The sequence below is a fragment of the Chlorocebus sabaeus genome, chromosome 14 (assembly GCF_047675955.1).
Source record: "Chlorocebus sabaeus isolate Y175 chromosome 14, mChlSab1.0.hap1, whole genome shotgun sequence".
Classification (NCBI taxonomy): Eukaryota; Metazoa; Chordata; class Mammalia; order Primates; family Cercopithecidae; genus Chlorocebus; species Chlorocebus sabaeus.
Genome location: NC_132917.1, coordinates 89,836,913 through 89,981,091, shown reverse-complemented (window position 1 = coordinate 89,981,091; position 144,179 = coordinate 89,836,913). Strand labels below are relative to the sequence as shown.

The following is a 144,179-nucleotide window of genomic DNA, read 5'->3' as shown; positions in this document are numbered from 1 at the left end:
GCAGCCAGCAACTCACTCTCCATTCCCATGTTGGCTTTCTATTGAGCTTTTTTTATTTATTTATTTATTTTTATTTATTATTATTATTATACTTTAAGTTCTAGGGTACATGTGCATAACGTGCAGGTTTGTTACATATGTATACTTGTGCCATGTTGCTGTGCTGCACCCATCAACTTATCAGCACCCATCAACTCGTCATTTACATCAGGTATAACTCCCAATGCAATCCCTTCCCCCTCCCCCCTCCCCATGATAGGCCCCTGTGTGTGATGTTCCCCTTCCCAAGTCCAAGTGACCTCATTGTTCAGTTCCCACCTATGAGTGAGAACATGCGGTGTTTGGTTTTCTGTTCTTGTGATAGTTTGCTAAGAATGATGGTTTCCAGCTGCATCCATGTCCCTACAAAGGACACAAACTCATCCTTTTTGATGGCTGCATAGTATTCCATGGTGTATATGTGCCACATTTTCTTAATCCAGTCTGTCACTGATGGACATTTGGGTTGATTCCAAGTCTTTGCTACTGTGAATAGTGCCGCAATAAACATACGTGTGCATGTGTCTTTATAGCAGCATGACTTATAATCCTTTGGGTATATACCCAGTAATGGGATGGCTGGGTCATATGGTACATCTAGTTCTAGATCCTTGAGGAATCGCCATACTGTTTTCCATAATGGTTGAACTAGTTTACAATCCCACCAACAGTGTAAAAGTGTTCCTATTTCTCCACATCCTCTCCAGCGCCTGTTGTTTCCTGACTTTTGAATGATCGCCATTCTAACTGGTGTGAGATGGTATCTCATTGTGGTTATGATTTGCATTTCTCTGATGGCCAGTGATGATGAGCATTTTTTCATGTGTCTGTTGGCTGTATGAATGTCTTCTTTTGAGAAATGTCTGTTCATATCCTTTGTCCACTTTTTGATGGGGTTGTTTGTTTTTTTCTTGTAAATTTGTTTGAGTTCTTTGTAGGTTCTGGATATTAGCCCTTTGTCAGATGAGTAGATTGCAAAAATGTTCTCCCATTCTGTAGGTTGCCTGTTCACTCTGATGGTAGTTTCTTTTGCTGTGCAGAAGCTCTTTAGTTTAATTAGATCCCATTTGTCAATTTTGGCTTTTGTTGCCGTTGCTTTTGGTGTTTTAGACATGAAGTCTTTGCCCATGCCTATGTCCTGAATGGTACTACCTAGGTTTTCCTCTAGGGTTTTTATGGTATTAGGTCTAACATTTAAGTCTCTAATCCATCTTGAATTAATTTTCGTATAAGGAGTAAGGAAAGGATCCAGTTTCAGCTTTCTACTTATGGCTAGCCAATTTTCCCAGCACCATTTATTAAATAGGGAATCCTTTCCCCATTTCTTGTTTCTCTCAGGTTTGTCAAAGATCAGATGGCTGTAGATGTGTAATAAAAGAGGACACAAACAAATGGAAGAACATACCATGCTCATGGATAGGAAGAATCAATATCGTGAAAATGGCCATACTGCCCAAGGTTATTTATAGATTCAATGCCATCCCCATCAAGCTACCAATGACTTTCTTCACAGAATTGGAAAAAACTGCTTTAAAGTTCATATGGAACCAAAAAAGAGCCCGCATCTCCAAGACAATCCTAAGTCAAAAGAACAAAGCTGGAGGCATCACGCTACCTGACTTCAAACTATACTACAAGGCTACAGTAACCAAAACAGCATGGTACTGGTACCAAAACAGAGATATAGACCAATGGAACAGAACAGAGTCCTCTATTGAGCTTTTAAGAATTAAAGCTTGTATTGTTTGAAGCATGAATAAACACTTTGGAAAAAACGACTTTAGAGACAAAACTACAAAATTTCATGACAACTAAGGTTGGTGTAATCGGTTTAACAGAAGGGATCTGTCTACTTTATATATCACCTTGGCTGTACCTGAGTTAAGTGTTTAGTTAGGGCCTTACCTCCATGGAAGTCAGATGACGGAGAAGGGAAAGCAGCCTGAGAAGAAAGTCACTCCAAGTGACCTGGAGCCTAGCAGATTGGGTCCAACTCTACAGTACATCTGAGGAGGTGTGAGGGTTAATTTTATATGTCCACTCAGCTAAGCCACTGTACCCAGCTTATTGTCAAGCACCAGTCTGTGTGTTACCGTGAAGGTACATATATTTTAGATGAGATTAACATTAGAGTTTGAGTAAATGAGAATACCCTCCATTATAGGGGTGGGCCTCACCCAATCAGTTGAAGGCCTTAAGGGAAAACACTGAGGTCCCCCTAGGAAGAAGGAATTCTGCCTCCACACTGCCTTTGGACTTGACACTGCAACATCAACCCTTCCTTCGATTTCCAGCCTGCTCTCCAGATTTCAGTCTTACCAGCCCCAACAATTACGTGTGACAATCCCTTAAAATCTCTCCCTCTCTCTGACCTACACACCCTCCCCCACCTGCATACACACATACATGCACAGTCTGATCCATTTCTCTGGAGAGCCCTAATTCCAGAGGAGACCCTCCCCCAGGTCCAGATCTCCTCCATCACTCTCATCTGGCCTACCAGTGTGTTGTATGCTCTGGGAAGGGGAGAAGTATAGTACAAATGAGTAAAACCATGACACGGGGGCCCTGTGGCTCTCCTAAGAGCAATCTCTCTGAAATGAGTTTCCCTGCTGGCCAGAGAGAAGACAGCTTGGTGCAGAGTCATCTGGAAAGTGTCCATGAACAAGGACAGGCATGAGTGGGCAGAGAGGAACAGCGGCAGCCTTGGGGCAGGACCACATGAGCTGGGGTGTGAATTTGAGTGTGGGAGGTAGCTCTCCCTCTAGCTCTTTTGCTCCCTAAACTATAGAAGAAAGGAAACTTAAGTAAAATTGCAAACTGGCCAAGCCTTGGAGGCGTTGGAACTATACCTGTGAGCATCCCAGAAATATTTGCAGATGAGAATCTCTAGAAATATGACTTTCTGTCAGACCTAGTGAGTATTACGTTTTATAATATTACTATCAATGAAACTTATTTTGAGGTCATTTGCTCCTGGGGCTTGGACATGCTAGTTATATTTGACTGATATTAAATCAATTGGACAATATGCCAACTCAAGTAAAGAAATTGCTTAGAAATGCAGTTGCCTGTGCTATTGAAGAAGGATAGTTATTTTGTTGTGAGACTGGCTAGAAAAATAGAATCATGTTCTCAGCGATACACTCTCAGTTTGTCTCCACCTCTGGTTTAAGCAGAGTACAATGAAAATCTTATGACTTCTCAGAGACTTGACAACAAAGATGCTTTGTGAATTTTTAGGATATTCTAGGACTAGTGTGAACTGTGTTCCCTAAACTTATTTGTCCATGGAACCTTTCTTCAAGGGGTATTTTTTGGGGACTCGTGTTTCATGGAACACATAATCTGGTGATCTTCTTCCTTTAAAGATGCTTTTCCTATTATTCACCAGCTCCAAACCTTTTCATTCTTTCTGCTTGCAGAACAAATCCCTTAGTCTGACATGAGAGGGCATTGGTGATCAGGCCCTCTCCTCTGTAGCTGTATCTCCTACAATTCCTGTTCAGTGATGTACTTCTGCAGCCAAATTCACCATTCCCGGAACCTGAGTCCCATGCCCAGCTTTTCTAAAAGCTTTCTTGGCTTTGTTCTGGCTCTTAAATCCTCATGTCCAAAAGTCCTGTACTGGTGCATGTGTACAAAGGGCCTTCTGGGTTTTAAAAAGAAATAAGTAGAGCTGCCGGTTTCTGGGAGGCCCTTACACCTTTGAGAAACGTAATCTGAACTAAGACCCACTTGTGGTAGCTGAAGTTTATATCCAAAAAGTTTCCCTCTTATGGTTTTGGTAGTTTATATGTCTTGGTTATTCAGAGGACCAATTATAGATTCCCCCTTTAGCCACCATAGAGAAGAAAAAAACTCAAAACATCTCTGGTATTGCCACACACTGAGATACCAGATGCCCAAATGCCTGTACAGAGAAGTACAATGTGGCCAGGGCTGGTACAGAGTATTCAGTAGGTGCTTATTCAGTACATGCTGTGTTGCTGTGCTTCAGAAGAGAAGATTCTCTCTTCTATTCTCACATCCTCAAAGAGTCTTAGTGGGGATTTATGTTTATCTTCCTTGCTGAGCTGCTTATAGCTCATTCATGTTCATGATGTGCGTGGCCTTTTGACTTTAACAATTCTGGCCAGGCGCGGTGGCTCACGCCTGTAATCCCAGCACTTTGGGAAGCCGAAGCAGTGGATCACCTGAGGTCAGGAGTTCAAGACCAGCCTGACCACTATGATGAAACCCCATCTCTACTAAAAATACAAAAATTAGCCAGGCGTGGTGGCATGCGCCTGTAATCCCAGCTGCTTGGGAGGCTGAGACAGGAGGATTGCTTGAACCCAGGAGCTGGAAGTCGCAGTAAGCCGAGATCATGCCATTGCACTCCAGCTTGGGCAATAAGAGTGAACCTCCGCCTCAAAAACAAACAAACAAACAAAAAACAATTCTGAGGTATGTGGGAAGCCAGAACTGTGTATGGAAACTGCCCTTCTTTCTGCCTTCTTTTCGGAACAAAGAATTTTTCCCATCAAATGGCAGTTCTCCCTACCCCTGGCCCCAAAGAGAGAGGCAGCAAGGGAAGAAGGTGGAGGAGGCTCCACTTCACAGCCTCTCTCTGACCTCACTTTTCCAGCTTCTGCCAGTTCTCCCAGAATAAACTGGTAAATAAAGTCATCTGATCCTCTGAACCCCACCCATGAGCAGCAGGCCACAGCCGCAGCTGCCTTAGGCATTTCAGAAAAACACATCAGAGTCACTACTGGCCTCTCTCAAGGGTCAGGTGACTGTCACTCTACTGAAAACGCAATTTCCAAGCCAATCAAGAAGAGCTTATTATAAACACACATTTCCTGCTTTTAGGATTCAGGAGCTGCAAGGAATCTGCTTTCAAAGTGAAAGAAGGATTTCAGGAAGCTGCAGACTGCTGGGAAAGGATAGAATAGAAACATCTTACCTAAAGCACAGCCGCAAGAGGGGAAGCCCTTGTTCCTGTAGAGAGACGCGAGGGGCAAACTTAGCAAGCTGACCACCATCCACTGCAGCTGGGCCCTTTGTTGATCATCTTACTCAGAATGTGTTTGGTAGAGGAAGGCATTAAAGCATGGGATAGTACTGCCCTTTACTGAACTCCTTTTTTTCCTGGAAATCCTTTAGATCAGCACTAGGAGAAGAGTGGAGGCCCCATATTCTTGATTCGAGAACAAGTCCAGGCAAAGACTCTTCATTCCAGTCATTCATTTCTTCATTTGTCATTTATATTGTCAAATATTTAAGGAGTGCCTACCCTATGCCAGATGGTGCATAAGGACTGAGGACACAGCAGTGACCCAGAGAGCCTGGAACTCCCAAGTTATCAAGTCCCTTATCTTCCTGAATGGAATGTGGGCCATACCCTGGCAGGGTGCAGCCCTGACTTACTGGGCTTTAGAACTGGCAGTATTAACCAGTTACCATGCTGCCAATAAAGAATGGATGTACCGGTCTTAGGAATGTAAGTAGGTGGAAATGTAGAACCATGGGACCTTTGTGACGGAAAGGACTGTCAAGATTATCTCTCAACTTCTCCATTTTCTGATTCCCAGCCCCGTATTCCTTCTATTATGCTCATGAACATGACGTGACTGGCTCATAAGCAATAACATATCCACTTTGAATGATTTTTCTAGCTCTATATCAGCACTGATTTAAACTATTTTTACCAACTGCATTACTTTTTGATTTCACTAAATGGAAATTCTGTAACTGCAGACTAGTGAAGAAGGGTTAAACATTCCTACTGTAAACATTCAAAGCTAACGATTAAACACATGTTCTTGATAACATTAGTGCTCTGGCCTTGTTAAAATAAATGTAGATGTCATAGGAAGAGAAGAGATAGGGAGGAAACGGATAAAGAAGTTGAGCTTTCTAAAAAAGCCAAGATCTTGCCACAGTGACTCAGGATGATTGCAAATAAAGCAAGACTGGAATTTTAAAATGCTGTCTCCTTGGCTTCTCATAACCACTCTGCCAAAGATTTTCGATCTTTCTGAAAACTGATGAGTAATAATAACAGCCATCCATTCTCCAGATCTCGACAACCAAGCTTTGCAATGCAAAAATAAGAAATTACGCAAAGTGCCCAAAGTGGCCTCAAAATTGTAAATGAAAGGCACATTATATTTTCTATTTTTACATTTTGATTCTTAAGAGAATAAAGGACCTTAGGAAAATATAAGTATATTTTATAATATATAAAATAAATAAAAATATAGTAAAATATAAGTATATTATATTTTGCTGTATGTATTATGAAAATATATAGGAGGCACCCAGAAAAGTCATCTTGAAGTTGCTATTTAGCTAGAATTTATTTTATTGTGCATTTAAAGATATCCAAGAAGAAAATTCTGTGGCTTTCTGGATAAATTACTCCAACATTTAGTAACTTCCTTAACACTCAGCTAATGTTTCTCTAATGTATCTGGTTGTATGATCAGGAGGGTTACTATGCTATATTTTCACAATTCAGCATCACAATGCAATAATTATCAATAGGTAGCATGAGCCTCTCAAATAGTGAGTTGGTGGTGCACGTGACTTGGGAAGGACAAAAAAAACAAAACAAAGCAAAAAACACAGTCCTCTGTAACTAGGCCAAGGGATGGAACCTTCTTTGGCAGGAGCAGGTAGCAGAGCTCTTGCCTTGAGGTATTGTGAGTTACTGCACATCCTTCTGTCCAGAAACCTGTCATGTTCTTCCGTTTTATTAGTTTCAAGTATATTTTTTAATGTCCAAGGAGTTTTATCTCTGTTGAACAGAAAAGGCCGGCCAGTCAAATGTCCTCTATTTCTCTAACGTAGCCTTTGCTTCTCAAGCTTCACCATCCACAAGAAAGTCAAGGGTCCAGGTTACCCTCCAAGGCCTACCTAGTCTTTCTGGAACTCCAGCTCCATAGCTGCCCATGCTAAGGCCCCGCCCCAGAGTTCTTCCTCTTCTGAGTAGTAGACATCTGCTGTTTCTGTCTGCCTAGCATCCATCTCCCTATTCAGCTGATAAAGGAACCCTAATTTCCCTTAGGAACACTCCCCTCCCCACCCACTCTGTGTAGTTATGAGGGGACTATTGACCAAGGGCCCTGCCCTCCCCTAGCTAGAAATAGACTCACAATCCAAGCTAGGTCAACAGTCCATCTCTCCAGGGAATGTAAACTTTGAGAGTGTAGCTCCAGGAAAGAAAATTGAGGTGATTCACTCTTGAGAGATTTATCTTCCTGGATTCCAAAGCTGCTCTGGTTCCTGTACTTTTGGAGGCTTGGTTATTTAGCTTTTTCTTTAATTTTGTGAGCTATCCCATATCCTTCCAACAACAATATATCTTTAAAAATTGTCTTTAAAATGGTTAGAGTTGGTTTCTGTGGCTTGCCACAGAAGAGCCTGGACTGACATATTCCTCAAAGCCTTAGGGACAATTATCCTAAGATAGAACAAAGTATGACCAGCCACAGAATCAGAACATCATGGAAAGACAGCCTTGTTGTCCCCTGGCTGGGCAATTCACCTCCTCCAGTTCAAAGTCTTGGAGCCCCTGGCAGGATAGTGCTGCTGACTCACATTCACATTCAATCCACTCCAGACCAATGCTTCTGGACAGTTCTGACTCCCCCGGGTCTCTTGTGACAACAACAATCTCCCTCTACACCACAGCTTGTCCCAGTTCATTTTGCTTCAATTACGATGCCATCTGGGAATCACTATATATTCTACCTGGTCAGGAATGGCTGACACCATAGGCCTTTTAGATTAACGTTTATTTTAGCAATTTAGGCCAAGCCTCCAGGAGCTCAGCTGAAAATCAGTTCCAACTGGAGTTGCACGTGAAATGAGGGTAAGGTTCTAAAGACAGAACTAAGGCAAACCCACATAGGACTGAAGGATTGAAACCACCCTATGCAATGGAATGCCCTATGGCAGTGAAAAAAAAATGAGGAAGATTTCTGTGAGCTGGAATTGAAAGATTTCAAAGATACATTATCTTTTTAAAAATTTTAATTGTGGAAAATTCCAAACATGTACAAAAGAACACAACATAGTGCAATGAAGCCCCATAGACACACCTCCCGGCTTCAACTACCATTAACTCATGGCCAATCTTTTTCCATCTATACCCTTACCACAGCCAACCCTTCTCTTCAGATTATTTTGAAGCAAATCTCTAACATTATGTATATATATATAAAATATATATTATGCATTTTGATAAATATTTGTGTGTGTGTGTGTGAGAGAGAGAGAGAGTCTCATTCTGTTGCCCAGGCTGGAGGGTAGTGGTGCAGTTACGACTCACTGCAGCCTTGGCCACCTGGGCTGGTCTGATCCTCCCAACTCAGCCTCCCAAGTACCTGGGACCACAGGTGCAGGCCAGCATGCTTGGCTAAATTTTGTATTTTTTGTAGAGACAGGGCTTTGCCATGTTGCCAAGGCTGTTCTCGAATTCCTGATCTCAAGCAATCTGCCCACCTTGGCCTCCCAAACTACTGGGATTACAGGCATGAGCCACAACACCTGGCCCCTCGGCCATATTATTTTACCCACAACAATTTCAATATACATATCTCTTAAACACAATCATAATACTATTATCACACTTGAAAATTAATTAAATTCCTTGGTATCATTAACATTAAGCTCAAATTTCCATGATTTCTTTTGTTTGACTCAAATTCCAACTAAGGTGCTATGTCCAGGGTCCCCAAGATCACCCCTAGATTCAGGTGGTCATTAAAAGCACTCACAGGACCTATACTTGTGACTATGATTTATTACAAGGAAAGGATACAAAATAAAATCAGCAAAGAGAAAAGGTGCATGGGGTAAAGCCCAGAGTAAACCAGACTTAAGCTTCCAAGGGTCGTCTCCTAGAGGAGTCACAGTGGATTCACTTAATCCCTTTAGCATCAAATCATCACAACCGTGTGAAGTGTTGTCTACCAGGGAAGCTCATTAGTGATTAGTGATTTCCAGAAAGAAAGCGGGTATTCACCATAAACCATACTGCACAATAGTTTAGGCACAATGAGCCACTCTCACCGTGTAGGGGTTGGTAGGAAACTTCATGAACTCCAAGTTTCCATATGCCAGCCAATGGCTAACCTTACAAGGATACCTTTCCAAGAATAGCAGTCTCAGGCCTGCTGTGTCAACTTTTTTCTTCACAGGTACATTCGCTGCAACTGGTTAGTATCTCTTAAATCTCTTTTAATCTATGGGATTCTTCTCCATCGCTTTTTTCCTCCTTGTAATTACTTGTTTCTTATAGTCTGGATTTTGCTTACGCATTTTTGTAGAGTCATTTAAAATATTCCTCTGTTCTCTATCTTTCCTGTGAACTGGTAGTTGTATCTACTGATATAATCCAATGTGGGTTCTCTGCTTTTCCTTTTTGCGGGGTAGTAAGACAACTTCATAAGTAGTGTTGTGTACTTCGAGAGGTCTATTGCGTCAGGTGGCCTCTCTGCTGTGATGCCACTGGCTCAGTCCTTTGTCCATTAATTCAAGAGGGTCCAGAGCAGTGATATTCTGTCATTCCTTCTTCATTAGCTGGAATATTTCTATAAAGAGAAACTCATCACATCATACTTGATGACTCAGTGCTATGGTCTGTATAGAAATGCTTGATTCACCCTCTTATTTTCCAGTTTTAAAACTAATGATGTCCTCTAGACCCCTCCAAAGATGACATATTTTTGAATATCATTATAAAATAAAGACTTACACATATTTGATGGGCACCAGACGCAGTGGCTTACGCCTGTAATCCCACCACTTTGGGAGGCCCATGCCAGCAGATCTCTTGAGCTCAGGAGTTCAAGACCAACCTAGGCAACATGGTGAAACCTCGTCTCTACAAAAAAATACAAAAATTAGCCAAGCGTGGTAGCATGCGCCTATAGTCCCATCTACTCAGGAGGCTGAGGCACGAGTATCGCTTGAACTGAACCCAGGAGGTGGAGGCTGCAGTGAACCAAGATCACCCCATTGCATTCCAGCCTGGGTGACAGAGTGAGACTCTGTCTCAAAACAAACAAACAAACAAACAAAAGATTAAAAACTAAACATAGTTGATGGTTTTCAATCTGTCAATGTCCATATTATGCTATTGCTGCCCATGAGGAGCCTCTACAGCTTGAAACCTGAAACCTTTACACATGATTCTACTGGTCTTTGAGAACTTTCTTCCTTTCTTAGGACACAAGTTATTCCCGAATCATCTTGTGTATTTCCTGTCCAAATCTGAAATGAGCAGTTTTTCCAAGAATTCATGGTTCCTTTAAGTGAAAACTGGCATTTAGTGTTTACAATCTGGGTGCTAGGATGCCTAAATATTCTCACATTTTAAAAAAAAGAAAAGGTGCAAAATAGAACACGGTATGTTAATATTTGTGCAAAAAGGTGGAAAAAATTAAAAATGTTTTCATTAGCTGGACTTGTATAAAGAAGTTCTGGGGACCGGGCGTGGTGGCTGATGCCTGTAATCCAAGAACTTTGGGAGGCTGAGGCAGGCGGATGACTTAAGATCATGAGTTCAAGACCAGCTGGGCCAACATGGTGACATCCTGTCTCTACTGAAAATATAAAAATTAGCTGGTTGTGGTGGTGCACACTTGTAATCCCAGCTACTTAAGAGGCTGAGACAGGAGAATCACTGGAACCTGGGAGGTAGAGGTTGCAGTGAGCCAAGACCAAGTCACTGCCCTCCAGTCTGGGCAACAGAGCGAGATGCCATCTCCCGCCCTCTGCCAAAAAAACAAGACTCTAATAAAAGTAGTATCTATATGGAGGTAGGAGGAAGGAGCAATAAATGGATTAAAAAATCACCTTTGAAAAATCCCTCAAATACCACAAAAACAGTATAGAGAAATATAAGCTCTTAATAAGTCAGACATGGTCAGTGTTGAAACAGATGGTTTTTTCCTCAGATGAACACCAGATGAAGTTATAAGCTTAAGTTTGGGGGTCATTTTGCGTGACAAATATGTATCTTTAAACACTAGAATCACACTAGGAGCAGTGAGTTAGAAACCAAGACCAGCTGCAGAGATTCCCAACTCTAGCTGCATATCAGAATTACCTGGGAAGCTTTTACAATCCTGGTGCTCAGGCCATACCTCTAACTAATGTATTATATCAGAATTTCTGGCAGTGGGTTCTAGGCATCTGCATTTTTTTTTAAGCCCACCTTGTCATCCCAGTGCAGTCAAGGCTGAATCCCACCACACTAAAGGTAAAATTGATGTTAATTCTTCCTTTTCAAGCTCATCAGGGGCAACCCTGAGTGGAATGTTGAGCAGAATAACCTATATATTAATAAAGATAGAGAAACCTGCATTATTTACATACTTCTTTTTTAAAAATCTATTTTATTTACTTACTTTTTTTTTTTGAGAGGGAGTCTTGCTCTGTCACCCAGACTGGAGTGCAGTGGCACAATCTCAGCTCAGTGCAACCTCCGCCTCCCAAGTTCAAATGATTCTCCTGCCTCACCCTCCCAAGTAGCTGGGATCACAAGTGTGTGCCTCCACTCCCAGCTATTTTTTTTTTTTTTTTTTAGTAGAGATGGGTTTAACCATGTTGGCCAGGCTGGTCTCACACTCCTGATCTCAGGTGATCCACCTACCTTGGCCTCCCAGAGTGCTGGGATTACAGGCATGAGCCACTATGCCTGGCTTATTTACTGACTTTTTGAGACAGAGTCTCACTCTGTCACTCAGGCTGGAGTGCAGTAGTGCAATCTCAGCTCATTGCCACCTCCACTTCCTGGGCCCAAGTGCTCCTCCCACCTCAGCCTCCTGAGCAGCTGGAACTACAGGTACACACCACTATGCCCAGCTAATTTTTTGTATTATTCGTAGAGATGGAGTTTTGCCATTTTGCCCAGGCTGGTCTTGAACTCCTGGACTCAAGTGATCGACCCGCCTAAGCCTCCCAAGGTGCTGGGATTACAGGCATGAGCCACTTGCCCATTAAACGGTTATTTCTCTTAAATCTCATTTCTCCACTCCCATTTTTACTTTTCCCCTCCTCCACCTCTCCTTTCTGCCAGACATATCTAGTTGAATTTGTATAAGTTCAGCACTTGTGTGATGCTCTGTCCCCGCTCTATCCATCTGTCTTCTGAAGCAGAGATTCATGCCTTCATAGCCTTCCTGCCTCCTAGTCTCGAGGTCTAGTTCCGGTCCTGATCCCTGCCAACCCTCTTTACATTTCATTTCAGAGAAATATACCTCTCACCTAAGTAGACCTGCCTGAAGACCTGCCTTGACCTACAGCATTCCTGAGATGACTGTGCCAATCAAGTCCCTTTGGAGCCCTGGTTTTCTCCTATTCATGGTGTTGGGTTTTCAGGGCTTATTAAGGCATGTAAGTTAACTGAAGAGAAGAAGCTTTCTTTGTATTCTCTGATAATAGGTCTTACAGGCTTGGTTGTTGATCAAGTTGGGTGTCAAAGTCAGAAAACTTAGAGGAGATGAAAAGATCAAAGCTCCTGCATGAGGCCCCCTTTGCACCCTTAGGGACCCAATTTTGAAAGACATAGCCCCTGCCCTAAGGAAATCACAGCCTAAGAAGAAGGCAGGTATTTAAGCAGGTGAATAAAATACCTTATGGTAAGTGCTCTGCTAGTGGTGAGCATGCATTTGACAGAAACTAAGAGAAGAGAACAAAGCTACCATGGAAAGGTGGAGAAAGGGTCAAGGAAGACTTCTTGTAGGAGGTGCCACAAATACTGTGTTTTTACTTTTTTACTTATTTGAGAGGTAGTCTTGCTCTGTCACCCAGGCTGGAGTGCAATAGCGCAATCTCGGCTCACTGCAACCTCCGCCTCCCAGGTACAAGCGATTCTTGTGCCTCAGCCTCCCAAGTAGCTGGGGCTACAGGCATGTGCTGCCACGCCTGGCTAATTTTTGTATTTTTAGTAGAGATGGGGTTTCTCCATGTTGGTTAGGCTGGTCTCGAACTCCTGACCTCAAATGATCCTCCCACCTCGACCTCCCAAAATGCTGGGATTACAGGCATGAGCTACCTCGCCCAGCCCATTTTTAACTTCAAAATACACAGGTAATGTATGTTCATTGTAGAAAATTAGAGTGAATTGAAAAGAGACACTGAAGATGAACATAAACACATTTTTTAAATGTTCTAAAGGCCAGGCATGGTGGCTCACATCTGTAATCCCAGCACTTTGGGAAGTGGAGGCAGGTGGATCGCTTGAGCCCAGGAATCTGAGACCAGCCTGGGCAACACAATAAGACCCATCTCTATTTTTTTTAATGTTCTGACTTGTGCTAAGTTGGAGGGAGTTATGAGACTAAACATGTAATCACTCCCTTGTACACGATCCTCTTCTGGAACATCACGCTTGGTAATGAGCGCCTGAAGATGTTGCCAGAGCAGTGTGCTGTATTAATCATTCCCCAAAACTTGGAAGAGACCAAGATGTACTTTAGTAGGTGAATAGATAAACTGTGGTATATCTGAATAATGGAATATTACCCAGCATTAAGAGGAAATGAGCCAGGCGCAGTGGATCACACCTGTAATCCCAGCACTTTGGGAGGCTGAGGCAGGAACATCGTTTGAGCCCAGGAGTTTGAGACCAGCCTCAGCAACATGGCAAAAACCCATCTCTAATAAAAATAGAAAAAATTAGCCAGGAATAGTGACACGCACCTGTAGTCCCAGCTACTCAGGAGGCTGAGGTGGGAGAATCACCTGAGCCCAGGAAGTCGAGGCTTCACTGGACTATGATTGCACCACCATGCTCTAGCCTGGGCAACAGGAGTGAGATCCTGTCTGGGGAAAAAAATAAAAAATAAAAGGAAATTAGCTCTCAAGCCATGAAGAGACATGGAGCAAACTTTAACATATACTATTAAGTGAAATAACCCAGTCTGAAAAGGCAGCATAGTATATTATTCCAACTGTAGGACATGCTGGGAAAGACAAAACCATGGTGATACTAAAAAGATCAGTGGATCCCAGGGATTAGGGCAAAGGGAGGGATGAATAGGAGAGTGAAACTATTCTGTCTGATAGATACTATAATGGTGGATACATGTCATTATACATTTGTCCAGACCCATAGAATGTATAACACCAAGGGTGAACTCTTGTAAACTATGGGCTTTGGATAATAATGATGTGTCAGTGTGGGTTCCACAATTGTAACAAATATACCACTCTGGTGTGGGATGTTAATAGTGGAGGTGGCTGATGAAAAGAAGTATGTGGAAAATCTTTGCACTTTCAACTCGTTTTTACCATAAACCTAAAACTGCTCTAAAAATAAAGTCTATTTAAAAAATTCTGAAGAGTCATTTAAAACATCAACTTTGGGCCAGGTGCAGTGGCTCTTGCCTGTATTCCCAGCACTTTGGGAGGCCGAGGTGGGAAAATCAGCTTGAGTCCAGGAGTTGGAGACCAGCCTGGACAACATAGGAAGACTTCATCTCTACTGAAGATAAAAAAAATTAGCCGAGCATGGTGGTGCACACCTGTAGTCCCAGCTACTCAAGAGGACAAGGCGGGAGAATGGCTTGAGCCCAGGAGTTCAGGGCTACAGAGAGCTATGATTGGGCCACTGCACTGCAGCCTAGAAGGAGACTCTGTTACCTAAAAACAAAACAAAACAAAACAAAAAAACTTTGACAGATATTATTATGATTGTATCGGCTTGCTTTCTTTTCTTGTTTTTTACTTATTTATTTATTTATTTTTGAGACAGGGTCTCGCTCTGTCGCCCAGGCTGGAGTGCAGTGATGCTATCTCGGCTCACTGCAACCTCCGCCTCCCAGATTCAAGCCATTCTTCTGCCTCACCTCCCGAGTAGCTGGGATTACAGGTGTGTGTCACCATGCTCGGGTAATTTTTGTATTTTTGGTAAAGATGGGGTTTTACCATGTTGGCCAGGCTAGTCTTGAACTCCTGACCTCAGGTGATCCAACCACCTCAGCTTCCCAAAGTGCTGGGATTACAGGTATGAGCCACCATGTCCGGCTTGCATCAACTTTCTTTTTGCTATTGTTTACATGTACATCTTTTTGCAAATACACCTTACCATTAAGATATGTCTTGTCTTTCATCCAGTCTGACAAGTTTTGACTTTAAGAGGAATACTTACTCCATATATGTTTAATGTAATCATTGATATATTAGGGTTTTAAATCTACATATGGCTGGGTGCGTTGGCTCAGACCTGTAATCCCAAAACTTTGGGAGGTCATGGCAGGTGGATTGCTTGAGCCCAGGAGTTTGAGAACAGCCTGGGCAGCATGGTGAAACCACATCTCTACTAAAAATACAAAAATTAGCTGGACATGTTGACGCATGCCTGTAGTTGCAGCTACTTGGGAGGTGCTGGGGCAGGAGGATCACCTGAGGATTGGGAGGTTGAGGCTACAGTGAACCGTGATCATGCCACTGCACTCCAGCCTGGATAACACAGTGAGACCGTACCTCAAACAACAACAAAAACAACAAAACTACAGTTTACTATTCTTTTTGTCTTATCCCACCTGCTCTTTTGTCCTTTTTTTCTCCTTTCTTGCCTGCTTTGGTAACATTACATTTTTATTATTATTATTCCATTTTTCCACTCTACTAGCTTGATAGTTACACAATCTTTATAATTTTTTTATTTAATTTTATCTATTAAAAATACAGAGACAGGGGTCTCACTGTGTGGTTCAGGCTGGTCTTCAACTTGGGGACTCAAGTGATCCTTCTGGCTCCACCTCCCAAAGTGCTGGGATTACAGGAGCGAGTCACCGTATTCAGTCAATCTTTACAATTCTTTAAGTGATTACCCTAGCATTATAACGTTCCTATTCCTGACTGGTTATAGTATAATATAAATTAGTACTTTACTTTGCCAGACAACACAAAGATCTTTGCTACTTTACTGCCACCTTTTGTGTTGTAATTATATATATATATAATTACATATATAATATTTCTTTTTTTTTTTTTTGAGACACAGTCTTGCTCTGTCCCCCAGGCTGAAGTGCAATGGCAAGATCTCAGCTCACTGCAACCTCCACTTTCCAAGTTCAAGCGATCCTCTCACCTCAGTCTCCAAAGTAGCTAGGACGACAAGCACACGCCACCATGCCCAGCTAATTTTTGTATTTTTAGTAGAGATGGGGTTTTGCCATGTTGGCCAAACTGGTCTCGATCCCCAGTGATCGAGTGAAATACCCACTCTGGCGTCCCAAAGTGCTGGGATTACAGGCATGTAGTTATATATTTTAATATTATATACATTCAATATTATGCATATTTAAAATTCCCAAAGACATTAGTACAATAGATTTTCCTTATATTTACTCCTAAATTTTTTTAAATTTAACTTTTATTTTAGGTTCAGGGGTACATGTGCAGGTTTGTTCTATAGCTAAACCTATGTCATGGGGATTTATTGTACAGATTATTTCGTGACCCAAGTATTAAGCCTAATACCCATTCGTTATTTTTCCTGATCCTCTCCCTTCTCCCACCCTCCACCCTCTGATAGGTCCCAGTGTGTGTTGTTCTCCTCTATGTGTTCAAGTGTTCTCATCATTTAGCTCCCACTTGTAAGTAAGAACATGCGGAATTTGATTTTCTGTTCCTGTGTTAGTTCACTAAAAGTGATGGACTCCAGTTCCATCCATGTTCCTGCAAAGGACGTGATCTAGTTTTTTATGGCTGCATAGAATTCCATAATGTATATGTACCACATTTTCTTTATCCAGTCTATCATTGATGGACAGTTAGGTTGATTCCATGTCTTTGCTATTGTGAATAGTGCTGCAGTGAACATATGTGTACATGTGTCTTAAAATAAAATGATTGATATTTTGGGGGTATACAACCAGTAATTGCTGGTATTTCTGATATTTCTGATTTGGTATTTCTGATTTTAGGTCGTTGAGGAACCACCACACTGTCTTCCACATGGTTGAACTAATTTACACTCCCACCAACAGTGTATAAGCATTCCTTTTCTCCCCAACCTCGCCAGCATCTGTTATTTTTTTATTTTTTAATAGTAGCCAAGCTGACCGATGTGAGATGGTATCTCATTGTGGCTTTGATTTGCATTTATCTAATGATCAGTGATGTTGAGCTTTTTTTATATACTTGTTAGCCTCATGTATGTCCTTTCTAAAAAAGTGTCTGTTTATGTCTTTTGCCCACTTTTTAATGGGGTTGTTTGTATTTTTCTTATACATTTGCTTAAGTTCCTCATAGATGCTGGATGTTAGACCTTGTCTGATGCATAGTTCGCAAAAGTTTTCTCCCATTCTGTAGGTTGTCTGTTTACTCTGTTGATAGTTTCCTTTGCTGTGCAGAAGCTCTTTAGTTTAATTAGATCCAATTTGTCTATTTCTGCTTTTGTTGCAATTGCTGTTGGTGTCTTCCTCATGAAATCTTTGCCTGTTCCTATGTACGGAATGGGATTTCTCTTTATTTCTGGGTTCTCTATTCTGTTCCATTTGTCTCTGTGTCTGTTTTTGTACCAGTACCATGCTGTTTTGGTTACTGTAGTATAGTTTGAAGTCACGTATTGTGATGCCTCCAGCTTCGTTCCTTTTGCTTAGGATTGCTTTGATTATGTGGGCTATTTTTTGGTTCAACATGATTTTTTAAATAGTTTTTCTCGTTCTGTGAAAAATTTCACTGGTAGTTTGATAGGAACAGCATTGACTCTATATACTGTTTTGAGCAGTATGGCCATTTTAACAATATTGGTTTTTCCTGTCCATGGGCATGGAATGTTTTTCCAATTGTTTGTGTCATCTCTGATTTCTTTGAGCAAGATTTGGTAGCTCTCCTTGTAGAGATCTTTCACCTTCCTGGTTAGCTGTATTCTTACGTATTTTATTTTTTAGGTGGGAATTGTGAATGGGATTGCATTCCTGATTTGACTCTCGGCTTGACTGTTGTTGGTGTACAGAAAGGTTAGTGATTTTCGTACACTGATTTTGTATTTTGAGATGTTGCTAAAGTTGTTCATCAGCTTAAGAAGGTTTTGGGTCTGGCACAGTGGCTCATGCCTGTAATCCCAGCATTTTGGGAGGCCGAGGCGGATGGATCACGAGGTCAGGAGATTGAGACCATCCTTGCTAACATGGTGAAACCCCATCTCTTCTAAAAATACAAAAAATTAGCTGGGCGTGTTGGTGGGCACCTGTAGTCCCAGCTACTCGGGAGGCTGGGGCAGGAGAATGGCCTGAACCCAGGAGGCGGAGGTTGCAGCAAGCTGATACCGCGCCACTGCACTCCAGCCTGGGCGACAGAGCGGGACTCTGTTTAAAAAAAAAAAAAGAAGAAGAAGAAGGTTTTGAGCTGAGACTATATGGTTTTCTAGATGTAGAATCACGTCTCTGCAAACAGGGATAGGTTGACTTCCTCTTTTCCTATTTGGATGCCCTTTATTTCTTTCTCTTGCCTGATTGTCCTGGCCAGAACTTCCAATACTATGTTGAATAGGAGTGGTGGAAGAAGGCATCCTTGTCTTGCGCCAGTTTTCAAGGGGAATGCTTCCAGCTTTTGCCCATTCAGTATCATGTCGTCTGTGGGTTTGTCACAGATGGCTCTTATTATTTTGAAGTACGTTCCCTCAATACTTAGTTTACTCAGATTTTTTAGTATGAAGGAGGATTGAATTTTACCAAAAGCCTTTACAGCATCTGTTGAGATAATCATGTGTTTTTTGTCTTTAGTTCCGTTTATGTGATAAATCACATTTACTGATTTGCGTATGTTGAACCAACCTTGCATCCCAGGAACAAAGTCTACTTGATCATGGTGGATAAGCTTTTTGATGTGATGCTGGATTCAGTTTGCCAGTATTTTGTTGAGAATTTTTGCATTGATGCTCATCAAGCATATTGACCTGAAGTTTTCTTTTTTTGTTGTGTCTCTGCCAGATTTTGGTATTAGGATGATCTAAGCCTCATAGAATGAGTTAGGGAGGAGTTCCTCCTCCTCCTCAATTTCTTGGAATAGTGTAAGCAGGGATGGTACCAGTTCCTTTTGTACATCTGGTAGAATTCAGCTGTGAATCTATCATGTCCTTGGCTTTTTTTTTTTTTTTTTTTTTTCCCCTGGTTGTTAGGCTATTTATTCCTGACTCAATTTCAGAGCTTGTTGTTGCCTGTTTGGGGATTCAATTTCTTCCTGGTTCAGTCTTGGGAGGGTGTATGTTCAGAGGAATTTATCCTTCTTTGTTTTTCTAGTTTATGTGCATACAAGTGTTCATAATACTCTCCGATGGTTGTTTGTATTTCTGTGGGGTCAGTGGTAATATCTCCTTTGTTGATTCTGATTCTGTTTATTTGAATCTTCTCTCTTTTCTTCTTCATTAGTCTAGCTAGTGGTCTATCTATGTTATAAATCTTTTTAAAAATCCAGCTCCTGGATTCACTGATCTTTCTAATGGTTTTTTGTGTCTCAATTTCCTTTAGTTCAGCTATGGTTTTGGTTATTTCCTGTCTTCTGCTAGCTTTGGAATTTGTTTGTTCTTGGTTCTCTAGTTCTTTTAGTTGTGATGTGAGGTTGTTGACTTGAGAGCTTTCTAACTTTTTGATGTGGACATTTAGTGCTGTAAATTTTCTTTTAACCCTGACTCAGCTGTGTCCCAGAGATTCTGGTATGTTGTATCTTTGTTCTCATTCATTTCAAAGAACTTCTGATTTTTGCCCTAATTTCATTATTTACCCAAATGTCATTCAGGAGCAGGGCATTCAATTTCCATGTAATTGTATAGTTTTGAGTAAACTTCTTAATCTTGATTTCTAATTTGATTGCACTATGGTCTGAGAGATTGTTATGATTTCAGTTATTTTGCATTTGCTGAGGAGTGTTTTACTTCTGATTATGTGATCAATTTTAGAAGATGTGCCATGTGGCAAAGAGAAGATTGTATATTCTGTTGCTTCTCAGAGAAGAGTCCTGCAGATATTTATCAGGTCAATTTGATCCCATGCTTAGTTCACGTCCTGAATATCTTTATTAATTTTCTGTCTTGATCTGCCTAATATTGTCAGTGGGGTGTTAAAGTCTCACACTACTATTGTGTGGGAGTCTAAGTCTCTTTCTAGGTCTCTAAGAACTTGCTTTATGAATCTGGGTGCTCCAGTATTGGGTGCATATATATTTAGGATAGTTAGATCTTCTTGTTGAATTGAACCCTTTACCACTATATAATGTCCTTCTTTGTCTTTTTCAGTCTTTGTTGGTTTAAAGTCTGTTTTGTCTGAAACTAGGGTTGCACCCTCTGCTTTTTTCTGTTTTCCATTTGCTTGGTAAATTTTTCTCCATCCCTTTATTTTAAGCCTGTGCGTGTTGTTGCATGTGAGATGGGTCTTTTGAAGACAGCATCTCAAAGGGTCTTGTTTCTTTTTTTTTTTTTTTTGATACAGAGTCTCACTCTGTCACTCTGTCGCCCAGGCTGGAGTGCAGTGGCATGATCTCAGCTCACTGCAACCTCCACCTCCTGGGTTCAAGCCATTCTCCTGCCTCAGCCTCCCAAGTAGCTGGGACTACAGGTACATGCCACTACACCCGGCCAACTTTTGTATTTTTAGTAGACACAGGGTTTCACCATGTTAGCCAGGCTGGTCCCAAACTCGTGACCTCAAGTGATCCTCCTGCCTCAGTCTCCCAAATTGCTGGGATTACAGGTGTGAGCCGCCGCGCCCAGCCAGGTTTGATTCTTTATCCACCTTGCCACTCTGTGTCTTTTTTTATTTTTCTGAGACAGAGTCTTGCTTTGCCACCCAGGCTGGAGTGCAGTGGCGTGATCATGGTTGACTGTGACCTCCGCCTCCTGTCTTCAAGCAATTCTCATGCCTCAGTCTCCCAAGTAGCTGGGATTACAGGTGTGCACCACCACACCCAGCTAATTTTTGTAATTTTAGTAGACACGGGGTTTCACCATGTTGGCCAGGCTGGTCTCACACTGCTGACCTTAAGCAATCTGCCTGCCTTGGCCTCCCAAAGTTCTGGGATTACATGGTGAGCTACTGCACCTGACCTCTGTGTCTTTTAACTGGGGCATTTAGCACATTTTCTTTGAAGGTTAGTATTGATATGTGTGAATTTGATCCTGTCCTCATGATGTAAGTGGGTTATTTTGCAGACTTGTTTATGTGGTTGCTTTATAGTGTCACTGGTCTGTGTAATTCAGTGTGCTTTTGTAGTGGTCAGTAATCATCTTTCCTTTCCATAATTAGTGCTTTCTTCAGGATCTCTTGTAAGGCAAGTCTCATGGTAACAAATTCTGTCAGCATTTGTTTGTCTGAAAAGGATTTTATTTGTCCTTCACTTATGAAGCTTAGTTTGGCCAGATATGAAATTCTGGGCTGGAATTTCTTTTCTTCAAGAATGTAATATTGGCCTCCAATCTCTTCTGGCTTGTAGGGTTTTTGCTGAGAGGATTGCTGTTAGTCTGATAGGATTCCCTTTGTAGGAGACCTGACCTTTCTCTCTAGCTGCCTTTAAAATTTTTTCTTTCATTTTGACCTTAGATAATCTGATGATCAAGTCTCTTGGGGATGATCTTCTTATGAAGTGTCTTACTGGGGTTCTCTGGATTTTTTGAATTTGAATGCTGGTCTCTCTAGCAAGGTTGGGGAAGTTCTCATGGATGACATTCTGAAATACGTTTTCCAAGTTGGTTCCATTCTTCGCATCTCTTTCACGTACACCAATGAGTCACAGATTTGGTCCATTTACATAATCCCATATTTTTTGGAGGTTTTGTTCATTTCTTTTTATTCTTTTTTCTCCATTCTTGTCTGACTGTCATATTTCAGAAAGATGGTCATCAAACTCTGAGATTTTTTCCTCCATTTGGTCTATTCTTGCTATTAATACTTTTGATTGCATTATGAAATTCTCGTAGTGTCTTTTTCAACTCTATTAGGTCGATTACGTTCTTTTCTATACTGGCTCTTTTCTCTGTCAGTTCCTGCATTGTTTTATCATGGTTTTTATCTTCCTTGTATTGGGTTTCAATATATTCCGGTAGCTCAATGACCTTCATTCCTACCCATATTCTGAATTCTATTTGTGACGTTTCAGCCATCTCAGCCCGGTGCAGAACCCTTGCTGACGAGACAATGTGATTGTTTGGAGGAAAGAAAGCACTCTGGCTTTTTGAGTTGTCAGGGTTTTTGCATTGGTTCTTCCTCATCTTTGTGGGCTTATCTACCTTCAATCTTTGAGTTTGCTGACCTTTAAAACTTTTTTCTTTTATCCTATTTGATGACTTTGAGGGTTTGATTGTTGTATAAGGTAGATTCCACTGATTGGCTTCGTTTTTGTTTTTGTTTTTGTCTTTGTTTTTGAGACAGAGTCTTGCTGTGTTGGCCAGGCTGGAGTGCAGTGGCATGATCTTGGCTAACTGCAATCTTCACCTCCTGAGTTCAAGCAGTTCTCCTGCCTTAGCCTCCCAAGTAGCTGGTATTACAAGCGTGCCCCACCACCATGCCCAGCTAACTGTTTTTTTGTATTTTTAGTAGAGACGGGGTTTCACCATGTGGGTCAGGCTGGTTTCGAACTCCTGACCTCAAGTGATCTGCCCGCCTTGGCCTCCCAAAGTGCTGAGATTACAGGCGTGAGCCACCGCACCCAGCCTGGCTTCATTTTTGGAAGATTTTAGAGGGTCAACGCTCAGCTCCCAGCTCCTGGACTGTGTGCTCTAACTCTGGGGGACTTGTATTGGGCCCTGGCTTTGTTCTCTGGCTCCTTGGGGTTAAGGATTCACTGTGTTAAAGGGCCATGGTACCCCCGGACCACTGGTCACTACACTCCAATAGGTGGTGTCAGCCGAAGTGTTTCATAGTGGGGTGACAGTGAGATTTGACCTCATAGTGGCAGCTGTGTCAGAGTGCTAGCAGGTGCCAGGTTGCCTGCCCCTCTGTGGGTGTTCACCACATTGGCAGAGGCAATGCAGCTGGGGCAAGAGGACAGGGTGTGGGGTGGTTGTGCTGGTGACTGTGTGGGCAGTCGCACTGGAGATGGTGTTTGCTGGGGTCAGGACGCTGGTGGGTGCAGGTCTGGGTGCCTTCTCTATGCTCCACAATTAGGAGTGGCTGCTCAGGGTTGGGGAGAACCCACTGTTCTCTGTGCAATGCTAGCATAAGGGTGGTGCACTGACAGAGGTGGGGCTGGCTGGCTTTGTGCCCACCAAGGCTCCATCTGCAATGATAGTTGGCGACGGGCGGGGGTGGGGGATGGGAGACTGCACTCCCCCATGCTGGTGGGGCAAGGAAAGCAAAATCTGCCTGTGCAGACATGCACCAGCAAAGCTATGTGGGGAACTGTGGTAGGCCCAGGGGGAGCTACAGTATGGGAAGGGAGTGTGTGGGCTGGTGTGTGGCCATACGGGCCACCCCATTGTAGCTCTCCACCGGTCAAGCGTGGTCCACGAGTGCAGAAGGTATGATACTCCCCAGGGCACCCTGGACTGCCCTGCAAGCAGGTGTGAACAGGCTGGGGGCTTGGGAGAGGCCGGCATACCAAGGAGTGCTCAGGTCGGACTGGCTCCATCTGATCGGCAAGACCACCCTGCTGAGTTCAGTTTCTACAGTTCCCCTAGAACTAAAGTCTCCTATGGGAGCAAGGAGAGCCTAGGGGGATTGCCATCCCTAGCTGTGCTCCACTACAAACGCTCCTATATCAAACCCTCCAGGCTCCACATCAGCTGCCCCTACCGCTTCTCTAAGCAGCTCTCCCTGCCAACTCAAGTGTCATGGCAAGAACAGGTTCCTCCTTGCCAGTTCAACTCACTCATTTTCCCAGAGCTACTGGGGGTCAGGAAAAAGTCCCAGTGTGCAATAGCCCTATGTAGGGTTCCCAGCTTCCTCCCGCTTCAGCCCAACTTCTGTGTCTTCCCTCGTCCACTCTCAGTGCCTTCTCTCTGAAGCTCTGATAGGAGCATGCCAGTTATCTCAGTGCCTTGGTGGGAGCTGTTTTACTTGGCTGTGTCTAGTGGACCATCTTCCCTCCCCCACTTTACTCCTAAATTGACCCTTTCCCATAATAATCTTCAGTTCTCCTCCCCTTTATTTTCAAATTTTCGTCTTGGGCCATTTTCCCTCCATTTAAAAAGCTCCCTTTAGGATTTATTTTACTGTAAGCCAATTGGAAACAAGTTCCTTTGGTTTATTTTTTTAATGTCTTTTTCTTGCTTTCATTTTTGAAAGATATTTTCACTGAGTGTAGTAGTATAATTTGTCAGTTTATTTTTTTCAGCACTTCACAATGTCACTTCTTTGTCTATTAGAAAGGCATCTGTCAATCCTTCTATTGCTCCTTTGAAGGCAATGTGTATTTTTTCCCCAGAGCTGCTTTTAAGAGTGTCTCTTTGATCTTTGTTTTTCAGCAGTTTCCCTAGATGGATCAACATGTGGTTTTGCTTTGTATTTAAACTGCTTGGTGTTCAAAGAAACTTTTGAATCTGTGGTTTTTTTAAAACTGATTTTTGTAAATTGTTAGTATTTCTTTAAATATTTCTTCTGCCATCTCTCTTTCCTGAAGATTCCAATTACACATATGTAAACCGTTTCATAATGTTCCCTGTATCTTTTGGGTTTTTTCCCCTACATTTTCCATTATATTTTTTCTTTGTGATTCAATTGGAATATTTTTTTCCAGAGAAGTTTTCCAGTTCACTAATTCTCTCAGCAGTTGTTAACCCATGTACTGAATTATTAATTTTAATTAATTAATTTTTTCTTTTACTTAAATAATACATTTGGGGAACTAAATCCACATACCATAAAATCTTTTACAGTATATAATTCAGTAGTTTTTTAGTATAGTCCTAGAGTCATACAACCATCACCACAATCTAATTTCAGAACATTTTCATCATCCCAAAAAGAAACTCCAAGTACATTAGCAGTCATCCCCTATTCTCTCCTCTTCCAGACCCTGGCAACCACTAACCACTACTTTCTGTCTGTATGAGTTGCCTATTCTGGACATTTCATATAAATGGAATCATACAATAGGTAGCCTTTCATGACTGGCTTCTTTCACTTGGCCTTTGTTATCAAGGCTCAATCATGTTGCAGCATGTGTCGGTACTTCATTCCTTGTTATGGCAGGATAGTATTCCCATATGTAGATACATCACATTTTGCTTATTCATTTATAAGTTGATGAACATTTTGGTTGTTTGTACTTTTTGGCTATTGTGAATAATATTGCTATAAACATTGCTGTACAAGTATATGTGTAGATATATGTTTTCAATTCTCATGGGTATGCACCAAGGAGTGGAATTTCTGGGTCGTATAGTAACTATGTTTAACATTTTGATAAACTGCCAAAGTGTTTTTCAATGTTTTAGCATAATTTTGCACCCCAGCAAGGTACAAGGGTTTAAATTTTCCACATCCTGGCCAAACTTTGTTACTCCCTTTTTTATTTTAGGCATATTGGTGGGTGCGAAGTGGTATTTCATTGTGGTTTTGGTTTGCATTTCCCCAATGACTAATGATGTTGAGCATTTTTATGTGCTTATAAACCACTTGTATGTCAATTAATTTGTCTTTAAGTTCTAAAAGTTTCTAACAGATTCCAGGTCTTTGATGCAATTCTCCATTTTGTCATCTTTTTAAAGGATGATTATCATTTTTTAAGAATGATTATAAAATAACCATAATTATTTTATAACCTGTGTCTGATAACACCAATATCTCAATCTTCTGTGGGTCTATTCTGTTTCTGTTTTTCACTTTTTATTTTCTGTCACTTGGTTGTATTTATTGACATGACCTAGAGATTTTTACTCAGATGCTGGACATTGTATATGAAAAATTATAGAAGCTCTGTGTGATCTTTTCCTTCTTCAAAGATAATTTAATTTTCTTCTGGCAGACAGATTGGGGCAGATCACCCTAATCCAATAGGTAATGTGATACTTTGAGGCTGGGTTTTAGGTTTTTTGAAGCTAGTTTATTTCTGCTTTGCCGTTACTCCTATCTGCAGTCTGTCAGAAGTCTCAACTGAAAGCCTGGAGGTATTTTTCAAAGCTCCAACTCTTTGCTAAGCCTGACCTCCAATTTTTGACTCCTCAGCACAATGAGACTTTCACTTTTTAGCTTCTTACCTGTCTCTCACTATGTAGTTTTTGGTTTTTGTTTTTTAATTTCTCTGATTTGAATGACTTAGGAACCAGCAACTGCCTTAATGGCAAAAAAAAAAAAAAAAAAAAAAAAAAAACCTATCAATCTCACTTTTCAGCCATTCTATTTTCTCTGGGATCTTAAACCTTTTAATCCGGGTTGTCTTGCTAGTCCTCAACTCCACATTTTGTTTCTCTAGCCTTATAAGACTCCTACAAGCTCTCTAAGCTGCACCTTCCTGCATGGCCCTAGACCCTGTGCTTTTTGCTTATAATTTTTTGCTTATAATTAATTAAATGTCTCAAGAGAGAAAATGATAGGGAGTGTTACCCTGATCTCATTGCTTTTTATTTCTTTCTCATTCTTAGCCCCTCAAGTCTTGGATGCTGTGGTTGCTTTCTGATACCTTCAAAGATTTTTTTTTTTAATCTAACTTAACAGTCAAGCTCAGTGAGATATGTGGTCTAAAACCAGCGACCATGTCAGTACTGGTAGGTGATGCCCAACATGATAATTTAATGAAACCACAGCACTACTCTGAAAACAAATACAATACTGACAGCTAAGACAGGTTGTTTTCAATCTGGTTCATTGACAAAACTACATTCTATGTGAGAACTAAATTCTCCCACAACTTTTCTTTATTTGAACCACTGTGTAACATTTGCTTTAAGAGGATACCTACCAGTCGTTTGGCATTTATTTGGTAGCAATGAATCATTTATATACAAATATGCATCTTACTTTTTCTCAGTTGCCTGTAACAATTAAGATAGCATTACTTGGCGGTGGTTTGATAGACACAAATGCAAGTGTAGGCCCTGAAATGCCAAAGGGGATTAGCCAGATTATCTTATAATCACATTATATTAAAAAATTATCATCCAAATAAAAACATAAGAAATCTGAAATCTTATTCTATACTTGCTGACCATTAAGAATATGCTGGTGTCCACCATGTGAAATAATTTTATCTATTGTTAGTGATACAAAGTGATACTTCGCATTTGTGCTTACTATTGCCACCTGGTTGTTGAGATTGTTCTGATTATAAAATTGTGTAAACATTCTCTACAGAGAAAAGAGGCAGAACATTATAGAAAATGGAAATGAAGTGACTGAAGACAACCCTTGGTGTAAGTGCCCACTGAGAACACAGGAAGAAAGTGACTTCAGTGTCCACCTGGTACAAATGGCCACTGAGAGTCCCTGGTGTAAGTAACCAAAGCAGTGCCTGGTCCAAGATGCCACCTAAAACACTGTGAGACTTAGAGAGGAGGAGCAGATTGTTTCAGAGCACACAGCAAGTTACTTGGCAGTTCCAGGGTCAGTGCTATGCTCTACATTGCCTCTATTTCTTCCTGAATTAGAAGAATTACAGACAACTGGAAAAATAAAATTACTCCCTCTCTTCCCCCTAGACAGAAAATGAAAGTAATGAAGACTTTGGGTAAGAATTTTACAACAGCATTCTCAAAGCTTTGCAAGGGGCTTTGTGCATTTAAGAGAATTTGCTATTTAGAGGTTCAGAGATCTGGCTTGTGGAGTTTGGTTATGAAGAAGGCAGAGGCAAGTTTGAAGAAAAGGCACTGATATTTCTCAGTACAATGTGAAGTCCTGATGAAATCATTATGAAATAGAATTCTTTGCAATTTCTAAAGTGGTTAGGAAAATCCTCTTCTTTGTACTTAAGAGTTCACATGTACACATGCTCATGTACATAAGTGTGCACAGGCACGTGTGCTAGCATCTGTTTCTGCATTTATGCATACAGGTTTGCAAATCCCCCTTTTGGATCACTCACCAAAAGGAACAGAATGGATCATCCATATTGGTCCAGGACTGGACCAGACTATATAAATTCAAGGGTTTATAATGATCAATTACTGTTCTTGTGAAGCACCAAGGCATTTCTCTAGACTTAGTTACTCAGACAGGAAAGAAATACTCATGACGGGTATGGCTGACTGAATGTATGGTCACAATGCTTCTCTCTCCTGTGGTGGCATGCACATCCACACTCCAGCTGTGACCTCATGGTATGTGAAGTGTGCTTTCCAATCCTTGCACTTTGAACTTGGCCATGTGACACACTTTGGCTACAGAGCTGTTCGTAGACATAGGAAGGCAGAGACTTGAAATGTGTATGTGTGGCAGACCTTGCCCTCTTGCATTTCTATTATTGCCATGAGAAGAACATGCTCCAGGTAGACCATTCTTCCAAGGAGGATGAGAGACCAGTGGAGTAGACCTGGGTCCAGCTTAGTTTGGAGCCAAGCCCCAAATGCCATGCAGACTTATGAAGATGAATACATAACTATTGTTAAAACACTAAGTTTTAGGGTAGTTTGTTACAAAGAATTATTGTGACAATAGCTGGCAAATACAATGGGGGAGGCAGTGAGTCCTGGACTGAGACCAATTTCTGTGGGTAAGAAGGTGAAAAGAAGTGAAAATAAATGTATCCAAGACAGAAAAATAGACAACAGAAAGCCGGGTTAGGAACAGAAGCATGCATATGAGGAGACCCCCCAAGGCAGCACTAATTTTTGGAGTTTCTACTTTAATTAGCCGATCCTTTCAGCAAAGTTTGATCTGCATATGCAGTCTTGTGTGGTGGATATAGAGAATAAAGCCTGGTTGGAAGTTGTGGGTGAAGAGCAGCCTCCTACTTAGGGGCTGTGTCTAGGAGTTCCATGCAGTGACTACAGTGAAGTGGCCATGCCCCACAGTCAAGTTGCAAACATCTGAGATGAGTTTGCTATGGCCAGGAAGAATTTTCTAGTACATCATAAAGGAGAAATTCAAGGTCTCTGAAGTGGTGGGGGATTGCTGGGAGTGATAATGGACTCTCAAATAGCACTTCAATGTAAAGAATCTCTCATATAAACTATGCATATGTAAATAAATTATAGGCATATAGAAAAATTATGAATTTCACAAAATCTACAATTTATCAAACATATTAAGTCCAAAGTGCCATGTTCCTCCAATTTTAGTATACATAAGAGTCTCCTAGGGTGTTTATTAAAACTGGAGATTCCTGGACCCCATTCTCTCAACTTTTGATTAAGTCAGTCCAGGGCCACACTTTAAGAAACATTGATAAGCTGCTTCCTTGCTATGGTTACAACAACCCCTTGTCTTTCATGTAGGAATTTGGGTATTTCAGGCCCATTTTACACAAGATCCAAGTATAATTGTCCTTTAAAATGTTGAAATAGCCACCAGAAGACCAGGCTTATTGCTTTGTACTCTGCATTTTTAAAGCAGAACCTCCTGAATTCCTCTTTCTATCCTTGTTATTCATGCAACTTCTAGTGCTTAAAATGCACCCCAAAACTCCTTATTGATATGTCATGTGTCACATCAAACCAAACTACATTTAATTTTTTGTGTTTGTCTTGTCATTTCACGGGCTAAAATCTTTGAAATTTCAGTTTTTAAACAAATAAAATCTGTTTTCACATCCTTCTGCCTTTTTCAGGGCAAAGTGGAGGAGAAAAAGTCTGTATTGCTTTTTGTTTAAGTTAGGTCTATTAATGTATGATTTATACACAGTAAAATTCACCCTTCTTAGGTATACACTTCTACGAGTTTCACAAACTTATATACTGACATCACCACCATCACCAATAAGATTTGGGATATTTCCATCACCCTAAAAGAGTTTCCTTCTGCCCTTCATTAGTCAATCTCATCTCCTTTGTCACTATAGTTTTATCTGTTGCAGATGTCATACAGGAATCATACAGTATATAATCTTCTGTATCTGGCTTCTTTTACTTGGTTCAATGCTTTTGAAATGCACCCTTGTCATTCATATCATCAGTAGGTTGTCCCTTTTTACTGCTGAATAGTATTCCAGCATATGAATGCACCATAATTTGTTTACCCATTAACTAGTGGATAGACATTGTGACATTTCCAGTTTGGGGCAATTATGTAAAAAAGCTTCTATAAGGCCAGGCGCGGTGGCTCACGCCTGTAATCCCAGCACTTTGGGAGGCCGAGGCGGGCGGATCACGAGGTCAGGAGATCGAGACCATCCTGGCGAACATGGTGAAACCCCGTCTCTACTAAAAATACAAAAAATTAGCCGGGCGTGGTGGCGGGCGCCTGTAGTCCCAGCTACTAGGGAGGCTGAGGCAGGAGAATGGCGTGAACCCGGGAGGCCGAGCTTGCAGTGAGCTGAGATCCGGCCCCTGCACTCCAGCCTGGGCGACAGAGCGAGATTCCGTCTCAAAAAGAAAAAAAAAAAAAAAAAAGCTTTTATAAACATTTGCATACAGGCCTTTGTATAAATATACATTTTTACCTTTTAGGTAAAAACTTAGGAGTGGGATTGTGGAGTCATATGATGTATTAGTCTGTTTTCACACTGCTGTAAAGTCAGTACCTGAGGGCAGGGCACAGTGGCTCACATCTGTAATCCCAGCACTTTGGGAGACCAAGGCGGGTGGATCACTTGAGGTCAGGAGTTCAAGACCAGCCTGGCCCACATGGCGAAACCCCATCTCTACTACAAATACAAAAATTAGCCAGGTGTGGTGACACAAACCTAGAATCCCAGCTACTTGGGAGGCTGAGGCAAGAGAATCACTTGAACCTGGGAGGTGGAGGTTGCAGTTAGCCGAGATCATGCCGCTGCACTCCAGCCTGGGAGATAAAGTGAGGCTCTGTCTCAAAAAAAAAAAAAAAAAAAAAAAAAAAGATACTACCTGAGAAAGGTAATTGATAAAGGAAAGAGGTTTAATTGACTCATAGCCCCGCATGGCTGGGGAGGCCTCAGGAGACTTACAGTCGTGGTGGAAGTCAAAGGAGAAGCAAGGTGGCAGGAGAGAGAAAGCGCAAGGAAGTGCCATACTTTAAAATCATCAGCTCTTCTGAGAACTCACTCACCATCACAAGAACAGGATGGGAGGACCATTCCCTTGATTTAATCACCTCCCAACAGGTCCTTCCCTCAATATGTAGGGATTACAATTTTAGATGAGATTTGGGTGGGGACAGAGTCAAACCATGTCATATGGTAAGTATATGTTTAACTGTAATAAAAATTGCCAAGCTGTTTCCAAGATAGTAGTTGTACCATTTTACCTTCAGGCCAGCATTGTATGAGGAATTGCTCATATATCCTTGCCAGCACTTGATATTGCATTTTTAAAAATAGCTATTCTAATACATATGGAGTAGTGTCTCATTGTGTGCAATCAGTTATATCTGTTCCTGAACCTAGCATGAACAATTGTGAAGTATTTGTTCCCAATTGTTCATGCTAGGTTCAGGAACAGATATAACTGATTACTCCCATAGTACTTGCGGTAGAGTCTCCTAGGGTGTTTGTTAAAACTGTAGATTCAGGCCGGACACGGTGGCTCACGCCTGTAATCCCAGCACTTTGGGAGGCTGAGGTGGGTGGATCACCTGAGGTTGGGAGTTCGAGACCAGCCTGACCAACATGGAGAAACCCTGTCTCTACTAAAAATACAAAATTAGCCAGGTGTGGTAGCGCCTTCCTGTAATCCCAGCTACTCAGGAGGCTGAGACAGGAGAATCATTTGAACCCAGGAGGCAGAAGTTGCAGTGAGCCAAGATTGCACCATGGCACTCCAGCCTGGGCAACAAGAGTGAAACTCCATTTCAAAAAAAAAAAAAGGAAAAATTGCAGATTCCTGGACCCCATTCCTCGAACTTCTGATGAAGGCAGTCCAGGGCCACACTATAAGAAACATTGATAAGCTAATTCCTTGCAACAGTTATATTTTAATTCCATGCCCTTTGTCACATGACTTTGCAGTTTCTTTCACTAGAGACAGGGCATGGCTTCCTGCCTCTTTGATGGCAGGCCTCCGTATGCCTTGCTTTAGTCCATAGTGCTCCAGTGATAAGTGCTCCAGTTCTGATACTAGTTTTAAGAGGCCATGTAAGTTTCCACCCATCTTAATTGTGTTTCTTCCATTACCATAAGACAATCATGTTCTAGCTAGATGAGGCAACTCCAGGTGAAGGGTGTGAGAGTATACATTTTTTGCTGTTTTAAGCCACTTAATTTTGGTGTGGTTGCTTACACAGCATTGTTATACCAATAGCTAACTGGTACAACACAACAAATTTCACTGTGTGGCAAACTCTTCAGAGTGCCTATCCATAAACATTCCTCTCTTTATAAACACCTTTAATAGACATTTTATAAAAGATGATATATCATGTCCAACAAGCACATTAAAAGATGTTCAAAATCATTAGTCATCAGGGATATGCAAACCAAAGCTACACTGGAATGCCATCACATACCTACTAGAATAGTTAAAATTAAAAAGATAATTACCAAATGTTGGTGAGGATACAGAAGAACTTGAACTCTCGTGCATCACTGGTGGGGGTATAAAATGGTACATCACTTTGTGAAAATGCTTGGCAGATTCTTATAAAGTTAAACATCCATCTACTATATGAGCTAGTTATTCCACATCTAGGTATTTGCCCAAGAGAAATAAAAACCTACATCTACCAAAAGACCTGTACATACATAAATGTTCTCATAGTAGCTTTATGTGTAATGGCCAAAACTTGAAAATATACCAACTGTACACCAACAAGTGAATGGATAAACAAACGTGGAACATATAAGACAGAATACTACTGAGCAGTAAAGAGGAACTAAGTATTGCTATATTCAACAATGTGAATACATTTAAAAACATTATATAGAGTGAAAAAAGTGAGACACAAAAGTACATACTGTATGACTGCATTTATTAAAGATGCTAGCATATGCAGACTAATCTATCGTGATGAAAAACAGATCAGTGGTTACCTAGGGGTCTCGGGTAGAAGGAGGGATTGACCACAAAGGGACACAAGGAATCTCTTGGAGTGATGGGAATGTTCTGTATCTTGACTGTGGTATATACATTTGTCAAAACTCATCCAAATGTATATTTCCAGTAGGTTCAGTTAATTGTACAAGTATTACACTTCAAGAAAACTGATTACACATTCTTCCTTTCATCCTCGCTAGCAGAATCCTCATTTTGTTTAGCGGCAGCAGGCTTTCTTTGTAGCTCTGAGTGGCTATTTGACATGGTCCGGCCTGGGAAATGTCAGTGAAAATTCCTTGGTGGTGCTTCCTGGAGAGCTCTTTGATAGGGGCAAATTCAGGTGGTTACATGTCTTTTGTCATTCCTCTTTGCCCTACCTATAATAAAGAAAGGATCCCGGAGTTGTCATCCCAACACAGTGAGACAACAGGCAAAAGGAACAAAGTCACCCATGAAGCATGGAGAAATAGAAGGAGCGTAAGTTTAAAGAAAACATCACTGTAGAGCTGTGGTGTCAATAAGAAAAATAAACCCACTTCTTGCTTCAGCCACTATAGGGCAGGGTTTTTGTTACTTATAATCAAATATCATTTCAACAGATGTAGTCTCTCTCTGTTAAGGGATTGAACTCACTGTCTCTAAATCTCAGACCTATTTTGCTGATTTTCTGGGCCACACTCAGTTGTAGAATCTTGGTTGTTTTGGGCAACCCTGGCTTAGGGTACCTAAGCACCAGCTTCTTTTCCTGGCCCAGCCTCACTGGCCAGCTCTCATGCCCGGTCCCCACTTTCTTACATTTCCCTGAGGCAACCAGGTTCCAGAGTTCCCACAAAGTCACTGTGAAGCTCCATGCTGTCCTAAAGCAGGTAAACTCTCTTTTCTCTCCTTAATTTATTTTCCCAGTCAGCACACTTTGACTCAGGCTTTTTTTTCCAAACTAGAAAATTTGTGTTTTGTTCTCAAGTATAAAGCTTGACTCTCCTTACTGGCATTTTCCACCACTGTGCTCTTCTGCCCGTGTCTTTTTCATCATAGCACTGATCTCAGTTTTAATAATATATGTGTGATTGTTAATGTCTGTCTCTCTAACCAGAGAGGTGTTAACCTTCAGAAGGGCAGGAACCACCTCTATTTTGTGCATATCTTTATTCTCATTATTTGCAGGTGGTCATGTGGAATCCCTGAATGTTAAATGAATAAACAAAACCTCCACAGTATTTACAGGTAGTAATCAGACTCCTAATTCATTAGCTCAGATTAACAGCCTTGTTCATGCCATGATCATTTTTTGAAAAAATTACAAAACCATGAAGACCAGGCCCACTAAAATATATACACTAATTTCAAACAGGTAGTTAACAATCATTTTTCATCTTATGTTAATTTTCTGACACCTTCCTCATACCAACTGGTATAATCCCTTTTTTATCTCCTATTTTGTTGAGTAGATAATGAATTGGTTTGAGTTCACTCATCTATTTTCTCTACTTTTCAAAATAACTTACTCTCTAGGAGTACCTCCTAAGCTCTACTTTCAAAATGGAAGGCAGAGCTGCCCCCTTTTCTCCAGATACTCTGGAATCTTGTTCTCGCAATCAACCCCCTCTGTCTGCAGCAACTGCAGTCTCTTCCTTTCCAGTTCTCTTTCCTTCTGTCCTCAGGTATTCATTCATTCATTCAACAAACATTTATTAAATGCTTGCTAAACACTTTGCACTGTTTTATATCTTTGAATACATCAACGAGCAAATCTTCACAGAATTTACATGCAAGTGGAGGGAAACAGAGCAGACAATAAACAAAACAAATATGTAAATTACAGTATTTGAGGGCTAAGCAGAAATAAAGCAGGAGAGAAGGAGGGTGGTGGAGGTTTTAATTTTAAATAAGATAGTGAGGAGGGACTTCACTGGGATTAGCAAAGCCTCAAATAAAGTGAGGGAACAATTTATATGTTGAAGTCCCAACCCTTAGTGCTTCAGAATATAACTATACTGTATTTGGAGATAAGATCTTTAAAGCAGTGATTAAGTTAAAATGAAGCTGTTAAAGGTAGTCCCATACTCCAATCTGACTGGTGTTAGAAGAATAGGAAGAGACATCAGAGAGAAGAGGCAGTAAGGGGGCTGCCATCAGCAAGGGAAGAGGCAGTAAGAGGGCTTCCATCGGCAAGCCAAGGAGAGAGGCCTCAGAATCCAACCTTGATCTTGGACTTCTAGCTTCCAGAACTTCGAGAAAATAAACTATTTTTGTTCAGGCCACCTAGTCTGTGGTATTTGTTAGGACAACTCTAGGAAACTAATATATCTGGGAAGAGTTCCCTAGGCAGGCAAAACAACAAAGGAAAACCCCCAAGATGGGACTTGATTGGCCCAATGGAGTGAGCAAAGGCAGTATGAAATAAAATCAGAAAAGCCATAGGAATCAGATGTTGTAGCACCCTATGGTTTATTGTAAGGACTTGGCTTTTATCCTGAGTGAACTGCGGGACCTTTTGAGGGTTACGACCAGCATTATGGAGAAGCAAGAAGACCAGTGAACAGGAAAGACTTGAGTTGCTGGATCAAATACAGCTGACAAAACAAAGATTATCCTTTGAATACAGCACTGGTGGCCTCAGCGAGAGCAGTCTTGGTGGAGTTGAGGGTGTGAATGCCTGACTGTGGTGTACTTGGGAATGGGAGAAAAGGAATTGAAGATAAGGAATTCTGAACGCTCGAGTTTTGCCATACAGAGGAGCAAAGACATGTGGTAGGAGCTGGAAGGGGAAATGGGGTTTCTTGTTTGTTTTGGGCTGGGGAGAGATTAGAGCATGTTTTTAGCAGGTGAAGGATAATCTAGTATACCCATATTGCCAACACCTTAACACATCTTCACCGGTTTTGGACCAGGTGCAGTGGGTAATGCCTGTAATCCCAGAACTTTGGGAGGCTGAGGCGGGAGGATGGCTTGAGGCCAACCTGGGCAACACAGAAACCCCATCTTTACAAAACAAAATTAAAAATTGGCCTGGCATGGTGGCACGCATCTATAGTCCCAGCTGCTCCAGAAGCTGAGGCAGGAACATCGCTTGAACGCAGGAATTCAAGGTTACAGTGAGCTATGATCAAGCCACTGCACTCCAGCCTGGGCAAAAGAGCAAGACCCTCTCTCTAAAAAAAATTTTTTTTAAATGTTCACTGGTTTTGATGCGAGTAATAGCCTCCCGGCTAGTTTCCTCATCGTTGATGCTGTCACTGCTGAAGATGCATTTTCTTATCACTTCACTCATCTGCTCAAAAATCTTCAGGAAGTGTTGACTTGCAGTATTAAAAGTTCAAATGCCTTGGCTGAACATTCCAATCTTCTCCACTCTGCCCTTTTGCAGTTTCATCACTGTCTTTGGTGAGGTACAAAGCGTGCCAGGTCAGAGTCAGAAGACATGAATTAAAGTCATGATTCTGTGACCAACCAGCTATGTGATCTTAGGCAAACTACGTCAGTGCACCGGGCCAGGGCTCCTTCCCGTTCCTAAGGAGGCGGGAGGCGTGTCGGGTAGACTGGATTGTCGCAAGTCACTGCCATCTCTAACAAGCGGACTTCTGAGCACCGTTGCGGCCACACGTAGGCCCATCTCCTGCACCCTCCTTACCCTTCCACTTCTAGGGGCCACACGACTTCTATGGCCACTTTTCCTACTTCGCTTTTGCCTTCCTAAGTAGACTAGGCTTTAGAAGAGCTACAATGCCAGCTCCTTTAAGGTCGACCTCCTGCCGGTCACAAGGGACTTGCCTCCCACTCTTCACTTGGGACCGTCCCTTCACTTGCGACCATCCTCTTCACAGTCAGAATCCGCCACGTAGTAAGGGTCGCTTCCAACCAATCAAGAGGCAGTTAGCGCAGACCTTTGAGGGATATCCACTTCCACCAATGATCTTCAAGTTTTCTCCAGCGCCTTGCTTTTTGGGGCGAGGCCAACCACCGCGATGGCCAATCTGGTGCAGGAAAGGTATTCCGGGAACTGATGAGCACACCAATCAGGTAAAAAGACGTCGGGGAGGGGCATTTCTCATTGGTAATTGCGTCCGGAAGAGGGACGGGCCTCGAACGACGAAATTACGATTTGATTGGTAGGTGCGATGTTGACAACCAGGGAAAGTCCGCCTTCCCCAACAAGGCCAGCCTGGGAACATAGAGTGGCAGCGGCCGCAGCCAATGAGAGAGCAGAAGCGCGGAAAGTTTGCTCAATGGGCGATGTCCGAGAGAGGCTGTCACTCAGGTGGCAGCGGCGGAGGCCGAGCTGAGACGTGGCCAGGGGAACACTGCTGGCTGTCCAGGCCGTCGGGGCGGCGGTAGGGTCCCTAGCGCGTCCTTGCCTTGGTGAGAGCTCCGAGCGGCGGGAAAGGCAGACGCCAGTGGCTGCGCCTCCATGCCTGCGCGCGGGGCGGGCCGCTGATGGAGCGCGCCACCCGCCCGGGGCTGCTGATACTGGCGCTGCTGCTGCAGCTGCTGCTGGGGCTCGCGGCATGGACTGTGGCCGCGGGGCGCGCCCGTGGCCTCCCAGCGCCGACGGCGGAGGCGGCGTTCGGCCTCGGGGCGGCCGCTGCTCCCACTTCAGCGACGCGAGTACCTGCGGCGGGCGCCGTGGCTGCGGCCGAGGTGACTGTGGAGGACGCTGAGGCGCTGCCGGCGGCCGCGGGCGAGCAGGAGCCGCGGGGTCCGGAACCGGACGATGAGGCAGAGTTGCGACCGCGCCGCAGGTGAGGGGCTGCGGACCCTGGGGAGGCAACTTGTTTACGCGCGCGAGCTGCGGTGGATGCGGTGTCAGGGGGCGGAGATCCGGGACCCGGGCGGGCGTCTTCCATCGGCTGCGGAGGGCACCTGGCGACTTGGGGACGAGCGCGGGGCCACGACGCCCTCCCATCCCCCGGCCAGCGACCTGCCTGGGCTCGGCTCCCGAGCGCCTGGTCCTGGCCGACGGGTGAGAGCAGCATCCTCGCAGGTGCGGGAGAATGGAATTCCAGGGTTGCAAAGAAACGCCACTTCCCCTTTTTCGTTGTTTTCGAGCATTGATTATCTTTCAAGGAACCTTTCCCTCTTTTTCCTTACTCACATCACCTCCTATCTGTGCTGGCGTAACAGCTGTTTTGAGAAAGGACTTTAGCAAAAGACGTCTGCATTTTCCTTCAAACACAACTCTGTAGTGCACCCATACAAGGATTGAGATCAGTGTCTCTCTAATTGAGATCTGCGGAACACCTGCATCTGAATCACCTGGGGGTGCTGGTGAAATCTACAGTTTTCTAGGGCCCACCCCAGTTTTACTGAATCAGACATTCCCTGGGTAAGAGCCTGGCATCTGCATGTTTAACAAGCACTCCGGGTAATTCTTGCACGCTAAAGTTTAAGAGCTGTAGTCCGATTCTTGAATATTGATTCTTGAACTTAAGAGCCGTTCTTAAGTTCAAGAGTAAGGGGTTTACTGTATAAACATTTAATATAGGGTTTTCTTTGAGTTTCTCAGCATTCAAAAAATGTTGCTTCAAGGTGATTGTTTTAAAGCACTTTTCAAAGTGTAGACACAATGTAAGGCATGTTAACAGCAAATTTCTGGGACAGCCAATCTTATCACACCCGTGGAGAAAGTGATGTCCCATTTTATAAATGGAGTGTTAAAGGGAGCATTAAGGAAATTAAACCAGGGAAGGCTGGGCTCTGGATTGGAACATATTTTAGACTTATAGTCATTACTAGATCATAACAAGTTAGATTTAATTTTAAATTAATATTAGAACTTTGATCTATATGTCTAAAGACTACTATAAATAGGATAGGTACCAAAATTCTCTAGGCACCATTTGAATATATAAACATTTGTAAAAAAGAAAAAAGTGTGTGTGTGTGTGTGTATATATATATATATAAAAAACAAAGTTTTCTTAGGTTTGCTAATGACTCAATTTGTAAAACAAAAAAAGTGTGTGTGTGTGTGTATATATATATATATATATATATATATAACAAAAACAAAGTTTTCTTAGGTTTGCTAATGACTCAATTTTCCTGGAAGAGTGTTTTTGTTTATCATAAAGAAATTTCTGAAGCTCCTGCTCAAAATGAATTACATGAAGTAGAGTTTTGTTTTTCTTAGAATTCAAATCCACTTCAACAGGTACTTACTGGTTAACAAGAGCCCAAGGATGCCCTGGGTGACGGAGGTCAGGCAGGTAGTTCCTGCCTTCCAGGAGAGTGTGCAGTCTAACAGTAAGGATGAAACGAGAAGATCTATAACAGCATTACAGACCAGAAACAGTGCCAGTGTCAGGGATGTCCCAGGGTTTTTGTGGTATTCTACTAGGTGAGGTATGGGAGTGGGGGTAGGTAAGAAGATAAGAGAAGGTTGTGGCAGAATGTGTTGGTTCCTGAAAAATGGAAAAATTGTAATGGACAGTGACTGGACTTGAGGAAACAGCAAGAGGCACAGAGGCTGGAGATTATGTTTGGAAAACATTTTGTCTCTGTATATGTATATTTGTGTGTGTGTGTATGTATGTATGTAAGAGATATTGACATGCACATATGTATGCTAGGCAGGGAGAAGTAGATGAGGCTAGAAAAATAGGTTAGAGCTGACTGTGTGTATGTATACAGCCTGATGCTAATAGCATCATGGTCACTTGGGAGTATGTTAAAAATCCGGAGTCGGGCACCACGCCACACTCCCTGAATGAGAGTGTCTGCATTTTAACAAGATCACCGTCTGATTCACATGCACGTTAAAGTTTGAGAAATGTTGGGTAGAGTATCCTGAGTTCCAGGCTTGATCAAAATTATGCCTAAGGAATGCTTCTCTAGCAATAGTGTGTACTGAAAACTTAAGAATAACGAAAGGAGAGTGTTATAGCAGTTCAGATGAGAGGTTTAGTGTAAAGTGGTATAGGACAGAGGGGACAGAGTTGAGATATTTGATGCAAAATCTAGGTTCCTGGCAAGTGAATTCATTCTTCCTTTCTTGGTACCCTTGTCCAGAGATTGAGACTGCGTGGCCAGAAGCTGAGAAAAGAGGTTTAGGGAGCAGGGAAGAAAAGGTAAGGGGTTTGGTGTTGGACATGTGACTCGGAGGTGCAGGCTGGACATCCAGAGGAAGACATTAGGTAGGCGGGTGGAAATGAGTGACTAGACCCATTGAGAGGGCAGTGTAAATATGAATAGTTGAAGATGTGGGAAAGGGAAGGCTCATGAGAAAACCTCAGGAAATGCCTTTTATTTTAGGAAGGAAGATGAGCCAGCAAAGGAGACAGAAATACAGCTGGCTAGGTTGGAGGTACAGGAGGAGGACTGGGAAAAAAGAGATTGGTGATGAGCACACTTAAAGAAGATAAATGAAGCAGCAGAGACAGTACTCAAATTGCAAGAGGTTAAAGATTCAGGCTTTTCTGCCCCACTTCCTCCTTTCTTCACTGATGAGGTAATTTTTAGAGAAGGAACCTCTGAACTTGTTTATGTGCTGAAAAGAGGGAACCTGTGTAGACAGAATGAAAATAAAGGGACTGGACGCAGTGGCTCATGCCTCTAATCCCAGCACTTTGGAAGGCCAAGGTGGGTGGATCACCTGAGGTCAGGAATTTGAGACCAGCCTGGCCAACATGATGAAACCCCATCTCTACTAAAAATACAAAAGATTAGCCAGGCGTGGTGGTGGGTGCCTGTAATCCCAGCTACTCGGGAGGCTGAGTCAGGAGAATCGCTTGAACCCAGGAGGCGGAGGTTGCAGTGAGCTGAGATCATGACACTGCATTCCAGCCTGGGCAACAAGAGCGAAACTCCATCTCGAAAAAGAATAAAAAAAGGAAAATGAAAGGAACAGATGAGGAGGTGAAGGTAGTTGGAGAAGATCCACTTAGCAAGAAGTAGGATCATTTCTTTCTCATAAATTGCAGTGAAAATAGGAATTTTGGCTTGAAGAGCATACATGATCACCAAACAGAATTGGCTAGGAAGAGATAAGACCCAGTTTTGGGGTCTGACTTGTACTGTGGACTTAAGATAGTGTGGAATGTTTGAGAAACCTTGAATAAGTTGATTGTCAACAGGAGATAAATACGTAAAGTTTATAAAAGTTTTTTCTAAATGCTCTTAAAAAAAGATAAAAACCCAGAGAATATTAATTAGTTCAGTAATAATAGACCAGTAATTCTGTTTGTTTCCAGGAGTATTAGGGGAACAGATTTGAATTAACCAAGCCTTTTATTATGAACAGCTGTGAAGAACTGCAGTAGTGGCAAAACTTTTAAAAAGAGGGAGGTGCGGAATTATCTTTATTTTTGCATGTTGTCTTTTGATACTCAAGGAGCCATCTGAGATTCACCAGTTCATTCATTTTTTTTCCTCTTGATGGAATTTTCAAGTTTCATTCTAAATGTTGACTCTGCATATCAAGCATGCGAATGAGTAAATAAGCTACTTATTTTCTTTAAAAGTTAGCTAAAATAAACTTGTTTTTCTGGTACCAATCTCATTGTCCATGTTTCTTCTGTTAAACATGACATTCGTTGATATTTAAGTGGGATGGTCGTTGCAGAAAGTTGGGAAGAAAGTCTCATCACCTCACCGTTAGATTTTACATATGTTTATGGAATTTTGTGAGTTACCAGTCTTCTGACTTCAACACAAGTAGCAAATTGCGAAGTGTTACTTGGGGTTCTTGGGATGGGTTGGGAAGTCATTCGGACAATCTCAGAAGTTCTAAAGAACTAGTTTTATCTTAACTGTCACTAATTTGCAAAGTACATGTTCCTTTTTCCTCTGATTCCAATTCCTCTCTTAAAAAAGTATTTCTAAATTTGACATTAATCTCTGGTGCTTCTTCAATTTGTGCATCTGTAAACTGATTTTTTTTTTTTTTTTTTTTTTTTTTTTGAGACGGAGTCTTGCTCTGTCGCCCAGGCTGGAGTGCAGTGGCCGGATCTCAGCTCACTGCAAGCTCCGCCTCCCGGGTTTACGCCATTTTCCTGCCTCAGCCTCCCGAGTAGCTGGGACTACAGGCGCCCGCAATCTCGCCCGGCTAGTTTTTTTTTTGTATTTTTTAGTAGAGACGGGGTTTCACCGTGTTAGCCAGGATGGTCTCGATCTCCTGACCTCGTGATCCGCCCGTCTCGGCCTCCCAAAGTGCTGGGATTACAGGCTTGAGCCACCGCGCCCGGCCGATTTTTTTTTAATTAAATGAGATAACATGAAAATATTTGTAAATATAAGATGGAATACTTTCTTTTTTTTTTTCCTGTCCTTTTACAAAGTGATCTGATGTGAAACAAAGATACAGAAATCTGGTCTTCCTCAGACTTTCAGATTTATAATCATTTTTCTGTTTGTTTTTTTTTTAACTACTAGGACCCTCGAATAGTAGCATATCACAATACCATGTTGAAAGGAAGCTCAGTCATATAGTCCTTTTCCTATTCAGCCACCCAACTCCAGACTTTTACAGTTAACTGTCACCTTTAAAGAAGAATTTACACAGAACTTTCAAAGCAAGTAATAAGCTAAAATAAATATACTTCAGGCAAGTAATGAACTATCCTTTGTGTCTACAATTGTTTTTAGCTTAATTGATGCCAGGACTGTGTTTAGACTATGTGGGCAGGGATGGGAGATTGCTTTTTATCTGATCTCAGGTCCCTGCGTTCATAGGCATCTTGCAGATTGCAGAGAGGACCTGTCTTTATCAGTTGCTGTGAGCTGTAGCTTCAGCGTGTCTCTTTACTCCCTAAACACTGCCTGATAACTCCATTTCCTTTTGTCCTTTATTGTAAGAGGGGAACTTCTAATACATTTTTATTACAAATTGTTTTAAAATACAAAGGAGAAAACTTGTAAGTTGCAGAGCTAAATGTGAGGGGAGGAGATAAATGTGTGTGTATGTTTAATTCCATTCTATTTGTAAATGACCATTTTGATTAAAAATGTTTCATAGGGCCGGGCGTGGTGATTCACGCCTGTAATCACAGCACTTTGGGAGGCCGAGGCAGGCGGATCACCTGAGGTCAGGAGTTCAAGACCAGCCTGGCCAACATGGTAAAACCCTGTCTCTACTAAAAATACAAAAATTAGCCAGGCATGGTGGCACGCGCCTGTAGTCCCAGCTACTCAGGAGGCCAAGGCAGGAGAATCAATTGAATCCGGGATGCAGAGTTTGCTGTGAGCCGAGATCATGCCACTGCACTCCAGCGTGGGTGACAGAGTGAGACTCTGCCTAAAAAAAAAAAAAAAAAAAATTATGGAATAAAGTAGAAAAGATACTTTCAAAAATGTTTTAATGTAACAGGAAAAGGATATCTGTTACGCTTATGTTAAACGTGTACCACTGAAAACTTAGATTGTATGTCTTTAAGGTCTAGCTGATATGCCAAAGTTATAAAGTATAGCTGGTAATTTTTGATATATTTGTTATGATTTGGGGCATGGCTAATCTTGTCATATGTTTAAGTAAAGGAGATTTGACTTGAAGATTTACTTCATAGGTGAGGACCAGGAAGTATAGTCCAATCAGTGCTAGTTTGTTTATAAACAAGAACATGTGCCTCCTTTAGTGAGAGCACAAGTTTGGGTAAAGGATTCTCAGCTACACCAAAAAAACAGGTTCAACCAAATCACATTTGTAGTTTTGTGAAGTACGGCCCTCCCCTCAACCCCCAGAAAGGAAATTTGAAATTTTAAAATAAGCAGTTGTTAATGTAGAAACTATTCAATCTATACAATATTCCACAGGAAGTAAGGTTCCTTTAAAATGATTTTATGAAGAAATTTAGCATACACTTATCAGAATTTGATAAACTTTAACTGTAAATAGGCAGGTGTTCTGGGTAACTTAAGTCAGCCAGTTTTTCTTTTTTTATTGCATATTCATTGTGACATAAAGTAATTTCTCCTGGATTGAGGATGTAATCAGAGCAATTACAGGATGAACAACATCTATGAGATTTCTGAGAGGAATAAAAAACTGCACATTGTAGTAATATATAGTTGCCACTTATGCAAACTTACAGTTAACACAATAACAGAGTTAACCTGAATTTCTGCTCCTGTTCAAAATTTCGTATTTGGTGCATAACCTGAGGTAAATCACATCTTTTCCCATCTTCTCAGCCTTTTTGGTGGTGATTGTTTTATGTAGGTAATATGTTTGTCCTACCAAGGTTTATTCATTCAACAAACATTTATTTAGTTTTACTGGGGCCCAGGTACTGTTAGGCCCTGAGAGGAGATGTCTTTTCCTTAGGACGCTCCAAGCCTGACAGATCATTGTGTTAAAGAATTAACTGTTCTCGAATGGATGATAAGTGACATAAAAGTAGTGTTAGAGTGAAAAGAATGGAAGTGGCAAGTTATTGAGTCCCAGAATGAGAAAAATATCAAGGACAGTGTAGGCAACAGAATAGTGTGAGCAAGGGCACGGAGCAGGGAGTTTGTACAAGTGAGCACAGAGCAGTGGTTCCTAAGCCAGGGCTCTAGGACCCCTATGGATCTGCAAAGATAAAAATGGGGATCCATGAGACTGCCAGTATTTTAAAATAACCTAATGGAAATTAAATATGTAATAGAAGGTACATTAAAAAGTCAAGTTCCTTTGCTTTGATCTAGAATTATATAAAACCTTATATAGTAATTACAGTTCTTTCAAGAAATGTTGAATGTTTTGATTGGTTCTTAAGTATTTCCTCTAAAGATGGGAGAATTTATTGTACACAGCGTTCATTTGGCGAATGGAATACTTTAAGACGTAGGGAAAAATATAGATGAAAACTTTTGAAAACCTCACCCCATGGAAAGTGGGGAGCGTGGAGCTGGGAAGGAGAGGGGAGAGGGTGTTGGGCTGGCAGAAGAGGTAGAAAAATGAGATTAGGAAAGTACACTGAAGCCAGATTGTGAAAAGCTTTATGTGCCACACCAAGCAGTGTGACTTTTCTTCTTCAGTGGGCACAGGGAACCTTGGAAGGTTATCCGATCTCTATTACAGAAACAAAACTGTGGGAAGAAGAGAGGGGAAAGAAACCTGAGGCAGGAAAACGTGTTAGAAAGCATTTTAAGGTGTTCTGATAAGAAGTGAGAATCTTCTAGAGCAAGAGCTGTAGTCATAAAGAAGGAAAAGGGGTTTTTAAAATTTTGTTTTATTTTATTTTTTGAGACAGAATCTTACTCTGTTGTGCAGGCTAGAGTGCAGTGGTGCAATTTCAGCTCGCTGCAACCTCTGCCTTCCAGGTTCGAGCAATTCTCCTGTCTCAGCCTCCCAAGTAGCTGGGATTACAGGCACATGCCACCACACCCGGCTTACTTTTGTATTTTTAGTAGAGATGGGGTTTCACCATGTTGGCCAGGCTCGTCTTGAACTCCTGATCTCAGGTGATCCACCCGCCTTGGCCTCCCCAAGTGCTGGGATTACAGGCGTGAGTCACCGCGCCCGGCCGGAAAAGATTTTTAAGAGAAGCTTCAGAAATAGAATTAAGAGTACATGGCTGTTGTTTAAATGTAGAGGGTGAGGGAGCACAAAGAGTTGATGTCTGATTTAAATGTTAGGTAATAGGATGGATGGCTACGCTTTTAAGTGGCAGGAATAGATTGTGGGAAAGAAGTTTCCTGAGCCTGTTATGGTGATAACAAGTAGATCCTGCTGAAGATGCAGAACTAGGATAGGGAGAGATGGTGAACTATAAATTCTGTACAGGTTTGGGGGCTGTCATACTACAGATGGAGGTGAAGCTGTGGACATTGACCATATAGTTAGAACATGTAGTACAAACGGGAAAGTGCCTGCTCTATAGCTAGAAAGCTGTAAGAATGATAGGTGAGGCTGGGCACGGTGGCTCACGCCTATAATCCCAGCACTTTGGGGGCTGAAGCGGGCAGATCACCTGAGGTCAGGAGTTTAAGACTAGCCTGGCCAACATGGTGAAACCCCGCCTTTACTAAAAATACAAAAATTAGCCAGGTGTGATGATGGGTGCCTGGAATCCCAGCTACTTGGGAGGCTGAGGCAGGAGAATTGCTTGAACCAGAGAGGTGGAGGTTGCCGTTGAGCTGAGATTGTGCCACTGCATTCCAGCCTGGGCAACAGAGTGAGACTCTGTCTCAAAAAAAAAAAAAAAAAAAAAAAAAAAAATGTGATAGATAAGGACCTAGGAGGGACTTGTCCTGTAGAAACCAGGAAAGAATAATGTCCAGAATGAGGAGCTGGCTTTTGTGAGGACAGACCTGATGAGGGGAATGAATCTGGCAGTTAGGAAACCATTGAAAATCTTTCTTGAGAGTAGCTTCCAAGAGTTGGATCATGGGCAAGAGATCAGGGCTTACTGAGGAATCATCCAAATAAATGCCTTTGTAAGCTACAGCCAAATGTAAGTGAGAGACAGAAGTCTCCGAAGTGTTTACTGACAGAGAAGTTCAATATGCCTTCTTCAACCAGGTCATAAATTTAATTTTTCTCTATGGAAATGGCTAAGGTAAAACAGTGTTTGTACAACTGGTCTTATGAGACTCACCTGGGGTGCTTGTTAGGCTACATTCTCCCAGTCTCCCTGTTAGGATGAGATGTGTGAACCTTTAATGGTTTTTAATAAGCACTCCAGATTATTTTTATGATCAGGTACACTTGGGTTACACTGAGATAGGTGAAATAGCCATATTTTGCCTATGAAAAAATAACTCAAATGAAGCCATGAGGAGAATAAGAGCAGAGCCATTGGGATATACACCCAGGTCTGACTTAGGCTATGATTCTTTCCACTGGAAAAGCCGTCTCTGCAGTTCCTTCAGTTCTTGAATAAGTTAAGAGTTTTTCATCTTGATCATGGAACCCTCAAAATAGGGCAAGTCAGTCCTGGGGAGATAAATAACCTTATATTCTTCCTGTTTTGGGAGGTGTTCATTTTTCACTTTTTATCTCTGTTTATGTTTCTTCTTCTTTCTGAAGATAGCATTTCGCTCTAACACTTAGGCTGGACTGCAATGGTGGAATCACAGTTCACTGCAGCCTCGACCTCCTGGGCACAAGCTATCCTCCCACCTCAGACTCTGAGTAGCTGGGACTACAGGTGTATGCCACCATACCTGGCTAATTTTTAAAGTATTTTTGAGTACATTTGGAGTCTCACTATGTTGCACAGGCTGGTCTCAAACTCCTGGCCCTCCAAGCAGTTCTCCTGCGTCAATCTCCCTGAGTGTTGGGTTTGCAAAGGAAAGCCACTACACCTGGCTGTGTTTGTTATAAATGCCATATCTTTTTTTAAGTTCAACTTTTGTTTCAGATACAGGAAGTACATGTGCTGTTTGTTACATAGTATATTACACCTAGGTAGTGAGCATAGTACCCAATGGTAGTTTTTCTTTTTCTTTTGAGGTGAAGTGTTGCTGTGTCGCCAGGCTGGAGTGCAGTGGCACGATCTCAGCTCACTGCAACCTCTGCCTCCCGGGTTCAAGTGATTCCCCTGCCTTAGCCTCCTGAATAGGTGGGACTACAGGCATGCACCACCTAGCCCAGGTAATTTTTTTTTTGTATTTTAGTAGAGATGGGGTTTCACCATGTTGGCCAGGGTGGTCTCAATCTTCTGACCTCGTGATCTGCCTGCCTTGGCCTCCTAAAGTGCTAGGATTACAGGCATGAGCCACCACATCTGGCCCCACTGGTAGTTTTTCAGTTCACCCCCTGCCAGTAGTCTGCAGTGTCTGTTGATCCCATATTTATGTCCATATGTGCTCAATATTTAACTTCCACTTATAAGTGAGAACACGCAGTATTTGATTTTCTGTTCCTGTGTTAATTCGCTTAGGATTGTGGCTTCTAGCTCTCTCCATGTTGCTGTAAAGGACATGATTTCATCTTTTTATGGCTGCTTAGTATTCTGTGGTATATACGTACCACATTTTCTTTATCCAGTTTACTGCTGATGGGCACTAGGCTGATTGCATGTCTTTGCTCTTGTGAATAGTGCACTAAATGCTGTATCTTGTTGCTATCCTCTGGTCATCTCTGCATTCAGCCTGAGGACTTTGTTTTTCAGCAACATGTATCTACTTGATGTTTTTCTTGATGAGCACCTCTCTCTAATGAGCACCTCTCTCTTAGACTGTGATTAGGTATAGGAGCAAATCTTCATTGCTCCGGTGGTGTTTCTTAATTCCAGCCACAGCAGAAGGGGAGCCTCCATTCCAGAGACATGCTCGTGGGGGAGGAGCCCATAATGAATACTACAGCTGGCTTGTAACGCAAGAGAGGAGGAATACCTTTTTTCTGATACCTGACAGAATTGTTAGGGGATATGCTATTATCCCCATTTCAAGGGGTTAAAATAATTAAGGGTACCTGACTCAAATCTAAGAACTAGATTAAGTATCAATAGCCATTAAGAAGGAAAGGGAGATACTTTTTATTTTGTTTTCGTGACAGGGTCTCACTCTGTCCTCCAGGCTGGAGCACAGTGGCGCAGTCATAGCTCACTGCAGCCTCGAACTCCTGGGCTCAAGTGATCATGCCACCTCAGCTTCCCAACTCATTGGGACTCCAGCCCTGCGCCACCGTGCCCAGCTAATTTTTTAAAAACTTTTTTTTTTTTTTAATAGAAGTGTGGTCTTACTATGTTACATAGGTTGGTCTTAAACTCCTAGGCTCAAGCAGTTTTCCTGCCTGGGCCTTTCAAGTTTTGGAATTGCAGGTGTGAGCCACTATACCCAGCCAAAAGTGAGATACTTAATTGTTCCTGCCCATGTTTGTATTTTTAAATATTGCTGAAATAGTCACATACTGCCTAAACATAATAGTTAATGAAAATATTTTACTTTTAAAAGCAGAACACATGGGCCAAAAAACAGAATGTTTGACTCATTTAAGTATACCCATATGACAGGTTTTCAGTGAAAGAATAGTTAAATATTAAATCCCCGATTACTTATTAAAACATGTTCTCATACACACGACACACATATCCAGATTTTATTGTTGAATTTTTGTTTTGAAGATGAGAGCTAGAATTTTATTCTCTGAATATACCTCTAGCACACAACTAGCAACATATTCAGAAAAAGTATCGCTTTTTCTGACTGTTGTAAATAGAATGTCTAAGTGGGGAAAAAAAAGAGTTTGTCCTGAATTTAAAAGAAAAATCATATTTGAAGTGTTCTGATGGTCTCCTTGATTTTTCATGGGTCAACACTGTTTGCTTACACTAAATTTTGTTTCAATTAGAATTTTTTTCATTCAGCCATTTATTTGTGGTTAATGATTCTTGAATAGCAAAATGAAACATCTCTACAATGGGACTAGGAAAGAGTTAACTTGGCTGTTAACTGTTGATCTCTAAATTAATTAGATTGCGTTGTTTTATAAAGTGGCATATCCAAGGTGTGCATTTTTATACTCTGTTATAAAATTTTCTTACTTAAAGTATCCTTTTGCTTTACCAACTCCTAATTTCTTTAGAAAGCAGAAGGATGACATGGAGGGCAAGAAGTTGGATGGTTCTCTTTTGGTTTGTTATCTAAAATTACTTGAGTTTGTGGGATGGCAAGGTCTTTCCTTTCACAAATCAGACTAAGTTACCATTCAAAAAATTCGAAATTAGAATTAGTGTAGAGTTTGGAAACTAAATTGATTGCTCTTTGAAGGGTTTCAAATGGGTTTACTTGAACATGTCTGTCTTGGTCAACTTGCGGCTTTACTTTGAATTTATATACATTGTGCATCAAGTGATATAGAAGAGATAAAGTAGCATCTTGTACTCCCAACCAGGAATATAACTATACATGCTTACAGTGTGCATGGTCTTTAAAGCTGATAAATACACATAATGAATTCCTAGAACAACTGTACAAGTCATCCTTTAAACAACTATTTAGGCCAGGCACGGTGGCTCACACCTGTAATCCCAGCACTTGGGAGGCCGAGGTGGGTGGATCACCTCAGGTCAGGAGTTCGAGACCAGCCTGGCCAACATGGTGAAACCCCATCTCTACTAAAAATATAAAAATTAGCCGGGTGTGGTGGCGGGCACCTGTAATCCCAGTTACTTGGGAGGCTGAAGCTGGAGACTTACTTAAACCCAGGAGGCAGAGGTTGCAATGAGCTGAGATTACGCCATTGCACTCCAGTCTGGGCGACAAGAGTGCAACTATGTCTCAAAAAATAAATAAATAAATTAAAAATAAATAAAAAATTTATGGAGAGTCTGCTTTGTAGCTGGAGGTGTATGTTCCAGGCAGAAGGAACAGTAGATTCAAAGGCCTTAAGCAAAAATTTTGCATGATGTATTTGAAGAGTTGGGGGAGTCTGTCTGTGGATATGCGAACTCTGAGAAGCCTGTTAGACAATCTAAATCAGGTAGGTGGTTAGATATGTATGTCTGCAGTTCAGGGGAGAGGCCTGAAACCAGATATAAATTTGGGAGTTGCCAGGATATAGATGGTATTTAAAGCTATGAGACTGGATGAGATCACCAAAAAATCACATGTAGGTAGAGACTATTTTAAGAGATAGGAAAGATAAGAAGGAACCAGAAAATGAAACTGAGAGAGAATAGCATAGAACTGAGTCCAAAAAAAAAAAAAAAAAAAGGCGTGGTGTCTTGGAAGCCATATAGAGTGTGTTTCTTGGAGGGCAGGAATGGCTGGTCAGGTGCTGCTGGGTGGTCAAGTGAAGCAAGACCTGACCATGAGATTTATCAGTGTGAAGATCATTGTTGACTCTGACAAAAACCATTTCAGTAAGATGACAGGGGCAAGAACTTGATTAGAAATAGTTCAACATAGAAGGGGAAGAGGAGATTTAGAGACAGTATATAACAACTCTTTCAAGGAGTTTTGTTGCAGAGAGGCAAGAAATAGATTGGATGCTCGAGGTGGGAGACGGATTCATTTTGTTTGATCTGGTTTGGTTTTTAAGTTGGGGAAAATAGTAGCAGGTTTGAATGCTGCTATAACAAAATACTGTAGACTGGGTGGTTTATAGACAACAGACATTTATTTCTTATAGTTCTAGAGACTGGGAAGTTCAAGATCAAGGTACCGGCAGATTCAGTACCTGGTGAAGACTGATTCCTCACTAATTCCCCACATGGTGGAAGGGGTGAGGGAGTCTCTGGGGCTGCTTTTACTTTACTCATAAGAGGACCCCACCTTCATGAACTAATCACCTCCCAAAGCCCCACCTCCTGGTACGATCACCTTGGGGATTAGGTTTCAACTTGTGAATTTTTGGCGGGGACACAAAAGTTCAGTTTATAGCAAATGCTGATGGGAATATTCTAGTAGAGAGGGAATGATTGATGGTCTGGGAGGGACAGGAGACATTTGCAGGAGCAAGACCTCACGAATGCCTAAGGGGGAGCTCTGTTGCTTACTTGGAGGTGTTGGCGGTAGATGGGAGTGTGGACAGTTCACTTGCACTAACAGGAGGGAAGGTGGAACTCATGGTCCAGGTACTGATGAATAGATAGAGGTGGTGGGGGGAAACAAGCTGATTTCTCCTGTTATTCTCCATGAAATAGGAAGCACAGTCACCAAGATGTGTGAGCTTGAAAGAGCTGGTATCAGAAGTTTGAGGAGCGGGGAGACATGAAATGGTTAACATGGTTCAGTGGCATAATGGATAGATTAGGGAAGGGTGTTATGATTGTTGAGCATTGTTAGTAGCCTTTTTGAGGTTGGTGGTCATTAATTAAAGTGAGGATAGTCAACATGGTATGTTTCTCTTGAGATACATTCAACTGCACAGATGTAGGAGTGAGAAAGGGGAGAAGATTGACTTTAACCAGTTCTTCCAGAGTGTGACATGTGAGAGGCAGGGTAGGGAGTTGAGGTGTGTGCAAAGTAGTGCTTAAGATGAAGGACTGTAGGATTTTAACTGGTTAAGAAAGAAGTGAGGGCATGGTGGTAGTGAAGGTTGTAGTATCAGGCTTGAAGGTTCTGGTGGGGTCAGAAGTTTGTTGCAGTCAGGGAAGTAGAGGAAGTGAGCTGAAGAGAGGGATTGGTGGTTAGGGGGTTTGCGGTGATTTGTAATGACAAGGTCTAGTGTCTGACCACAGGAGCAGCTGAAGCAAGGTAGACAGATAATGAAAACCCAAAGAATTGAGACAGAAGTATGTTAAATATGTTAGGTAGTGACACTAAACCAGCAGCTGAAATCCTCCAGGATGGGGCTAGTTACCTAAGGGTAAGTTAGATGTCTACTGGGAGAGGTAATGGACAAAACAGTCTGATCCTGAGGATTTTCAGAGAGGAGACGAAAAAAGTGGTCTGGAAATGGCAGCAAGACACATGGAGTCCACTTACCCCATTCTGAGCAAGGGTTATGCTTCTGGAGGGAAGCAATGTCCTCAGGAAAGCCTGGTTTCTATGAGAGCAAGAAGATAAGTGAACGTTCAGGGAAGACAGTGTTTCAGGGGAAGGGCTTTCAGGAGGTAGGCAGGTAGAAGAGGACATACCAGGGGACATTGTGTTCCTTATGGGAATTAAAGTGTGGAATGAAGGATGACCTATGAGTCAGGGGCTTTTCATAAGTGACATAAACAGATAAAGGGCATATTGAAATTGTCTTGGTCCAAAGACAGTGGTGGCAAGAGTGGTAGAAGGCCCCCTCTTCCTTTCTAATAGAGGCCTGGACATGGGCTGGTTTTCTTTTGAGTATGTGGGATAAGTGCCCAATATCTTAGATACCTGTATAATTTTAAAAATATTTTTAATATTTACAGGTCACTAGTAATTATCAGCACTTTAGATGGGAGAATTGCTGCCTTGGATCCTGAAAATCATGGTAAAAAGCAATGGGATTTGGACGTGGGATCCGGTTCCTTGGTGTCATCCAGCCTTAGCAAACCAGAGGTAAGAATTTTCTGTTAAGTGTTGACTGGAAAACTTAATTCTAATGAGTCATTGCTGATATTAAGAAGTTTGGAGCCCTATTGCCCAGGTTTGAGGCCTATCTGCCTCTTAAAAGTTGTGTCCCTTTAGGGCAATTACTTAACTTTTCTCTTCCTCAGTTCCCCTCTTGTGAAATGAGATGGATAATAACATCTTCTTAGGATTACTTGGGGCATTAAATGAGTTAATCCTATAAGTGAGCAGCTGAGGATGCTGTTTGCCATATCAGCATAGCACATTATCTGAGCTATAAATGATTGTTTATTATCATCACAAGATCTCTAGGAATAATAAGATAAATATAAATAAAAACTTTATTGAATTTTACTACTTAGAAATCTGTGCTGCAAAATCCCATAAATTATTATTCCTTAATTGTAAACAGAATTCGTCTGAAATTTTTTTGTAATGTAATTCCAGGCAAATTTGATTATTTGCAGAAAATGTATACTTAATAATTTGGAGCTCTAGAATAGTAGAGAGGAAAGAGACCTTACTTCCGAAATTACTCTGGCTCATGACTTCAAGCCCCTCAGAGTTTTAGTTGCTCTCATCAATAAAGTGAGGACACAGCCTGCCTTCATGGGGTATAGATGGGGGAGATTAAATAAGAGAAGCTGATTTTCCTCACCTTTAGTTTCAATTCTGATGGATGAAGTCTCTCTCCTTTTCTGGAGCTTGAGTCTGTTGTTTAAATTATTTAAGAATGAGTCCATCTTTTGAGTGGTGACTACTAACATTGAAGCAGTCACCTCTGTTTTCCAGAATGCCCATGGCCGCCTTTTATATCGAGTTGTTCCTTAGGACACTCCCTAGGGTAGTCTTTTTTCTGTTTTGTCATCAGTCTTTTTCTTTAAAAAGCTTCCTAGCTGATATTAAGTATGGAAAAGACAAAATCTTACATGAGGGGTTTGAGAATGACCTGAATATTGGTGACCAAACTTTCCAATGGGAAACTGTTATCAGTGACCCATCTATAATAACAGACTTTCCTGTGCTTTCCAGTAAACCCAGCCCGAATCTTTTCTGGTGCACCCAAACTGATACTTAAGGAAACAACACTGCCAAATTTCCACATTTGCTGTGTGCTAAACCCTGAGTAGACTTTATAGGTGGCTACTCTTTCTCAGTATACTGAAAATATATTTTGAGAATAGAGAACTTCTATTGTATTATGAGTTATTAATGCAAATAGCAATTTGATTGTAAATTACATTAAGTTTATAATTGAGTATGGTATTCAAGTGAATTACTACTTAAGATAAACTTGTTTATTTTTCTTCTGTTGGGATTATGCTTGGGTATGCATGTTTTACTTTATTTTTAAACTAGACATAAGAGACGATCAGCAAAATGAGAAGATTGTAAGCAGGTTACATCTGAGGTAATATCAGTGTGTTGTAGTGGTTCAAAGCATGTGTGTGTTTGCAAACTGAAGAATACATAGGTACAAAAAGATAAGTTGTATGGTATGGCAAAGTAGAGTGCAAATAGTTGTAATAACCTGAGTGCTAGTAAGAGTGTTTGAGTTATAAGCAGCTAGTTGAATTTGAAGATTTTTTTACAGATAGCAGTTATATTAGCTGTTTTTAAAACTACAGTTTAACTTTCTTACTGTCCTTAGTTTGCACCATTTTCTGTGGTTTATTAGGGCTCCCTTGTTTTTAGTGTCCTCTCTCACACCCACCCACCGCCAATCCTAGATCTTTTGGATAGAATGCTTTGAAATGTTGAATCATAGGCTGGGCGCGGTAGCTTATGCCTGTAATCCCAGCACTTTGGGAGGCTGAGGAGGACCGATCACAAGGTCAGGAGTTTGAGACCAGCCTGGCCAACATAGTGAAACCCCGTCTCTACTAAAAATACAAAAACAGCTAGGTGTGGTGGCGGGTGCCTGTAATCCTAGCTACTCGGGAGGCTGAGGCAGGAGAATCTCTTGAACCTGGGAGGTGGAGGTTGCAGCGAGCCAAGATTGTGCCACTGCACATCAGCCCAGGTGACAGTGCGAGACTCCATCTCAAACAACAACAACAACAACAAGAGAAACGTTGAATCGAAAGCCTATTCAGAAAGCTCACTGGTTGCTTTTCATGCAGGAAAAGAATCCTGATACCTCTTTGCATTATCTAGGTTTTACTTTTCTACTTCATAGAAAAAAAAAATCTGAAGGCATTGAAACAGCTGTGATAACATGATAGATTAACTAGATTTTACTGCTGCCCCAAATTCTTGGACCATTTCTTGAGAGTGGATGTTTAATATGTAGAGATACTGATGATATAACGTTGTTCCCAGCATTGTAACATATACTCAATGCTCCTTACACAGTGTAATCCTCATAGTAACCCTTCTGAGGTTACTACGTTGGTCCCATTTTGTAAAGAGGGAATGGCAGTTCAAATAAATTTGCTTGAGGTTGCTGACTGCCTATATATATGATGAGGTTGGAACTGAGCCCAGGCTTGCCTGACTGTACTCCATTCTGCCTGCTCTGAAGCCCTTTTGCCACCGTGTATATACCTCCCTTTCTTTACAAACTCAGGCTGTTCATAGAGTACAGTGGTTCTCAGACTGTTTGGTTTCAGAACCTGTTTATACTCTAAAACATTATTGAGGGCTCCAAAGAGCTTTTTTTCAGACTGGAGTACAATGGTGTGATCATATCTCTTTGCAGCCTTGAATCCTGAGCTGAAGCAATCCTCTTGCCTCAGCCTCCTGAGTAGCTGGGACTACAGACATGCACCACCAAGCCCAGCTAATTTTTTTTTTTTTTTTTTTTTTTTTTTTTTGGTAGAGAGAGAGTCTCAATATTGCTCAGGCTGATCTTGAACCCCTGGGCTCAAGTGATCTTCCCACCTTGGCCTCTCAAAGTGCTGGGATTACAGGCATAAGCCACCACGACCAGCCTAAAACAAATGTTTGAAAAACATTTATTTTATTAAAGAAATAACAGTAAACCCACTCCACAATAGCATAACATTTTTATGAATAATAACTATATTCTTTAATACAAAAAATTTAATGAGAAAAGTGGCATTTTACATTTTTGCAAGTCTCTTAAATTTCTGGTTTAATAGAAGACAGTTGTATCCGCTTCTGCCTTAAAAATATTGCATTGTTGTTTTGATTTAACTACATAAAGAAGAAAATTCAGTCACATACAAATGTAGTTGGAAAAGGGAGGAATATTCTAGTAGCTTTTTCAAATAGTTGAGGCCATTCTTTTTTAATACTCTGCCAAAACAAGTGGAAGTTTTTTAAAGGTTAGTTGCAGTGTGGAATCAGAAAACATATCAATGAACATTTTATACTCTTAACACTAACATCCATTGGTCTGTCTTGCCTTTTACTCATGCATGATTTTATAACTTGGAAAATATTGACTGAGTTACACAGCTCTTTTAAATATTGGCATATTTCCTTATGGAATATTTTTTAAAAATCAAATTTTTGCTGTTAACCACTGATCTCATCTGAAAAGTCTGTAAGTACTGGGAAGCTGTCAAGAGAAAATTTGCAGATGCAAGTTTTTTTGTTTTGTTTTGTTTTTTGTCTTTTAGAGACAGGGTCTTGCTCTGTTGCCAGGCTGGAGTACAGTGGTGTGATCATAGCTCACAGTGATCCAACTCCTGGGCTCAAGCAATCCTTCCACCTCAGCCTCCTAAGTAGCTGAGACTATAGGCGCTTGCCACCAAGCTCAGCTACTTTTTTTAATTTTTTGTAGAGATGGAGTTTTCTTATGTTGCCCAGGCTGATCTTGAACTGCTGGGCTCAAGCTGTCCTCCTGCCTCAGCCTCCCAAACTGCTGGAATTACAGGCATGAGCCACCACGCCTGGCCCAAGTTTTCCAGTATTCTAGAATTCACCTGAAAACGTAAATTTTATCACAAATACTGTCAGATATGTTCTTTGAAGTCAAAAGTTCACTTTGTTCATTTTTTAGAAAATGTCTACCAGATACCCAAGTCCTATAATCATGATTTTTCTTGGTTGACTTTTGAGTAAAATTGGAGCTCAATGAACAAAGCTGCTAGTTCAGCTCACAACTCAGTTCCAGAAGTGCTTTTCCTCAAGACATGCTTTAGCATGTGAAGAAAGGCTTGTTACATACTTCCTAATTAGTCATGCAGAATAATGAAAAGATGTGTACTCAGGGTCAAGATTTAATGAAATCAGTCATTTTTATTGCTTCATCAAGAACATTCTTAAGTGCAACTGTCTCTGTTTTTTTCCTTTTACTTCAGGTGTATGACAGTGAAGAATACCATTGTGTTCTTAGTTTGGTTCCTGAATTGTGCCAAGGCACCTGCAGTTTTAGTCAGCATTGCTGTTATACCTTCAGGGCAAATAACAACCCAGTGAAAAGGCAAATCACACCTTGCTTGAAAACTGTTTGCTATTTTGCACCCCTGAAAGAGTCCACAAACCATACTTTGAAAATTACTTATTTGGTTTATGATAGAAATATAAGAATATTTGTGAAATTATAAACATATTAGCAAGGAGAGAAGAATGTATTGTGAGCGTGAGTCATCTGTTATTCAGCAAGGTGTGTGCTGCTTAGCATCTAGAAGTTATGTTCAAAAGTTGAACATTTGTTCAGTTCAGATTTAGAAAAAAAAAAGTTGGACAAAACACCACAAAAGGATCATCAAGGCCGGGCACAGTGGCTCACATCTGTAATCCCAGCACTTTGGGAAGCCAAGGCAGGTGGATTGCTTGAGCTCAGGAGATCAAGACCAGCCTGGGCAACATGGCGAAACCCCATCTCTACAAAACATACAAAATACAAAAAAAATTACAAAAAATTAACTGAGTATGGTGACATGCACCAGTAGTTCCAGCTATTTGGGAGGCTGAGGTGGGAGGATTGCTTGGGCCTGGGAGGCAGAGGTTGCAGTGGGTCAGATCACACCACTGCCCTCCAGCCTGGGTGACAGAGACCCTGTCTCAAAAAAAAAAAAATCAAAAACTGCCATTTGAAATGCTGTGAATTGGATGCATAGAGTAATACTACCTTCAAAATGCATCCAGTGCAGTGTTTTCTTAAGGTCCTTAACCTTCATAATAGTTAACTTTGTGAGAAGTAGTTAACTTCTTCTCTCAGAAACCCAGTGTGTTTGGTTGTAAAGGCTGGTGTAGGGAAGAGGGCCAGTTGTAGCAAGCAGAAAGAGCTGGCATGGATATATAGCAGGTGTCACCTCCAGGTAACAATAAATAGGTTCATGGCTTCCTGTGGGGACTCCTGTATTAGAATGTCAGTTCCTCCAAGCTTTCATCAACAGTGGTATGAAAGTTGGGTGCAGTGGCACGTGCCTCCTGAGTCGTCGTCCCAGCTACTCAGGAGGCTGAGCCCAGTTGAGCCCAGGAGTTTGAGGCCAGCCTGGGCCACATAGCACAACCCTGTCTTATGAAGAGGAAACAGATTCAACTCAGAAGACCAGAGAAGATGTATTATCTGCAACTATCAAAGTTACTTATTAATCTGAGAAGCTGAAGGATAAAGGATTTGATAGACTGTATAATAATTTTTAAGTTATTGATAAAGGAATTGATTGTGGATCACATGTACTTTTGCTGGAATAATAAAGCCACACAGGAACTTTTTAGATTGTGTGGTATTGTGGAGGAGGGCCTAGGATTCAGGAGCTTCAGTTTTAGTCATAATTCTTCCATTAACTTACTGTGTGAATTGGCTAAATTATTTAATCAGTAGAGCTTTAATTTCCTTCTCTGTAAAATTATAGGATTGGACTACATTTCTAAAGATAATCTAACTTCATGCATCAGGTACAGTCACATGCATGAAACACCCAAGTAAATTATCTGGAGAAATTTTTGCACTTTCCCTTTTACTACATTTAAGGATTCTTCTGAAAACAAAGAACAAATTCACTAGGAATTACCATTAGGCACATACCTGCCTCCTGGCTTGCTCTGATGTTGTTCTTAACCTTTTCTGATCCAAAAGGCTTATAAAATAGTGTATTTTGTTGCTTTAGTGGGGTTTTGATTATGTCAATGAAAAAAATAAGCTCCTGGAAGATAAGGGAAATTGACAGTTCTATTAAGAACAGGATGTTTTAAATTATATTTAGAATGAATTGTATGAATTGTGTACCTTGGGACACACATCTCATTTGCCATTATCTCCTGAAAAGTGTGTGGATACATAAGCTAAAACCGTTAGGATGCGTGTTTGTGTGTCTTAGAATAAATGATGCACCTAAAGTTCACTGTATTAGCTTTAACAGATGTGCTCAGGTTCTAAGCATAATATTTTTGCCAGTTAATGGTAGCTAAGAATTTTGTTTTTAATTTTCAGAAGGACCACCTGACATGAAATCTGATTTGCTTTCCTCTAGTAATTTATATTCAGATTCAACCTTGGAACAAAGCACTAAGGAAATTTGTCTGTGGTTCCCCACTGATTGTCTTAAAATTTTGTTTTGTAACACACGAGCATTGTTTTTTCTTTAGGATCTCTGGGCTACATTTGGATCACTTCACCAAATCTAAGTAGATTGAACTATCTACTTCTTTATGTCTTGGAACTCCTTTTTAAATATGAAGACCTTCCTTATTGTTATTCAGAAAGCATATTGTTACTGTGTATATATAACTAATTTGTACTTAAATACCTTTATCTTTTCTTTATTTAGAGATACCATATTTGTTTTCTGTTTTGGTTTTCTGTTAAAGATGCCCTTTTTTTCCTCTTAAGAAGAACAAACAACTCTAACGTCTAAACTTAGATAAGGTTTGGGGTTTTGCTTTATTTTAGGCATGTTTCTCCCCAAGGGACACCGCCTTTCTGTTTCAGACAGGTGCAGAAACAGACAGCTCTGATGCTGGTGCTCTCCAGCCTCCTCCCCCTCCCCATATCAGACTTCGTGCATTCCACTATAAGGGCTTTGAAAAGTGGGACTGCATTGAAAAGGGTACAGCTTTACTGGTTACTGGTTTGTTCAGAAAGAGTCTACTAGTAGACCCTTTTAAGTGTTTATTAAAAGAGGATCTGTAATCTCTTTTAAAGCTTCTCTTACTTATACTGAAAGCTGTCCAAGTTGTTTTGCAATTTTTCATTTGTACGCAAACTAGCACATTTTGAATCTGTGTCATCTAAGATGGCAGTTTATTTTGAAGCGTAGCTGTCAATCATGTAGCAAGCCAATATTTAAATAATTGCCTGGGTTAATTGCTTTTCTTTTAATTATAGAAATGAAACAGTGCTTTAATTTAATTTTGTTGTATTAATCCCTTAGCATGGCTGAAAGTAGTGCTGTGAACTAAGCTAATTTATCCCAGCATTGCACGTCACCAAAGGAGAAACTTATTTGGCCCTGTTTTTTTTTTTTTAATTTTTTTAGGAAATTGACTCTTCATGTACATTGTTTATGTCATGAATATATATTAATCTAGGTGAAGGCAGAGATAGTTATTAAAATCAGTGTTCTTTTATCATGACTGTGAGAAGTATGCTTAGTCTGGTAGTTTTCCTTGAGGCAGATTGTTTTGTAGGTTGACTGAATTAGTGAAAAAAAGAATTAAACAGTTATCTACTTGGTATTTCTCTGCTCTTGAGTACTAATTTACAATTTTTGAAGATAATAAATACCAAATCATTGCAGAGTTTTTTCTCAACATTTAAGCATATAGCATGTCACTTGGGATGCATTCTGACTAATACACGGATCTGCTGAATGATCTCATTACCCCTCCCTTTAGGGCATCATCATCTAATGGTGATGCCCCTTCCCTTGTCTTTCAGGTACCATTCCTGGAGACCCTTTACTTTTATCAAACAGTCTTCCTTTTACTCTCCCCAATGTTTCCAGAGAGGTGTAAAAATACATGTTTCTGTAATACAATAATATTGAAGCATCTCTTTTTCTTAAGTCACAAATAGTCAATTCTGACATCTAGTAATGTAGTCAGTTGCTCATTTTGGTTAATTAAGATTTACTGTTTATGTTCCATTCAAGTGTATCATTTTTGAAGAATTAAAATATACAAACATATATGTATTAACTTTTCTTTAGCATTGATTGTCCTTATTGATTAATAAAGTTCTTTCAATCCATTAGAGTTTTTATGTTACAGTCAAAGAATTTTAGGCCTGGTAGAGCTTTCTGATAAAAACTGCAGCAGTTTGAGATATTTAATTCTACATTGAATTAATCTTTATTTGGTTTTGAGGCCTTGTTTTTAAACAGATGTGAATCCATGTTTGAGAAAGAAATAACTGACTTTGCATAATTAAGCTTTCTGTCTGTTTTCCCCTTTAATTTACTTCTGGAGCAGGTATTCTCTAGAATTCAAAAAGCTTTTGTTATTTTTGAAATTTTGTATTAGTGAATAATAGTTCTCTCCTGAAGTTTCCAATAGAGAATAAAATAAAGCTCATAATGAATTATAGGTAGTCACATGAGCTAGATTGAGTTTATATTTTTTGCTTTTAACTAAGTATGCATGTATGTATACACATAACACACACAAGTTACCTTAGAAGTTCAAAGTAAGCAGCCCTGGATCATAAACTGTTGTTTGAGTAGCACTTTATAGTTTGTAAAGTGATATCTGTTCTTTCTTAGTCATTTACATAGCCCTGTGAAGTAAATATCCTTATTAACCCTAATTTTTTGGATGATAAAATTGGAGATCAAAATGGTTCAGAGATTTGTCTGATGTAGTAAAACTGAGACTCAACCCTAGATCTTTGTACTTACGTCTTCCCTCTTAGCAAATTTAATGTTTTTTAAAATACCTTAATGCTTACCAATTTATTTGTATTTTCTCTACTAATAATTCTTCATGTGCTTTATGGAGATTAATTACTCAGAGACATCCTGCGTAGAGCACACTTAGCACATAACTCAGCACATTTTGAGCACCTAAACTGCTTCTAGGACAACCCTAGTGGGATAGTCACAGGCACCAAAACTTAACACACCCAGGCATGCAGAATCGTGCACTGCCCAGGACAGATATGATTCCTGCCTTCCTAGAACTTATAAGGTACTGTGTGGAGCCGGCTAGGAAGGCAAATATGAAATAATTATAGTGTAAATAATGCAGTTGAGTGTGGTAACTGGCGCAAGGCCGGATAGAGCACAAAGAAAGACTCCAACAAGCTTAAGTGCTTACCTAGCCTGATGGTCAAAGAAGGCCTTTCTTGTATGAGCAGGAGTTACTGAGGCAAGAGATGGGTAGAGAGGAAGGGGAGGATTGCTCTGGGAGAGGAAATAGCCTATCTCAAGGCCTTGAGGCGAGAGTTACCATGGCATTTTCAGGGAACTAAAAGAAGTTGAGGATGGGAACAGGAATGAGGGTTGGGAGAGAGTAGCCGAAATGAGCCCATTGAGGTAGGCCAGGCCAGGACCAGGTTATACAGGGTCTAGTAAGCTATGTTTGGCATTTCAGATTTTATCCTGAGCCATGAGAAACCATTGAAGGTTTAAGTGGAAGTGATCACTCTGACTGTAGAAAATGGACTGGAACAACAGCAGAAATTGGGAGACTATTTCTAGTCTCCCACGCTAGTTAAGAGACTGCATGGTAGTCATCCAGATGGGAATGATATAGACTGGATGGTAACAGTGGAAATGAGTGAAGTAAAGTGATGGATTCAAAGGGTGTTTAACAAGGAAGATCTTTATGAAGATACAAGAGCAAAGGAGGATTTAGTAGTAAATTAAGAACAGGTATAGAAAGGAAGAACGTGCGTTTTCTAGATATGAGTTTGGAAAGACCATGAGAGCTCTCCAAGCAGAGATGCTAAAGAAGGCATTTGACTTTATGGGTCTTGTGCTGACAGAGGGAAAGTCTGGGCTGAAATTAAAATTAGAAACACTTGTGTCATGGGAACTGAGAAGATCAATCACCTTGAAAGAAAGTAGGGTGAGAAGACCTATGACCAAGTTTTAAAGTACAACATTTTAAAATTGAGAGAGACTGATGAGTCAGAGAAAATTGAGAGAAAAAGTGTTTCAATGATAGATTTGTTTCAGTAGGATTTTAGGGATTATCCTGCTTTCCTTCAGATTTTCCCGTCTGCTACTTGGTGTGAAGACTTTATGAATATTTATAAATACTTCCATAATTAGAGATAACTGGCTTATAATGCAAATGCCTCTTCAAACAACTCCTTGATTGGTTAGTCTTATTGAAAGTTTTCAGCAAAACAGAACATCAGAAAACGCTTTCCACTCTCAATTGGGGGAACTTGGAAAGCAATGGGAAAAAGCAGGAAGCCTGTGGATGCCCAAAGTGTTAAAAGCATTAGTCAATGGTTGGAGACCAAAAAGGAATCCCTTTTAAGTTAGTTGTGGAGAGTGACTTTGAGAATCAAGTGAAATAAGGGAACGTGAGACATTCTGTAAAACAGTGAATTGTTCGTTTTTATCCGACGTCACATAGTGAATGAGTAGTAGAGTCAGGGACCCAGGGGATGGGGTTGGATGAGGTGCAGTCAGCTGCTCTGGTTGGTGTGGATACATCTTGATTTTGTATTTTGGATGTGTGCTGTTGCCCTACCACCTTGGTTTGCAAAACAACTAGTATGGCTAAGAAAGTAATTGTTCTAGATGAAGGAGACTTCCAGATAATAAAAAAAGTAAACAATTGAGCATTTTTAATGGCATAGTTTTCTTTTTCTTTTCTTTCTTTCTTTTTTTTTTTTTTTTAACTTTAAGTTCCAGGATATAGCAGAACGTGCAGGTTTGTTACATAGGTATACATGTGCCATGGTTTGCTGCACCTATCAACCCATCATCTAGGTTTTACACCCCACATGCATTAGGTGTTTGTCTTAATGCTTTTCCTCCTCTTAACCCCCAACCCCGACAGGCCTCAGTATGTGTTGTTTCCCATGTGATCTCATTGTGTCCATGTGATCTCATTGTTCAACTCCCACTTACAAGTGAGGACATTAATGGTGTATTCATGTATTTCACATCTTCCCAATCTTAATGAGTTGTATCTTTTTATTTATTCCTTGGGATCATCGTTGTAAGCATGTTACTGTATTATCCTAGAAATGTTCCCTGGGGTTCTTAGGTGGGGTAGGGATGTGTGCCCCTTTAATAAATATTCTAGGACAATTGGTGTTTTACACGCTCTTTCTTCATGGCCTATGTTCATTCTTCCTTATCTCTACACTCGGTGCGTCTGCATCTTGCCACACTCTTGTTCTTACCCTCTCTTCTCCTTTTTAAACCTTGTTGCTTCTTCCCTTATACACGGAACTTGGCTGTTGTTAACTATCGGGGCACTAACTATCAGCGTGTCCCTTTTCCCTCTTTCCTGGTTAGCGAACACACCGGTCTCACTAAGTCTCATGAACCCTTTTCAATTGTCAGTCTTATAGTGGGTGAGTTACTTCTGGATACAATTTTTGGGATTCGAGAGTGTTTAATGCCTGAGTCACTAATCAGAATGCTAGTGTGTGCAAATCTGGCTTCCAAAACCGAATGAGGGAAAGTTCTTTATAGAAAAATCCTAACTAGGCTGGGCGTGGTGGCTCACGCCTGTAATCTCAGCACTTTGGGAGGCTGAGGCAGGTGGATCACGAGGTCAGGAGATTGAGACCACCCTGGCTAACACAGTGAAACCCTGTTTCTACTAAAAATACAAAAAATTAGCCAGGCATAGTGGCGGGTGCCTGTAGTCCCAGCTACTCAGGAGGCTGAGGCAGGAGAATCGCTTGAACCCAGGAGGCGGAGGTTGCAGTGAGCCGAGATGGTGCCACTGCACTCCAGCCTGGGTGACAGAGCAAGACTCCATCTCAAAAAAAAAAAAAAAAAAAAAAAAAAGCAAGAAAAAAGAAAAATCCTAACTAATAAATGCAGAAAGAATGATAAAATTAGAAATTGCTATTCTAGTTCTTTTGTTGAAATAGGCCATCAAGCAATACTAAAATGGTAAAAAGTTTATGGGACACTTTAAATGGAGGGATCAGACTGTCTCCCCCAAACTCAAGTGATTGATAGTAACATCATTAAAAGTGGGGCATGCAAACACTATATGCCTCCTAATATGGTATAGCACAGGGGCCAGCAAACTTTTCCTGTAAAGGGCCAGATGGTACTTATCTTAGGCTTTGAGAACCATGTGGCCTTTAATTGCAGCTAAAAGCAGTCATAGACAGATACATAAATGAGTGAATGTGTGGCTGTGTTCCAATAAAACTTTACTTACAAAACAGGCATCAGGCTGGATTTGGCCCATGGGCTCTAGTTTGTAGACCCCTATTATAATAGGAAGTGCACAGCATCAGATATGAAGTCTTCTTGTCAAAACAATTGAACCTGCATCAGATCAAAGCTCCAAGTCTCATCATACTTTTCAGGAAATAAAGGAACAAGTTAAATGACATGTACAATCCTGACTGTGGGACATTCTGTAGGACAGATAAGCTGGTTTCTCAAGTAAATCAGTGCATAACAAAGGGGGTGAAAGAAGCTCCTTTGTGGAGGGAAAAGAATCAGATGTAATATGTAGACTTGGAATTCCTCATCGTAAAGTAGATCTTTGAGATAATAGGGGAAATTTAAAAATTTGATGATTTTACTCCAATAAACAAGTATAGAGTAGGTGAGTGGAGATAGATGGAACAGTTGGCAAAATGTTGATAATTGTTGAAACTGGATGGTAGATACATGGGGATTTATTAATCTCTCTACATTCTATATGCTTGAAATTTTTTATAACAAATTGAAGTAAAGTTGAATGTACCCCAAAAAGTGTGTGAGTCAGTCGGGGAGAGGGGTTGGCTGCATAGAAAAATAGGGAAGACTCAAATGGCAAACATTTTTTCTTATAGTTAGAGGAATTTTTGTTTTTTATTACTGGTAGTGCTCATTTTAGTAGTAGTACTTCCTTTATTTTCTCACATGAAATTCCTTCCTCCACTTTAAAACTAACGTTCTTATTTTCACATTTTAATTTCAGATGGAAGTCCCTGATTGCAAGTGCCACTGGTATTCATTGTACCACTTAGATTTTGTTAAGAAACAGAAACGGAATTACTTTACTAAACTGCTTTGTGATTACACAGATAGACTCTGGGAGTTTGCTAGCACCTTTTATTTTAAATTATGAACAAGGAAAAAACAAAGAAAATAAACACAAAAATTTAGACTTTTTAAAATGACTTAAGGGAGAAGCAAGTCACACAATGAGTTTGAGATGCAAAGCAGCGGATCAGAACAAATAGCTGCTTACATGAACAAATCAGTGGGATGTGAAAATGCATCACCGTAACCTACATTTTTTTCTACCAAGAGATTTGCAGCTGACTATCGGGTGACTCATTCCTATGCTTGGGGGTGAGGTAATGCTATTGTGAGGGGTGATGTCATCTCTGTACCTGAACTGCATGCATATATTGCTTCTGTGGCTCTCAAGGAAAAGCTCCATCTGCTTTCACATATGCAGCCTGAAAGACTTGACAAGATTGGCACAAAGGTCAACAGCCATATGTATGACTCATAAGCAACCAATTAGTGAAGAGCAGCTATGTAAAAGTGAACTTTTAAAATCATAATCCAGAAATATGACATGATGATTCATTATTGAATCATAATGCCTTGTTGTTTGTGTTTTGCACTTATTGAGTTAATGCTGTTGAGCATTTAACTTTTAAAATAAGGCAGTTTTCTCAGTATGGTCAATCATACCAAGTCTTGGTTCTTTAAACTATATTTTTAATTGAAGATAAGGTTGGTTGGTCAGTCTGTTGGTTGATTGGTTGGTTTTACTTTTGGAGAGGGCAAAAATGGATTTTATTCCATATTGGTTTGACAATTGATTTTTGCACTTAGGAGACATTGTATTCCCTAAGGACCCGCTACTGCTTTAGAGGAAAAGAGGTTTTTAATGGAAGAGGAAATAAGTCAAAAGAAATGCTATCTGTTTACTGCAGACACACTTACTCCTCTTCCTCTTTTAGTCATGCACACCTGCTTTCTCTGTTTATACTTTAACCTAATACTACTGTTGAGATGACCAATTAAAATATCTATTTTTAACTTTATTATCATTTGAATCTAGTGTTCTGGTAAATAAATATAGAATATTTAACATAATATGGAGGTAGATAACAGTAAATACTTGATTTTCTATCTGATAAGTAACTCAAAATAGAAGATCATATAGGCTAAATACTACATATTGTTATTATAGGGTATGTGCATACTGTGACCTAAATTTGTTATAATGGCAACTTCAAGTTGGACATTCTACAAAAGATAAAAATAAAGGTTTTAATTTTTGAGAATAAAATTTGTTATCTATTATCAGGAAATAGAAGGAAACAAAGGATAAAATAGTTATGCTAAGACTCCAAGGTAATATTAGGTGAGGTATATACCAATGTCACTTGAGAACTTACTAAAAATCAAATGTTTTTTCAGTAAGAGTAACAGTTAGGAATCTTTAAGTGTCTAGAATTATGGTAAACCTTCATTTAATGGTATGGTCTTGAGTTTGATTATCGAGCTCCTACAAGACTCTTGAGTACCTTTCTTCTGTTTTTAAACTCTTGTTTGGAAATAATTTCCAACTACAGACAGCTGCACAATAAATGTGGTACCAAAAAAACCCAAAAACCCTTATATGCTCAGATTTTACCTACCCCAACCAAGTTGCCTGCTTTATATGCTTGCCCACGTCCTCTTACCCACTGTCACTCTTCTCCCCCATTCCCTCATACACACTTGTTTTTCTTGAAATATTTGAGGATAAGTTAAATATGCATCATGGCCCTTTACTCTTAAATACATCAGTGTATGTTTCCTAATAGAGATATTCTCTTATGTAATTACAAAAGTTATAAGTGTTACCAATTTATGTTAATACAATGCCTTACCATCCATATTTGAGTTTTGTCAATTGACCTAATAATATCCTTTATAGCATCCTCTACCCCAAGTACAGCATCTAGTCTAGGGTCAGATATTGCATTCATTTGTCATGTTAGCCTCTTTTAATCTAGTTTTTTTTTTTTTTTTTCCCCACAACCTTTCTTTGTCAGATATTGACATTTTTGAAGAATATGGTTTCTCTGTTATTTTATTTTTAAAATGGACTTTTCCTTACTTTATGCTTGCCTGATGTTCAGGCTGTGCGTTCTTGGCTGGAATACTACATAGGTGATGAAGTCTGTCTCAGGGCATCTAACTCTCATTGATGATTTTTACTTTGGTTATCCAATCAAGGTGTTATCTCCACTATATAATATATAACTTTTGTTTTTTAATTTCTTGTAACGATAAGTACTCTGTAAGGAGACATTCTAGACCATGTAGATATTCTGTTCTTCATCAAAGTTTCCACCTCAATTTAGCACCATTTCTGACTCTGGTATGACCCAGTCTTTACTGTGATGGTGGCAACATGCTAATTTTTCCAACTCCAGCCCTTCCTTTTCCCTCATATATTATTTATTTTATCTGTTTGCTATTGGTATGAACATGTGAATTTCTATTTTTAAAACTTCAGTACTTAACTATTTTGGTGCTTAATTGTCCCAGATTTGACCAGTGGCATGCCCTCACCCTTTCCAAGCACATCCTTGTTTTTTGAAAGAATAAGATGGTAAAGGCTCATCTTGCATCTACACTGCCCCAGCCCTGGGAATCTGCCGTTTCTCTGAGGAGCCCTGGTTCCTTTTGGTGGAGAATGTAATTAGATAACAAAATTTGGGCACCGGGTATGAGTGCACTACTTTTACAGCCACTGTGTAAACATAAATATAAACATTAGCTGACCTGGTAAGTATTTCTTGGAGGTTCAGTGAACAATTTTTGAGAATATCACAGTGTCTCAGATTATAGTTACAACAAAAAGGAAAGTTAAGGAATGATAGGATTTTTGTCAGCAAACTTACATTGCTAAAATTTTCTTAGATTTCAAAGCAAAAACATACGTGATGCTAGGTTGAAGGCCAGATAGGATTTCTCTCGACAAAGTTGGTACAGAAGGATGTTCCAGAAAGAAGAAATGACATTGACAATGACATAAATGAACAATATCAGTAACATTAAATGTTGTATTTAAATAACCATGCCTGATTTCTACCCATTTGGGGAGAAGTAAAAGACAGGGATGAAAGGTTTATTTAAGGTCAGATTTGGAGGACTTTGAATGTCCTCTAAAGGATTTTGGATCTTTAGGATTTGGGGTCTTTATTAAGAAGATAATAGCTGTTGAAGATTTTTGAATAGTGTCATAACAAGCTTAACTCTGACTCAGAGAGATTAATCTGGAAGATACATAGAAGATTAAGGAAATTTGCAGTTAAGAACTGTAAAGAGGCTATTATAGTAGTTCAGGCAGGAGATAATAAGGATTTGAACTGGAAAATGAAAGAAAGAAGTGAATTGGAATAGTGGCTTTTAATCTGTCTTCCAAAACCCCAGGTTTGGGGCAAAGTGGATGTGTGAGTTGAACACCAAATGAGAACTCTCAGTTACTGTATGCAAGTTTTCAAGTAAGTATCCCTTTAAAGAAAGCAGTCTGCTGCTTAAAGAACAAAAAACTATGTAGAAAAATTTTGTTAACTCTTACTTCTCTCATATTCCTGTTTCCTAAAGTTTTGAGCCTTGATAATCAGGAAAAGAGTTGTATCATTAGTTGATGTAGATCAAATTATGAATTTTTTAAATGCCAAAGGTCAATGTCACAAAGACATGTACTAAAACTCTTACTGAAGAGATAAGATATTCTTGGCCGGAAACCTTGGAATTATCCTGGACTCCTTTCTTTTGCTCATGCCATAAAGAGAATCCACCATGAAATCCTGTTGGCTTTACCTTTCAATTATATCCCAAACCTGACTATCTTAAACAGCTCAACTGCTTATCAACTAATCTCTTACCTTCTGCCTGCTCTCTCTGCCTTCACCCTTGCCTCTCAGCCTGTTCACTTTCCTTACGATTTTTCAAACGTGATGGGTACACTTCCATCTAAGAACCTTTGCAAAACCTGGCCTGACCTGGTTAATTCTCTCATGTTTAAGACTTTGCCCAAATGTTACTTTCTCAGTGGGGTCTACCCTAAGCTCTTTTTATTGATAATCCCCTCTCCACCCCATGCATATTTACCATTCTCCCTTTATCTTGTTCCATTTTTTTTTTAACAGCATTTATCACCTAACATACCCCATATAATTTACTTATTTATTAAGTTGTTTGTCTCATGACACCAGAGTTTAAGCTTCACAAAGGCAGTGATTTGTTTGTTTTGCTCACTGATCTATCCCAGCCATCAGAACGTGCCAGGCCATAGGTAGGCCCTTAATAAGCATTGTTAAAAGAAGGAAGGGCAACTGAGAACACAAAACCAGTAAGCTTACTTACCAGGCTTCTAGCTCATTGCAGATTTGAGAAAGCAAATAAAAGAAAGGATGAGATACTACTTGAATCAATATCTCTAAACTTGTGTTCCTTGGAGCTGCGTCTATGACAGTAATTGGCCTTGATAAAAATAGCCCTAGAAAATACTGCATATATTATCTATAGAAAATCATATTACACATTAACATACTCACGGCTGTAAGAGCTCCTATAGTAACCTCTTCTTGAACTCACTTGATCATAAAACTCTCTTTTGGTAACTCAGCCTACCATTATGGGACCCTTTTGGCCCATGGTAAACTGAGTTTGAGAAAAACCTTACTAGAGTACTATGTGTAGGACCTGGGAGTGATTGGCAGTTCCTTTAAATTACTTCCGGTTGATTGACTGCGCTGCTTCATGTGCTAGTCAGAAGGAGGCTGGAGTACATCAGGATCAAGACTGTAGCTCTTAATTACTATTATTCTTTTAAAGGTAGGACGTTTTTATTTTTCTGGGAGAAATAAAAAAAAAGAATTAATGTTATTGCTCTTTTAAAAAGTTAGCTTCTGTTTTAGGTATTTGGGAATAAGATGATTATTCCTTCCCTGGATGGAGACCTCTTCCAGTGGGACCGAGACCGTGAGAGCATGGAAACAGTTCCTTTCACAGTTGAATCACTTCTCGAATCTTCTTATAAATTTGGAGATGATGTTGTTTTGGTTGGAGGAAAATCTCTCACTACATATGGCCTCAGTGCATGTAGTGGAAAGGTAAGTGAAAATACTGAATTTACTTTGGGGAAATCAGAATAAATTAGGGTAGAAAAAGTAATTTATTAAACGACACTTATTACTAGTTGAGATTTATTGTAATTATTCCCTGAGGTTGTCATTTGTTTTAATAAGAGAACTGTGAGGTAGGAAGGGGAAACTAATAACAGAATAAATGGCAGAGCCAGGAATAGAATAGCAGGAGGAGGAAAATTCATAAATATGATCTACTGTGTCTCAGGTGTTTTGTTTTTTTTTTTTTTTTGGAGACAGAGTCTTACTCTGTTGCCCAGGCTGATCTCAGCTTATGGCAATCCCCACCCCCCACCCCATTTCACACCCCCTCAGGTTCAAGTGGGTTCAAGTGATTCTTGTGCCTCAGCCTCCTGAGTAGCTGGGATTACAGGCACATGCCACCATGCCTGGCTAATTTTTGTATTTTTAGTAGAGACAGGGTTTTACCGTGTTGAACAGGCTGGTCTCCAGCTTCTGGCCTTAAGTGATCTACCCACCTCAGCCTCCCAAAGTGCTGGGATTATAAGCAGGAGCCACCGCGCCCAGCCTCAGGTGCTTTTTTTAATACATTATTTTGCAATCTTCACAGTCTTCCTAGGTGTAATTTTTTTTTTTTTTTTACATTTTGACAGATGAAGAACCTTCTAAAGATTAATAGTAATCCTAATGATAAGAATAATTGACACTACTCATTTATAGGGTTTGATCCTATAATAAGGTGATCCAAGAGGAAAGTTTATACTCATTTTACAGATGAAGAAACTGAGACTTTAAAAGGTTCAGAAGCTTCCAGGGTCACATTTAACTTAGATCTATCTGACAACAAAGTCATGCTGTTAATAACCTAGACTTTCTCCAACATTAGCTCTTAGGATATAATCATAATATAATCTGCTTCTAAGGTTGGGTCTTATAAATCCATTATCAAGAGTAACTAATTAAAAGCATCCTTTCAACCAGGCACAGTGGCTCACACTTGTAATCCTACCACTTTGGGAGGCCAAGGTGGGTGGATCACTTGAGGCCAGGAGTTTGAGACCAACCTGGCCAACATGGGAAACCCCATCTCTACTAAAAATAAAAATAGCTGGGGATGGTGGCACACGCACGCCTGTAGCCTGTAGTCCCAGCTACTCAGGAGGCTGAGGTATGAGAATCACTTGAACCTGGGAGGTGGAGGTTGCAGCGAACTGAGATCACACCACTGTACTACAACCTGTGCAACAGAGTGAGACATCATTAAAAATAATAATGACATAAATAAATAATAGACTCCATTAAAAAATAACAAAAATAAATAAGTAATTAGTCAGGCATGGTGGTGGGTGCCTGTGGTCCCAACTACTAGGGAGGCTGAGGCAGGAGACTGGCGTGAACCCAGGAGGCGGAGCTTGCAGTGAGCCGAGATCGTGCCACTACACTCCAGCCTGGGCCACAGAGCAAGACTCCGTCTCAAATAAATAAATAAATAAAAATAAAAATAAATAAATAAAAACATCCTTTCTAAAAAGGTAAAAAATAAAAATCTTTGTAACCCTTTAACACCTTGACATGTAAACGGCTTATATACAGACTTGGACTAAAATAAGGAAGAATAGAAACGTCGTCTTTTTATTCTTGAGTTTTTCAAATTTAACAATTCCTTATCTAAGTGTTAGGCCCATAGCACTTTCTTGCTCTTGCAGATGCTTTTCTGCCTTCTCCACCCACCTGCATCTGCATTGTATTGAGGAGGCCATGCCATCCTATCTGGCCGTTTTTTGAGCAAAGCACTTCAATCTCTGTTTACTTCGGTAGTCTCATCTGTAAACAACAGGATTGAACCCGATCACCTGGTTTTCTGATTTGATGTGCTGCTACATAATTCTGGTATTGTAGAAGGTATGCTTCTTTTCATGAGGATTTTAGTTTGGATCATATTAAGTCTTCCTTTTTTCTTTTAGTGAAAATTTGAGGGAGTTACTTTTGAGTACAAAAAGCTCTCAGAAAAGTTTCAAATTTTTAAAAACCAAACATTTTTGTTATACAGAAACTCTAAGGTTGATTTTTTTTTTAAACTCACCTGAAATTTTATTAATGATATTGTAGAAAAACTATCACAAGTAGCTATCCATTTCTTCTTGTATATTCCATGGAAATTCTCCAAAGTAAGGCTAAAATTACGTAAATCCTTAAAATCATTCCCTGAAATAAATATTCATTGGTACTGTCATTGTTTTAAATAACTCATTTTAGGAGTTAGTAATCTAACTGTTGCTTCTTATTACTTGAGTACTTCATACACATTTCCTTAGTTTCCTTTCACTTTTTAAAAATTATAGATTCCTTTAATATCTCTGATCTCTTATGAGTTTATCCTTTTACTAATTTTGTATCTAATTTTGTCTTTTCAGGTGAGGTATATCTGTTCAGCTCTGGGTTGTCGCCAATGGGATAGTGATGAAATGGAACAAGAGGAAGACATCCTGCTTCTACAGCGTACCCAAAAAACTGTTAGAGCTGTCGGACCTCGCAGTGGCAATGAGAAGTGTGTATTCAGATAGTGTTGCTGTTGGTATTATTTAGAAATACACCTAATACCAAAATTTATCAGACTTCTGTTTTTGGAAATTTTTGACTATTTTGTTGCCTTAAAAGCATATTATTCTTTTTTTTGAGATGGAGTCTTGCTCTGTCACCCAGGCTTGAGTGCAGTGGCGTGATATTGGCTCACTGCAGCCTCTGCCTCCTGGGTTCAAGCGATTCTCCTGCCTTAGCCTCCCGAGTACCTGGGATTACAGGCACATGCCACCACACCCAGCTAATTTTTGTATTTTTAGTAGAGACGGGATTTCACCATGTTGGCCAGGCTGGTATCAAACTCCCAACGTCAGGTGATCCAATGTGGGCCCTAAAATAAAAATGATTTCATGTTTATTAACAAATTCTGAACTGAACTTCTCACCATATGCTGCAGGATGTGGTAACCACAGGGGTTCTCATATGATAACTATTTATTAGTTTAGTCTCAGGTTAATGATTTTTTTTTTTTTTTTGAGACAGAGTTTCACTCTTGTTGCCCAGGCTGGAGTGCAATGGCATGATCTTAGCTCACCACAGTATCTGCTTACCGGGTTCAAGCTATTCTCCTGCCTTAGCCTCCCGAGTAGCTGGGATTACAGGCATGTGCCACCATGCCTGGCTAATTTTGTATTTTTAGTAGAGACGGGGTTTCTCCACGTTGGTCAGGCTGATCTCGAACTCCCAGCCTTAGGTGATCCACCCACCTCAGCCTCCCAAAGTGCTGGGATTACAGGTGTGAGCCACAGCGCCCGGCCTAATGATATTTTTTATAGCAATCTCATCCCTCGAAGTTCTTTGAATATAGAAAGATGTTAAGAGAAAATTGATGTGTTTCTTTGAGCTTGAACCTATTTGACTCTCTAAGTATGTCTAGTAGGTAGTTTCATAGTTTGTCTGATTATCCCAATTTTAAAATAATAATTTTACTCAATTTTCTTGAACTATTAAAACATTTCTTTAGCCTAATTCCTTTCTGTTCCCTTCTTTAAATAATGAACGCCGTTATGTAATTTTTATATTTAAATATGTGATTAAAAAATGTGATACCTAGATTGGATATGTTGATCCTACATCAAATGCTTGATTTTTTTTAAACCTAATATTTAAGTTTTAAATTGCCTATATAGTAAAAATAACTTTAGATTCCATCGTTATCTTTTGAAAATGAACCAGACTTTAGGGTTTTGTCTGATCCAATGCAATGTAATTCAGTTTCTTTTCCTGAAAACTGTTTTCTCAAACTCAGTTAAGAATGCATTTATTCTTTCAACTTTGGACTATGAATAGGGCTTTGCATTTGCAGACAACTTGACCTTCTTTATCCTGGCTGGATTTTGTTTTTTAAGTGTTTGAGTGCTTACTGGGGGCTCAACTGCCATAGCAGCAGATGTCCAACTTAACAGAATTTTGAGTTACCAGAATAGGAAGGATCTGGGTTTCTAAGATCTATGATTCTTTAAAATATAATTATTTCCATAAATGTCAGAATTCTTAACTATGCCCTTTTATATCTCAGTGATAAGACACTATACTGTCAGTAGTTGAGTGATTTTTTCAATTTGCTAATTATAGAGGAAACGTTATTACTGCCACTTTATGGATAAAACTGCTGAAACTTACTTAGGAAAGGGTAAATGACTTGCCACATCTTGTTCAGTGGAGATCCAAGATTGGGGCTGAGGAGGTATGACCTTCACAGGTTTGGTATCCTGGATCACATTGCCTTTTTGAGGCCATGTTTTAGTGTGAATTTAAGACTGGTTCATTCATCTTGACTTTTACAGTGGTTTATGAGGGCATAATTTTGCTGTAGTTAAATGAAATGTATCCTGCTTTTAATCAAGAGGTAAGGCAGACTGTGTGCTACCTCATTTTAAGGCGACATTGATGTGTTTTGGGAAAATCACTCTGATGTAGAAGTACAAACATTTGTAAATTTTTGAGAGAAAATCTGTCCCTTAGCTGTTGTAAGGGACACATTAGTCAGTCCACAACCCTCAAAACCATTGTGTCTGAAGGGTCAGAATAAAGTTCTTGTGGGCCCTCTTGTGGCGTGAATCAGCGGAGCACTCTTTTCCAGAAGGTTATGTTGACTTGTTATTTTTCTCATCACATAATTTTAGAATTTGCTTCTTCAATCTAGAAGAATTCTATATTATTTTGTCCCTTTATTTAAATGTAAATTTCTAAAACACACCTTTATAAATTTAAGGTGGAATTTCAGTGTTGGCCACTTTGAACTTCGGTATATTCCAGACATGGAAACGAGAGCCGGATTTATTGAAAGCACCTTTAAGCCCAATGAGAACACAGAAGAGTCTAAAATTATTTCAGATGTGGAAGAACAGGAAGCTGCCATAATGGACATAGTGATAAAGGTTTCGGTTGCTGACTGGAAAGTTATGGCATTCAGTAAGAAGGGAGGACATCTGGAATGGGAGTACCAGGTACCTAACATCACTGAGGATTTATAAATATGATTCTTCCTTTCCCAGTCTGACCAAACTTATTGATCAGGTGGAACGAAGTCACTACTACTTGGGGCTCTCAGCTTGTTCTCTGTGCTTTTAGAAATTTGTGATTTTAAATGGTATTTTATGGGTTGGAACTACATAACTACTGCTTGAATTATTTAAGACCCTTTTTCCATTTTTGTTTAGTTTTGTACTCCAATTGCATCTGCCTGGTTACTTAAGGATGGGAAAGTCATTCCCATCAGTCTTTTTGATGATACAAGTTATACATCTAATGACAATGTTTTAGAAGATGAAGAAGACATTGTAGAAGCTGCCAGAGGAGCTACAGAACACAGTGTTTACTTGGGTGAGTAAATGTATCTTATCTAACGATAGTACACATTGACATCTAGATTGTCTTCTTACACTGTTCCTTCCTACTTCAGGAGTGCCTGTAGTAGTTTTAAATCCTAATATCATCTCTGATTTAGGTTGCCCTTAAGATTTATACTTTGATTTCCATTCCTGCTACTTTTCCATTTGTCCAGTTCTGAAATTTGTTTTGTTTTGTTTTGTTTTGTTTTGTTGGAGATGGAGTTTCACTCTTGTTGTCCAGGCTAGAGTGTGATGGTATGATCTCTGCTCACCACAACCTCTGCCTCCTGGGTTCCAGCGATTCTCCTGCCTCAGCCTCCTGAGTAGCTGGGATTACAGGCACCTGCCACTATGCCCAGCTAATTTTTGTATTTTTAGTAGAGATGGGATTTCACCACGTTGGCCAGAATATAGTGCACCTGACCTCAGGTGATCCGCCCACCTCAGCCTCCCAAAGTGCTGGGATTACAAGCGTGAGCACCCAGCCCAATTCTGAAATTTTTAATTACTGTCACATATTCTTTTTCTCTGAGATCTATATTAGAAAGGCTTAGAAATATTCTCATTATATAACATGATTTCAAATTACTCATTAGCCCAAGAATGGTGCCATGCACCTGTAATCCTAGCTACTCCAGAGGCTGAGATGGGAGGATCTCTTGACCCCTGGAGTTAGAGGCTACCCCAAACTCTACAATCATGTCACTGCACTCCTGCCTGGGTGACAGGACAACACTCTTATCTGTTTATATATATATAATTGTTTATATGTAATTACATATATGTATTACATATATAATTATATGTAATTACATATAAAATATACTTATATAGTTAGTTATATATCCTCAAAGTCTATAATTTCCTGTATTTGTATTTGCATCCATATTAGTTTGTGCCCCTCCCCTCTTTAAGATTAGGTTTATTTCTTTTTTATCAGTGCATCTATACAACTGATCTAAAAAATAAAATTCTGGTGTGCTTCTGGGCAATTGAAAGCCTTTAATATTATAAATTTTGAAAACTCTTGAATCTAATTATTTAAATTAGTCTGTCATCAAATACTTATAAAATTTTTTAAGCTCTGACAATGTGCCACCCACCTGTTGGTTTGAATGCAAAGCAAAGCAAGAATTTGTATGTTGTTATCTGTATTTGTTATTTGTATGTTAAATCTGTATGTTGTTAATTGTCATGTGTGTTTTGATAGTATTTAACTGAATTGTTAGCAATATTTCTAGAATTTATGTAAACTTTCTTGAGAAAGTTACTTAGTCTAAGCTGTTTGTTTTGTGAGAGTACAGTGACTTCCTGTCTTTGAATTTTTCTACTGGAACAGTTTTCCTGTATTACTGAAAATGTGCTATTATTCAGTGAGAAATATATGGACCTTATGTGTAACTTTCCCTCCCTGTTTTTGCTGAATATCTGTTGAGTTTATCTTTGAGTGCTTCAAGCATGTTTCTTCTTTGACAAGAGTTCTGTAGTATATGTAGAAATAACTGGAATTAATGAATTTTATTTAATTAAAAACCTTCTTTAAAAAATCAATGCATAATTGACAATGTTCTGGTTGATTCAGGAATGTATAGAGGCCAGCTTTATCTGCAGTCATCAGTCAGAATTTCAGAAAAGTTTCCTACAAGTCCCAAGGCTTTGGAATCTGTCAATGATGAAAACACAATTATTCCTTTGCCAACAATCAAATGGAAACCCTTAATTCGTAAGTGAATTGTAAACTTTTCTAAATACTGTTAGCGTTCAGAGACCTAATCCTGACTGTCTTTGCCCTAGTTTTGAATACTACAGAGATAAGAACTGTTATATACTTTTATTGGTAAACCATCATGGTATTTCAGATGTTAATAATGAATTTTTATTATCATTTAGGGCATTATTTCTTGGAAGCAGCAGTTGCTTCTATAAAAGTGTTAATAAAATATTTCTCTATACAACTTAGAAAAACTCTTAATCATTCGCTGACCATGCCAAAGTAACATTTAACTCTTAATGTATTTATATTAAGACTAGGCAAAAGTTCTCTGGCTAGCACATCATATTCTTTGAGACATGAATGAATAGAAATCAAATACTGGGCACCTACTTCTTTCATTATCTTTCTATACCTTGTACGTGTTTTTTACTACATATATCATGTCATATTTTAATTGTTTGTTTAAATGACTCAGATTCTCTGTAAGACTGTGTGCTTTTCAAAGGCAAGAGTCCTGGGCCATTTGTTTAACTTATATGTTTGAACTGAATTATGGTTGAATATCAGTTTATTCAATTAATGAGCACATGCCTTTTTATTCAAGTCATAACAGATAAGATTTAAGAAATATTATTATTAATAAAAGAATAATTTTATTTTAGATTCTCCTTCCAGAACTCCTATCTTGGTAGGATCTGATGAATTTGACAAATGTCTTAGTAATGATAAGTTTTCTCATGAAGAATATAGTAATGGCGCACTTTCAATCTTGCAGTATCCATATGGTAAGTGAAAATACTGAGATTTATTTTATTTTTTAATTTGAAATTAATTAATAGAATTCAAATGAAGAAAAGTCGATTAGAATATAGAAAATAAAATATCTTGGGAGACAATTTCATGAATTATTACTAAGTATACAAGCTTCAAAGTTAGGTTGCTGGGGTTCAGATCCCATGTTTGCCACATACTAGATTGGGCACATCTAACTCCCTGTGTCTCACTTTCTTTATCTGTAAAATTAGAATAATAATCCTAATATCTATGTATTAAGTTGTTGTGAGGCCTAAATGAGATAATGCATGCAAAGTCTCAGTTAACATCATGCGTGTCACATAGTGTCAATAAACATTGGTTCTCGTTATTAGCTCTTCTTTATCAGCCTATATTATGTAGGCTGTATAGTAGCCTGTATAATGAAGAAAATGTGTTTTTCATAAAACCACATGAAAATGATGCACAAGTAGGTTATTTTAATTTCTTACTCAGACAAGAGAAATTAGTGCAAAAGTCAAGAATAGGTGAAATTTGGCATGAAATACATTTCTATTTAGTAAGCAATTTTTTGAAGTTAGGATATATTCTGGTATGAAAGCCTTTTAAAAAGTTGTGTAATTAAGAAGTCCTCAAATTTGTATCAGGTAAACACACAGACTCCTCATCGGTTACCCTAGATGTTAGCACTGGAAAGTTATTATATAAGTTAAATTGATTAAAAAACAAATAAAAAAACAGCTCTGAACTAGAAACAGCAGCCTTTATCTTTTTTTTTTTTTTTTTTTTGAGACGGAGTCTCACTCTGTCACCCAGGCTGGAGTGCAGTGGCGCGATCTCGGCTCACTGCAACCTCCGCCTCCTGGGTTCAAGCGATTCTTTTACCTCAGCCTCCCGAGTAGCTGGGACTACAGGCGCCCGCCACCATGCCCAGCTAATTTTTGTATTTTTAGTAGAGACGGGGTTTCACCATATTGGCTAGGCTGGTCTCAAATTCCTGACCTTGTGATCCACCCGCCTCGGCCTCTCAAAGTGCCTGGATTAGAGGCGCCCGGCCCCTTTATCTTGATATTGATCAAAAGACAAGGTAGGCTGGGCGCAGTGGCTCACGCCTGTAATCCCAGCCCTTTGGGAGGCCGAGGCTGGCGGATCACTTGAGGTCAGGAGTTCAAGACCAGCCTGGCCAACATGGTGAAACCCCGTCTCTACTAAAAATACAAAAATTAGCCAGGCGTTATGATACACGTCTGTAGTCCCAGCCACTCAGGAGGCTGAGGCAGGAGGATCACCTGAGTCCAGGAGATGGAGGTTGCAGTGAGGCAAGATCACTGCACTCCAGCCTGGGCAACAGAGCAAAACACTGTCTCAAAAAAAAAAATAAAAAAAGACAAGGTAAAAGAGAATTGTGTAATCTGAGCACATAGTACAAAATGGAAGACAAAAAAAGACAGGCTATTTTTCTGGGGCAGACTCATTTTGGCAGCCTAAACTGAACCAAACAGCATGGATGTTTTCCTTTCATTTTGTGAAGAATGATTGGTGGTAAAATTTGGTATTTTATTGATAACCAAGCAAAAGGAAAGCTAAAAATACCCTGAAGGAAGATTGAGTATTAATTCTTATATTTAAATAATTGAATTATTAATGAGGTTATGAATGGAGGAGCCCTTAAGATTGTTTCTGGTATTATTACTTAATATAAAGAAAATTTAGTATGCTTATGGGATAAAGGAAAATGTCTATATTTACTGGAGAAAAATGAGACAAATTATGATGTTTAAAATACGTTAAAGAAGACAGACAAAACTTAAAAGGAATTAGTGTGATCAGTCATAGGAAAATAGATAAATTGTAATAGTTAAAGATGGGCCTATTTTCGATTGCCTTTAAAAAAAAACCATTTTAATGTTTCTATTTGAAGATAATGGTTATTATCTACCATACTACAAGAGGGAAAGGAACAAACGAAGCACACAGATTACAGTCAGATTCCTCGACAACCCAAATTACAACAAGAATATCCGCAAAAAGGATCCTGTTCTCCTCTTACACTGGTGGAAAGAAATAGTTGCAACGATTTTGTTTTGTATCATAGCAACAACGTTTATTGTGCGCAGGCTTTTCCACCCTCATCCTCACAGGGTAAGAATCATGGTTGCTTACTCTCTGGTTTCCACTTCCCCACCTCCCATTTGCTTCTCAACCATTGCAGTCTGGCTTCCATCCCTACTGCTCCACCAAAGCTACTCTTGCAAAGGTCTCAGTGATCTTCCTTGTGTTAAATGTAATGGACATTTTTCAGTCCTTATCTAACTGAACTCTTTGTATTTGACACTGTTGAGCATCTCCCTTTGACCTTTCTTGCCTGACTTCCTTGACACCATGCTCTCCTGGTCTCCTTGGGTGTGATGTGGATGCTTCAGGACCTGATCTTTCTCATCCTCTCAGTATTGTTGGTATTCCTCAGGTCTCCCTCTTTTCACTGTTCATCCCACAAACTCTCCTTGGATGGTCTTCCCTACTTTCCCAGCTCCAATCTTCTTATATACTAATGGTTCCCAAATCTGTTTCTCTGGAACAGCTATCTAGTAAGTGCTACACAGGGACTTCAAATGAGCCATATCTCAGACTGTCCTGATTTCCACTCCCATTCCCCTCCCCAGCCTGTTCTAGCATTTTTCTCTCTCAAAGAAATGTCCTGCCATATGCAGTCACCAAAGCCGTGAATCATTTTTCTCTCCCTTGTCAGTCACCAAGTTCTGTCAAATCCTTCCTCCTAGATATCTTCATATTTTTCTTCTTCTATGTGTCAGTTTTCATTTCCCCAGCACAAATACCATCATCACACCTCTCCTGAATCACTGAAATAGCCTCTAACTGGCCTCTGTGCCCCTAGTCCTGAGGCTTTCTCCAGTTCATTCTCTACACCCTAACTCTAGCTGCATTTCTGGGCTTAAAAACCTCTAATACTTTCTCCCCATTGTTGTTAGGCTCAAGTCCAACCTCCTTAGAACATGCAAGATTCTGAATGATCATACCCTGGCTGCTCATGTCCCGTCCTTCACTGGTACCCTAATCCCTTCCTCCCCTCCGCCATGCTCAGCCACTAGACTGAGCTGCTTTCAGTCTTCCCTGTAGACCATGCTCTCGCTGAGCCTGGTAGTGCTCATCTGTCTAACCTTGCCTTGGAACCTTGTTCCCTACCTCCTCTCCCTTCCCTCTCAAATAATTAACTCCCGGGTAATATCTTTTAGTTTGAAATTAGTTGACACGCCCCCCTGGGAAGTCATCTTTAACCTCCTATTTCTGAGCTAGATTTCCTGCCTGTGTTTACACTCTATACTCCCCTTACTAGAGTATTTACTAAAATATTTAATAGGTAATTCCTAATTTCTCTCTCTACCTCTAGACTGTACATTCTTTTTTTTTTTTTTTTCAGAGACAGGGTCTTACTCTTCTCACTCTGTCACTCAAGCTGGAGTACAGTGGCACAATTTTGGCTCACTGCAACCTCCGCCTCCCAGGTTCAAGCAATTCTTGTGCTTCAGCCTCCCAAGTAGCTGAAACTATTGGCATGTGCCACCACACCTCGCTAATTTTTGTATTTTTTGTAGAGATGGGGGTTTTGTCATGTTGGTCAGGCTGGTCTCAAACTCCTGGCCTCAAGTAATCTGCTCGCCTCCGCTTCCCAAAGTGTTGGGATTACAGGCATGGGCCACCACACCTGGCCTAGACTGAACATTCTTAAGGACAAAGACTAGTCTACACTGTTTACCACCATCTCCTTAGCCCCTTACACAGTGCCTGGCACATTATTGGAGCTCAGTAAAGATATGTTGAAAGAATCAGTGACTAAACAGGTGACCCACAGTGCCCCCATTTGACCATAATAATTAGTAATATCCTCTAAAAAATATTTTAGGAGATGTTGGTAAAGAAACATTGCCTAATTTAATTTCCTGTTATTAAAAGCATTTTTAATGCAATTTGTGAAATTGGTTGGGAAAGAAATCACTCTAGTTTTTTTGTTGTTGTTATTGTTATTGGGTTTTTTGTTTGTTTGCTTTTTTTTCTACCTCATTTTGTCAAAAGAAATCACTCTAGTCTTGCCCGGGAGTTTGCGTTTATGCTTACATGTGTGCACTGTCTTTCTCTTTATATCTAGTTATATATCATGCTGTACATATGACATACCCACATTATAAAGAAACAAAATCCCCTCAAATACTGGAGGGATAGCAATGGGAAGATAAAGTTTTTTTCTTTTGTAATAAAGCAAAATGCTGCATTTTGTTTTCATAATACTTTTATTTTTCTTGATGCTACTTGTATATTTTTCAGTGTTGTTTATTTTATAACCAAAATCATTAGCTAACTTCAGTTCAGCTTTGTACTGGTAGTGATTTTGTTTTTCACCTTATCAGCAAAGGAAGGAGTCTGAAACTCAGTGTCAAACTGAAAATAAATATGATTCTGTAAGTGGTGAAGCCAATGACAGTAGCTGGAATGACATAAAAAACTCTGGATATGTATCACGGTAAGAGTCTTATAAAATACAACCATTTGAATCAAAGAAGAAATGACCTAAGATCTTGTTTAAATTTTTTAATGTGTAGATACCTAGAAAAATAAAACGTAGACTTAACCCTTAATAAATAAATAAATTCAAGTAACTTAAATGCATTAAAAGTGATATATACCCTAAGAAAGATAAAAATAGAGTGTTATAGGAGTTTAGAATTTCAGCTACCAAATTAAGTTCTTATTCAAGTAACTTAGTTATTTAGGGCCTACTATGTACTAGGATTAGCATTTATAGTACCAGATAATAATTACTATGTTTATAAGATGCGATATAAGTCTCCACATGTTTCTGAATCCTCATTTATTTTCATTGTCGTTTTATCTGTAATAGGAAGTAGAAATATAGGGAAAAACACTAATAGAACAGATAGTTTTTAAAAGCAGAAGGGGGAGATGGATTAGCTAAAAGTAGGCAGTTTAAATAAAAGTAAAATAAAAGTAGAGAAGCTATTACAATCTCTCAAGTATAAAATGTAACCTTTGATGCATTGTGGTAACTATAAATGGTGTCATGGTCTATTTTTTGTATTACATGGATTATACCTACTTTTCTCTTTGTCTTGATAGCATACTTCTTATCACTTTAGTGATATGGGGACAAGGAAAAGACGTGGAACTATACTGCTTAATATCTAGGGTAATGATTTTATGGCAGAAAAGGTTGAAAATAATAGATAAATATGTATATTAGGGCCCTCCAAGGAAACAGAAATGACAATATGTGCATATATACCTTATACATAGGCATATATATATATATCTACTTCTATATAGATAGAGATGCACAAGCATATTCACAACAAATTAAGGAAATACTTGTGATAATTACAGTCCTCATTTTTGTCACCTGTCATGTGGTCACAGCTGGTATTTATAAGTACCTTCTTCCCCTATCTATCCCATATTCCCTTTCCCATCAGAGAACACCTCAGCTGGTTGTAATTCTTTATTTGGTAGGGTGACCCAAATCCACAGTCCTGAAGGGTCTTGGGAGACTGGTAGTTCTGCCTGGATTGAATTGTTATAGTTTTCCATTGATTTTAATCACAAGGCATGATGATACAAAGAGATCCCTAAGGGATTTCATGTGTTTCAGACCTACTCTTTCTTACACCTCCACTGTGAAGCAATAATCCAGTTTCCCCTTGGTAGTCAGGATTAGTCACCCAGCCAGCACAGTAGCTGTCTTCTTTGTTGATTCAAAGGCATGAGGAGTTCAAAGTTGCTGTTGTATCTCCTGGTGGAAGTGTTCCTCTCTCTTAGACGAAGACCTCTAGGCCAGCCAAACTTAAGTTCACAGGAACAGGAAGCAAAAATGTTGCTAATAGATCACTAGGGGGTAATGGTGGGTGATGCCACTCCCATTTCCATTCCTTGATCCCTGGACCTGTACATACTGGCTATGGGAGAAACCATGCTATAATATATTAGACACTGATTCAGAGCATATACAGCTTTCTGGAGAACCTTCCCCTAGCCCTGCAAGGCACCTACCTGGCAGTGTAATGCAGTCTTCAAAAGGCCATTCTACCTTTCTATCAAACCAGCTGCTTCAGGATGATGGGGAGCAGGTAAAACCAGTCAATTTCATAAACAAAGCAAAATTTACTAGGTGATTAACAAATGCTAAAGGCTACTTTAATACCCTTGCTAATAAAAATACTAATATATCAGTGACTGTCAACACCAGCAGGCAGTGAGAGAAAGAATAAAGAATCCAACAACTCCCACGAGGTAGTCTACTACTGAAGTCATTCATTGTTCATTAAACATTTATTCTGAACAGCTGTGTGCAGGACAATAATTCAGGCTTTGGGAGAATTAAAAGACCACTCCTATCCTGGAGAAACTTAAAGTCTATGGGAAAGATACTACTGGGTAAAACAAACATATAAGAAGAAAGTCATGAACCAAATCACTAAATCTGTGATGATCTAGGAGGGCATCATAAGTGAAGTCATATTTGAACTGAATTTTAAATTGTGAGAGTTCGGCAAGTAGAGATGAGGTTTGGGGAGCAGAATAAATGCGGTATCATGAATAAAGATGTATTTGTCAGGCTGTTGTCAAGAAAATTAGAATAATATACTCAAAACTGAATTAGACTTAAGTCAGTTTTTCTTTAACTTTATTCAATATGAAGAATGCAGCTCTTGAGTCTTTTTTTTTTTTTTTGTATGGGAGTTCTATAGAATACCTAATGTTTTTTGGTGGCAATGATGTTCTAAGCACTGTTAAGAATATAATCTCTGCATTCAGTCATGAGTTCAAATCCCACCTCTGTCATTTATCAGCTGACAACTTAGGCAAGATGATACTTACATTTCTAGGGTCTGGAATAACATAAGGGTGTTATTCTTTTTAGAAGATAATCCATTTTTATATAGGTGTTTTCCTTAATATAGGAAGATAATTCAGTTGACCCTCCAGGAGTAGGATATGAACTTTGTGGGCTTTTGCAGTTGGGGAGACTGATTTGTACTGAGGTACCTTGACTGGCTATTTTTAGGAATAGATTATTACTCTTCATTTTCTATGAAAGGAATTGGCCCATGGAACGTTGAAATCTATTGCTTCTCCTTAATTCCATGCTTTAACCAGCTGAGGCAACTACTAAATTAATGAGTATGTAAGTCCTAAAGTAATTAACTTACCCTTATAAGGGATATCAGACATAATCTAATTTATTCATTTATTAATTCATGCATTTATTCAACAGACATTTGTTAGACTTTCGGTTTGTCAGGTAGTGCCCACCCTTTGGAAATACAAAGAGAAACAAGAATGGTTTTCTGCATTCATGGCCCCCACAATACAGTGGCGGTGGGAGAAGGGAGATGCTTACAAATAATTGCAAAAAATTAAGGTTAAGTTTAAATACTTCAAAGTATTGTGTGAAGAGTGTTATGGGAATGTTGAGACAGGAGTCTGAGAAAGCCTTACAGAGGTGGTGAGATGAGCAAAATGAAAGAAGAATAGGGTTCATTAAGCGCACAGAGGAAGGCCATCCCAGTGGAGCAGACAGCAGAGGCAAAACCTTGAATTGTGAGAGAGCATGGTGCAAATTGACTGGATTGTACAGTGCAGGTCAGTGAAGTCAGCACTAAAGGGAGAAAAAGCCTGCTTAGTGGAGGCCCCGTGAGTGACAGATGGTGAGTTGGCTTCTGTCTGACTTGGTACCCCCACTGGTAAGGCAACCCAACCCATGTCGGCTTTGGTTCCTAGGAAGGTTTATGGCTAAAATAGTACCTGGGTAAAATAGGATTGATTAAATTTTTCCCATAAAATTTACAGGTAATTAGCTAAGATAAAACCACATTTTCTGTAATTGAGTACAAAATGTCACAGAATATAAAAGATACGAGAATTAGGAATATAATATTTTGGTAGATGATAGGAAGTATTGGACAGCACACATCAGTGGTGCAATAGCTGTAAGAACAAGTGATTAACAAGTGATTCCCAATTAAACACATCTTTTTTATTTTTAATTTTTTTCTAGGAAACGTAAGAATGTGTTTGCTTCATTTATACAAACAGAAGAACTAAAAATGCGTTAATCAAATTATACTATTTATTAAGATGAGTTCTATGAGTTTATACATTTTTATGTGTCATAAGATTGAACTGATTTTCACCTTACCACAAAATTTAAAACTATTGCAAACCTTTATAAATTTTACCTCTTTTTAAAGATATCTAACTGATTTTGAGCCAATTCAGTGCCTGGGACGTGGTGGCTTTGGAGTTGTTTTTGAAGCTAAAAACAAAGTAGATGACTGCAATTATGCTATCAAGAGGATCCGTCTGCCCAATAGGTAATGGGTGGTACCTTTAGTAAATTGAAATCAGCACAGTGTGATCTAATCTCATGGGTAAAATATCCTTCTTACTGTACTCTGTAAACACCATAGAAAACACAGTTTCAGACCTTTCAAATCTTAGGTTCTAAGTGCTGCCAGTTAACCAGCTGTCTAAAAGTTGTTATCTATATAGGTTGCTTTCTATCTACTTTTAAAATATGCCCTTGTTTTTAAAATATGCCCTTGTTTTTTATTATTAACTCAGGACTTTCGTTTAGTGGCTTATAATAACTAGACTTCAATAAATTGCAGCATTTTAAAATATTCTATATTTTTGTGTAAATAAGGAAAAGTACTAGAACAAAAACATTTGAATTATATTGTCTCTACCCGGTAATAACTATTATGAGCACTTTAGAGTATATCCTTTTGATTCTGTTTTCTCGTCATAAATTTACCTAACTGGTAGCCAGTTGCCAGTACTGTACAGTTTTGTCTGTTGCTTTCTTCTTCATATCCTCTATGTTTTTCATGTTAGTAAGAGTATTTTGGCCGGGCGCAGTGGCTCATGCCTGTAATCCCAGCACTTTGGGAGGCCAAGGTGGGCGGATCACAAGGTCAGGAGATCCAGACCATCCTGGCAAACACAGTGAAACCCCGTCTCTACTAAAAATACAAAAAAATTAGCCAGGCGTGGTGGCGGGCACCTGTAGTCCCAGCTACTCCGGAGGCTGAGGCAGGAGAATGGCGTGAATCTGGGAGGTGGAGCTTGCAGTGAGCTGAGATCACACCACTGCACTCCAGCCTGGGCAACAGAGCGAGACGCCATCTCAAAAAAAGCAAAAAAATGTTTTATTAGAATCCTAAAGTATATTAAAAGTATTTTATGGCTTGGTAATAGTCCATTGAATACACGTGCTATATTTTGTTTAACCATTTCTTATTGTTAAACAATTTGGTTTCTAATTTGTAACAATTAGAAATAACTTTACCATAAAAAAAAAACTTTGCAATATTCATCTTTTTATGTACATTTTGACAATTTCTGTTTCCTTAGGATAGATTCCTAGAAGTGTGATTTCTGGCTCAGAACAGTGTGATGCTTAAGATGATAGGCTTCCAGCAATACCTTTTATTCTAACTATGTAGAAGGCTCTTGTTGCTTTTCTTTTTTCTTCTTTTTTTTTTTTTTTTTTTGAGACAGGGTCTCACTCTGTCACCCAGGCTGGAGTGCGGATTGCACAGTCTCGGCTCTCTACAACCTCTGCCTCCCTGGTTCAAGTGATTCTCATGCTTCAGCCTCCCGAGTAGCTGGGATTACAGATGTGCACCACCATACTCAACTAATTTTGTATTTTTGGTAGAGATGGTGTTTCACTATGTTGGCCAGGCTGGTCTCAAACTCCTGACCTCAGGTGATCCACCTGCCTTGGCCTCCCAAACTGCTGGGATTACAAGCATGCACCACCATGCCCAGCTAATTTTTGTATTTTTAGTAGAGACAGTATTTCACCATGTTGGCCAGGCTGGTCTCGAACTCCTGACCTCAAATGATCCACCTGCCTCGCCCTCCCAAAGTGCTGGGATTGCAGGTGTGAGCCACTGTGCCTGGCCTCTTGTTGATTCTAGATTAAATGCACGCTAATTGTTGTGCTGTCGTCATATCTGGTAGTCGCAGTTTTTTCAAATTCCTGTCTGGTAAGGACAGGAATTGAGTGGTTTGGGTACTAGGGAACTAATTTTTTCCTTTTGGTAAATAACTTTTGAGTAGTTTAAATATTCATATGTGCCAGGCACTACATAAGCTATAAAAACTAAGGTTTCTGCCCTTAAGAAGCCTGTACCTTTTTGGTGCTTTCGTATGTACACTCAAGTAAATACAATGCAAGAAAGATTTTGACCTTTGCCTTATCTTAGTAAATATTAATAGCTTCTCATGAAGAAGAGCAGATGTGGCCAAAAGGCAGTCAAGCTTCATAGAAATGGTGACATTTGCTCTGGGTGTCAAGAGTAGCCTTTTCCTCAGTAGAAGACAGGTGGGGAGGGATGGCCAAGTGCATGAAATGGCCCGAGCAATGGCTTTCACAAGCATTTGGAGGTGGTATGGAGAATGGTGAGAGTTCTGGAATAGATGGAACAAAGGGTGAGAATAGGGGAGGATGGAAGAGAGGAAGAAAAGGATAGGTTGGCCAGGCACAGTGGCTCATGCTTGTAATCCCAGCACTTTAGGAGTCCTAGGCGAGTGGATCACTTGAGGCCAGGAGTTCGAGACCAGCCTGACCAACATGACAAAATCTCATCTTTACTAAAAGGCAGGTGGAGGTTACAGTGAGCAGGTGGAGGTACAGAGATCGTATCACTGTTCTCCAGCCTGGGTGACAGGGTGAGACTCTGTCTCAGGCAAAGGAAAAAAAAAAAAAAAAAGAGATAGCTTATGGCACCTTAAATGCCAAGCAAAGAAGTTGGGATTTTAAAACTTTTATTTTTACGTGCAGTAGATGCACTTGTAGCATTTATTTCCAGGAAAAAAAAAAAAACTGAAATACTTGTATTTTTTAAAATACAGGACTTGTGTGGCCTTTTAGAAGTATACCCCCTAGGCTGGCCGGGCACAGTGGCTCACGCCTGTAATCCCAGCACTTGGGGAGGCTGAGGCAAGTGGATCACCTGAGGTTAGGAGTTTGAGACCGCCTGACCAACATGGTGAAACCCCGTCTCTACTAAAAACACAACATTGGCTGGGTGTGGTGGTGCGCATCTGTAACCCAGCTACTCGGGAGGCTGAGGCATGAGAATCACTTGAACCAGGGAGGTGGAGGTGCAAAAAGGAAGTATAACCTAGGCTAATTCATCTGTTTCTAATTTTAGTTTTCAAGAAAAGATCCTATTTTATTATTTTTCTGTTTTCACTGTTAGATATGAATACTTCAGATATGAACAGCCTTCAGTGTTGTCTTACTCTCTTTTTCAGGCTAATGCTATTTCTTTAATTTTCCTTTTTTATTGATATATAATACATCTACATATTTTAGGGGTATAAGTCGTATAATTTGTAAAGATCAAATCAGTGCAACTGGAATATCCATCACCTTAAATATTTTCTCTTTCAGGGAATTGGCTCGGGAAAAGGTAATGCGAGAAGTTAAAGCCTTAGCCAAGCTTGAACACCCAGGCATTGTTAGATATTTCAATGCCTGGCTCGAAGCACCACCAGAGAAGTGGCAAGAAAAGATGGATGAAATTTGGCTGAAAGATGCAAGGTAACTAACTTTGTTACACATACACTTAAGCTAGTTTTTAGCTTGTATGATTACAATATCAATTTTATAACTTTAGGGTTTGTTTTTTTTTTTAAAGAAAAGGAACAGCAGAGTTCTGTTTCATGTTTTGAAAAGTTCTCTAACCACTTGTGAAATTTTGATTTAGATTTTGAGAACATGCAGGGGTGACTCATGCCTATAATCCCAGCACTTTGGGAGGCCAAGGTGGGAAGATTGCTTGAGCCCAGGAGTTCAAGACCAACCTGAGCAACATAGTGAGACCCTGTCTCTTAGAAAAAATAAGAGAGAACTTACATTCTAAAAAATTATTAGTTGATAGGGCTCTATACATTGTGACTGATTGAAGGATTTATGGTGTCTTTTCTCAATATAAGGTATCTGCTTCTGTCTCCAATTTTAAAAATGTTTATTTAATTCTTAGCACTTAACAATTTACAACTTCTTTTTAAGTAGTTTTGAACTATTTGCAGTTAAAAATACATAAACTTAGCCTGAATATATTGCCCATATTAACTATGATATGCTATAGGAAGGAAGGCCCTTTAAAAACTATTAAAGGAGAAGAAAAAGGAAGCATGTGTAGATAGACTGCCACCAAACAACTGGAGTGAAACTCCTACCTACAGGTGTCTAAGCAACATTAGACCCACATGAGGTACCTTGTTAAAGTGGTGCTTATTATAGACTCAACCAATAAGTAAGCCATGGAAGGTCCAAGTGAAGTGGCCGCGTATCTCAAGGTCTTGTGAGGCGCTGCCCTACTTTGGATTAGGGCTTCAGAATCACAGCCACCAAGGAATCCTTTCTTCACTTTGCATAAAAGGCTTAGGCTGCTCTGGCAGCCCCAGACAGTCCCAGGTACTGTTTCATGTACAAAATTAAGCTTTAAAATTAAGTTTTTTAGAAGGAATGAATGGAATGTGATGTTCTCTATCTCACATGACATGTTTTTATTTAGTTTGTATGTTGTTTTGTTGTTTGCCATTTGGTAAGTGGCCTTATTATAGTTGAAGCTTTTTAAACAGAGGGTGCAGTTCAGGTACTTTAATCAATATCTATTCACTCTTACCCCTTTGTATTTCTCCCACTTTTAGCACAGACTGGCCACTCAGCTCTCCTAGCCCAATGGATGCACCGTCAGTTAAAATACGCAGAATGGATCCTTTCTCTACAAAAGAACATGTTGAAATCATAGCTCCTTCACCAGAAAGAAGCAGGTCTTTTTCAGTAGGGATTTCCTGTGACCAGACAAGTTCATCTGAGAGCCAGTTCTCACCACTGGAATTCTCAGGAATGGACCATGAGGACATCAGTGAGTCAGTGGATGCAGCATACAACCTCCAGGACAGCTGCCTTACAGACTGTGATGTGGAAGATGGTACTATGGATGGCAATGATGAGGGGCACTCCTTTGAACTTTGTCCTTCTGAAGCTTCTCCTTATGTAAGGTCAAGGGAGAGAACCTCCTCTTCGATAGTATTTGAAGATTCTGGCTGTGATAATGCTTCCAGTAAAGAAGAGCCCAAAACTAATCGATTGCATATTGGCAACCATTGTGCAAATAAACTAACTGCTTTCAAGCCCACCAGTAGCAAATCTTCTTCTGAAGCTACGTTATCTATTTCTCCTCCAAGACCAACCACTTTAAGTTTAGATCTCACTAAAAACACCACAGAAAAACTCCAGCCCAGTTCCCCAAAGGTGTATCTTTACATTCAAATGCAGCTGTGCAGAAAAGAAAACCTCAAAGACTGGATGAATGGACGATGTACCATAGAGGACAGAGAGAGGAGCATGTGTCTGCACATCTTCCTGCAGATCGCAGAGGCAGTGGAGTTTCTTCACAGTAAAGGACTGATGCACAGGGACCTCAAGGTCTGTATTTGTGGCGCATCACCCTTGGGTTTCAATCTGACGTTTTGTGATTCAGAGAAGTACTTGCAGTACTCTGACGCATCCTTAAGAGTTGGGGAGAGTAAAAGCATCTGAGAACAGAGGTCTGAGAAAGTAGCCTTGGAGGGGCCTGCTGCAAGAATAAGAAGTCTTATGTCTGAAACCTTTAGGCAAACCATGCATTCATTCTCTTCGTTAATGTGTTTGTGTTCATTTTACTGTAAAAGGTATTCTCAGTAGTCCAGGTGAGGGAAAAAAAGAAAAAGGAATCTTTAGGTAAAATCCACCATGAACAGATATAGCCTGTTTTTTTGTTTTTGTTTTTGTTTTTTTGTTTTTTTCCTCTAAGATTTTAAGTAACCCTGACACGAATACCTCCAGGGCTCTGAAGCAGCATGGTGAAAGGTATCCGAATGGAAGGAGAGACATGGGTTCCTTCATTAGCCAGCTTGAATTGGGGCAGATCTCCACACTTTTCCTTCTATTTCTGAACTCTTTAGACTTTGGGGGAAGGGGTAAGAAGCTGAATGGGGAAAGGTAGCAAATAGTTAACCAGATGACTGTTTATAGCTCTAAAACCTTGGATTCTATTTTCAATATATTCAATAGTGAATGTTGTAGTAATATAATATGCAAAATTACTTAAAGATTCTTACTAAAACATGACATTTCCTTAGTAGTGTTTCTAAAAATAAATACATGCAACTTTTATTTAACTAATTTCCCGCATTCCATATACTCTTAGCCATCACCAGTAGATGTGGAGTGAATGTATAAATACTTTTCTGATGAAAGTAGCTTAAAGTCTTGATAGATGTGATTCCATTTTAAGTCTTTCCAGTTTTATGTAACCACAGACTTGTTTCAGGCACAAAAGTAGCTATTTGGACATAAGTTATTTTCTTCTAAAATCAGCGGTAGGTTTTCAAATTCTTTGGTACATTTTAAGAGTTTTAGGGTAACAAGTGTAGGAATTAGAATTAATTCTTATTTTTCAATATAATTGTTATTTAGTCATACATAATCATTATGCTTCAGTGATTTTGATGTGGGCCCAAACTGATTACCAAGAATTGTTCTGCACTGAATGAAAAGTTCAGAGATGAATTATTTGGTTGGATTGGAGAAGACCGTTTACAGGAGACCACACACCGCTAATTTGAGAGAATACTAGCATTTAGGTTTCAATATAGTAAATGGTTATCACTAGGTGGAAAACAACTAGCTGAAATACACATTCTTCTTGTACTTAACACTTGCTGTACGCACAAATGCCAACTTGAAAGACAGTGAATCATGTTTTCAATAATAATGAATATTCTTCTGCTAATGTTATTATGTAAATGAGATATTGGTAAATATCCATTTAATGCTACAATGTTGTCTAAAGATTTTTCTGTAATTGTCTATGCACCAGAAAAATTGCAAGAAGAAAGTTAATATTCCTGTTAGTTTTTCTAGAAATCAGAAAGGTTTTTTCCTTTCTAAATAGAAGACAATTCCTTCTAAAGATTTCTAGTGTGGTCCCCAACCAAAAAAAAAAAAAAAAAAAAAGCCAAGATTTTTATTCCTGGGTGAAAAAGCTGTACATTTTGCTACGTTCTGACCTAAATCTTTGGCTCAATGTTAAACTTCCTAGGCCCTCTCCCCCTGTTATATTTTGGTCACATTTTTGTCTTCAGGACTTTGACTCCTGCCTCTTTAGACTGACTTCTGGTCTTCTCTTTTCTCCACTCTGAGCTTTTCTCAGTTTCTCTTGATATACAGTATTCTGACAGAAACCTGGCCTTTCTTCATTATTCTCATCACACCTGGGTTATTTATTCTCTGGTTTCTATGGGGCATGAACCATGTCTGTTTTTTCACCTGTTATAGTCTCAGTACAATGCCTGAATGTTCTAGATGGTCATATCATTTATTTTGAATTTTTTTTTTTTGCACTTAAAAGCGTTTATACTGACTTAACCAGAAAAGAAAATCTGTTGGCCCATGTGGCTAATCTGTTGAGAATTCAGGTAAAGCTTTAGCTGAGATCAAGAAAGTTAGCCAGAACCTGGTTTCTCTCCTCCCCATTTCTTATTTCTATTTAAGTCTTTTGGAGGTGGTGGGGTAGAGGGTGGAGAGAAAAGTATTGCTTTTTCCCACTATTTATCAGAAGTTTTATTCTACTTAAACCAAGGACACCTACCCATCCCCCAACAAGCCCATTCCCTGGCCAGGCAATGGGATTATGTGGATTGGCTTAAGCAACTTGTAGAACATGAATGCCTTCCACACTAACCGTGGGGTTTTGCTGCACAGTCAGCAAGAAGGAAGTTCCCGAAGTAAAGTCAAGATACTTCTGGTGGAAGCACAGGGAGATAGACACTGGTGAGCCAAAAAGCTTATCTATTATAGGGTTCAGTAAATAACAACTGCCATCAGATGATGGGAGTTGGGAAGAAAGATGACATTTAATGCAGGATAGTCTATTATTGCCTCTGGTACAAAGTTATTTATTGGAGAGCTGCAGATTATTACCATAGATCTTATACACAATAACTTGATGCTTCCAAGTCAAAATCGTTTAATGGTATTTTAGAGTTTGGGAATGCAATGTTATTTTCTGTCATTATTTGAAACATGATGAAATTCAATTTCATGAGCTACATGGCTTCCTTTTTCCTCATTTCAGCGGCTATGAATGGTGGTCATATTACCTGCAGAGTAGAGTAGACTCTGAGGGAAAGATGATGTATTTCATGTAGGGCACTTTGGGTTTGAGGAGCCCATGAGATCTCTGGTTAGATGTATTCAGTAAACAGTGTCATATGAGTTTAGAACTCAGGGCAGATATATGGGAGTAGATGTAGTCTTGAGAACACAGAGGTTTTACAAGAGGCAGCATACAGTAGTAGTGAAGAGGTCTTATCCCTTCTGATAATCTATATCCCCCTCTCAGAAGCAAACCAAAAGATCAGTCTGTTTCATTCATTCACCAAATAGTAATTAGCTACCATAGAGCAAAAACTGGACTGAAATCTGGGCATGTGGCAGTGGATCACAAGATCCTTTCCTCATAGACCCAAACTGCTCAGGTTTGAATCCCTGCTCCACCACTTGCTAGCTGGGTAACCTTGGGCAATTTGTTTAACTTCTGGGCCTCACTTTTTATGTCTGTAAAATGGGGGTAGTTCTCATCTAATGGGGTTGTAGTACACAAGTTAGTTAGTAGTAAACTGCTTTGAACTCTGCCTAGCACACTGCAAGTTGTATTTACAAACTCGTTATTATTAGTTATAATTATTAAGGCTTTAAGTCATAAGTGTAGAGATGCTTGCCTGGGAAGAATGTATAGAATAATAAGATTGAGGATTAAGTACCATGATCCCTAGGGAATGTGCATCTCAAAGGGTTTAAGTAGATGTTCAATAAATACTAGCACTCTTTGCTACCCTTCCCTTTTCTTTACTAGCAGTACTTGTCTGGCACAGAAAAATTGTCACTATTTTCATATTAGCCCATTTTAAAAAGAAATATACTTGAAAATATCTAGTTTATTGTATTTTTTCTTTGTAGTCATTTAAATAATTCTCTTTACTTTTTCTCCTTCATGCACACCCACTGTACTTTTGTCTGTTGTATTCTTTCCAGCCATCCAACATATTCTTTACAATGGATGATGTGGTCAAGGTTGGAGACTTTGGGTTAGTGACTGCAATGGACCAGGATGAGGAAGAGCAGACGGTTCTGACCCCAATGCCAGCTTATGCCAGACACACAGGACAAGTAGGGACCAAACTGTATATGAGCCCAGAGCAGGTGAGTTTTTCAGACTTTTACTTATTAGCACAGCAGCAGATGTACCTGATCAATCTCTTCCCATGTTTTCATTAAAATGCCCAGTAATCTAAAACCCAGTAAGTCTGAAAATTATGAAAACTGGCAATAGTGTTCCAGTAGTAAAATAGTTACACAGCTAAGATATAGTTTCTACAACCTGAATTGGGGCTGGATTAAGAAGAACACAGCACATAAAATGCACTCACCCCCTGAACAAGCACCTGACAGTAACCAGGAATTTGGAAAGAGACTTTGAATGCCACCGTCCCAAACTTAACTCCGGTTTGCCTTGTGTAGACTGTTGGAACTGTTTTCATAGCCAGCTAGACCCAGAGGTACTATACTGAGCTTCCCTCTGTAGTCATTCATAGGCAACTTCCAGCATGTACCATAATAGGAAATAGAGGCACACAGGCTGACAGGTGTTGCCTTGTGGGCTGCTTGGCCTTCACAGGAAAAGTACTGTAATCAGGGCTGGAAAAGTACTGGAAGAGCAGGGGGAGCAGGGCATCCTGGAAACGTCAGACCAGCATGCTCAGCCACCACCAGGCAAATGACCTTCACAAGCTTCTCTATGCTTAGGGTGGCGGGTCTCAGACATTTTGGGCTCAGTACCTATTTACACTTGTAGAAATAATTGAGAACCCAAAGGTTTTCTTAACAAAATTTTATCTATCAATATTTGTCATATTAGAAGTTAAAAGAGAAATTTATAAAACTTTATTAAATCAATTAAAGTAACAGAATTAAACCTATCACATCTTAAGATATTTTTATGAAAAATAAGTATTTTCTAAAACAAAAAAAATTCCCCTGAAAAAAAAAAAAAATTAGAGTGACATTTGTTTACGTTTTTGCCAGTCTCTTTAAAGCTGACTTATAAAAGTGCTACATTCTTCTGTCTGCTTTTGTGTTCAATCTGTTGCAATATGTTATTTTGGCTGAAGCACATGAAGAAATCTGGCCTCACACAGATATGTAGTTGGAAAAAAGAGCAATATTTCATTTCAAGTAATTCTAGGTATTTTTTTTTGATAGTATATCAAAACTATTAGTATATCAAAACTTAGTAAGTAATAGTTTCTTAAAATTCATTTACACTGTGAAATCTAAAACCATTCATGAATATTTTGTACTCTGGTACTTTTAACATCCCTTGGTCCATTTTGTACTTTGAATGGAACTTTTTACCCATGCTTGACTTTATATTGTGCATTAGTCATTTGGAAACTATTAGTTCCCTAAGTTTAGCAACTATTCCAAAAGTTGTCACAGTTCATCATGTAATATAAAAAGTCACTTTGGTTAATACGACCACCAATCTCTTCAGAAAAGGCTTTACGTATTAGGAGGCTATCAAATTCCCACTGGTAGATTCAAATCTTCCAAAATTTTAATTTTCACTTAAAAGCTCAACTTTTTATGATTGGCAACAAATACTGTTAGTTTTCCTTGAAGTGCCATTCTCACATTGTTCATCTTTTTTTCTCTTAAAAAAAAAAAAAAAAAAAAAGTATTTTTTTTTTTCATCTCAAGACCCCTGAGATGGGGTCTTGCTGTGTTACCCAGACTAGTTTTGAACTTCTGGCCACAAGCAATCCTTGAACCTCAGCCTCCCAAAGTGCTAGGATCACAGGCATGAGCCACCATTCCCAGTCTCATTGTTCATCTTTAAGAAACTGTCCCTCGGCCGGTTGCAGTGGCTCATACCTGTAATCCCAGCACTTTGGAAGGCCGAGGCAGGCAGATTACCTGAGGCCAGGAGTTGGAGACCAGCATTACCAACATGGTGAAACTCCATCTCTAGTAAAAATACAAAAATTAACTGGGCATGGTAATGCACGCGTGTAGTCCCAGCTACTCAGGAGTCTGAGGCATGAGAATTGCTTGAACTCGGCAGGTGGAGGTTGCAGTGAGCCAAGATTGCACCACTGCACTTCAGCCTGGGTGACAGAGCAAGACTCCGTCTCAAAAAGAAACTATCTGTCAAGTATCCAAGTCTCAATAACTGTAGTTTGTCTACCAATTATTCTCTCAAGTCAAAATGGTGTTCTATGAAAAGAGCAGCTAGCACATATTGTAACTCAAATAATTGCACAAATGCTAATGATACTCACAAGCTAATCTGTGCTTACGTCAGCAGGTCTGAACTTCTTAATATTAGTTTGTTTTTTAAATTGACTCATAATTGTACATATTTATGGGGTACGTAGTGTCGTTTTAATACATACACTATTGGATCAGGGTAATTAGCATATCCAAGGTGTCAAACTTGGAGACAACTATCGTACTTTGGTATGGAGCATAAATGTTTTTATGAATATTTTCCATTTTGTCAGATCATGAAAAAGGTGTATATTTAAAGGTTGAGATTTAATAAATTAATAATTTTTACTGCTAAGGACATTTTAGGTAAAGTGGTTTTTGGTTTTGCCTGTGAGCACGTGGTGCTGAATGTAATTGCTACTGGTACAGCTTGGCACTGCTCGCTTGATTCATGCTTAGGTTCTGTCAATGCAAATGTCAACACAGTTAAAAATTATGTCTTAGTGTTATTATGAAAATAGTCTTGGCCTTGCAGACCTCTTGAAAGGGTGTTAGGGTCCCCAGGAATCCATGGACCATACTTCAAGAACCACCGGATTTGATTATCTTTGAAAGATTGTATCAGAGACCAGTAATAGGAACTGCCTTTGAGGAAGGCAACTTTGTTGAACTGTCATAGAGCATCCTTTTGAAGTGTTTGCATTGTTTACGTTAGTCAAGTGTTTCTTTTTTACAGTTTGAAATTTCATTTTGTATTTCATCTTTGAAGGAGGTTGCAGTGAGCCAAGATCCCGCCACTGCACTCCAGCCTGGGCAACAAAGCGAGACTCTGTCTCAAAAAACAGAAAGAAGAAATCAAGCATTTTTACGTAGAGTCAAAAAAGTATCTTAAATGAAAAAAAAAATACGCAGAAATGTGTACACCTTTTGTGTAAAGGAGGAAAAGATAGACACACATTTGCTTATGTTTACATAAAAAAACTCTGGAATGATGTGTAAGAAACAAATGGCTATGGGGGCAGTGGCAGAGGGGAAGTGACTGGTGGGGCTAGGCCAGTGAGGGACAGAGTGAGAGGGAACTTTTACTGTTAGTTCTTTTTGAGCCATGGGAATGTGTTACCTATTAAAAGTTAATTTGAGATGAGAAACATATAAAAATTGGCAATAGCCATCAAACCCAATGAACGATAGGTGCCAGTGGTTCTTGTAAATATTGATACCAAAATGAGAATAAAATGCAAAATGTATTCCTAGTAAAAAACAAATAATTTTAAGTATGCTTATCATTATAAGCTGAGTTGGTGATTCCTATATTAAATTAACAAAGATCAGGAAATGGACGACGGTAAGAACATGGAAAATAAAGGTGGGAATAGGGATTTGTACTTGATGTAGCTAAATTTGGCAAATAGAATAATAAAACAATATTTCTACCTCTGTATCACTATAGACGACAAACACAAACTGCAGCAAAGGGAAAGGATGTGAAAATACAAGTGGTGCTAAAGCCAAATATTAGTTATGACAACAAATAAATAGATGTGTTTAAATAGCCCCATGAAAGGGAAACTTCAGATTGGATTGTAACTAAAAAAAAAAAAAAAAGTTACAAAGGGAAGCTAGGTAAAAAATATACTAGGCTTTATATATAATTGCTATTTGAACATTGCTATTTAAACATTTGTTGATTAATAAATTATAATTATATATACTATCATTTTGAACTTCTAAGCCACAAAGAAATATCATAGATATTGTAAATGCCTTTTTATGATCACAATACATTAAAAGAAAGGTATAGTGGTTTATAAATTGATGTTTATAATTTTGTTTGTTTTTATTTTTGCTTTTGCTTCTGTTTTGGCTGGCTGGAAATTTGATTATTTTATTTTTTTTGAGACAGGATCTTACTTTGTCACCCAGACCGGAGTATAGTTGTGTGATCTTGGCTCACTGTAGCCTCCACCTCCTGGACTCAAGTGATCCTCCCCCCTCAGCCTTCCAAGTAGCTGAGATTACAGGTCCACACTGCCATGCTCAGCAATTTTTTTATTTTTTGTGGAGATGAGGTCTCACTCTGTTGCCTAGGCTGGTCTTGAACTTTTGGGCCTCCCAAAGTGCTAGGATTACAGGCGTGAGTCACTATGCTTGGCCAACTGGAAATTTTAAAACCCTCCTAAATATCAGGTCAGCAGATGGTGGGTTGATAAGTGCAGCAAACCACCATGGCACACGTTTACCTGTGTAACAAACCTGCACATCCTACCCATGTACCCCGGAACTTTAAAAAAAAAAAAAAAATTATTAAAAAATAACCATCAGATCAATAATGAAGTAAAAATACTCATACGAAGTATGAAGAAAATGTTGAAAGAAGCTGGGCACCATGGCTTGAGACCATAATCTCAGCTACTTAGGAGGGTGAGGTGAGAGGATCACTTGAGCCCAGGAGTTCCAGGCCAGCCTGGGCAAAATAGTGAGACCCCATCTTTAAAAGAAAATGTAAAAAACTTTTTTCAAAAATGAAAGAAATGAAAAATGGTGAAATCTATAGAAGTTTTCAAAGTTCCATTTTGAGATAAATTTATTTTACAGGCCTTCATTACATAGCACATTACTGTATAAGTGATTAGAATTCTGCTCAGTAGAAGGCAGGGAGGAGCCAAGAAGATGGAAAACAAACATAAGAATTGATACGGGTGAAACAGTAAAATAACATCACCATGGTTGTTCTAATAGTTTAAAATAAAGATAATCCTTTCTAGCATAGATACCTACTTAAGGGGGGAAAATCACAAATAAATTTAGAAATTAGAAAGGATACAGAAGAGATTTTTATTTATAAGGGACTTTCATATATAGTCAATTGGTTGCAACCAAAAGTATCCAAACTGGCCTATGTAGAAAAATAAATAAAATAAATCTATTGGCCCTGGTCATTGAATCATCCTGCTCAAATGATCTGGCCAAGGCCTGGTGAAAGGAAAACTTAAAACTGTATGAAATACCAAAATACTATAAGTACATATTTCTATCTATAGGAAAATAGAAGAGCCATAAAATATCAAGTCATTGCTTCTGAGTAGTGGGACTTCTAATGAATTTTAACCTATTTTGGACTTTTCTGTATGTTCCAATTTTTCTACACAGTCATATAACAGAATTGATATTAAAAACAGTTTTGGTTGGGCATAGTGGCTCATACCTGTAATCCCAGCACTTTGGGACAGGTAGATTGCTTGAGCTTCAGAGTTCAAAACCAGCCTAGGCAACATGGTGAAACACCATCTCTGCAAAAAATACAAAAATTAGCTGGGCAGGTGGTGTATGCCTGTGGTCCCAGCTACTTGAGAGACTGAAGTAGAAAGGATCACTTGAGGCTGGGAGGCGGAGGTTGCAGTGAGCCAAGATCATGCCACTGTGCTCCAGCCTGGGTGACAGAGTAAGACCCCTTTTAAAAAATAAAAAATTTTTTTTAAAAAAAGGTTTTTTTTTCTGGGCATGGTGGCTCACACCTGTAATCCCAACACTTTGGGAGGCCAAAGTGGACAGATCACCTAAGGTCACGAGTTCGAGACCAGCCTGGCCAACATGGTGAAACCCCATCTCTACTGAAAATATAAAAATTAGCTGGATGTGATGGCAGGCACCTGTAATCCCAGCTACTCAGGAGGCTGAGGCAGGAGAATTGCTGGAACCCAGAAGGCGGAAGTTGCAGTAAGCCGAGATCTTGCCATTGCATTCCAGCCTGGGTAACAAGAGCAAAATTCCGTCTCCAAAAAAAAAAAAAAAAGTTTTTAATCATGTTTTTAAAAATGTATTATTATTTAAGAGGCTGGAAACAATACTTTTACATTTTAAATATTGTGAAAACAAATAAAAGGAATTCTATCTGGAAGCTTATTAATGAAGGCTCATGACTTGGGAAGCCCCTCCCACCCAGCCCTATTTAAAAGAGATGCTGCTCCCTTCACTCCCTGCCAGAGTCCATCCCATTACAGCATTTTTAACTCTTTGAGATTCTTTTTTATTTCCCTGTAAAATATAAACTATCAGTATAGGGACTTAGTTTGTCTCTCTTTCTACTCTTAACACCTGAAACAACACCTAGAATGTGGCATAGTCTCATAAGTGTTTGGTGGATGAGTGAAGGTGAATGCTAGTGAAAAGATGAACACCAGGTAGTCCTGGTCACCCCATACACACTTCTGTGCTGACTGTAGTGTGACTTGTGGCTGCTGTGTGTGTGTGTCTTGGAAATGGGTTGCCATTTGAGAAAGGAAGAGGTTGATGACAACTGAAGCTATATTTGGTAGTGTTGAAAGTACTAGAAAATTAGGATAGCTGTAGAAATTGTATGGCAATGTATAGTGGTTAAAATTTGGTAGTTAAAAATGCACAGTCTAAATTATCTTCTTAATCCTCTTTAAATGTAGAAACTATCACTTTATAAAGTGCTCCTTAAAATGTTGCTCAAAATAGTTTGGCTGTATGAATTGTACAATCTTACCCAAACCTTAGAAGCCATATTAAAACATTGTTTTAAAATTATTTATTATTAGAACTCTCTTAATTTTCTCATCCTTGAAATAAATGAGCAGGACCCATGGTTACTTTGTTCTTGGTTGTAATTACAAAGAAACACAGCTTAAGTTCTAGATTTGCACAGTGATTAAACAATCAATTCAAACTCAAAGGATATATTCTACCTCCTAATTCCTTATTTTTTAGATATTTTGTAAATATAACTTTTCATGCATTCATGAGGCTACATTTCTTTTTTAAATATATTTAATAATGTTAGAAATAATTAATAAATTTAGTAACACATTATATATCAGTCTGTCCTCTAGGGAATACGGAAAGTATAGGGACATATAACAAAAAAGTAAAAATCACTTACCAAAAATATCTCTAAGACATTAACAGCAGTTACTTCCTTTTCTCTCTCTCTGTGTGTGTGTGTGTGTGTGTGTGTGTGTGTATCTGTGTGTGTGTGTGTATATATATATATTTATACCTTACTTTAGAAAATAAAATTGGAATTCTACACTAACATTTTGGATACAAGATTAAAATGTAAGCATTTCCCATATTATTAAATATTCTTAGAAAATATTTCCAGCTGCATAGTGTTCAACATTCATTTGGGACATTTTAATTCCTTGTAAATTTTGCTATTAGGAATCTCATTGGGTCACTGTCCCGGTACCCAAATGTCTGTACACATTTCCATCTGCCCTAGGTTGGGTAAAATTAGATGGGATCATTAAGCAGGAGTAAACATTTTTTGCCAAGTTGCTTCTTATAAATTTGTGTTTATTTATATTCTCCAAATAGTGTGTGAGGGTGTCCTTTACAGTTCCCCTATATGATTTGTTTCTGCACATTTTTTTTTGACACTTTCAAAACCCCAGGGATAAGAAGTGAGAGAGGGTTCAGATTGCTACAGTCTCTTGGAAGGGAAGAGGGTGATGCCACTGATGTGGTCACTGAAGCTTTCCATCTGCTCTTCTGTAGGCACAGAGGCAGGCAGCCTGCGCAGAAGGCCAGGGAGACAGATGCCAAGTACAGTTTAGAGGGGAAGTTGTGGAGGGATCATAAACCCTGGCAACTGCCCCTTGACCAGCTCTACTCCCGAATTAAGAAGTACTGGTATGGAGCATTTCCAAAGTTCCCTTCTTTGGCTGTTTCTCAAATGTCAAGTTATATCCCTAAAGAAATTTTCACAAATAAAGGGGTTCTTCTGAGTCACCAGAAGGTCAATTTTAATTTAAATAATGCTTTATTTAATCGAGTAGTTCTGTTGTAATTCATTTGTTCATTTTAACAACTAAGTATTTACTGAGGGCCTTCTCTATACTTAGCCCCAGTGCTGGACGATAGCAACACAAAAGAAGCATTTCCCTTCCTCCAGGACTTGATAATCTAGTTGTGAAGAATAAGAAATATACACATGAAAAATACAACCAAGAATGCAAAGTATCCATAATTAAGTGCCCTAATGAAGGCTAACTACAGTTGATTAGTGGTTTGGAGTAATGAAGATTTTCTCATAAAAATGGGTTAGCACTAAGATGATTAGAAATGAGAGATTTGCTTTAGATAGCGTTCCCTTTGAAAAACCTCACCTCAGGGGTAGTCAGGCAGATTTTGCTGGCTCCCACAAACTTTTTTAGCATGGCAAGTCTCCAGGTTTCCAAGAGGCCTGTTTTACTGATGCATATCTCAGAGCTGTACCTGGGCTTTCCTTCTGTAATGCTAAGTAGTTTAATTACTCTTGGTGTAGTAGTGAAGAAAAGAGACTTGGGAGATTAACTCTTCGCTAACATTTTTACACGTGTACTTGCATTTAAACCAAGAAGTGACTAAGTAAACTTTGGGATTCAATAATGCTGTAATATCAACTGTACTGTCTCTATGTTAATTTTTAAATTTTCTTTATGTGGGATTTCAGATTCATGGAAACAGCTATTCTCATAAAGTGGACATCTTTTCTTTAGGCCTGATTCTATTTGAATTGCTGTACCCATTCAGCACTCAGATGGAGAGAGTCAGGGTAAGTACCCTCCCTACTCAACAAAAAAGGTTCAAACAGAAAATAATCTAACATTTACAAAAGAGTTTTTTAAAGACTTAGTTGTTCTTAATACCAGCAGACCAGTTAACTAAAAGTAAAAGAGGTGATGTGAGTAACACAGGGAGGAGTTCTAGACTATTTGCTTCCATTTAAAGTTCAGTCTTCAAAAATTTGTTTGGTTGGATTGTTTGTTCTTAGTTTTTGCTTAAATTCATCATAATTTAACAATGTTTTGCACTCAGTAAGTTTGTAATAAGTAAATATTTAGGAGAACCACAAGGTAATGGGGGCCATACATTCATATATTTAAAAGCTGTCAGATTGCCGGGCGCGGTGGCTCAAGCCTGTAATCCCAGCACTTTGGGAGGCCGAGACGGGCGGATCACGAGGTCAGGAGATCGAGACCATCCTGGCGAACACCGTGAAACCCCGTCTCTACTAAAAAAATATTAAAAACTAGCCGGGCGAGGTGGCGGGCGCCTGTAGTCCCAGCTACTCGGGAGGCTGAGGCAGGAGAATGGCGTAAACCCGGGAGGCGGAGCTTGCAGTGAGCCGAGATCTGGCCACTGCACTCCAGCCTGGGCGACAGAGCGAGACTCCATCTCAAAAAAAAAAAAAAAAAAAAAAAAAAAAAGCTGTCAGATTATGCACAATTAGGTTTTTTTTCCCTCTCAAAATAAACCATGACCACAGCCTTTAAAGCAGGTAGTACTGAAAGTCTTTTTTTTTTTTTTTTCAAGACAAGGTCTTGCTCTGTCACTCAGGCTGGAGTGCAGTGGTGCAATCACAGCTAACTGCAGCCTCAACCTCCTGGGCCCAAGCCATCCTCCCATCTCAGTCTCCCCAGTAGCTGGGACCACAGGCACGTGCCACCATGCCTGGCTAATTTTATTTTATTCATTTTGTAGAGATGGGCTCTGCCTATGTTGCCCAGGCTGGTCTCAAACTCCTGGGCTCAAGTGATCCTCCTGCGTTGGCCTCCCAAAGTGCTGGGATTATAGGGATGACTGAAAGTCGTTTTAAAGTAGCCCTCTGGGCCAGGCGCGGTGGCTCACGCCTGTAATCCCAGCACTTTGGGAGGCTGAGGCGGGCGGATCCCAAGGTCAGGAGATCGAGACCATCCTGGCTAACACGGTGAAACCCCGTCTCTACTAAAAATGCAAAAAATTAGCCGGGCGTGGTGACAGGCATCTGTAGTCCCAGCTACTAGGGAGGCTGAGGCAGGAGAATGGTGTGAACCCGGGAGGCGGAGCTTGCAGTGAGCCGAGATCGCGCCACTGCACTCCAGCAGCCTGGGCGACACAGAGCGAGACTCTGTCTCAAAAAAATAAAATAAAATAAAATAAAAATTTAAAAAAGTAGCCCCCTGGGCCAGGCATGGTGGCTCACACCTCTAATCCCAACACTTTGGGAGGCTCAAGCAGGAAGATCACTTGAAGCCAGGAGTTCAAGACCAACCTGGGCAACATAGTAAGACCTCATTTCTACAAAAAATAAAAAAATTAGCAAGGCATGGTAACACATGCCTTGGGAGGCTAAGGCAGGAAAACCACTTGAGCCCAGGAGTTCACGGTGGTTACAGTAAGCTATGATTGTGCCACTGCACTCCAGACTGGGCGACACAGCAAGACCCTGTCTCTGAAAATAAATAAAGTGGGCCTCTGTCACATTCTTCCCTATCTTTCATAAGTAGCTACCCTCACCTCTTCTAGTTGTTGTCCCTGGTACTTACGTCCGTGTTTTCAAAGTTTAGGCTCTTGTCACTGTTTCTTATTTTATCAGTTTTAGATCTTACTTATTGATCTCTGACCATGGTAGAAGAGGAAGTAGTTCTCACATAGAGCGAAATGACTCATACCTTCTGACCGAAAGGACCTACCAAATGTTCTGTATAATAAATGGGAAAAAAAAGAAAAAAACAGTCAAAATAACTAAATTTCAGAACACCAGAAATAAAGACCCTAAAAGCTTCCAGAAAGAAAAATAAAACAGGTCTAACCTAAGTAAAGGATCAAGAATCAGAGGGCATCAAAATTTATATAGTTATAAATGCCTCAGAGAACACTGTCAAGAAAGTGAAAAGACAAGGTGGACGCAGTAGCACGTGCCTGTAGTCCCAGCTATGTGGGAAGCTTGAGGCAAGAGGAATTCCTTGAGACCAGGAGATCACGGCTACAGTAAGCTATGATTATGCCTGCAAATAGCCTGGGCAACGTGAGACCCTATCTCTAAATAAATTAATTAAATAAAATAGAAAGTGAAAAGGCAGCTCACAGAATGGGAGAAAATATTTGTAAATCCTATATCCGAAAAGTATCTAGAATTCAGAATATATAAAGAACTATTCCAACTCAACAAAAAGACAACTCATTTTTAAAAGGGGCAAAGCAATAGACCTTTCTCCAAAGAGGATAAACAAATGGCCAATAAGCATGTGAAAAGATGCTCAACATCGTTAGGCACTAGGGAAATGCAAATCAAAACCACAAAGAGATACCACTTCAGCACAATCTAGGGTATCTGTAATTAAAATAAAATTAAAAAGAAAGCAAAGAAAATAGCAAGTGTTGGCTAGGATGTGGAGAAATTGGAACCCTCATGCCTTGCTGGTGGAATGTAAAATGGTGCAGCTGCTTTGAAAAACAGTCTCGCAGTTCCTTGAACAGTTAAACATAGAATTACCATAGGATCCAATAATTCTGCTCCTAGGTATATACTCAAGGGAAATGAAAACATAGATAAAAACTTGTATACAGCTGTTCATATGAGCATTATTTCTAATATCCAAAAGTAGAAACCACCCAAATGCTCATCAACTGATGAATGGAAAAACAGTGTGGTATTTTATACAATGGAAAGTATTCAGCCATTGTAAAGAAGGAAATACTAATATGTGCCGCAACGTAGATGAATCTTGAAACCATGCTGAGTGAAAAAGCCAGACACACAAGTCCACTTTTGTATGATTTAATTTTTATGAAATATTCATAATAGGCCACTCCATAGAAACAAAGATTTCCAACATTTTCTTTGTGCTTTAATATGGCCCTTTCTCTCTCTCTGTCTCCCTCCCTCCCTCCCTCTCCCTCTCCCTCTCCTTCTCTCTCTCTCTCTCTCTCCCCCCCTTATCCTTCCCTCCACACATATATACATACACACACACACACACACGCACGCACACAGTCATCTTGGTATCCACAGGGGATTGGTTCCAGGACTCCCTATGGATACCAAATCTGTAGATGCTCAAGTCCCTTATATAAAATGGTATAATATTTGCATAGAACCTACATATATTCTGTGTATTTTAAATCTTCTATAAATTATAGTACCTAACATAATGTAAACTCTATGTAAATAAGTATTATACTATATTACTGAGGTAATAATGACAAAAAAAATAATCTGTATCTGTCCAGTACAGATGCAAGCATCTATTTTTAAATTTTTAAAATATTTTCATTCCATGGTTGGTTGAATCCTTGGATGTGGAATCTGTAGATGTGGAAGACCAACTGTATATACATATATATTTCTCCTATATTTTGAGGATATTTGATGGAATGTACATCTGTGCTCAGGAAACATATAGTTATTAAATCAGGAAAACCTATTGATAAATTTTCCCCTTGAGAATATATAGCCTCTTAGTCATTTTGTTAGAGTATCAAAAAATGTTTTCATGTTTTTTGTCAAAGTAAACTTAATGATACTTTTTTTCTTTTTAGACCTTAACTGATGTAAGAAATCTCAAATTTCCACCATTATTTACTCAGAAATATCCCTGTGAGGTATGTGTAGTTCTCATCTTTTATCTTCTTTAGAATCATCTTTAGAACTTAAGGGGTCCTTAGCAGTCGCTCAGTTTCCCCATATTACAGATGAGGAAGCCAAAAGTCTAGAGAGGAAAGAGACCTGCTCCCAAGAGCACAAAAAATTTTAAACACCGGAACTGGAGCCTGGCTCCTTCAGCCTAATGTCCAGTGTTCCACACTGTAGCACCTGTAAAATTTATATATTGATAAATCTTGCATTTCCTTAAATAATTAAGTTGGAGTTAGTATGTGTTCATTTTCAAATTGGAAAAAGTCAAAATTTATCTTTCAGTATTATAAGTATAATGAAGGGTTGCATTAAAAAATGGACTTTGTAACTATATATTAATACCTATATATACTTACATATGTTTTACTAAAAATTGTCATCATGTATTTTGCAAACTTGATGGATCTATTCCCAGGGTGGCTCATAAGAGTACATGTTATATTCAAAGAGATTTTTAGAAACCAAGAAAAGGTGTTGGTTACTGATCTCTGCCGTAATTTTTTCTAATTAAAATTTTTATTGAGATAATTGTAGATTTACATGCAATTGTAAGATTTTTAAAACTCAAATTATATCTGTGTTTCAAGGATGTGATTAAATAATCCTTTATAATATGTTAGAAAATCAAATTACCCAAAAATTGTCCATGCTTTTTTGGAATGAGGGTTGGCAAACTAGTGCCCACAGGCCAAATCCAGCCTACCACCTATTTTTATAATAAAGTTTTATTGGAACACAGCCATGTCCATTAATTTACAACTTGTCTCTGGCTGCTTTTGTTCATCGATAGCAGAGCTGAGTAGTTGTTATCAGAGACTTGAAAACTCGAATATGGCTCAAAAACTTATATACAGAAAAATTTTGCCAACACTGATTTTAAAAACTGTACAGTGATCAAACCTGGCCATTTTATCACAAAGCAATTTTTATATTTCAGTATATGATGGTTCAAGACATGCTCTCTCCATCCCCCATGGAACGACCTGAAGCTACAAACATCATTGAAAATGCTGTGTTTGAGGACTTGGACTTTCCAGGAAAAACAGTGCTCAGACAGAGGTCTCGCTCCTTGAGTTCATCGGGAACAAAACATTCAAGACAGTCCAACAACTCCCATAGCCCTTTGCCAAGCAATTAGCCTTAAGTTGTGCTAGCAACCCTAATAGGTGACACAGATAGTAGCCTACTTCTTAGAACATGCCTGTCCAAAATTGCAGACTTGAAAAGTTTGTTATTTGCTCAATTTTCTTGTGGACTACTTTTTTTATATCAAATTTAAGCTGGATTTGGGGGCATAACCTAATTTGAGCCAACTCTTGAGTTTTGCTATACATAAAGAAAGGGCTGTCTTTGTTCTTTGTTAGTCTCTTGAAACTGGCTGCTGGCCAAGCTTTATAGCCCTCATCGTTTGCCTAAGGAGGTAGCAGCAATCCCTAAAATATATATAGTGAAAACTAAAATGGAAATATTTTTATAATACAGAAGAAGGAAAGTCCCCCTATGTGGTAACTGTATTGTTCTAGAAATACGCTTTCTAGAGATATGATGATTTTGAAACTGATTTCCAGAAAAAGCTGACTCCACTTTTGTCCCTGGTGGGTAAATTAGGAATCTGCACTATTTTGGAGGACAAGTAGCACAAACTGAATAACGATGTATGTCCATAGTTTTATAGTCCTATTTGTAGCATTCAATAGCTTTATTCTTTAGATGGTTCTAGGGTGAGGTTAGAGCTTTTTGTACTTTTACCTCCAATAAAGGGAAAATGAAGCTTTTTATGTAAATTGGTTGAAAAGTCTAGTTTTGGGAGGAAAAAAGCTGTAGTAAGAAATGGATCATATATATTACAACTAACTTCTTCAACTAGGGACTTCTTAAGCCTAATGAAATCTTAAGTGTCTTATATGTAATACTGTAGGTTGGTACTTCCCCAAAACTGATTATAGGTAACAGTTTAATCATTAACTTGCTAACATGTTTTTATTTTTCACTGTAAATATGTTTATGTTTTATTTATAAAAATTCTGAAATCAATCCATTTGGGTTGGTGGTGTACAGAACACACTTAAGTGTGTTAACTATTGTGACTTCTTTCAAGTCTAAATGATTTAATAAAACTTTTTTTTAAATTACGTATGGTTGACTCTTATTTTGAGGAGTTAGTCCCAAAATGGTAGATTTTCAGATTTATAAAATGGGATCATAGATCTAGAAAGAGTCATAAACCTATCCTCAAGAAAACTTCTTCCTAACCCATTTCAGACAGGCATCTTTTTCATCATTTCCCCAAAGACTTGGCGGGCCCTTTCAAAATTCACAAGATCCATAATTGACAGACATAATTGACAGTGCCTACCCTGTGCCAAGGACTGGGAATGTAGAGGGGACTCTCCCCTAAAGGGAGAGCTCTCAGAGAAAAGGGCTGTGGTGATGCTAGTTCTATTGATACCGAGATGCATCTGACATGTGCTGGGCTGACGGGGCATGAACCAGCTAGACACAACCTAGAAAGGTCAAAATGCATAGCATCTCCATCTTGCAAACAAATAATGTCTGCCACACAAGGTGATGAGCAACCTGTCAGCTGGAAAAACACTTCCCAGATCTTTGTGGCTGACTGTCTATCCAGACTCACTTGCAGCAGCGCTGCTCTAATGACTTCCCCAGCTTCTGCCTGGTTCCTGGCCAGCTCACCCCCGTTGTCTTTATCTCTTGGTCCACCTGCCTTAGTTGCTATTCCTTTTCTGCCTTCCTCTTTACCCCAGCCAGGGGTGTGCTTTTGGCAGCATACCCCACTCCGTCCCCCAAAGATCCTTTGACCCCCAGGACTCCCCTAGGAGCTAGCCATGGCAGACACTACTATTACCACTCTACTTACGGTCAAACCCAGGTCCAGAAAGGTGCTATGATTTGTCCAAGGCCACAAAGACAGCAAGAGCAGAAGTGGGATCAAAACCTAGGTACTGAGATTCCTAGTCAGTGTTTTGTCTACTCCCTTGCACCAAGCTGTCTAGGGATTTGTAAATTCTTACATGATGTAATCAGGTTTTCTTTCATTTTTACCCTGAGTCTGCTTTTGCTGACCACCAGCAGGAAAGCAGGCACGGGGTTGGGGAAGTTAAGAGACTGGGCTAGCAACACTTAAGTCCATAACAGTAGTTAGAATGGAGACCCCTGTGTTCTCACCCGCAGCCCTTTCTACTGACTCCAAACCCCACTGCACTCTTTAAGTTCTGTTGTTTTTCTGGCATCTTCCCATTCCCCGCCCTTGCCTCTGCTTTTAGCACATTGTATTTGATAATACTTATTCTCAGGCTGCAGAGGAGCCAGCAACTCTGATGAAGATTAGCTCCTCCTTGTTCGTTTCTAAGATCTCAGAAAGTAAGGGGACACCTTCTTGTAGTCCAGTAACATCCAGCATAAAGCCTGGTACTTGATTACATATTTGCAGAATTGAGTTTGAGGAACCTAGGTATAACCCCCACTACAATAAAAATTTGGCAGAAGTGAAGGAGGAAAGATGGCTTAAAAATCCTGATACTGGCTGGGTGCAGTGGCTCACACCTGTAATCCCAGCATTTTGGGAAGTCAAGGCAGGTGAATTGCTTGAGCTCGGGAGTTTGATACCAGCCTGGGCAACATAGCAGGACCCCATCTCTACAAAAGATACAAAAGTTAGCCAGGTGTTGTGGTGCATGCCTGGAGTCCGGGCTACTCCTCCGGGGACTGAGGTGGGAGAATCGCATGAGCCCAACAGGCAGAGGTTGCAGTGAGCTGTGGTTGCACCACTGCACTCCAGTCTGGGCGGGAGAGTGAGACCCTGTCTCAAAAAAGAATCCTGATGCTAAAAACAGATGAAAGCATCAAATCCCAGAAGTGTTTTGTTTTGTTTTGTTTTGTTTGAGATGGAGTCTCCCTTTGTTGCCCAGGCTGGAGTGCAGTGGCGCCATCTCGGCTAACTGCAACCTCCATCTCCTGGGTTCAAGCGATTCTCCTGCCAGGAAAGAGCACAGGGCTCTCCTGATTCACCCTTCAGGGAGGCAGTAGGACTAGCCTGAGAGCTGGTCCGGGGATAGGAAGCCCATAAGAAATTTTGAAAACTAGTTACCTAGTCTGCTGTTTGCCTCCCAGGATTAGACAGAAAAGCAGACTTTCATGATGTTAGGATGGTGTGGGGGGTTTTCTTACTGCTATCTTTCTCTGGATGCATTTACAACAAAAGCTATTTTATTTCTGTGCCATTTTTCTCTGAGAGAGTGGAGATAGAATAAGCTCCCAGTCTAACCACTAGCCATAGTGGAGAGGTCAAGGGCTAAGCGGGGACTCTGGATGTTCTTTGGCTCACTGCTGGGAACATCTATGATCCCCCATAACTAGATTGTCAAAGTACTGCCTCGCGAGACTTCCCCCTGGAGAGCCTATCCCTGCAACTACAGTAGCTGTCACCAGGTGGCTCATTTTCACCGTTTTCCCCAAGTACAGTCATGCGTTGCTTAAAGATCTGAGAAACGCGTTGTTAGGTGATTCCGTCCTGCAAACATCACAAAGTGTACTTACACAAACCTAGACGGCACAGCCTACTGCTCACCTGCGCTGTATGGTGCAGGCTATTGCTACACACCTGGACAGCATGATGTCTACCGAATACTGTAGGCCATGGTAACAAAATGGTAAGTATTTGTGTGTCTAAACATAGAAAACGGACAGTAAAAATACCGTATTAAAAACTTCTTTTAGGCCGGGCGCAGTGGCTCAAGCCTGTAATCCCAGCACTTTGAGAGGCCCAGATGGGCGGATCACAAGGTCATGGGATCGAGACTATCCTGGCTAACATGGTGAAACCCCGTCTCTACTAAAAAAATACAAAAAAACTAGCCAGGCGAGGTGGCGGGCGCCTGTAGTCCCAGCTACTTGGGAGGCTGAGGCAGGAGAATGCCGTAAACCCAGGAGGCGGAGCTTGCAGTGAGTGGAGACCCGGCCACTGCACTCCAGCCTGGGCGACAGAGCGAGACTCCGTCTCAAAAAAAACTGAGGTATGACCTCAGCTCACTGTAACCTCTTCTTCCTAGGTTCAAGCAATTCTCGTGCCTCAGCCTCTGGAATAGCGGGGATTACAAGTGCCTGCTACCAGGCTCAGCTAAATTTTGTATTTTTAGTGAAGACAGGGTTTCATCATGTGGTCAGGCTGGCCTCGAACTCCTGACCTCAAGTGATACACCCGCCTCGGCCTCCCAAAGTGCTGGGATTAGAGGCGTGAGCCAACGCGCCCAGCCCCAGTATTATAATCTTATGGGACCACTGTTGTGTATGTGTTCCCTCACTGACTAAACATTGTTCTGTGGCATGTGACTGTAGTAGACAGTTGAGGACTGGGATAAAGAACATTCTTCCACCTGTAAAGGTATTCCTCCCTCCCTTCAGACGTTCAACACATCATGAGAACAAGCATGTCAACATAATCTAAATATGGCAGATATTGCAAAATTCAACCATACAAAGTCCCACATGCCATGAACTGCTTTTAAATTTCTCATGTGGACAATGACTTAAAACAACAAATAGGCTAGGTGTGGTGGCTCACGTCTATAATCCCAGCACTTTGGGAGGCCAAGGTGGGAGGATCACTTAAGCCGAGGAGTTTGAGACCAGTCTGGGCAACATGGCGAAATCCTGTCTCTACGAAAAAAAAATAGAAAATAGAATAGAAAACAGCCAGGCATGGTGGCACATACTTAGAGTCCCAGCTGCCTGGGAGGCTGAAGTGGAAGGATCACCGGAGCCTGGGAGGTTGAGGCTACAGTGAGCCATGATTGTGCCACTGCACTCCAGCCTGGACTACAGAGTGAGACTTTGTCTCAAAATAAACAAACAAAAAACAAATACAGGAACAGTATGTACCTGCTACTTCCAACAACTCTACTCCTAACAACTCTTGGTATCCCTAATCCCCAATCCCTTACTCGGTGCCTCCCTCTTTAGAGCAGCTGAGTAGCTTTCTTTTCTGATTCTTCTTCGTGTTCTAGGGGACTAAGAAAAGGTTGGGGAAGGGAGAGGGAACAGAGAGAACACCCCAAGCAAAGGAATGGAGGGAGGGCAGGAGTAAAAAAGAAAGTTCTCAAAGGTGGTGGGGAGTAGACCAACTTAAAAATTATTTTTGAGTCGGAAAGGCCAGGACACTGGAATTCACTAAATACAGGTGAAGGAGAAGATGGCTCCTGAGTTTCTGGTGTGGACGCTTTTATAGAATCCAGAGGAGGGTGCAGTTTGGGGACAGAAGAAATGACAGATATCCCTTTTTGAAGATGATGGATGAGTATTCCAGGACTTTGTTGGTAAACAGTTAAGGTATTATTAGAAAATCAGAAGCCGTAGAAAGTTACTGAACTGAAGAAGGACATGATGAGAGATTCTAAGATCACTATAGGCTGGACACAGAGGCTTACTCCTATAATCCCAACACATTGGGAGGTCAAGGCAGGAGGACTGCTTAAGCCCAGGAGTTCAAGACTAGACTGGGCATCATAGTGAGATCCCTATCTCTAAATTTTTTTTTTTTTTAATCACAAGATCACTATGGGGGCTGAGGAAGAGGGTTGACAAGAGGGAGAAAGAGTTGGAGATGAAACCAGACAGGGGCCGTTAGCCTTTATCCAGCAAGAGGTTAGAGGGCCTAAGCCAGGGCAGTGGAAGCTGAAAGCCATCCCTTCTTTGTCCAGCAGCTGACCACGTGCTAGTTCCCAACAACCAGAGGAGGGTCTTCTACCAACGCTCTGTAATGTTGAGTTTTAAAGGACTTCAGGGGGTGCTATAGTGACTGGCTCTTTGGGAAGAACCTGCTGCTTTCTCAAATGTTAGCTTTTAGAGTACCCAGAGAACACTGTCATAAATGATGGCAGCCACTTGGGGACCAGCTCCTCTCTTGCTAGCAGCAAGAATGTGAGTAGGAAGAGGAGAGGAAACAGTATAGAATTTGCGGGCATAGAGCTCTACTGCCTCCCAGGAAGAGCCTGGGAGAATTTTCACCACCCAGAAAGGTCACAAACTTGCCCCGAGGGAGTCAGAGGGTTTTATACTGAGAAGTAATGAAGGAGAAAGGGTGCTCTTTCTCCAAAAGGATCTTTTCATGACTTACTCAAGAAAACGGCTGTCCAGCCTGGCCAACATGGTGAAACCTCGTCTCTACAAAAAAAAAAAAAAAAAAAAAAAAAGCAAAAGTTAGCCAGGCACACTGGTGCACGCTTATAGTTCCAGCTACTGGGGAAGCTGAGGCTGGAGAACCGCTTGAACCCTGGAGGTGGTAGCAGGAATTGTCGGTACAAAGACCTGGCCCAGGAAGAAGAGCTCAGGCTGGCCAAGCCGAGATCGTGCCACTGCACTCCAGCCTGGGCCACAGAGCGAGACTCCGTCTCAAAACAAAACAAACAAAAAAGCCCAAATGAATAAGTGATGATATATTCATACTATAGACACACAATAAGTCAGTAGCACACGTAGAATTACTAAATGGTTTATTAAGCAGATAAATGACAAATGCAAGTTGCAGAGAAGTGTGAATAGTACAATTGCAACCAAGTAAAAGAGTTTCTATGTCTGTTTAAATGGAATTTTTCATGGGTGTAAAGGAAGTTTTGGAAGGATTCTCACCAAATGCTACACTGGTTACCTTACAAAGGTAGAGCTGGGGAGGGTGGAGAAGATTATTAACTTCAATATGCATCTCAGCATTGTTTGAGTTCTTTCCAATGCAGATAATACTTTAATCCAATGTGATTAATAAATTAGATTTTAAAATTAAGAAAAAGGACACCAATAAACAACATTTACTATATATATATACTTTTTTTTTTTTTCGAGACGGTATTTCACTCTTGTCACCCAGGCTGGGCTGGAGTGCAATCGTGTGATCTCAGCTCACTGCTACCTCTGCCTCCTGGGTTCAAGGATTCTCCTGCCTCAGCCTCCCAAGTAGCTGGGATTACAGGCATGCACCACCATGCCTGGCTAATTTTTTGTGTTTTCAGTAGAGACGGGGTTTCACCATGTGGGCCAGGCTGGTCTCAAACTCCTGGCCTCAAGTGATCCACCTGCCTCAGCCTCCCGAAGTGCCAGGATTACAGGTGTGAGCCACCGCCCCTGGCCAGCATTTACATTATCTTAGTTGATCTCATATTTGTATTCTGCTTTACAGTTTATTTGACATAGTCTCATTTAACTCTAATAGGATCTCTGCAAAGCAGGTATTTTCATTACTGTTTTATATGTAAAAAACAAACAAACAAACAAACAAATAATTAAAATAACTACAACAGCCTAACAGGAAGCTTGTAATAATATAGTTATCATTGCATTGCCCTTGTTAGTATAACAGTCCCCACTTTTCTGAATAACCCCCAATTCAGAGAGCATTTTAGAGGAGTAACAGGTGACAAGACAGTGCTGGGCTTTGGAATTAGGACTGGCTGCATTACTTCTTCCTTGTTTACAATTTTCCTTCAGCTTTCCAATCTGTTTCCTCACTGCAAACAGTACATTTTGAAAATTAAGCAATATAATATATAATAGTGTAGAGGCCAGGCACGGTGGCTCACGCCTCTAATCCCTTTGGGAGGCCGAGACCAGTGGATCACGAGGTCAGGAGATCGAGACCATCCTAACACGGTGAAATCCCATCTCTACTAAAAATACAAAAAATTAGCTGAGCATTGTGGCGGATGCCTGTAGTCCCAGCTACTCAGGAGCCTGAGGCAGGAGAATGGCCTGAACCTGGGAGGCAGAGCTTGCAGTGAGCTGAGATCATGCCGCTACACTCCAGGTTGGGCAACAGAGAGACTCCGTTTCAAAAAAAAAAATTTAGTGTAGAACCTGGTAAATAGAATTCAATAAACGGAAACAAAATGAAATCACAACTCCATTTCTCTCAATTCTAAAATGGGCAGTCCTGTGGCAGGGTTATTCTGAGGACTAAGAGACAACTAAGAGTTAAAGGGTCATACAAATATGTGTGATTTATATTTCTTATATGATGGGGAGAAAGGTACAGAAAAAAACCTTTAGTAAAACACGCAGCATATAAAAACTTTATAATGTTTATGTTTTATGTTTAAATTGACTATGCCTATGACAAGGACTTAGAGGCTGGCATTTGATCCGGTGAGGACAACGTGTTTTGCAAATATAAAAGTATGGTTATTATTCAAGTAGTCAAGAAACGCCTTTGTTGTATAGGGGTTTCGGGCTGCCCAGGGGGTGGAAGACGGCTGGGAATGCCTCCTTTCTCCCAGGCCTTTGACCCTAGCTGCCGGTCTACAGGAATCAGCGGGGATCCGGGGCGCAGCGTGGCCGGAGGGTTTGGAGATGAAAGATAGGAGGATGCCGTCTGTATTCTGGGACTGGGGCAGGGACTCTGGCTCGGGCGCAGCTGGGAGCGGCGGCAGGAACTGTCGGTACAAAGACCTGGCCCAGGAGGAAGAAGAGTTCCCGGGTGGCCAAGTGGTGACAACAGACGCCGAGGCAAAGAGGGGGCTCCGCGGGCCCGCGGCGCTCTGCGTTCCCCGGCAAGGGCCTTGGGATGGAGGGTGGGGGACTGAGTGTCACCGAGTCAGTCCAGTGCGGTGACTGATCCTCTTGTGCCAGATGCTGGAGGGTGAGCTGGGCATGAGAACCACCGGCGATGGAGGTGTGGCTTGCGGGAGATGCTGGTGAAGGAGGAGGAGGGGCGGGAGGAGTCTGTTGCTCTCCTAGGTTAATTACCACTCACTCCGCCCTCGGGGGCTAATGGATTCGTCCAGGGCAGCAGACCTGCTGGGCAGCCAGAGGGTGGCTCCTGGGTAAGTTTCAAAACCAGCGTTTCTGGAAGACTTGCTGCATACCATGTCCTATCCTAGGCAGTTTATATTCGTGGTATCTCATAGAATACCTTCAATAACCTTGGGAGATATTATGGCCCCCATTTTATGGAGGAGGAAACTGAGGCTTACTGAATCAAAGGATTTCCATGCAATGGGTATAATCAGGCAAATCATAGGTGAATTTTAAGTAGTTTAAAAAAAAAAGAAAATAACTCAATTTAGCTACTCATCAGAAATACAGGCCGGGCGCGGTGGCTCACGCCTGTAATCCCAGCACTTTAGGAGGCCAAGGCGGGCGGATCATGAGGTCAAGAGATCGAGACCATCCTGGCCAACATGGTGAAACCCCGTCTCTACTAAAAATACAAAAATTAGCTGGGCGTGGTGACGCGCACCTGTAGTCCCAGCTATTCGGGAGGCTGAGGCAGGAGAATCGCTTGAACCCAGAAGGAAGAGGTTGCAGTGAGCCGAGATCATTTGCCACTGCACTCCAGCCTGGCCTATAGAGCAAGACTCCATTAAAAAAAAAAAAAAAAGTAAAGAAAGAAATACAAACGAAACTAACAGCGGATCCCATTTTTCTGCTATCACATGGAAAACATTTAAAAGATTTATGTGTGTAAGCAAAAGTGTGATGAAAGAATTCTCTCATAGGCTGTTGTTAGAAATGTATCTTTATGATTTTTTTTTTGTCAGTATCTGTCTAAATTCGAAAGATAATTTGTCTTGAAAATTCCACTTTGGGAATCTATTCTTTAAAAATAATCACACGGGTAAATGTTAATCTTAGTGGGAAAGGCAAGTAAAAGAGTTAAGGGTTTTTAAATGTGATTGACCCACTATCACAGGGTTGCTGGAAAATACTAGCCTGGAGGTCCAATCAGCTCTATCCAATTCCAGTAATCATGACCCTCAGGCAGCTTCGCCATAATCACTGCACTCTGGCTTCACCAGGACCCACAAGCCCCTTTTCCAAGTGCAAGGGCTGTTTACCTGCAGTAGACTCTCCAAGAGTGCTTGCTATAGTGCACATTTCTTGCAAGGCCTCTTTCAAGTTGTTTTTCTTTCTTTATTTGTTATTATTATTATTATTATTATTATTATTATTTTGAGATGCTCAGGCTGGAGTGTGGTGTTACAATCTCAGCTCACTACAACCTCTGCCTCCTGCATTTAAGCAATTCTCCTGCCTCAACCTCCTGAGTAGCTGAGATTACAGGCATGTGCCACAATGCCCAGCTGATTTTTGGGTTTTTTGTTGTTTGTTTGTTTGTTTGTGTTTTTGCTTTGAGATGGAGTTTCACTCTTGTCACCCAGGCTGGAATCCAATGGTGCGATCTCAGCTCACTGCAACCTCCACCTCCTGGGTTCAAGTGATTCTCCTGACTCAGCCTCCTGAGTAGCTGGGACTACAGGCGTGCACCACCACACTCGGCTAATGTTTGTATTTTTGATAGAGATGGGGTTTTGCCACATTGGCCAGGCTGGTCTCGAACTCCTGGCCTCAAGTGATCCTCCCGCCTCAGCCTCCCAACGTGCTGGAATTACAGGCGTGAGCCACTGCACCCGGCCTCTTTCTTTTCTTCAGAGAGGAAGTCATATTATGTTTCCCAGGCTGGAGTGCAGTGACTATTCACAAGTGTGATCACAGTGCACTGCAACCTCCAACTCCTGACCTCAAGAGATCTTCCTATCTCAGCTTCCCCAGTAACTGGGACTATAGGTGTGCACCACCCATCCACTACTTCCAAGATTTAAAGAATCCAAAGTTTTAAGAACCTATATTTTGAACGCTCATAGGTGAGTCTAAGACATTGCTTCTCGATCTTGACAGCACAATAGAATAATAATGTGCCCTTAAAAAAAAAAGAAAAACAGCCAATACACAGGCAGCATTCCAGCCCTGCAAATCACAACCTGTGGGTGTGGAGCCCAAGCCTCAGGATTTTTTTAAGCCTCCCGATGATTCCAAAGTGCAGTCAAAGCTGAGAACCACATGTCTCCCCTTTTTTTTTTTTTTTTTGAGGCGGAGTTTCGCTCTGTCGCCCAGGCTGGAGTGCAGTGGCCGGATCTCAGCTCACTGCAAGCTCCGCCTCCCGGGTTCACGCCATTCTCCTGCCTCAGCCTCCCGAGTAGCTGGGACTACAGGCGCCCGCCACCTTGCCCGGCTAGATTTTTGTATTTTTTTAGTAGAGACGGGGTTTCACCGGGTTAGCCAGGATGGTCTCGATCTCCTGACCTCGTGATCCGCCCGTCTCGGCCTCCCAAAGTGCTGGGATTACAGGCTTGAGACATCTCCCCTTTCATAGTGGCTACAGGACCAGGAACATCAGCAGAAATGCAGTGTCTCGGGTTCTACTCCAGACCTGCTGGACCAGAATTCATGCTTTAACAGGAAGCCAAAGTAATTCACACAAACATTAATATTTGAGATAGACTGTGGTGAGGTTTTAGATTTATTTCAACCCTTCTCCTGTACTGGCCCCACCCTGACTGCTTCAGGGACAGGAGGGCACTAAGATAAAGTGCACCTGGGCCATGGTTCATTCTACTGACATCTCCCAAGCAACTCCTAAGAGGAAAGGACTATTCTAGAAGGGACCTGCAACCATTCCCCCAGATCCCTAAGCTCTGGATGGACAAATGCAGGCTGAGTAGGAACTAGCTTCGAAGCTAGACAAATGTTGACAGTCAGAACTCTAGGTTTGTTGGAAACTTAAAGTAAATCAGCAATGTGAGACATCTAGCAAAACTTCAGACACAAGCAGGTTGCATTCATTGGTCCCTACCACCTCTCACAGGACCTCAGAACTGGTCTGCCCACCTCCGGTCTAGAACCAACTCATGCTGTCATGACAGAATATGTTACAACATAAATCTGGCCGTGCTATTTCTTCCCTGCTTAACATCCTCTGAAAGTCCCTGGACATCCTCAGTTTCAAAGTCAAACTCATGAGCTTGGCCTACAAGGCCCTCCAACAACTGACCCAGTTGATCCTTAATTCTTGAGAACCCACATGTGCCCGTTCTGCTTTTCAGGAGTCACAAATGAACTCCTGGTCTTTTCTCAAGCTGCCATGCTCCCTAGCTTGTCTGTCTGTTCCCCCCTTACTTCCTCTACCCACCTGGAAACCGTTCCTATCAAGTTTCTCCTCCAGGATCACAATCTGGGTGAATATCCTCCTGATCAGCCCTCATCCCAGTGAAGGGATGAACAAGACATAATTAGGAAGAGGCCCGTCACCTGACTTTGGGGGTTTTTTTGTTTGTTTTTTTGAGACACGGTCTCACTCTTTTGCCCAGGATGGAGTGCAGTGACATGATCATGACCCACTGCAGCCTCAACCTCTTGGTCTCAAGTAATCCTCCCACCTCAGCCTCCCAAGCAGCTGGGACTACAGGCACGCATCACCACACCCAGCTAATTTGTTGTGGTTGTTATTTTGTAGAGATGAGGTCTCACTCTGTTGCCCAGGCTGGAGTGTAGTGGCACAATCATGACTCACTGTAGCTGTGACCTCCTGGTCTCAAGCAATCCACCTCAGCCCTCAAGTAGCCCGGACTACAGGCATGCACCACCACACCTGGATAATTTTTGTATTTTTTTGTAGAGACAGGGTTTCACCATGTTGTCCAGACTGGTCTCGAATTCCTGGGCTCAAGCTGTCCTCCCACCTTGGCCTCCCAAAGGTGAGATTACAGTCATGAGCCACTGTGCCCGGCCCTGACTTTTGATTTGAAGGCCCATCCAGTGAGAGCAGTTTGACTCTGTTCTCAAGGCACAGCTTTTAAGAGCCAAGACCCACCTGAACTTATAGAGTTTTAAGCGTTTAACAGAAACCCAGATTACTAGTGACATAAACCAAGGGTTCTCAACCATGGCTGGGGAGCATTTTAAATATCCATTGCCGGCCAGGAACCACCAGTGGCTCATGCCTGTAATCCCAGCACTTTGGGAGGCCGAGGTGGGTGGATCACCTGAGGTCAGCAATTCAAGACTAGCCTGGCCAACTTGGTGAAACCCCATCTCTACTAAAAATACAAAACATTAGCCGGGCATGGTGACAGGTGCCTATAATGCCAGCTATTGGGAAGCTGAGGCAGGAAAATTGCTTGAACCCAGGAGGCAGAGGTTGCAGTGAGCTGAGATTGTGCCACTGCACTCTAGCCTGGGCAACAGAGCCAGATTCTGTCTCAAAAAATTATCCAATGCCAGGCTATACCTCAGGCCAATTAAATCAGAAATTTAGGAGAAGTGGCAAGCATCAGTTTTTGTTTTTGTTTTTGTTTTTTTGAGATGGAGTCTCGCTCTGTTGCCCAGGCTGAAGTGCAGTGGCATGATCTCGGCTACTGCAAGCTCCGCCTCCCGGATTCACGCCATTCTCCTGCCTCAGTCTCCCTAGTAGCTGGGACTACAGGCACCCGCCACCACACCCGGCTAATTTTTTTTTTTTTTTTTGTATTTTTAGTAGAGATGGGGTTTCACCATGTTAGACAGGATGGTCTTGATCTCCTGACCTCGTGATTGGCCCACCTCGGCCTCCCAAAGTTCTGGGATTACAGGCATGAGCCACTGCACCCGGCAGTACATATATATATTTTAAAGCTCCACAGTGATCCTAATGTTCAGGTAAGCTTCAGAAACATTGGCTCAAACAATTGGAGGTTTATTTTATTCCATGGGACACTCCAGACCTGACGAGACTACTGTGTACCACCCAAAAAGCCAGCCTTCTTCTCACTGCCATTTCACCATCCCTAGGGCAGGGCCCTTATCCACGAGGTCCAACTAGGCTCATAACTTGTCCAAGCACCAGGATGCAGGAGGGGAAGGGCATGGCCTGGGAAGAGCCATATACCATTTTTGCTTATGGCCCATTGGCTGGGATCTAGTCACATGGCTGTATTTTATGCAAGGGAAGCTGGGAAATGTAGTCTTTATTCCAAGTGGCCATTGGTCAGCTAAAATCTTAGGGGTCTGTTAATACAGAAGAGAAGATGGCTATTGGGGAGAATCTAGCAGAGCTCAACCTAAGGAAGAATATTCTCAAGAACAGAATGGTCATGTACTGGGATAGGATGTGACAGTATGCTCCCTGCCACCTGGAGAAGTCATCACGCCAGGAGAGAACCACAGCTCGAAGGCAGTCAGATATTCACTCAGTCCACAACTCAATTCTTCTTTCTCAGTTACCACAGCCAATATACTGGCCTTCTTCCTGTTCCATGAGCACACCCAAAACTCTTCATCAGATGGCCTTGTGCTTGCCCCTAAAGAGCTTCTGCCCAGAGTTTCTCCTGTCATTTGGATCTCAGAGAGGTATCCATTTTTTTTTTTTCTTTTTCTTTCTTTTTTTTTTTCCTGAGGCAGAATCTTGCTGTGCGGCCCAAGCTGGAGTATAGTGCTTGGTTCACTGCAACCTCTGCCTCCTGGGTTCAAGCGATTCTCCTGCCTCAGCCTCCCTAGTAGTTGAGATTACAGGTGCACACCACCACACCTGGCTAATTTTTGTATTTTTAGTAGAGATGTGGTTTCACCACGTTGGCCAGGCTAGTCTTGAACTCCTGACCTCAAGTGATCCGTCCGCCTCAGTCTCCCAAAGTGCTGGGGTTACAGGCGTGAGCCACTGCACCCGGCTTGCATTCTTTTTTTTTTTTCATAGTGCTTATAATCTCTCTCTCTCTTTTCAGAGACGGGGTCTTGCTTTATTTCTCAGGCAAGAATGCAGTAGTACAATCTTGGCTCACTGAAGCCTCAGCCTCCAGGGCTCAAGGGATCCTCCTGCCTCAGCCTCCCAAGTAGCTGGGATTACAGGCACACACCACTAAATATGGCTTTTTATTTTCCGTAGAGATGGAGGTCTCACTATGTTGCCAAGGCTGGTCTTGGACTCCTGGGCTCAAGCAATCCTCCCGCGTTGGCCTCCCAAAGCACTGAGATTACAGATGTGAGCCACTGCACGCAGCAGTCCTTATAATCTTGAGATAGACTACTAGGGTTCAAATCCTGGCTCCACCGTTCACTAGCCATCTGACCTTTCTGTGTCTCAGTTTTCTCATCTATAAAATGGGGATGATAATAGTGCCTATCTTTACCTGTAAAGTTAAAGCTAAAATGGTAAATATTATGCGTGTATTTTATGGAGCATTTTCAAACTTTACTGCGCATTTTAAGAGCACTTGGTTGTCTCTTTCAGGTTTTCACCCCCAGGCTCCTTGCAGGTCACCAATAATAACCTTGTTGCTATTAATACATCCAGTGCTAAGTCCTCAGTCCTGGCCCAGCAACAGCATCTGACGCTGCTCATCCGCAGATTGCTCCCTCCTCCCTGTCACCTTTCTTCACATCATCTCCAGAACACCAGACCCCTGTGGTGTTTGTCCCACCTCAAAGCTCCTGCCATCTGCCTGACCTTTCAACTTTGACCTGCCCTAGACCTCAGTCTTACCCTTTGACTTTCTCTGCCATATTATGACACAGCATGAAAGCCTTCTTCAGAAGCCAGAGCCATGCCCTTGAACTTCCCAGCCTGCAGAACCATGAGTTAAATACACCTCTTTCTTATATAAATTACCCAGTCTCAGGTGTTCTTTAATAGCAACACAAAATGGACTAGTAAAATTTTTTTTTTTTTTTTGAGATGCAGTTTCAGTCTTGTTGCCCAGGCTGGAGTGCAATGGCTTGATCTCGGCTCACTGCAACCTCCGCCTCCTAGGTTCAAGCAATTCTCCTGCCTCAGCCTCCCAAGTAGCCCACCACCACGCCCAACTAATTTTTTGTATTTTTAGTAGAGATGGGGTTTCACCATGTTGGCCAGGCTGGTCTCGAACTCCTGACCTCAGATAATCCTCCCACCTCAGCCTCTCAATGTGCTAAGATTACAGGTGTGAGTCACCATGCCCCAGCTGTAAAAGATATTTCAATCTGTGCATGCTCTGATCCACCTTACCCTAGCTCCCGAGTTACAGTTTATCTCCAGTAAAGACTTGCCACTGTCTGTCCAAGACTTCCAGGGGCTGTACATCCTCTTCTGCTATTTCTCAGCGTGTGATTCACATGGCACCAGTGACTCAGTCACCAGTGAACCATATAAAACAACAGCTTACTGGAGTTCACACCAGATCGAATGACTCTCCATCCAGACCTGGCAGAACTGAGGAATCAGCATTTGACCCAGGCACTCCACTGCCATCCCCTGCTAGGAACTCTCAGAGTCAAAGATCAACCGTGAGTGGCCACTTGATCTGGAAGAGGGCACACTGTTGTAGAAGCCTGGGCCCTAAACCCTCACCCCTTGGTTGCTGATGCTTTCTGTGAAATGAATGTAAGAATTCCTGTGTCACAGAGAAATGAAGTTGGAAGACAATACCCTCTGTGGCCATGTTTTGCAAGCTCTGAAATACATACAACATAAAAGAGCTGTTAGCATTACCTTCAAGCCCCCAGTCCTGTCTCTGCAGCCTCTGCCACGGGGTCCAGGCCAAAAAAAGACAAAAGTATCCATAGAGTTGACATCATGGTGGTGGGGGGCACACAGAATCTACAAGCAAGGGTGGGAAAATAGGTGTCAATCAATTCTCTTTTATATTAATAATTGAAAGAAACACTGTATTAGCCCTTTAAAAATGTTAAGTGCATTCATGTACTTTCTTTTTTGTATCTTGTGAGATGGGTGTAATTATCCTCCTTCTACACATGAGAAAACGAAAGGTCAAAATGAGATTTTTATGGGAGGAGGAAGCCAAACCCAGCTCAGCCAATGGCAACTCAGCTACCACCCGTGTGACATTTGACCAAGTCACCTGAGGCCTTGGTTTTCTTTGCTACGACGTAGGCCTGATGGCTGTATTCACTCAATGGTGAAGGTAGGTATTGGGTAAGATAAGGTATGTGCTCAGCCCAACGATGGGGCTGGCACATTGCATGACTTTGTGAGTCTAGTTCCAGGATATCTGCTCCTGATTCTCTGCTCTCAGCCTCATATTGAAGAACGTCAGGGGACCCTAAAAAATACAAGAGGAATGAAGACAGACGGGGATGGCTGCTGGAATCTGGCCATGTTCTGCCCAGAAACAAACTAGGTGAAGAGTAAAGAGTTTTATTCTGAGACTATTAAAATGTCTGTTGACCACAGCAGGCTCCCCCTGGATCTAGTCACTAAACACAGCTACTGGACCAGGGCAGAGCTGGGACTAGGAAGACACAGGGGTTGATTGAGACACCACCCAAACCCAATTTGGAGTTCCTATTCCCCTGCTTTTCTCCAAAGGCAACTTCAGTTGGAGAGAGTAGAATTCAGTGGGCAAAGTTGTGAGCCAACCTCAGGAAAGTCTGTCCGGGTCACTTTACCTGATATTGCCAGGTACTGAGAGCTTCCTTGCTCCCTGCCTGGAGCCTGAAGCTGCTGGGGGCAGTTGCAGAAGACACCTAGAGCCCTTCTCCCTCTTTCCTGTGCAGGCCCTTAGAAAACCGTTTCTCTCTCTCACCCTCGTTCCTTCCTTCAATATTTGTTGGGCACCTGCTATATGCCAGGTTTCAAGAGCAAGAAAGAAAATAAAATGCTCCAAAAGACTTTTAAAAAAGAAATTACTCTAAAGATAATACACATTAAAATTAAGCATGGCTGGGCGTGGTGGCTAACACTTCTAATCCAGCACTTTGGGAGGCCAAGGTGGGTGAATCACTTGAGGTCAGGAGTTTGAGACCAGCCTGGCCAACATGGCAGAACCCCATCTCTACTAAAAATACAAAAATTAACTGGGCATGGTGGCACATGCCTGTGTTAGAAACAAGTGCTCGGTCCCGCAAAGAAGTACCAGCACTCAGGCAAACAATTTTCTCAGCAAGGCAATTACTTCTACAGAAGGGTGCTGCCTGTGTCAGCCACAATCGCAAGAGCAGCCCAACAAAGGAGAGAAGGGGTTTTTATCCCTAACGCAGTTCTTGTTTCTGTGTCCTTTCCCCATTGGCTGGAGTTGAACCTCACAATCTAAACTGACTCGATTGGCTAAGACTTAAAATTCTCCAAATAGGGTAAACACTCCATTTGCTAAAAGAGGAGTGGGGAGGAGAGACTGTTACTAACTAGGCAAGAGGGAAGGCATGCCTAGGCATGCCTGGACACGCATGGGCACAGCAAGGGGGTTGGTTACAGAACAGAAGGAAATTTGAAACTCTTTCCAAATAAGGTAGTGAGATGAGGACTTTGAAGGCCAAAGTGGAAAAAGGGGAAAGCAAGGAGAAGGGCTGGCTTATAACCTTACAACTTACAAACAGGGACTTAAGTTTTGAAGAGGAACTTAGTTGTGCTAACACCTGTAATCCTAGCTACTCTGGAGGCTGAGGCACGAGAATCACTTGGACCCGGGAGGTGGAGGTTGCAGTGAGCCGAGATCACGCCTGGCGATGGAGCGAGATTCTGTCTCAAAAAAAAGTTTTTTAATAAAATAAAATATAGCTCACAATGATTGAGCAGTCAGTTTGCCAGGGTAGGCGCTAGGTGTTCGCTCATAGACTCCTCACAGCCCCCTCTGAAAGATGTAGGAACAAAGGGACTTAAGAACGCACAGAGAGAGCAAACTGTTAGGGACAGGGGGTTGTCAAAACAGGATTCTTCAGAGGAGGCTGTGCCAGCTGTCAACTAGGGGAAACCAGGAGAAAGCGTTGTTTACAAAAAGTAACAGCAAGTGGAAGGCAGGAGGTGGGAGAGGGATGAGTACGTGTGTAGGGCAGGCGGAGATGGGGCTGGAGGGAGGGGTCGCTGCCTCGTAGGAAGGGCCTTAGCTGTGGGACCGCCCATGTGGTGGTTATACAGAGAGATGACGAATATGTAATCGGACCTGTGTTTTATGATTCCTCTAGAGTTAAAATGGGGATCACTGCAGGGGGCGTTCCCGAGTGCCACAGCGGAGGCCTGCTGCAGTGGGATCTAAATGGAGGGCTAAATTCGAAGGAGATTTCTGAGGCAGAATCTTAGGACTTAGTAGTTATTTCTCAGAGCCGTTTCCTCAGCCTCCTGTGGGAAGGTGCGGCAAGCGCCTCAAAAGCACTATGTTAGGGTCTCAACTCATGCTTCTCTCCTGTGTCTGATCCCTTCCTGGGCTCCCCTACCGCTGTCCTCTCCTGCTCCAGGGGACCCAGGTCATGGCTCACCTTCTTGCTCTGTCCACCTAAGGGAGAAACAGTGATGGTCTCTCCAGAAATAGAGAGACTCCATTTCCAAGGAGGCTTCTGAACATCTCAGATTAAGAACTACTGAAGGATATCTCTGAATCCAGCTGACCTTGTTGGTCCAGGTAGTTGTTCACACCGATGGCTATTAATCAATGAAACGTGAACATTAGGGAGCAAGACAACAGTTTTATTAAAGTTTTAGAATAGGTCAGGCACGGTGGCTCATGCCTGTAATCCCATCACTTTGGGAGGCCGAGGTGGGTGGATCATCTGAGGTCAGGAGTTCAACACCAGCCTGGCCAACATGGCGAAACCCCGTCTCTACTAAAAATACAAAAAATTAGCATACGCCTGTAATCCCTACTTGGGAGGCTGAGGCAGGAGAATCGCTTGAGCCTGGAAGGCGGAGGTTGCAGTGAGCCGAGATCATGCCATTGCACTCCAGCCTGGGTGACAGAGGAAAACTCTGTTTCAAAAAATAAATAAATACAGTTTTAGAATAAAACTTTTATTTAGAATAAAGTGACATGCAAGTTTTCAAAAATGACTAAAACTTTAGGGTTGGAATCAAATCTGGGATTTAAATTCTGGCTTTGTTACATGTGAACTTGAACCAGGTACTTAACCTTCCTCAACCTCTGTTTCTTCATCTGAATATGAGGATGAAATAATATGTGTGGTGTGTGCAGCAAATATATATTGTTACTAATGTTTTCACCTCAGCTAAAGCATTTTGTAGAAATTCCATGTGTTAAAACCATCAGCTGATCCACATGACCTGTCACTGAAAAAAATGATTTATTAACAAGCATTGAAAGGTAGTAAGCTTTCTTTTGTACATACTTTCTTTTCTAGACATCTTAGAAGGCATGTTATGGATAAAACAGATTCACTAAAGATTGTAACAAGATAGGGAGAAAGGAACGTACTGACCAGGAAGCATTTTACAACTGATGAAGAGATAAAGGGCCTTTGAAAAGTTATTCCACCTCACCAGGGATCAAAGAGACTGTACTCTTACCAAACTAATAGTCAGTCTTCTTCCTTTCTTTTCTTTCTCTTTCATTCTTTCTTTCTTGAAAATAACAGGGATGATAAGGACACTGTGAATTAAGTACTCATAAATGGCTAGTAGTATTCTAAAGAGATACATCTTTCTTTTCCCTTCCCTTCCCTCCCCTCCCCTCCCCTCCCCTTCCCTCCCCTTCCCTCCATTTTATTGTGGATAATTTCAAACATACCCAAAAGCAGAGAGAGTAGAATCATGAACTTGCAAGCAGCTGTCACCCAACAATAATTTTTATTTTGTCACTGATATTGTTTGACCTATTTCCTAACCCCATCGACGTTGTTTGTTTTGCTAGAGCTTTTTAAAAATAAATTTCAGACATCAACTCTTCCGATAATTAATATTTCAAAAGAAAATGATCGCTAATAGACAATAAATGCTTAAACAGAACCAAAATGTCCTCATCACACCTAACAAAATTAGTAACCATTTCTTAATATTAAAAATACATCTGATTAGAAAGTAGTAATTGGTAATATGCATCAAGAATGTGTTCGTGCAGTTCGACCCAGTAACTTTGCTCCTCCTTTTCTTTTTTACTTTTCTTTCTTTCTTTCTTTCTTTTTTGAGACGGAGTCTCTGTCACCCAGGCTGGAATGCAATGGTGCGATCTCGGCTCACTGCAACCTCCACTTCCTGGGTTCAAGCGATTTTCCCTGCCTCAGACCCTGACTAGGTGGGATTACAGGCGCCTGCCACCACACCTGGCTAATTTTTGTATTTTTAGTAGAGACAGGGTTTCCCCATGTTGGCCAGGCTGGTCTTGAACTCCTTGACCTCAGATGATTCAGTCACCTATGCCTCCCAAAGTGCTGGGATTACAGGCATGAGCCACTGCACCTGGCCTGCTACTCCTTTTCAACCTAATTACAGAAAAAAGGTTTATATTGTAAAAAAATGTCACCTTATCCCTTATTTGTAAGAGAAAATGCATAATGGAAAAAATCTTGAATAGCTAACAACAGTAAATTATGGTATGTTCATGCAATGATGTTTATAAAGTTTTAAGGTTGAGTGGGAATGTTGATAGTTAATGCAATTAAAATCAAACAGGATTTAAAATTACAATATTCAATATGATCCAGCAATCCTACTACTGGGTATTTATTCAAAGTAAAGGAAATCAGTATATCAAAGAGGCATCTGCACTCCCATATTTATTGCAGCACCATTCACAATAGCCAAAATATCAATCAACCTAAGCATCCATCAACAGACGAATGGTTAAAAAAGTGTGGTATATATTTGAATGGAAAACTATTCAGCCACAAAAAGGAATAAAATCCTGACATGGATGAACCTGGAGGACATTATGGTAAGCAAAATAAGCCAGGCACAGAAAGACAAATATTACATGTTCTCACTCATATATGAAATCTTTTTATGTTTTATTTTTATTTTTTTGAGACCGAGTCTTGTTGTGTCATGTAGGCTGGAGTGCAATAGATCAATCTCAGCTCACCACAACCTCCACCTCCCAGGTTCAAGCAATTCTCCTGCCTCAACCTCCCCAGTAGCTGGGATTACAGGCATGCACCACCACACCTGGTTAATTTTTTTGTATTTTTAGTAGAGACGGGGTTTCTCCATGTTGGTCAGGTTGGTCTTGAACTCGCAACCTCAGGGGATCCACCGCCTCGGCCTCCCAAAGTGCTGGGACTACAGGTGTGAGCCACCACCACGCCTGGCCATATATGAAGTCTTTTAAAAAGTTGATCTCACAGAAATAGAAAGTAGAATAGTGGTTACTAGAGGCTGGGAAGGATAGGAGGGGAAGGAAAATAGGGAGAGGTTGATTAAAGGATACAAAATTATAGCTAGATAAGAGAAATAAGCTTTACTATTCTACAGCACGATAGAGTGACTAGAGCCACAACAATTTATCATATACATTCAAATTGCTAGAAAAGAAGATTTTGAATGTTCCAAAGATAAAGAAATGATAAATGTTTGAGGTTATGAATATACTGGTTACTCTGTATATTAGTCAGGGTTCTCTAGAGGGACAGAACTGATAAGAACAGATATCCTATATCCATATATATATCTTATATATATAATATATATGGGAGCTTATTATTAACTCACACAATCACAAGTTCCCACAACAGGCCATCTGAGGAGCAAGGAAGCCAGTCCAAGTCCCAAAACTGAAGAACTTGGAGTCCACATTCGAGGCCAGGAAGCATCCAGCAGGGGAGAAGGATATAGGCTGGGAGGCTAGGCCAGTCTAGTCTTTCCACGGTTTTCTACCTGCTTTATATTCTAGCCAAGCTGGCAGCTGATTAGATGGTGCCCACCCAGATTAAGAGTGGGTCTGCCTTTTCCAGCCCACTGATTCAAATGTTAGTCTCCTTTTGGCAATACCCTCACAGACACACCCAGGAGCAATACTTTGTATCCTTCAATCCAATCAAGTTGACACTCAGTATTAATCATCACACTCTGATTAGACCACTACACATTGCATACATCAAAACATCACCAAGAACCCTACAAATATGTACAATTATTATGTGGTAATTTTTTAAATAATTTTTTAAAAAGAAAGAAATCAACCAGGGGATGATACAAGAGATAGAAAGTAGGCATGAAAAAATACCTTAATAAAATGTATTATTGCCCAAAAACAGAAAAACAAAAATAATTACAGAATTCAGTGTGAATTTTGTAAATATGCACAAAAGGTCTCACTGACTATCTCAGGCACTGCTCAGGGTTCATTCATAAGATAGGAGCATTATTAATGCCTCTTACAGATGAGACAGTTGATGTTCAGAGAGATTTTCTAGAACATCCTCAGCTAGTAAATAATCAATTAAGGCATGGGTGAAGCCTCAGTTTTGTCTGACTCCAAAATCAAGATTTTGGCCAAGTGTGCTGGCTCACACCTGTAATCCCAGCATTTTGGGAGGCCAAGGTGGATGGATCACCTGAGGTCAGGAGTTTGAGACCAGCCTGGCTAACATGGTGAAATCCCATTTCTATTAAAAATACAAAAATTAGCTGGGCTTGGTGGCATGCACCTGTAATCCCAGCTACTTGGGAGACTGAGGCAGGAGAATCACTTGAACCCGGGAGGTGGAGGTTGCAGTGAGCTGAGATGGTGCCATCACACTCCAGCCTGGACAATAAGAGTGAAATCCTGTCTCAAAAAAACAAAAACCAAAATAAAACAAAAAGTCAAGATTTTAACCTTTATCCTGCCACCCTGGCATCAAAATGTTAACAGTAGTTATCACTGAGTAGTGGGATTTTATAGGTGGTCTCCTTTTCTTCTTTCAAACTTTTCTTCACTTTGCAATATTTTCTACTGAAGGTATTATTAATTTTACGCTAGAAAAAATATGATCACATTAGATATCTAAAATTTCGTAATTTTAGAGCTTATTTAGATGGTGCCCACCATCTAAATAACTTGTAGGATTCTGTCTTACAGAAATAAAAACATCAATAGGTAAAGATATATGTTCATGAATAGTTATCACAGTACTATGTGTACAGGAAAAACTGGAAAAGCGTGACTATCCACTAATAATGAAATTGTAATACATCAACATCCATCAATTCAATGGAATATTAAGTAGTCATTAAAAATAATTAGATCTATAAGTGGGTGGGAAATCAGTCTGCAGAATATTGTGTCCAGCCTGGCTACTCCAGAGTGCCCTACGGTCCTGCAGCCTTGGCATCGTGCATGTTCTCACTCATCCGTGGAGTTTTTTAAAAAGTTGATCTCATAGAGGTAGGAAATAGAATAGTGGGAGCTTGTTGGAAATGCAGAATGTACACCCCAGAACTACGGAACCAAAATTGCATTTTAATAAGATTCCCTAGGGGAAACACTGGTGTACAGTATGATCCCGAAGCAAAAGATTTCTCGTGCATTGTGCAAAGCTGGATAGTCACAACCAAAATCTATCCTCTCCTTCTAAACTAATAAACCCCTCATTTTTAGCTGGGAACATGGCCATCCAAAATAAAGATTATACTTTCCGGCCTTTCTCAGGGTTTGGTATGGCTGTATAACCAAGCTCTGACCAAGGGGACAAGACAGTAAGTCAAGAATATCATTTCTGCATTGTGCTCCTAAAAGAAAAGTATCTGTATCCCCCTGATTATTATTCTTTCTGCTAACTGAAAAATGTCAACAACTGACTTAGCCACTGTATCAGTCAGCCTGGGCTGCCATAACAAAACACCACAGACTGGGCAACTAAAACAACAGAAATTTATTTTCTCACAGTTCTGGAGGCTGGAAAGTCCAAGTTCAAGGTCCAGCAGGGTTTGGTCTCTGGTGGGGGATCTCTTCCTGACTTGGACACAGCTGCCTTCAGAGTGTCCTCCCATGACCATTCCTCAGTGCATGTACATGGATAGAAAGATCTCTTTCTCTTCCTCTTCTAATAAGGACGCCTATTAGAAGAGGTGTCCTGCTGGATTAAGGCCCTACTCTTATGCCCTCAATTAACCTTAATTGCCTCCTAAAAGCTTTGTTTCCAAATACAATCACATTGGAGGTTAGAGTTTCAACATATGCATTTGTGGGATACATAATTCAGGTCATAGCATCCACCTTGGACCTAGAGATGAAGCCACAACAAACATGTTCTACCCTCCTAACTGTCTACCTCTGAACTATTAAGCAAGAGAGAAATAAACTAGCATGTTGGTCAAGTTACTATGTTTTGGTTCTCTTTGTTATAGCCGCTTAACCTATTTCCTCACTGACTCATACGTATGTATGTTTACATGCATTCCACTGAGCAAGAATAAAAGTATGAAACAATGCCCTTTAAACTGTTGCTGTTGATTGCTACAAGGCAGGAGTGATGGATAAACTAAAATAAGAATATTGAGGGGAAAAGTTATCCAACAGCACCTCAGGTTTTGCAATCACAGCCAATATCTAGATGACTGTGGGAAACACACTTTTCCCAACTTTATTAATAAATGCTTAAAACAGTAAGAATCTTTACAACAGGACTCTTCCCCCCTCCTTCCACCCACCCAAGACCAAGTCTCACTCTGTTGCCCAGGCTGGAGTGCAGTGGCGTGATCTCAGCTCACTGCAACCTCTGCCTTCTGGGTTCAAGTGATTCTTGTGCCTTAGCCTCCTGAGTAGCTGGGACTACAGGTGTAAGCCACCACACCTGGCTAATTTTTATATTACTATGTTGGCCAGGCTGGTCTTGAACTCCTGACCTTAGGTGATCCACTTGCTTTGGCTTCCCAAAGTCTGAGATTATAGGCATGAGCCACAGCACCCGGCCAGGATTCTTAATTATAATGAAACATGACACAAATTTCAGTTCTAAATACACACTGATTTCCCCTCCCTCCCTCTCTTCCTCTCTCTGCAATGGGCATGCTGTAGCCCAGGGCAGCCCAGGGAGAGAGGTAGAATGAACATGATCCCAGGGTCCCATTGCAGTTGGAACATCTTTCCAGTTTTATTTTCAGTTCTCCTCTCTGCACTCCAAGGTCGTAGGATTTCCACATGCCCTTGGAAGAGCCTTTGGAAGGTATTTTCATCCTTCCTACTGGTAAAATGGCATCAAGGGTCCCCACCGGTTCAAGATAGGGACCTTGACTATATGGTGATGAAGACAGGGACACCCTGGCAGTAGCAGGTAGCCTTTGGCTATCTCTGCAGCAGGCTGGTGCTTGGGATCCAGGAGGCACGGAAAGTCAGCACTCCGGAGGAGCTGGTTGGGGTCACCCTGGGCCAGGTGCAGATCGTGGGAAGCTGGATATGTGAAATGGCAGGTACTGGTGAACTTGCACTCATCCTCCCATGTGGCCTCATGTTCCTGTGATGGGAAGAAGCCAGGAAGTCCCAGGTCTTTGGCAGTCATGTGGGGTCTTTTGAAAGCAGGGTACCCATCCGTTAGCTTGGGGTTGGGGTTAGGGATGGGCCTATAAAATTCTTTGTCCCGGAGTTGAGCATCAAGCTTTGCCTGCTGTGGAAACAAATCACACATGAATGGAGGGGTGAGAGACGAGAGATGATGTAGCTTTTCTTGGAAGCATCCAAGACAGAGCACACCCTTCTTTGTTTTATTTTTCAAAAACTTTAAATTAGTCCTTGAATGTAACCTATACAGCAGAGGGAATACTGAAATTACACAAAAGAGTTTATAGTGAAAAGTAAGTCTCTTTTCCATTTTCCTCCTCCCTCGGTTCCCATCTCCAGAGACAACCACTGCTATCAGTGCTTTTTGTGTCTCTCTAGAAATATTTGATGTGCATATAAACATGTATGTGTATATCTTCTTCCCTTGGTTTGTACAGAAATGATAAATATTATATTCCATTCCACACTTTGCTTCCATTAAATAACATCTCAGAGATTGATCCATCTTTGTTTGTTTAGATCTTTTCTCAGTGGGGAAACTTCAGGACAAGAAAAGATTTTTAAGTAATCTTGAAAAGAGAAAATGATAAAGGAAAAAACTGATAAATCTATATTAAAAATCACAATTCACACTCCCTGAAATATTTAGTGCAAAGACAAACCACAAACTGGAGAAGAGTTTATCCACATATATAACTGACAAATGAAAAATGCTTAGGGCCAGATGTGGTGGTTCACGCCTGTAATCCCAGGAATTTGGGAGGCCGAGGTGAGTGGATCACTTAAGGACAGGAGTTCGAGACCAGCCTGGCCAACATGGTGAAACCTCATCTCCACTAAAAATACAAAAGTTAGCTGGGTGTGGTGGTGCACGCCTGTAACTCCAGCTACTCAGGAGGCTGAGGCAGGAGAATCACTTGAACCCAGGAGGCAGAGGTTGCAGTGAGCCGAGATTGCACCACTGCACTCCAGCCTGGGCAACAGAGCCAGACTCCTCAAAAAAAAAAAAAAAAGGAAAAATGCTTAGAATATTTTTTAGAAGTCCTACAAATGAATAAGAAAAAGACAAGCAACCCAGTAGAAAAATGAGCAAAAGACATGAACAGACATTTTATAAAATAACAAATCTCCATCAACAAATGAAAAGGTGGCCAACCTCATTAATAGTCAGTGAAATGAAAATTATGACCACAGGAAAATATGATTTTGCACCCACCAAACTGGCAAAAATTAAAATGTCTGCCAATACCAAGCAATGGCAACATTGCAGAGCAACAGAAGTAACCGTCTCCTGCTGGCTATAATGTAAATTGGTGCAACCGCTCTGGAAAACAGTGATTTTACCTAATACTCCATGACTAACAATTCCACTCCTGGAATGGATAAACACTTGAACATTAGGATGTGTCTTATCTCATCTTCAATGCAGCATTTGGGAGTGGGAAGAGTAGGAACAAAGCCCTCAAATGTCCACCAATAAGAAGAGACAGATACAGAAGAGACAAATACAGTACACTGTGGCATATTCACGCAACGTGATACTATGCAGCAGAAAATGAATAATACACCATAATGCTTAGCAAAAAGTGACAATTGCGGAAGGGTACAAATTCAATATGTAATAAAGTTCAAAAAGGCAAAACCAAACAATTTGTTTGAAGGGATATATACATATAAGGTAAAATGAGTTTTTAGAAAAACACACAAGGGAACAATTTTTTGGGGGAGGGATAGAGTTTCGCTCTGGTTCCCAGGTTCAAGCGATTCTCTTGTCTCAGTCTTCCAGACAGCTGAGAACATAAGCGTGCACCAACACGTCAGGCTAATTTTTGTAATTTTTGTAGAGACAGGATTTTGCCACATCAGCCAGGCTGGTCTCAAACTGCTGGCCTCAAACTCCTGGTCTCAAACCCCTGGCCTCAACTCCTGCCTGCCTTGGCCTCCCAAAATGCTGGGATTGCAGGTGTGAGCCACTGCAATTGGCCTACAAGGGAATGATTAACCACTTCTGGAGATGGGAGGAGGGGTAAATCTGTGGGCTACCCAAGAGGCTACAAGGTACTGCTACTGTTAATGTGCCATGTTTTAAACTGTCTGTAATGGTTATATCGGTGTTTATCAGTGTAATTTAAATTGTAAATGTGTATTATTTACAATCTTTTGTATGCATGATATATTTGATGTACATTTGAAAACATACACACATGGCCGGCCACAGTGGCTCACGCCTGTAATCCCAGCACTTTGGGAGGCCAAGGCAGATGGATCACCAGGTCAGGAGTTCAAGATCAGCCTGGCCAAAATGGTGAAATCCCATCTCTACTAAAAATACAAAAGTTAGCCGACGTGGTGGCAGGCACCTGTAATCCCAGCAACTAGGGAGGTTGAGGCAGGAGAATTGCTTGAACCCGGACAGGCGGCAGAGCTTGTAGTGAGCCGAGATTGTGCCACTACACTCCAGCCTGGGTGATAGAGTGAGACTCCGTCTCAAAAAAAAAAAAAAAAAAAAAAAAATACATACGCATACATGCACATGCACATAAAAGATCTCTAAGTCACATCTCCTGGCGTTGGATAGTGTTCTAACAAGTGCCCAAATGTCCACATTTGTAATACAAATGAAGCAATAGAGGGGATTTCAGTGGACAGTTGATTGAAGGACAGGACTTGCGTGCCTTCCTACCTCTTGCGGCGTGACCCTGGAGTATTTGTGCTTCCCGTAGGGTTGATAGTCGACCATGTGGGAGCTTTGGTATATGTCTAAATCCACAGGGTCCTAAAGCACACGGAGAATATAAAACAAGAGATTCCCCCTCGTCACTCCTCCGCTTAAAGCCATTCAATGGCTTCTTGCTGTTTGTAGGACAAAGGCTGACTTTGGGCCTGACATTCAGAGCCCAGATGATCTGGCTGTGACCCACTTTTACCATCCCACCACCTTCCTGCCCTCTCTACTCCAGCCTCACTTCCTCCCGCTCGCGTGGGCCTGGCATGTGCTTTTTCCTATCTCCTGATGGAAAGGCAAGTTGCCCTCCTCACAGACTAGCAAACTCCTATCTATCCTCCAAGACCCAGACTACATGTCACTTCCCCAAAACATCTCTCCCAGCCTTTTATTCCCTACCTCCCAAGAGTTAAACCCTGTCCTTGTTCCTCACAACCCTCCACAACAGCACTTACAGGGTGTACTGCGATGGATTTAATAAAGTACACTCGATCAGGTTTAGTGTACTTAGACATCTCTGCACTCCCAAAGCCCCGCACAGGGCCTGGCACACTGTGGGTGCCTAATAAGTGCATGCTGAGTAAATAACTGAACCCTCAGAAAATTATAAAGAAGAGAACTCAGTTCTCTTCTTCTTGTACAAAAAAAACAAAAAAAAATAAAACAAAAAAACCCCAAAACTATCATTCCAGAAAGATGAGAAGGAGGAGCCTCAAGGAGCCTGGCCCTTCCAGGGGCTTGCTGAGGCTACCCAACTCTGAGACCATCACAGGGGACAGTAACCCACATCACTCACCTGTCCCGGGTATTTCACACCTGCCATGGCAAAAGACCTAGACACAGACAAGTTGTTTAGCCCTGCTCTGCCACAGACAAGGAAAGCAGCCACTATCTTCAAGCTGTGCCAACCCAGCATGGCTGCCCCAGCTTTCTTAGCCCACTCCTCCCCATCTTCCCTGGGCTCCCACCTGTCACTCCATCATCAAGGGGTTGATAGTGATACCAGGATCCCTGGGACAAAAGGGCTGGAGCAGGACTCAGGAAGAATGAGGGCTGTGTAGAAGATCACATTTACTGATCAGGTTTACTGTTTGAGAGGTATATCTGATCCTAGGGCAAGTGAAGTGCTGGTAAATGTTTAACAACCACGTTTTCAGGGAAAATAGGCCCTGGGTTTATAGCATCTGCTAATTTCTGTGGTGTAAATGCTCCTATCGTGGCTCATTTCAGGCTATCAACATAATATCATTGGCACTGAGTTGCACAGATATGCATAGGATGGGCTCTTGTGAGCCAGTATGAAGTGGCTCCAGCTCACGTGTTCCTCTGAACCAGGCCTCAGCACTCCCCCTGGATGGAGGAAGGCCCAGGCCTAGGACTCAGAGCCACCTTTATTCAGAGGGGAGTATCCAAGGTGAAGAAAGTTGCGAGACTCTGCATTCCCAGTTGAACAACAGTAGTTTGTAGGCCTAACTCCGACCCCTCCCTTCCAGCCCTAAAGTCCTAGCAGGGTCCTCGCTGCACAGACTGCTTGTGTACATGGCCCCCTAGATCCTTGAGGGTTACTCCACTGCATTCCCAGGGAACCCTCCCCTAAGCCCCGCTCCCTTCAGCAGACAGTGGCCCAGCAGGGTGATGCCCAGACCTCAACAAACCCCTGCGTTCCCTTCCTTTTGCTCACAGACAGCTTCTCTCCTAGGGCTGGGGACCAGCGGCCATGCAGACAGAGCCGACCCTTTCTTCTGCCAGGGCAAGACGACGCTCCTGCCCTCCCACCTCCAGGTGCCCTTGCCACATGGAGAGTCCTGTTGCTGTGTCCCACTGCCACGCCTTGTCTTTGAGTTGAGCCCTGACCTATGATGAGGGTCCCTGTCATTGTGAGGTGGGTGGGTGGGTGGCTGCTCGGACTGCCTGCAGGTCAGTTCCCCTGTCCCTGGCTCACCAGAGCCAACATGAGTCCTGGCAGCACTGGAAGGTCTTGGGGACCAGTGCGTTCTGACACTCTACAGAATCTTTCTATTCCTAGGAGAGGAAGGTAAATAGAGACCACGCGGTTTATAACTTCAGACTGTGTGTGACTAAATCCACTTCGCACCATAGACTGCCACCCTGGTCTCGGTTGCCTGACAGGCTGGCTCAAAATTGTCAAAATGTCATACTTTTTGACATTCATAGTGTGTGGCTACAATAAAAAAAAATATACAGAAACAAGCTTTGGTGAGGATGTGGAGAAATTAAAACCATATGATTTAGCAAGACCACTTCTAGTTATAAACAAAAAAGAATTGAAAGCAAGGGCTCAAATGGATACCTGTACCCCAATGTTCACAACAGCATGATTCACAATAGTCAAAAGGTAGAAACAATTTAAATGTCCTTCAGAGATGAATGGATTTGGTATATATGTACAATGGAATATTATTCAGCCTTAAAAGGGAGGCCGGGTGCAGTGGCTCATGCCTGTAATCCCAGCAACTTGGGAGGCCGAGGCAGGCGGGTTGCCTGAGGTCAGGAGTTCCAGACCAGCCTGACTAACATGGAGAAACCCTCTCTCTACTAAAAATGCAAAAATTAGCCAGGCGTGGTGGGGGATGCCTGTAGTCCCAGCTACTCAGGAGGCTGAGGCAGAAGAATTGCTTCAACTCGGGAGGCAGAGGTTACCGTGAGCCGAGAGCACACCACCGCACTCCAGCCTGGGTGACAGAGCGAGACTCTGTCTCGAAACAAAATTGAAGAAAAAAAAAAAGAAAAAAGGGAAGGCAATTCTAACACATGCTACAGCATGGATAAATCTTGAGGACATTATGCTAAGTGAAATAAAGCAAAATAAGCTGGCCACAAAAAGACACATGCTGCATGATTCCACTTCTGTGAGGTACCTAGAGAAGTACGATTCAGAGAGATAGAAAGTAGAGTGATCGTTGCCAGGGGCTGAGGGGAGGAATGGGGAGTTATTGTTTAATGGATATGAAGTTTCTGTTTCAGAATATTTTAAAAAGTTCTGGGAATGGACGGTGGTGATGGTTGCCCATTGTGAATGTATTTAATGCCACTGAATTATGCACATAAAAGTGATTAAAATGGTAAACTTTGTTATATATGTTAAATTGTATATATATTTATGTATATTTTATATATTTTATGTAAGTATATATAAATATGTATATTTAATTATATATTATATTAAACGTATATATGTTATATATTATATTATATATATAATTTTTTTAATAGTCACGTATGTATTCTCAGAACATACAAACTTATCTTCTCAGAGAATAGAAAACAGAGATTTCACTCAGTGACAAAGATGGACACAGCCAGTTCACCCTGTCCCCCCATCTACCAAGAAAATCCCCTGCGGGAGGGGATGCCTAGAGCACACAGCACCCCTTGGTGTGGGGCTGTGCACAGGTCTAAAGGCGCTCGACTTTACCATGCAAACAGGAAAACAGTTGTCCAGATGACAGGAAGATTCCACTGTCCGTAATCTTCATGGTGCCAGGTCCCCTGGGGCATCTAGGGCAACGATGCTGCTGCAGTTTATACAGTTACACAGTCAAGTCTGTGCCAAAGGAGGTCCCATCAGGCAGCCAGGTTTCTGTTCAGTCTGGGCAGCAATGCCAAATGGCCGCCCCCATAGCCTGGCTTGAGCTGATGGCCCAGTGCAATCCCAAAGCAAAAAAGGGCAGAGCTGGGCCAAAAAGCTGTGGTAATTTCCTCTCCCTGCCTCCAACAGCGTTGTCTGCTCCTTTTGCAGCCCCACACGCAGGCCTCCCGACCTGAGGGTCTGGGCTAGTGAGTCTGATTGTTTTCCTAAGCCCCCATAACCCAAGAATGAGGACCTGGAAAGAGGGATGTGAGGTTTCTGAAGAACAGGTATCGGGCAGCTTCGGAGATGCCCTCAGCCCACAGGAAGAGTGCTGTGTCAGGCAAAGATGGTCTCTTTCTGGCACTTCTTGGTGAGGATGGTGCCTGGCTTATGCTGCGCATCTGGGTTGCTGGCTAGTGGAAGACACTGGGCTTTCCAGGATGGCTTGCTTCAGCTCGTAGAACACAGCAGAGTCCTCTTTTGTGAGGAAGGTGATGGCCACCCTACTCTTGCCTGCTCGTCCCGTGCAGCCAATGCGGTGGATGTAATCTTCAATATTTTTAGCCATATCATAGTTGACCACCATAGACACATCTGGGATGTCAATACCATGACCAGCCACATCTGTAGCCACTAAAATATCCTTGGCTCCAGCCCTGAGGTTGGGATTTGAATAATCCACTTTCTTTAAGGGACACCTCCTCCATAAAGCTTTCCTTTATCTCACTAGGTGCCACCATAGACTCATTTATCCAACCAATATTTACTGAGCACTTATTTTGTGTTTGGGCATTGTTCTGAACTTTATAGACACAAGAATGACTAAAATAGATGGAAATCTCTGCTTACATTCCAGTGAGATGAAAACACAGAGCAAACACAATAATAAGTAGGTCACCCTCCATAGATAGAGAAAATAAGCCAGGGGATGCACAAGAGAATGACTAGTGGGCACTTCAGATGGGAGGTCCAAGAAGGTCTCTCTGAGAGGGTGATGTTATAGTAGAGATCTGAAGCATGGGAAAGAACCAGCCATGCAAAGATCTGGAGGCTGATTCCAGAAACAGCAATCAGCTAGTGCAAAGCCTAAAGGCAGGAACCACTGAAAACAAGAAGAACGAGCCACGTGCCTAGAAAGAAGTGAATGATGGGCAAGGTCAAGAGATTGAGTCCGCTGGAAATCTCTGGCATTCCTCTTCTTTCTTTAATGGAATGCCAACTTTCCCTCAGAGAACTGCTTCTTGCCTTTCTTTGGTTTGAGTGTGTCCACAGAATTCATGTGTTAGAAATTTAGTCCCCAGCATGGCAGTGTTGGGAGGTGAGGCCTTTTAAGATTCGAGTAGGTGGTTAAGAGGGATTAATGCCGCTTTCTTGGGACTGCGTTAATTCTCGCCATAGTGAATGAGTTATTGCTGTCTCAGGACTGGATTAGTTACCCCAAGAGCCAGTTGTTATAAAGTGAGGCCGCCCCTTATGTTTCACCACTTTTGCACACACTCACTTGCCCTCCCACTTTTGTACCACGTTATAATACAGTATGAAAGGCCTTGCCGGAAGCCGCTGCCATGCCCTTGAACTTCCTGACCTCAAAAACCGTGAGCCAAATAAACTTCTGGGTTTTGTTGTTGTTTTTGTTTTTATTTTTATTTTTATTTATTTTATTTATTTTTTATTTTTTGGAGATGGAGTCTTGCTCTGTGCCCCAGGCTGGAGTGTAGTGGCGCGATCTCGGCTCACAGCAAGCTCCGCCCCCCCCCCCCCCCCCCCCCCGGGTTCACGCCATTCTCCTGCCTCAGCCTCCCGAGTAACTGGGACTACAGGCGCCCGCCACCTCGCCCGGCTAATTTTCTTGTATTTTTAGTAGAGACGGGGTTTCACCGTGTTAGCCAGGATGGTCTCGATCTCCTGACCTCGTGATACGCCCGTCTCGGCCTCCCAAAGTGCTGGGATTACAGGCTTGAGCCACCGCGCCGGCTTGTTTTTGTTTTTATTGAGATGGAGCCTTGCTCTGTTGCCCAGGCTGGAGTGTGCAATGGTGCAATCTTGGTTCACTGCAATCTCTGCCTCTTGGGTTCAAGCAATCCTCCCACCTCAGCCTCCTGAGTAACTAGGATTATTGGCATGCACCACCACGCCTAACTAACTTTTTTCATATTTTTAATGAAGACAAGG

General features: G+C 40.9%; 2 protein-coding genes and 1 long non-coding RNA gene across 4 annotated transcripts; 1 reads left to right on the top strand and 2 right to left on the bottom strand.

Annotated features, from left to right (window-relative positions):
• Positions 1–37,232: 37,232 nt before the first annotated feature.
• Positions 37,233–110,874, top strand: EIF2AK3 (eukaryotic translation initiation factor 2 alpha kinase 3). 2 transcript variants are annotated; one of them, XM_008008468.3, is made up of 17 exons: positions 37,233–37,761; positions 52,735–52,864; positions 70,818–71,012; positions 73,421–73,554; positions 75,802–76,036; positions 76,250–76,412; positions 78,003–78,143; positions 78,797–78,919; positions 80,830–81,050; positions 83,333–83,445; positions 87,188–87,310; positions 90,406–90,555; positions 91,671–92,451; positions 96,103–96,270; positions 104,795–104,896; positions 108,646–108,708; positions 109,680–110,874. In XM_008008468.3, the coding sequence occupies exons 1-17, from the start codon at positions 37,457–37,459 to the stop codon at positions 109,878–109,880; spliced, it is 3,348 nt and encodes a 1,115-aa protein (XP_008006659.3). In that variant the 5' UTR covers positions 37,233–37,456; the 3' UTR covers positions 109,881–110,874. The 2 variants fall into 2 exon arrangements, with proteins under 2 accessions (XP_008006659.3, XP_037850224.2); XM_037994296.2 differs by lacking the exon at positions 37,233–37,761 and adding an exon at positions 47,248–47,534.
• LOC140713358 (uncharacterized) lies at positions 91,503–127,476 on the bottom strand. The gene is made up of 3 exons (XR_012095398.1): positions 126,941–127,476; positions 126,024–126,131; positions 91,503–92,602 (listed from the first exon to the last, which is right to left on the bottom strand). It is a non-coding gene; the product is annotated as an uncharacterized lncRNA (long non-coding RNA).
• Positions 127,477–135,262: 7,786 nt separating this feature from the next.
• Positions 135,263–140,230, bottom strand: SPMIP9 (sperm microtubule inner protein 9). The gene is made up of 4 exons (XM_008008472.3): positions 140,097–140,230; positions 139,212–139,248; positions 138,374–138,466; positions 135,263–135,796 (listed from the first exon to the last, which is right to left on the bottom strand). Exons 2-4 carry the CDS (start codon positions 139,236–139,238, stop codon positions 135,374–135,376), a joined length of 543 nt encoding a protein of 180 aa, XP_008006663.2. The 5' UTR covers positions 139,239–139,248; positions 140,097–140,230; the 3' UTR covers positions 135,263–135,373.
• Positions 140,231–144,179: the final 3,949 nt, after the last annotated feature.

What these genes read in the sequence shown, in the direction of transcription:
- EIF2AK3 (XM_008008468.3), top strand. Translation starts at nt 37,457, where the DNA reads ATGGAGCGCGCCACCCGCCCGGGGCTGCTGATACTGGCGCTGCTGCTG. An exon ending in TCAGTGCATGTAGTGGAAAG is followed by an intron (nt 71,013 to 73,420) that starts GTAAGTGAAAAT and finishes TTGTCTTTTCAG; the next exon opens with GTGAGGTATATCTGTTCAGC. An exon ending in TCCACCCTCATCCTCACAGG is followed by an intron (nt 81,051 to 83,332) that starts GTAAGAATCATG and finishes TCACCTTATCAG; the next exon opens with CAAAGGAAGGAGTCTGAAAC.
- SPMIP9 (XM_008008472.3), bottom strand. Translation starts at nt 139,238, where the DNA reads ATGGCAGGTGTGAAATACCCGGGACAG. An exon ending in GTGTGAAATACCCGGGACAG is followed by an intron (nt 138,467 to 139,211) that starts GTGAGTGATGTG and finishes CGTGTGCTTTAG; the next exon opens with GACCCTGTGGATTTAGACAT. An exon ending in CCAGGGTCACGCCGCAAGAG is followed by an intron (nt 135,797 to 138,373) that starts GTAGGAAGGCAC and finishes TTGTTTCCACAG; the next exon opens with CAGGCAAAGCTTGATGCTCA.